This window comes from Mirounga leonina, unplaced genomic scaffold (genome assembly GCF_011800145.1).
Source record: "Mirounga leonina isolate KUSES-001 unplaced genomic scaffold, KU_Mleo_1.0 Mir_101609, whole genome shotgun sequence".
Classification (NCBI taxonomy): domain Eukaryota; kingdom Metazoa; phylum Chordata; class Mammalia; order Carnivora; family Phocidae; genus Mirounga; species Mirounga leonina.
Window position 1 is genome coordinate 3,903,361 of NW_023270164.1, and position 144,179 is coordinate 4,047,539.

At 39.4% G+C, this 144,179-nt stretch overlaps 2 protein-coding genes across 3 annotated transcripts; one reads left to right on the forward strand and one right to left on the reverse strand.

Moving 5' to 3' along the window:
* The first annotated feature begins 2,407 nt into the window (after nt 1-2,407).
* OTC (ornithine carbamoyltransferase) lies at nt 2,408-66,520 on the forward strand. 2 transcript variants are annotated; one of them, XM_035003038.1, is made up of 11 exons: nt 2,408-2,497; nt 4,367-4,521; nt 16,326-16,464; nt 17,921-18,002; nt 27,336-27,423; nt 46,793-46,946; nt 48,866-48,988; nt 55,456-55,509; nt 55,590-55,739; nt 58,447-58,584; nt 65,524-66,520. In XM_035003038.1, the coding sequence occupies exons 2-11, from the start codon at nt 4,445-4,447 to the stop codon at nt 65,581-65,583; spliced, it is 1,065 nt and encodes a 354-aa protein (XP_034858929.1). In that variant the 5' UTR covers nt 2,408-2,497; nt 4,367-4,444; the 3' UTR covers nt 65,584-66,520. The 2 variants fall into 2 exon arrangements, with proteins under 2 accessions (XP_034858929.1, XP_034858920.1); XM_035003029.1 differs by lacking the exon at nt 2,408-2,497 and having other exon boundaries at nt 4,256-4,521.
* A 62,588-nt stretch (nt 66,521-129,108) lies between these two features.
* Nucleotides 129,109-129,674, reverse strand: LOC118008871 (ferritin light chain-like). Its single transcript, XM_035002723.1, has one exon. The coding sequence runs from the start codon at nt 129,672-129,674 to the stop codon at nt 129,174-129,176; it is 501 nt and encodes a 166-aa protein (XP_034858614.1). The 3' UTR covers nt 129,109-129,173.
* Nucleotides 129,675-144,179: the final 14,505 nt, after the last annotated feature.

Sequence of the window (144,179 nt, forward strand, 5' to 3'; positions counted from 1 at the left end):
CAAGATTCCTTCCTTCTTGCATTCTGGCCAACCACAACTTCATTCTAAGGCTGCTTCTCCTCACGGTCACAGGATGGCCTCTGGTGTTGTTTCTCCTCATGGTCACGGGATGGCTTCTGGTCTCAGATAGGGATACATGATTTTTTTGTTCTTATCTAGTGTAAGATAGAGAGCCAGCAACAATCCCATAGAGCTGGTAACTAAAGTGTATACCGCATGCAAAAGCTTTATGTTTCTTAGGATCCTAAAGATTTCAGACAACCAGCTATAAAAAGTATTTATGTCATTAGTAACACCGAAATAAACAGAGTTTCTCACTGCAGTAACAGCCATATGTCTTATTTGTACAGAGCTGAAATTTGCAATAGATCTTTGGCAATAGCTATGCCAAGGCTCTTAGACACTGTACCTCATGTTTGGTTAGCATGTTAAACCTTCCCAAGTAGTGTAATAGCTCATTTTGTAAAACCTTTATTTAGACAGGTGAGGACTCTGAGGGTCTTAAGGGAACCAAGTGATTTGGCCAAATTCACTATCTGTTAGCAACCCAGCCAGAGGTCACATTTGATCTTCAAGCATCCTTCCCACAATTCTTTACATCACATTGATTCCCCCTTCAATGCCTGGACTTCACTAGGGAAACAGTAAGCAATTTCAAAGGAATATTGCAAATTCATACATGATGCTTCTAAGCTTTAAATGTCAAGAAACTAACATTCTTTATATCCCCAATGGAACATTTGGCCATTTGGAATTTTAGACTCAAATGTCAAGTGACAGGATAAACTTGAAATTCTGGAGTCTCATTAACTTTATCATCTCCCTTCTGTCAACATCCTATCAACTGTTCTGATAGGTGGAATCTAATCGCTAAATCTCTCTGGCATCCATCCTGTTTTCTATTTCCACATCCTCAGTATGTACTCATGTCCTTGTTATAACACAATAACCTTTGTCTCTTTGCCTCAATTTTCTGTCCACTGTACTTCTTACACAATGCTGCTGGATTGATATTTTCAAAATACAATGCAGATAATAACATATGTCCACCTGTCTGCCCCAGCTCTAAAACTTTAGTAATCTTCTTTTGACTACAGATTAAATTCTTAACCCCATAATTTGGCTTTCAAGGCCCTCAACAATCTGGCTCCAATATCCCTTTTCAAACTGAGAGAGGATTCTCCTTTCTGGGTGGGAGTCACAGGCGGTGGTGTGCTCACAATGGCCTGCAGGAGCCAATTTTACACCTCTCTTCCCAACTCCATGTTCGGTGATGTCACTTTGGTAGCCTGAATCTGGCCATGGTGGGAGCATATACACCACACAGATTGGTCAATGCCACAGATCAGAGCTTTTTTTTTTCCTTTTTTTTAAAGAGCTGGTTATTAAACATTTACTAGCACACTACCAGTTTCAAGGTAACCAGGGCTCAGTCTGAGAGTGAGGGTTCCATATGGTGTAGGGAACGAAGATGTTGACACTGAAAGCCCAGGTACCAAGTAAGAGATAAGAGGGTCTGCGGGAAGAGAACACAAGACAGCATTGAAAAATTACTGAAAAGGTAGATCTGGGCAAATATTGAGTTCCCACAGAAGCAGATATTGAGAGAGGAATTTGAGGTCAAGTGATTTATTTGGAAGATGATCCCAGGAAGCACTGGTGGGGGAACAAGTGAAGGGAGAAAATGAAGGGACGGCAGCTACCACAGGGTACACGGATGAGCAGGTTACTACTGTGGATAATCAATGCTCAGTCCCACCAGGGCCCTTTAAGGGATTGTGTAAAATATGCCCCATGGTTGCCACACAGGGGTGAGGAGTGTCTTGAGGCAGACAGCCGTGGGTGCTCTCCTTAAGAAGTGGCAGGTACGTAGGGGGAGACTGAATGCAAAGGGGATACAAACAGGATATGGACACTCATGGTTTTATGTTTTTCATAATTTCCTGGGTGGTAGTGGGGCCTCATTTAAATGGTCAGTGATGAGGTGGATTCATCACTGTGAAAGTTGTTGTTACCCCACACACCCTATTTATTCCTTCCTCTGGGTCTACTCACAGGTTCCTTCCTTTGCTGTAATATCTTTTGTAGCTCCCTCCAGTTTTGACAACTCCATAACTCTTCCCAACTCATCAAGGATCAATGCTACCACCTCCAGGAACCCCATCTAATCTCTACCCCACCCCCCGATGATGGAAGCTGGATGAAGAGCAAGCCAAGCTGGAGGTCCCATGGGGCCTGATGCAAGGAAGCAGAGAACAAGCCCCTCCCCCTTGGTTAGAATGCCTGGGTTCAGGGGAGGGAGACAAAATTTGTCCTCTGGAGTCATCCCAAATGGTTGACTCCATTTCCATGTGGGAAAGTACTCATCACTCTTGTTTATCACTCTATCCCTCAGAGCCCACCTGGTACAGAGACCCAGCCTGTGGCAGCTGCACAGCTGTTGTTGGTGGAAGAGAAAAATGAGTGAATGGAGGACTGGGTGAACAAAGGGAACGAGGTAGGGAGCCAAACCAGGCGTCGACGTGGAATTAGAGGAGTCATGGTGTGGGTCAATAAAAGCCTCTGGATGAATTCTGAGGACTAATGTCAAATCCTGTAAGGTGCTTTCCCACATGTTACCCGGATATTTTGCCTCTTGAGAGTCAATGAAATTGCCTCTAACCTCATCCCACTTGTGGTGCAGCTTCTCTCTTCCAATCTCTCTTGGGGTTATGGGTGGTTTCAGTTTTCTTAGTCCCCGCTGGGGGACTGAGCTCCTACCTCCACAGAATTACAAGGGTTTCTGAGTTGCTTTGGCATCTCAGAAGTGCTGCCCCCTTTCAGGCACTTCTGGATTTCTTCCCCAGCATTGCTAACATGAGTTGTTTGTGGAGGTAGCACACTTGACTAAGATACAGGATTTGCATTAGCATGCCGTTTGAACTCTTTTCCCTGAATCTCACTGCAAACATCCAGTTTCCTTCCTTGTATTACGTAGAACAATTTCACTCTAGGAAACCTGTCCAACTGGCTTCTTTTGCCTCTTCAAAGATGCTTTACAGTCTTTTCCAACAAAGCAGCCATCTCTTCTCCCACTTGGAACATTCACTCTCTACCTTCTTACCTCTGTACCCTTGCAAACACTTGCCTCTACCTGGAATATTCTTTCCAGGACAGAAGATTTAGTAAAGGTTTGGACATTTCAGTCTTTCCCTCTCTGTTTCACATCATTCTTTGTAAGTAGAAGGGAATAGTATCAAGATTTATTTCCCTGCTGATATTAATTATGACATTACAACCATCCCTGCCCTTGTAGTGGCCATTATTGATTTTTAAATAACACCTTTTTTTTTTTTTTTTGCATTGCATAAAGTTCTAGCATGTGCTTACCTGGGTTTGTGAAAGTTGTATAAATTGATCAGAAGAGGCAGTCCCCACCCCTTTCGCTCTTTCCCTGCCTCCCACCCTTCCCGGCTTAGAGTACTTTCTCTTCCCTGTGATATGGCAGCACTTTATCTGGACCTCTCCTATGGGTCTGTATTATCGATATTTATTTACAAATCATATCACCCTTACTGAACTGTAAACTCTGTGAGAGTGAGATCATCTTCCTTCACTGAAATTCCAGCCTAGTCCAGTATCTGATACAGAACAGATTTTGAATAATATCTGACTTACAACTGTGGATGAATGAATGAATGTAAAGTGTCAGATGACCACTTAGTGATCTGGAGAGGCTACCAGGGGAGGAGGAACATATGGTACTCCGTCCCCACGTCTACTGATTGTGGGTCCCTGCAAGAATTAATAGGCAACTACTTGCTTATTGAAGACCTGCTATGTGCGAGGCACAATGGGAGCTACAGGACTGAGATCTTTTTATTAGACCTCTATCCCCACTCCAGCTTCTTGCCACCAAAAAATAGCTCCAGGGCATTTCTTTCTATTTGTTTTTGTGGGAAAGCTGAGACTTAGAGTTACAAAAGTAATATCACTGGAAATACTCAGGGCTGTCATGTCTACCTCTGGGGTTTTGCACTGATGATTCACATTTTCTGAAAGGGTTAGTTCTATGTATCTTCACAGCAGCTAGTACTGCAATGCCCTGCATATATAATACGCTCAATGAGTACTTGTCAACTGATTTCATACAAGCATGTGACAGCATAAATATATTATGAAAAATGAGGAGTTTGGGCACCAAAAGAATCAGGATTCCTTCTAAACACACACACACACACACACACACACAGAGTGGTGGAGCTTGGCTTAAAGTTCAGGTGTTCCTGTACCCTGCCCGGCAGTATCGCTAACCAGGGGAATTTGATTAGATAGTTGAAGGCTGATATTACCTTTGCTCTCTCACCACAATTGAAATCGTTCTTAGCTTTTAGGTGGACCCACTGTCTACCTTGGTGAGGCGTTTTCAAGAGCATAGAATCATCTTTTTCATTATCAAAAGAAGATGCTGTTTAATTTGAGGATCCTGTTGAACAATGCAGCTCTTAGAAATGGTCACAGTTTCGTGGTTCGAAATTTTCGGTAAGTGATGGCCAGCGATTTGAGTCTGACTTAGGAACCATAGTGATAACTGAAGTTCTATTCTGAAAAGGAGTGCAGCCTGAAAAGGCCTCTTTCTGCAGGGTGTAGTGCTGGGTTCGACCCTTATTTGAGACAGCTGTCTCTAATTCCAGCTGAGCTTTCATTTCTCAGTCCTCTGTAATCAGATTTCATAGCAGGCTGTTTGTGGGGTGGGTGGGGGGGGACGTTAACCTCGGCAGGTAAAACAGACTAAATGTTCTGGACATCTTCCATTTGTCTACATTTTAAGCAGGCTACTGGCTGAAGAAAATTAGAACTAATTTACACAGGGCCTTCAGTTTGTATTTGGGTTTGCTGGAAAATTATCATTCTAGGGAGTGTGGATTAATCAGTTCTTTATAAAATAAAAAAACCAGACTCCAAATAACAATTGGATAAATATTTACAAAGCTGCTGCAAAGGAGCCTTAGGTGTGATGAGGATAATGATATTTTTTATTTTTTATTTTTTTTAAGATTTTTATTTATTTATTTGAGACAGAGAGAATGAGAGACAGGGAGCATGAGAGGGAGGAGGGTCAGAGGGAGAAGCAGACTCCCTGCCAAGCAGGGAGCCCGATGCGGGACTCGATCCCGGGACTCCAGGATCATGACCTGAGCCGAAGGCAGTCGCTTAACCAACTGAGCCACCCAGGCGCCCCCATATAATGATATTTTTAAAAATGAAATCCATATTTGAAATCTATCCCTGAAATTCTTGGTAGCATATGAATGGAGGCTGTTTCCAATGAATTCATTATAAAAGCGACATCCTGTTACAGCCACTACACTGAACGTGCAGTGGAAGGTGGCGTGGAGTGTGTCTGTGGGGAAGGGGACAGGGATAGTAAGTTAACCAAGGTAGGAAGGCCATGAAATGTGCACATCGTTGCTAGAAAGCTTCTGGAGTAATGGCACGTTAACAATCACATAGAATTTTCCCAGAGACTCTTTACAACCAACCTCAGAACAACTTCACTGACTTCCTAAAGGGAGAAGCTTCTAGTCTGGAAGTTCTCTCCCACTGTTAGGAAGCAGACCTGTGACAGTGGCCCTGAGTACCTCCTCTGGGGCCACCTGGCAGCTTTGTGTTCTTTGGACTCTACCACGAGCACCATTTCTTCAGTGAAGAGAAGACTCTCGGAAGCCAGATGACATTGTAAATGATACTGTAAATTAAGCCTGTAGTATTAGACCTAGATGGGACCGCAGAGCCACAGAATATTAGCCTTCTCTTATTTTACAGGTAAGGTCAGTGAGGCCCAGACAGATTATGGCATTTACTGATTAGTACTAGAGTTAGATCACATAACCTAAAGATGTGGAGGAAAGCTCAGGTTTTGGAGTCTAAACTAGATTCAAAGCCTGGCACCACCACTTGCTGGCTATATTGACCTTGAGCAAGTCACTAAAATTTTCTGTAATGTTGCTTCACCTATAAAATGGGAAAAAGAGTAATATCTGCTCTGCTTACATCACAAGGTCGTTCAACAATTCATTTAATAAATACTTACTGAGCACCTACTTTGTGCCACACTCTCTGCAAGGTTTGGGGATACAGTGGCAAAGAAGGTAAGGAAGGTCCTTCATACCAGACACATGAAGTCATAGTCTACTGATAATCAGTGAGATAATATGTGTGCAAACTGTAAAGTGACAGACGAATGTTCATTATTTTATTATTCCATCCCACTGAGGTACATCAGATAAAAGTATGATGAAATTTTATTCCCGAGTTTTTAACAAAGAATCATCACTGAGCTGAAAATAATCAACTGAATGAATAACCAAAGCTTGGAGCTTAAACTTATACTCTTCTTTGAAAATTACAGTGATGATTGATTTTTAAAATAAGGACGACAAGTTCAATTTTTGCAAGTAAAACCCCTTCCAAATATTTGGGCTTCTTTGGTATTTACTAATATTCTATCGTCTCTATCCAATAGCCAGACTGTAATTCACAGAGTCTTGGCTAGCCATCTCTCACAGTGAATGGGGGCTGAGGCAAAAGCATGGCGAAATCAGCCTGAATCTATACCTGCTATTTGAAAATATGAAAGCCTTGAATCACCCATGTCATTAGAAACTTAAGAGCATAAGCCTCTTGTGAAAATGGGATAATGTTGAAATGGTATCGTTCTCATGTGGCATGGGTATTTTTTTCCAACTATTTTAGTTAGCTATGCTACCTGCCAGCGAGATGAACTCAGAATTGCTGGTCTCCAGTAAGACCTCTGGCTTTTGATGACCTCTCAGCAACAGAGAAAAGCTCCTTGTCAACTCTGCCTGTATTGTACTTTTACTTTGATTTTCAGCCTTCCACCGAGATTCGAGCTCTTTATTTCCTCCATATCCCTTGGGAAAGGTGGAGAGACCTTGCTACAGAATGTACCACATGATCTTAACATTAGAGCATAATAAGAAATGCCACAAAATAGGGACTGCCCAGTTTTGAAGTGAGCAGCCATATTGCCATGGACAGGATAAAAATAACAGCTTACGTGAGGCTGAAGCCATTCAGGCAGGCTCCCAAATCAATCATTTTTAGTCAATTATTATTTCTTTTTTTCTCCAAAATCAATAGGCTCAGACACCAAGACTGCCGAAAACACCCAATCCATAGGCTTTTCATCTCACAAACAAGGCTCTAGAGCCTGGAGGTGTTTGGATAATAGACAGTGTCCCATGATTTGTTGCCTATTAGGGAAACCACTTATAGCTTTTAAAGAAACCACTAAAAAAATCTCTTTCTTTATCAGAGAAGACCAATTTGTAAGTGCAGTTCAATTTCATCTCACAAATAGAAATTTCTTCAGAGAATATTGAGCTAAGCCACCCAATTTTGTGGAGGTTATGGATTGGGGTGGAGGTGACTCGTTTTCAGGTATTTCATTCCAGACCTCTCTTAAGGGCTTACATAACTCATTATGCTCCCTTCATCCCACACACATACTATCTCTATGCACGTGGACACATGGATGAAGCAATTATAGGCCATCCATGCTCTTGCCTAGAGGAGAGAAAATAATCCTCTTTGATTATTCACATCTTCTGTCATAGCTGAAAATGAATGCCTTTTTAAAAACATATTTCCTGACTTCAGAAAACTAGACAAGGTCTGAGATCAGGCATGGAACCGGGTTATGATGTTTCCCTTGGCCATCAGTAAAATTTGAGTCTATTTCTAGTTTGTTATTTTTAGTAATTTAGTGATTTAACTGAGATAGAAGAAGTAGAGGCAGATACAGATATTCAACAGTTTCGGGGTTCCGGCCCTTTAATGTATCTGTACAAATCTAACCCTCTTCAATTTTCAGATGATGGGAAGTCATGCCAGTTTAGAAGGTTGACGATCTCAGGTTTCTTAGAAACCACCTGTCACCCAGTTATAACAGTGACTTAGACCACATAAGAGCATGAGGCAACAGTGAGAAAGGTTGCAGGTCAATTTTTAGTAATAGACTATTGTTATTGTTGTTAATGAAGTAAAGAAATTTGGAGATAATTAGTGCTTTATTTTTTCAAATCAGTATAGGATGAGATTCAAGGGTTTTGTGAAAATAAAGTCACTCTCCCTCGCATGCATTGCAGTATGACTTCTTGAGATGGCAAGAAAGGGATGAAATAAAAGGCGGGTCACTGAGCATTCAGATGGCTCCAGTATGACCCATGGGAAGTCTTGTGTTTATAAACTTCAATGGATGTTGTGGAAGATGAAGACAAGATGGATCACTGATTTTGAGTTGATTTTCTTAATTTTTCAGATGAGGAATTGAGGCCAAAGATAGAAAATGATCTTCCCAAGGTCACAGTTGAACTAGGACTAGAATTGGAATAATTAAAACCACTGCTCTTTTTTTTCCGCTGCTTTGATTACTTTGATCTTTTCAAACTGATCAAGTTGGTCATTCTACCCTTGCACAATCTCATTTTTAAAAATACAGCCAAAATATCTCAGTAAAGGAAAAAAAAAAAAACACCAAGAAAATATGCTTTAATGGTTGCATCAATCTGCAACATTAAAGAAAGACAAAAATCTCAGCCATAAGGCCCACTGTCTCCCTCTTATGCCTCCAGAAGATAAAGTCTTCATCTCAAATTTTCCATGGGGATCAAAATACCATTTAACACTGAATTTTTTCCTATTCTGGCAAAGTCTGTTTTTGACTGACCACGTTTTACTCGAATCAAGCACTTTCTCTTCCAACAAAATACAATTATACAAGGGAACACATCCAGATCTCCTTCCGTGCTCCAAACAATTTACCAGAGTTGGAAAACACAGACTCTTGCAATGAAAGGTTTTATTCTGCCAATACAGAATATGCTTCCATTTTCTAGCTAGGAAGATATTTGGGTGAAGCTAACACAAAGGTCTACTATTACCTTGGCTTGACTTCTTAGCGTTCAGTGATTTGGGGTTGAGAAATCTATGTAATTATTTTTTCAAGGGATAAAGTTAATGTAAGGAACTAGTTTTGCTTTTTTCAAAAGCTCTGGCTTTAGCCAGACTGCAATGACAGTTTTGACAGAAAATCTGCACATGGTTCTCATTGTTTTCTCCAATACTGTATCCTCCCTATTGTGTGTTGGCTGAAAAATGATAATGTGGTTTAGGTCTGGTTTACCAAGGAGACACGCTGAAGTATAAGAAAACCAAGTATTTTATGGGAGCACTAAAATAGTAATTCTGGCCCTGGTTCAGGTGCTCCAGAACCAGAGTAGGCTGCTTCCAACTGAGGCATGGGGTCCCTATAAGAACTTAGAAGCCATTTATGCCAGTGGCTTTAGCTGGCTGATTTGAGTTATCGATTTATCACCAGAAAGCAAGAAATGCTTGATACAGACCAGAAAAAAAGGGGGCCTGTGGCAGAGGCATTTCAACATGGTACAATTGTGGAACTCTTCTACTTTTCTCGAATTTTTAAATAGCTTAGGAAAGAGGTGTGGCAGCTCCATTTCAGAGCCAAGAGGAGGTCTATGAGGAGACAGTAAACAGGATAGGAACTTAAACTTGAACCATTGTGTTTGCTTTCCTTCCAGTGATAAATTTTCCTGGTTAGTTCTTGATATCTATGAAAAACAGCTATTTTTCCTATGCAAACATTTCCTGCCCCACCTCCTGAATAGAATCGAGAAAGGTGGTGACTCCTCTAATGATTTTTCAATGGTATGACTCCCCTTCACTGGTTGAGATGCAATTAAAAAATTTCCAGAATCTACCTCTCTACCCTTTTTGTCCCCAAGTACCCTGGGGACTTATTCTGTATAAGAGGGGCTCATGGAGAGAGGGAACCATAGTATTGGTATAGTTCACTGTTACTGTACTTTGGATTTGGCTCTCATGGTGCTATGGGCAGAAGTTTGTCCCACCAGGTCCTCTCACCAGCTTTCCAGGTTTTTGCACTTGACTCAGACTGCTGTGCCTGAGATCCAAGGTTATAATGCTCTTGTTTCACGTGCATATGTCCAACTATTGTTCCCAGGAGTGTAAATACTGTCCGAGAATAGTTGAGCCCTGGGGAATTTCAACTTTAACAACACACTAGGCCACAATCAGTTTTCCTCCATGACTCTCAAGCCTTGTGTTCAGCCTGGGCCACAGCCCATACTTGCTTTTCCCTTAACATTAATTCTGTTTTGGGAGCTCTTGGTATTTTTTTTTTCATCATCAGAGTTTGATCAGGATATTGAAAATCCATCATGGCAAATCTCTCTAAATTCATTCTCAGAAATCTGCTGAATTCATTCATATACAAATTGTTCTACTTCTTCCCAGAGATATATCATTCATTCATCCTTTTACCTAAGAAATATTTATTGAATACCTACTATATCCCAGACATTGCAATAAGGACTGCATATATATTAATAAATAAAACAGGCAGGATCCCTGCCATCATGGATCATATAGTTCAATAGGAAGGTAAAAAGTAAGTAATATAAAGAGACACACAAATATATATTTAAGAATTATGGTAAATATCATGAGCAAAATGAAGGCAAAACAGAGACTACTTAGTACAGTCAGGGAAGGAATCTCCCAGGAGGTGGTATTTAAGCCTAAGGATGAGAAGGAGCCAGCATTGAGAGCTGAGGGAATAGTGTTCTGGACAGAAAGAATGGCATGTGAAAGAGTCCTACAATGAGAAAGCATTTGGAGCATAGGCAGTCCTTCCTTTGCAAGGTCCCAACATGCAGGAATTTCAATTAGTGCAGTTGAGTCAAATAACACCAGTCTTTCAAGTACACAGTTCAAGTTTCAGCTGCCATAGTATATTAATTGTGAGTAGCTGCATAAAGTAAAAACCTCATTGCTGGCACTTTTGTATACAAATCACTATGTAAATCACTATGTAAATAACAGCTGCACATCATGATCAGTGACCAATCACATCAAGTTTCGGTGATTGCTCACTGTGCATCTGTTATTCAGTTTACGTAAACAGCAAAGAGTATAGTTGCGCTGCTTTTTTCCCCAATGACAAACTGATGTGCCATTTTATAAAAATGAATAACTGAAAGGAGGAATTGTCTGACAGAGACCAAAGTGCAGCAGAGAAATAAAAAATAACACTGGCAGTTACATTTGAATCAAATGGGAATGCATTTATAGAAAAAATAGCTGATGGTGGGATTGTTGACCCTGCTACTGTTTGAGAGGCTCTAGCTATGCAGTCAGAGGAATTGAGTGAAGACAAACTTACCGACATAAATGAGGAAAATGGTTGTGACATAAAGTATAAAGATGTTCCAGAGGAAGTGACACCAGCAAAACACTTAGACATTCAAGGAATTATCAGAGATATTTTACATATTAAAAGTGCAAAGGATAAAATGTTGGAAGTTGATCCAAACTTAGAAAGTACGGCAATTCACCAGAGCATAGACAAGATGTTTGCTCTGTAACATATGCTATATAATAAGAAGACAGCATGCACGGTTCAAACTACTCTTGACAGTTTTACAAAAAATAAAACACTCTAAGTCTCAATATTTCTAATGTTTTAAATTACAGTGTAATAAATATATTTGTTTTACTCTTTTTTTCATTTCCCTACACATTTATAACTGGAAATATGAGAGTGTTTCATGTCTTGACAAAAAATTAAAAGTCACGGAACAATTGTGATTTTTTTCCAACTTATTATTAAGGTTGCTCTGCACAGTTGCAGATATAATGGTCATTTACAGTCCCACACTACCATGCAAAGCCAGAATGATCTGTATTTAAAAAAAAAAAAGAAAAGAGAAAAGAAAAGAAAAAGCTTATCTGCTAATACTTATCAGAGGCGCAATCCCAGGGCAAGAGTGAAGGCGATATTATCAGTAACTGCCCTATGGAGATTGGAGTCACAAGGAGGTATTCTTCTGATTACTTGTGTTCTGAAAGAAATAATTTGAAATAAGGTTTCTCTTGCTATATAAATTTTAAAATGGAAGGTCTGGATAAAATGGGAAGATTCAAGCAGAATGTTTGTATCTTCCTTTTATCTTTAAACTTGAATCTGTCAATGGAGAAATAACAAGAACATCATCTCACAGTGCAATCCCAACAGCACAACATTAACCCAACCCTAAACCCAACCCTAATCCCAACTTCTTGGAGTATAAGGACAAATCTGAGAAACACCCAGAGACCTTTTACTTCTCCCAATCTGTCTCCTGCTTATAAGAGCTGGAAGTTGGAGCTTTTTTGAAGTAGCTGAAGATGATGTTGGGTCTCCTCTTTCACCATTATTTTCCTGCTTTCTCTCATGGGAAGGGGGAGAAAAATTAAGTTCCATGCATCCTTTCTTTTTCTCTGAGATTCAACACCACCACCACCACCACCACAATTCCAAGATCTATGCTATTCTCTTGAATGAAACTTGTAGTCCTGTGTTTAGAAGGAAGTAGATACAACACAACCCTGCAAGGGCTGAGAGTGTGGGAGGGTACTGAATCCCTTAAGTGTTGCCCTGATGACTCAGCTTTTCTGGGCTCCAAAATTGCCAGGAGAATGAGCTTGAGCTCTCAGCAAAAAATAATTCCTCAAAATTAGCATATGAGTGGTTTCTCCTGTTGTCGATGGGAGTTCAATAACCATAGTGATGTTTCACAAATATTATATGTTGGCTAATTGAACATAATAAAAAAATTTCTCAAATCCTGGGGAGCAGGGTTTTCCAGCAAAGCTTTTTCCCTTTTAAAAATAATACTGGAGGAAGTCTTAAGCCATAGAATATTAATGTTTTATTTGAGATACAGAGTCAAGAGAGTTTATCCCCTGTGATTTTATCTTACTTGGACCTTATTCCAGAAAAAAAAATTTTTTTTTTGCAAAGATGCCCTAAATGTGAATTGGGAAAGTTTAAGCTGCATGCCTCTACTTCAACTCAGATGTTAAACCTGTTTACAGATACCCAAATTCAGTTGACTATAAGAAATGCAAGAATATCAGTTTAAGGGTTTACTTCTCAACAATATCAGTATTTGTTTATTCCAAGTGTTGCTTAATGTTATCACTAATTAACATTATCAGAACCAAACACATAACCAAAATACATATGTAAAAATACATTTTCTGCCTAAATGTCATATCTTTAAATTATCAAATTTCTGAATAGTATTATCCAAATCTTGGACACAGTTTTGTAAGATTTTTACTAGGGTTCAAGTGGAAGGAAGAAAATGAAGGTCTATTCCAGAAACTTGTTTAGCCAGCAAGATATTTTTGTATATTTACAAATTTATTTTTTAAATATTTGGTTCTTCTCAGTCTAAACTTTTACATTTTCTAATGTTCTGTTTTGTACACAGTCTATTAGGGTAGTAACACATATATTATATAAATAAGTAAACATACATTGTAGATCCATGTCCAAGATGTTTTAATGTTAGGGGTCTGTAATAAAAATAAATTGTGGACCACTGCTTTAAAGAAATTTCCATTTAGAGAGTAGATGAATGACATATTTTTAAAAGTTGTAAGTGATGGGTGCACCTGGGTAGCTCAGTCGGTTAGGCATCTGCCTTCGACTCAGGTCATGATCTTGGGGTCCTGGGATCCAGCCCCATGTCGGGCTCCCTGCTCAGCGGGGAGTCTGCTTCTCCCTCTCCCTCTGCCTGCCACTCCCTCTGCTTGTGCTTTCTCTCTCTCTCTCTCTCTGTCAAATAAATAAATAAAATCTTTAAAAAAAAGTTGTAAGTGATGAATCACTGAACTCTATTTCTAAAACCAATATTGCGCTGTATGTCAATAAAAATTTAAATAAAAAATTTAAAAATAATAAAAAAATAAAAGTTGAAGGCTATGGTACATCTTTGAAATAGGTACGTTGACCAAAATTTTGATCCACATATTAGCTGAAAACACTAATTTCTATTGGAATTGAATATCATTAGTATCTTTTCTTAAAAGATATTTTATTTATTCATTTGAGAGAGAGAGAGAGAGAGAGGAAGCGAGAGTGTGAGCAGGGGAGAGGGCCGGAGGGAGAGGGAGAAGCAGACTCCCCACTGAGAAGGGTACCTGACAGGGGGCTTGGTCCCAGGACCCCAAGATCATGACCTGAGTTGAAGGCAGCCACTTAACCAACTGAGCCACCCAGGCGCCCCTGTCATTAGTATCTTATATTAAATCAATCAGTCAACCATTAGCCAACTAACTCATAAACCCTCGATCTTTATGGAAGTTCCTTTCCTTACTAACTAGAATCTCTGAAGGGCTTAACGTCACAAAAAGTCAACTGAAAAAAATCTATTCATCTATCAAAGACTAAATGAACCAATCAACTCTGCCAGAAAGTTGGATGTTTAGTGAAATATTCCTTTATCTAAGTTACTTGACATCATGCATTGGAAACAACAAATTGAGTGAATTTGTGATTTTCCTACCTATCCTCTTGTCATCATTGCAAGACATACATAAATCCCACCAAAGAATTTACTCTTCATCTCAAGTAGTCCAAGCTCTTTCGTTAAGCTGAAATTCAAGCATGATCATTTTGTGACAGTTGTTTTACTTCTAGTAAGATTAATGTTTAGTGCCTGTGGTGAACCACAATTTGCCCTTCATTATTCATAATTTCTAATTGTATACAATATAATTATTGTTAAATAGAGATAACACTGGGAAAATGAAAGAATAAACATTTTCAATTTTAGATACTGATTGCCCCAAATAATAATTATTGTCATCACAGTGTTACCAAATGTTAAAATGGGACTCTTTCCATCCCAGTTTCTGCTCAGGCCCAATAGGTGTTACTCTTCCCTCATTCCAAAGTGAGATGCTATGCCATTAAAACAGGAACAAAGGAGATACATAAGAATTAGTTTTGCAACCCACTGGTGACCACTTCCAGCTTCTAAAATGGACTGCAGAAACTAAGAGATGGGTTGTAGATTAGAAGAGGACTTTTAAAGTGTTACCACTGTGTATGACAGGGAGAGGTACTCTCCCCTCACCTCCAAGGGCATCGATATCTTTAATAGGACAGCTTGAGGACACCACACACCAAATCCAGGCCTATACCTGGGAAACCTAGAGTAAGAAGGACAGGTTGCCTAGCTGTTTTGATGGCAGAACAAGAGGAGAGTCTATACTGGAAGGAAACTGACTCTTGTCACAGCAAAGAGCACGAAGAGCTTCCCATGAACCAATACAGACTGAGAAAGAGACCTAGCATGGTATTGTTTCACATGATGGCCAAGAGACCTCTGGAGGTTGGGGAGATCTCTGCAAAAGGAGTCTGGATGCGTTCCCTCAGATGGCACGAGCAATGTAATTGTCCACCACCAAGGACTACTGTGAGAAATTCCCAGTGATGACAGAGTTCTCCGAAGGACCCTCCAAAGCACCCCACAAGCGAGAGAGCCTCAAGTACCAGAACAGAACCAGACTTTGTCTGACCCTTAACTCCTCGCCTTCCCTAGGCTTTACTTGGAGGGACTAAAGGCAGGGAAATAGAGGAAACAGCTCAAGGTCCCTCTTCCCTCTAGAGGGGGCCAGCTTGAATTAGGCATGAGCTGGAAGGAAAAAGGGTGTTAACTTGCAGTACATTTCTTAAAGTTAAAAAAAGTCATTATTATTATTACACATTATTTTACTGAGACTCTTAGGGGAGGAATAAAGTAAGCACAGAGGATTGTTTTTAATTTTATTTTCTGAAAGTTACTAGAAAAGCCACAAGGCCCATTGTATTTGGGACAAGTAAAGAACAAATCTCCCAGAATAGATTTGAAGGGCGGTAGGGTAAAAAGAATGAAAATGTTTTCTATTGTATGGACATTGTAAATTCTGTTGTATAATCAATCATATAACCAATCAATAAAAGAGCTAAAATTTATTGAATGCTTATTATATGCCAGGCATTGTCTGATTTCCATGCATTAAATCATTTCATCCTCACAACCCTATAAGATTATTATACTCATTTTCTAGGTGAGGGAGAAATTTAGGTGCAGAGAGAGATTAGGTAACTTGTCTGAAGTTGCACAGTTAGTAAGTGGCAAAGCCCAGCAAATGGCTATTCCCAGCAAATAAGAATTCAACTCCTTCCTCAAAGGTTTCTTTTCTCTCAACATCCAAAATATTGGATATCTAAAATGTAAACCAAAGCCATATCAATTTTAATGCATTAGCACTTTGCAGAGACACATGAGGCTCCATGTTATTTGCTATGTTTTGTTTCAAGAATAAAACAATGAATCACCATAGGTCATGGGTTTTTTTGTCTTAAATATATATTTCTCTTTCTTTTTCTTTTTTCTTTTTTGTAGATGTGGACAACCACTACAAAATAAAGTACACCTGAAGGGTCGTGACCTCCTCACTCTAAAGAACTTTACAGAAGAAGAAATTAAGTATATGTTATGGCTATCGGCAGATCTAAAATTTAGGATAAAACAGAAAGGAGAGGTATGTAGCATTTTCATCTTACTTTCTGATACTACCAACCAGCCTTTTTAAAGACAGCCTTTCCGAAGAAGGAGGAGAAAGAACATATATTAAAATTCCTAAACAGTAGCTAAGTAATGAAATCACACAGTCAAGGTAATTGATTATCACTGAGTGTACAGACATATAAAAAGCATAAGAATCAGTTATTCAGTGACAAGTCATTGCACTTCTTTCATGTGGAATGTTGAAATTCATTATTAATTGGATCAGAACCTAAGGAACCATTTCTCTGGAAAGATTTTATTTTTATACCTTCATTCTTGTCTCTGTGCGTTTTCTATCAAGTTAAAAATAAGGATGATACTTTTTTTCCTGGCAAAAAATTTCAGTTATGAATAACTATCAGCTATATGATCATTAGGATAATGTCCAAAAATTCATAGTGATGTGACAGTGTTAAAAATAATTTAGATTAGCAAAGAAACAATTAAGTGGTAACCAAGTAGGAGAAGAGATGGGATATGGTGCTTAGCGGTAAGCATTATTCTGCATTTTGAGCAATTTATGTTTGAAACACAATTAATGCAGCAGCTTCATTTAGGCTGCTTAATTGTGAAAGCATTTTCGTGTTCCAAGCTGGTTCAAAAGCACTTTAAAGAGCTGGTTTCAGGTTGAGGAAGTTTTACACAACCTTGGTTCTCTTATCTAGTTCATTAGCTCTCCAAGTTTAGAAAACAGGAGTGTCTCCAACTATTATGAGTTGACATTCCCATATAAGACCTGAAATAAGGAGAAAAGGTCCCCCACTACCCCAGGCCTATTCTTCATACTTTGTGTGTAAGGAAAGTTAGCTGGCAGGAATCTATTTGTTCCAGAACTCATCCTATCGGGAAGTCTATCTACGAGAAGAGGAAGGAGGAAAAGCCCCACCCCACACCCAAACTCTCCAGATCATTTCCAAATGATTTCCAGAAACAAAGCCTTTGCACTCCCACAAGGATGCATGATTAAAGTGTAGTTGGGGCTTCATCTTTAGGAGTCTTAATGCCCCATGTTGTGACAGAGTAGCATTGTTTCTAGCTGAGAAAACACTTCTGAACCAAGCATCTTCAAGGTCATTGAGCATTGATATGGGTTTCCATGGATTTAGGTAAAAAGATGGCTCCAGTTGGAAATATTAAGATACTTTGGAACAAGTGTTCAGGTTGAACCCCGAGCAACTAATATTTTCTAATTACAAGTCAATAAGCTGTAGGAGTTTTCCTGTTCCCTTCCTCCACTTGTATAGAACATGAAAAAAAAAAAAAACACTTTAAATTCACTTTTTAAGTAATATTTTGAATGCTTATTTGGAAGCAGTGATTAATTATTCTACATCTTCTGGTAATGTAAAGAATAACTTTTGAAACATAATCTTTGATATTGGATATAAAATATTTTTCATTTTAATTGTATTCTTGTCCTTAATTTTCAGTATTTGCCCTTATTACAAGGGAAGTCCTTAGGCATGATTTTTGAAAAAAGAAGTACTCGAACAAGACTGTCCACAGAAACAGGTGAGTCCCCAGACAAACTCGCACTTATGCTGAAGAGGGGGCCAGAGGGTGAGGATTTGGGAGGAGTTGCCCAGTGGGGGAATTTGTCTGTCTTGTTAGCAAGCACAAAGGGAAAACACTGTCACTGGGAGTAGCAGTGTGAGCCTCTGAGTGTTCTTTCCAATTCTCAAAGAAGCTGTAAGCAGAAAGATTAGCGTCATCTGTAGGAATTCCATGAAGAATTGATTACAAGTCCCAAAGAGCTTTTCATGTTCAGTACAAAATATGAGTGGACACAAATTCTCAGCCTTCAAACTCATGTGGGTAAGAAATGTGTCCTAATAGGTAAAGAATTTTTTCTTGCTTGCTCCAATTTTGCAGGATGGTGGAAACCGAATCTCTGCAATGTTTGGCATCCTCAGTCATTTCAGGGCTTACTTTGTCAATGTAGGCTCTCTTCTCCCTTTCCCCACAGTCATGGGTAAGCCCTGGAGAGTATGTGAAGGAGATGTCTAGAGCTATGGGAATCTGAGCGTTGGTAGTCAGGACATCATCATCAGATATCCACACTGGAGTCCACTGGGACTTCTATATCCCCATTGGACCTTGCCTGTCTCCCATTCACTGGAGTTTGCTTCACTTGGATCACAGGACCTGAAATATTTCTTGGTTTGACTCTCTCAACCCTTGGCAGCTCTCCATGTCATACTGGGTACAGAGATAGTGCAAGGCTTTCTCTATCCTTCCTTCTTCAGGCTGAGTGCCAGGGAGTTCTATAACATGTGTTGCCTCCTAGAGCTCTGTCTTAAAAATGAGACACAGGTGTTATCAACTCTGGGGTTCCCCAGACTCATCTGAAATTTCCATCATGCTTCCCACCCCTCAGTATTTGGCCTGGGGGGGCAGACAGCAGGGCACAGTGTCAAAGGTCCATCAATTTCTATTTCTGTTGTTGCTTCTCTCTTGCTTCTCTTTTTCTGCTCTAAGGTCCCAGTATTGGAGGCTAGGTGATGAAGCAGGAAGAAAAAACTGGCTCTGACTATCCAAGATTTCTTTCAAATCTACTGTTTGTGCCTGGAATCGTAAGCTATTGAAACTCAAAATTTCTTTTTTCTCAAACTATTATCTCTGTTATGTTTCAAAAAGTCCATTTTGAAACTCATAAACCACATATCACCTCTTTTCTTTTTCTCTGCCTTTCTGCTCTGTCAGATCTCCCTTGAATCAATAACATGACTGCCCAAATGGACGAATGGATAGGATCAAAGAGGAGGTACCACAAACAAAAACACATTGGTTGATTCTTCAAATATTTCATCCTATCTACAAGCATCAGAGCTTTCTAGGGTTAGTTAATTAATTAATTAATTAATTTTAGAGAGGGAAAGAGAGAGAGGAGGGGCAGAGAGAGAATCTTAAGCAGGTTCCATATCCAGGGCAGAACCCAACGTGGGGCTCGACCTCACAACCCTGAGATCATGACCTGAGTCGAAATCAAGTCAGACGCTTAACAAACTGAGCCACCCAGGTGCCCCATAAGAGCTTTCTAGGGTTTAGAAGCAAACAACTATTTTACACAGTTCTTGCCTTGTAATAATCAGTAATGAGGTTCATCAAATATATAACAAAATAAAGTTCAGAGGGATTAAGTGACTTGGTAATACAAATAGCACCAGGATACAGATCTCAAGTTCACTGTTCTTACTAATGCACTCCCCTTGCCCCTGGAGAGAAGAAAGGAGGGTGAGAGGAACCATATAAGGTGTCACCTAGTCTTTAAGTCTCAGGAAGAAAACAGATGAGAACATTTTGCTCTTTAAAGATGGCTCCTTTAAGAAATCATGTTGACATTTGAGGAAAATGAATATTGCATAAACCAGTCAGTAATTCTCATATTCTGCTCCTTTTCAACGCCAGCCTTCTATGAGTTGGGCAGAATTTTATTTTATCATTAGTACTTAGGAGAGGTGTTCTTTTTTGAAGTCATCAGAAGAATGGATTAATACATAGACATTTCTCAATTTTAAGGTTTTTAAAATTAATTTTTCTTAGTTGTTGGTGTTTTCTGCAACTTTTCTCTGTTCAGATGCTATGCTATTTTTGATGTCAAATATCCCTGAATAAGGATCAGTTTTACCATTCACATATAATGTGGTAGTTAAGCTATTAATAAAACTAAGAGTGAAGACTTAATAAGCCTTCGGGTGCAGACCCTGTGCCAAGTGCTCTACATTAATTACAGGGATTATCTCATTTAATCCTTATGAAAATTCCATGAGGACAAGACAATTGAGGAAAACAGGCTGAAACGGGTTCAGCAAATGGCCCACAGACACATAGCTAATAAATGGCAGACCTAGGATTGTAAGCTATGATTAAATGTATTTTTTAAGGACCTAATTTAATTTGAACAGGTAATAGTCATGTTTTATTCCAGTAAAATTGTTTCTACAGATGGCATTAAGCAGTTTGTTGGATGATGGTTTTGTATCTAGAAGCGCTCTAAAACTGGCACAAAATTGCAAACTGTAACAACAAATACATGAGAAAAGCAACATCTGACTATAAAAAGTTATGGTTCACAGAGTATTCATCATTATCTTCAATAAATATCCATGAGTCTAATTGTACATGGCATCCTGCCAAACTCAACAGGAGGAGAATCTGTCAGAATAAGTAGTTGCTTTAAATGCTTACAGAAACAGTAAACCTCAACCAAACCCATAGCAGAGCATTTCTATAATGCGCATGTGCATCTTATTTGTTGTCCTTTGGCACAATTTTCCATCAAAACCTGTTACCTTGGTATTTAGAATGAAAGTAGGATGTAATTAAAACTGTCTATTATTGCCTCAGACTTGTGCCAGCCTCCTCATAGGAAAGTCCTTGAGGATTCCTTCCCCAGCCTGAGTTGCAGAGATACAACCGTATTTCTACTTATCTCAGGGGACAGAATAAAATTCGCCACTTAACTTAAGCCATCTGAATTGTTCATGTAATATTTTTATTAAAGTGTAACATGCCTACAGAAAAGTGCACAAATCCTGAAGCTCACATAGTTCAATGAATTCTTACAGTAAACACATCTTCGTAATTAATACCCAGAAAGAGAAACAGGACATTAAGAGTGCCCAGAAGCCTCCCTTGTATCTCCTTCTAGTTGCTACTCCCCTACCCAAGGTAACCATGATCCTGGTTTCTAACATCACAGGTTAGTTTTGCCTGTGATGGAATCATTCAGCATATGCTCCTTTCTGTGTGGTTTCTTTTGCTCGGCATTATGTTTGTGAGATGTACCGACGTCGCTGTGGTAGTTGTAGATCATTCATTCCTCCCCCATTCTGTGTGTATGCCTGCCAGGCAAACTGCAATTCTTCTATGTGTCTACCAATGATTATATTCTTTTATTGCAAATTAAGTGAGCAGATAGAAGGATACATTTATTAATCTTGGTAAGTGCTGTAGCTGATAGAAAAAATGCACAAGGCATCCTAAGAGATGGTTCTTTTCATTATTTAACTTTGGTATTTCACTCTCAAGGTGACAGAGAAGCTGGTGCTTTCCAAGCTATTTCAAATGCATCATCTTTACAAAGGTGACAATGTAAAAAATCGTGATGCTATACTGCAGGTATGAAAGTGAAGCACAGAGAGGCTCATACTGCCTTAGTTCTACCAGCAAGAGCCCTCAGAGCCCTCACATTTCCAGTGCATGGCTTCTATTTAAATAGAAATAAAGCTTGCACAGATCTGTGAGGAAAAGAGAAAAATCAGATGTACACTTATTTTCCCAGCCAGAACCTAAGATATTAACAGAATAAACCCTTTGTTCAAAAAATATCCAACATGCATGCATAAACAAATGACAGATAAAAGCAGACTTCTCTGGATGAAGGGTGAAGAGAGAGGCGAGCCCTGTCCCTCTGCCCTCCTCTCCTCAGCAATGGCAGCTCCAAGAGGTGGCTCTGAACCCCTGGTACTCTCCAGAAGCACTGATCACCAGCCAGGTCTGAGAAGCTGGCAAATGCTTGACCTGTGCTTTTAAACTGGGGTCTGAGGCTTCTTTCTGACAAGTGACCACAATTACAGAAGAAATTCCTTCTCAGAGGCAAGGTCCCCCCATCTTATCTCCTTCGAGAACTGCTGAAGGCTGGGACTCTTACTTCTTTTTTTTTTTTTTTAAGATTTTATTTATTTATTTGACAGAGAGAGAAACACAGCGAGAGAGGGAACACAAGCAGGGGGAGTGGGAGAGGGAGAAGCAGGCTCCCCACTGAGCAAGGAGCCCAATGAGGGGCTCGATCCCAGGACCCCGGGATCATGACCCGAGTGGAAGGCAGACGCTTAACGACTGAGGCACCCAGGCGCCCCTTGGACTCCTACTTCTTAACATTTTCTATAACCCCTCTCCCTACCCCTACCTCATAAGTCCAGGCTTGATGTGAGTCTTCCTTGTAGAACAAAGAGGAAAGTGAAAAGGCAGCAACCTAATCCTGCATTGTTATAGCAAAATGACTTCTAGTCGAAGTAAGAGTATGACTTGGAGCAGACCTGCCAGGAGGTCTTAAACTCTTTGAAACCTTCCTCCATAGTTTCCAACCCTCAATGACATTCATTTCTGTGCTAGGCAAACAGTAGGTACACAGTAAGTCCTTTCTTGGTGAATGTGCAGTATTCACATTTGTGTAGGTGATATTCCCTGTTTAGAAACGGATTAAATACTCAAGAGTGATTAGTGATTATAATCATCACTAAATTCCATCAGCTCACTTCACACATAATAGAAAATTCTGTTCTTTCTGTTAACAATATTAAGAGATGTTTGCAAGTGAAAAGAATGGGTCCCCTCCCCAGAGTCAAAATCCCTCCTACATTTGTTCAGTAAGTATTTGTTGGGTCCTTACTATGTACCGGTATTTATTCTAGGTTCTTGAGAATGATAAATCAGTGAACAAAAGAGAGGAAAATTCCTGCCTTTGTTGAGCTTATGTTCTAGTGGGTACACAGACAATAAACAATAGACATAATAAATAAGTGGATGGATGATATAGTATGTTGGAAACAAGGAGAAGAATGTTCCTGGAACTGAGGGCAAAACACGTACTCCATTATTTGGATTTGGCTTTTACTCTGAGTGAAATGAAGAATCTTTGGAAGGTTTTGAACAGAGGGACATGATCTAACTTGCATTTTATTTTTTACTTTTTTTACTTTTTTAAAGATTTTATTTATTTATTTGAGATAGAGAGAGAGAGCACGAGCTGGGGTGGGGGGCAAAGGGAGAGGGAGAAGCAGGCTCTCCACTGAGCAGGGAGCCCAACACGGGGCTCGATCCTAGGACCCTGGGATCATGACCTGAGCAGAAGGCAGATGCTTAACCGACTGAGCCACCCAGGCACCTCTAACTTGCATTTTAAAAGGCTCTCTTGGACTGCTCTGTTGAAAATAAACTGCAGAGGTTGGGGGTTGAGACAAGACAGAATCAGTGAAATCCATCAGTAGGTAGCTATAATACATGGAGGCAAGGGCCAGAGTGGTAGCAGTGGAAGGGGTAAGAGGGACACATTCTGGATATGTTTTGAAGGGACAGCCATCAAGATTTCTGATGTATTGGGTAAGAGAAGAGATGTTAAGGATGACTTCAAGGTTTCTGCCTGAGCAACTGTGAACAGGATGGACCAGTTAGAGCAAGATAGAAGGGAAGATCAAGGGTTCAGTTTGGGAAGTATTGAGTTTAAGACGTCTGTTAGATACATGAGCAAAGATGTTGAGAAGGCAGTGAGATTTACCCTAGAGATATTTGGGAGTCATCAGCATATAGATGGTATTTCAGGCTATGAGACTGGATATGATTAGAAAGGGATTAAGTATAGATGGAGAGAAGAAGACCAAGGACTGGCCCTGGGGGATATCAACATTAAGGGGTCAAGGAAAAGAGAAGAAACCGGCAATGGAGATTGAGAAGGAGCAACTACTAAGGTAGATGTAAAAGCAAGAAGGTGTGGTATCCTGGGCAGTGTGTGAAGAAAGTTTATCAAGGAGAAGGTGGTGAACAACTTTGTTAAATGCTGGTAATTCAAGAAAACTGAGAACTGAAATGGCCATTAGCTGAATCATTGGTAACTGGCGAGAGGAGTTTTGGTGCAGTGTTGTGGGGGGTGGGGGGGAGGTGCGTGCAAAGTGTTATGGGGATATGAGAAAAGAGGCACCGAAGAGAGAAAGAAAAAACAATTTTGCTGCAAAGCGAGCAAAGAGTTAAAGGGGTACATAGCAGGGGAAAGAGGGACAAGAGGAAATTTGCATTTGTTTTTTATTAATGAGTGAAAAAATGAGAATAGCATATTCATGATGAAGGTAATGTAAGGGAGAAAGGAAAGAATTGCTAGAGCAATGTTCTTGAGTATGCAAGGAAGCATGGCTTCTAGTACATACATAGGGCATGAAAAGATCATCTATGCTTAATAGGAAGGAAAGCAGAATATATAGGTACAGATGCTGGCAGGTGGGGAAATGGGTGGTGGAATCTGGAAGTTCTCTGATTGCTACCATTTTATAGTGACACATGAAGCAAGGTCATCTGCTGAGTGCTGGCTCTACTTCCAAAATATATCAAGAATCCAATCACTTTCTCATCATTTCAGCTGCTACCATCCTGGTCCAAGCTATCAACTGTCACCCAGAGTTTTGCAAACGGGTCTAGGGACTGGTCTCCCTGCTTCTGCCCTTGCCCCACCACAGATGTTATATTAAAACATAAGTCCATCATGTGAGTCTTGTGCTCTAATCCTCCAATGGCTTTCTATCTTACTCAGACAAAAGTCAAAGTTGTTGTTTCCTTTCTACCTTCCTTCTGCAACCTCACCTCCTACTACTCTCCTCCTCACACACTCTGTACCTTCCCTACCAATCTTCTTGTGCCTTGAACCCACCAGTCATGCTCCTTTCTAAGGACCTCAGGACATGCTCTTTCCACTGTCTGGTATGTTTCAGTGTGGCTTCTTTGACCACATTCAAATTACAACTCATATTCCCTACATTCCCTATCTCCCCTCCCTGCTCTATTTTTCTTATGGCACTTACCAACGTCTACCATACAACATATTTAATTTACTCATTCAGTTTATTATTTGGCTCTCCCCATTGGAATGTAAGTTCTGGGTAAGCAGGGACTTGTACTCTGTTGTTTATAATGCTCTCCCCAATGCCTAGAATATCACCAGGCACATTCTTTTAGAATGAATGAATAAATTTCAGAACTATGCTGTGATGCCAGGGCCTATTGTGATCACTCCACAGAGATGAAATGTGCCTTCCACCAAAATTTGGTTTGACTGTTGACAGTGAGGATGCCACACACGCACCAGGAGAGCATGAAAAAGTTTGTTACTCACATAATGTGGCTTCCTGGGTAGGGTAGGACTCTCTCCCACACTGGTCTCAAAGTGGCATTAGAGAGTGGAGAAATGATACTGGCCTGGGCTTTTCGTGTGGGTAGGAGGTGAGGCTGGGGTGAAGCTTCCCATGCATAGGGCAGGCCTTGTTTAGTTTGAACCTCCTGCTAGTGCCAAGGGAGGGAGCATGTGCACTTTCTTACCAGCTTGCCCAGATATAGGGCAGAAGGATAAGGGAGTGTGATGGTTGGCTTGAAAACTGGTAGCAGTGAAACATCATAAATGGAGTCAGACTCTTTACTACAGGACCCCTTGCAAGTAGAATCGTTAGTGTGTTTCATGTTCTCTGACTCTACCTGGGACGTAGCACATCACATCTGTGAGGGCTCTCAGGGCTCTAGGCAAATTGTTTGATTTTCCAGATGAAAATGACTGAGTACAATTTCACTATATTTTCCTGTCTTTGCAAATTCCAATGGAAGTTGGCTCAGAGGCTGGCTCCCCTGTGGCAAGCCCTAGGGCTGTAAGTTCTTAAAAACAATCTTGAACAAGGTTTTAAACTCTTGACTCTCAGAACCTTTGTCTATAAAATTCTTTTTTTAAATTTTATTTTATTATGTTATGTTAACCACCATACATTACACCATTAGTTTCTGATGTAGTGTTCCATGATTCATTGTCTGTGTATAACACCCAGTGCTCCATTCAGTATGTGCCCTCTTTAACACCCATCACCAGGCTAACCCATCCCCCCACCCCCCTCCCCTCTAGAACCCTCAGTTTGTTTCTCAGAGTCCATAGTCTCTCATGGTTCGTCTTCCCCTCCGATTCCCCCCCTTCATTTTTCCCTTCCTACTATCTTCTTTTTTTTTTTTTTAACATATAATGTATTATTTGTTTCAGAGGTACAGATCTGTGATTCATCAGTCTTACACAATTCATAGTGCTCACCATAGCACATATCCTCCCCAATGTCCATCACCCAGCCACCCCATCCCTCCCACCCCCCACCACACCAGCAACCTTCAGTTTGTTTCCTGAGATTAAGAATTCCTTATATCAGTGAGGTCATATGATACATGTCTTTCTCTGTTTGACTTATAAAATTCTTATATAGTAATATCTACTGTGTTTTTGTTAGAGTCAAGGTTTCAATGGAAGAATGTTTATAAAGTGCCAGCACATGGTAGTGCTCTGTGAATAGTCATTGCTAGAGTCAGAACATAGTACCCTCTAGCTAAAAACCATTTGCTCTGGGCATATTTAAGAGAACACTCTTAAACTGTATAAGATAGGTAGAATATAATTATTTCATTCCATTTCAGAAGGAACTACTTACTTTATTTTCCTTTTTTTTGGCCTACAAACTCTGTCAAGGTATAAAACATTCCCATTACCCTAGGAAGTTCACCAGTGTTCCTTCCCAGGTACCCACCCTCTCCAGAAGCAACTGCTCTTTTAATTTCCGCCACTCTCTGGTAGTTTTGCCTGTTCCAGAACTTCATATAAATGGAATTATACATTATCTACTCTTTTGTATGTAGCTTCTTTCATCTAGCATAATGTTTGGGAGATTCATCCATGTTGTATATATTAGTAGCTCATTCCTCTTTATTACTGATTAGTATTCCACTGTAATTCACGATGAATATCATCATATATTTTAAAGAACCAAAACCAGGCATGGCCTCCAAAAGGAAACAATGCCCCATTATTGCCAGGTTCTGAACAATAGGGTGGAGAAATGGACACACACCTGAAGGAGAGTTGGGTGTACAGAAAATTTCATCTACCTCTCTCAGTTCCTCATTTTGCTTTGCCTGGGAATTCCCTAGCAGAGATGTTACAGAGCTTTAAAGAGTTTGACTTCTCAGTTGAGATGGTGTCAATTCCTCATAATTTTGTTTTCTACTTTAGTTCTTTTTTTTCAAAGTGCTATTTTTTCCCTTTTTCTTTTATTGTAGGCTTTGCACTTCTGGGAGGACACCCTTGTTTTCTTACCACACAAGATATTCATTTGGGTGTGAATGAAAGTCTCACGGACACAGCCCGGTTTGTAAATCTTCTCTTCAAAGCTTATTTCAGAAGTGATGAATTTCAAAAAGAAAATATGCTTCTCTTTAAATAAGGTTTTTTTTTTTTCTCCCTCTCAGCATCCTTTGTACTGTTCTGTTTCCTCCTTTCTCTCTTTACCTGATGTTCTGAATGCTTCTCCCCTCATCCTCTGGTCACTTTCTATCTGTTAAGATAATTTTTTTCTTAGCAATTTGAAGAGGTTTCTGATTATAAAATTTCAAACTTAGGGAAACCTAGAAAGCGTCAAGTGTAACTCATATTTGACAGTTGAAGAAATAGATGTCCAGGGAAACTGACATGGTCAATGATTCATAACTTAGTTAGCATCCCAGAGCAGGTAATACTATTAACAGCTAACATTTATTGAGCATTTATTATTTGTTAGGCATTGTTCTAACTCACTTAATCCTATAACAACCCAAATAGATTGGCATAACGAGGTGAAACAACTTAATTAGGAATGTACTAGCTACTATAACATAAAATCTCAAAATGTCAGCATTGGGTGTTATACGCAAACAATGAATCATGGAACACTACATCAAAAACTAGTGAGGTATTGTATGGTGATTAATATAACATAATAAAATAAAATAAAATAAAAATGTCAGTGGCTAACATAGTGTGGATATTCCTGATTGGTAAGAGGGAAGGATTAATTATTCATGTGGCCCTTCAGGGACTCTGAATGAGAATGGCTCTACCATTTTCAGCGTGAGCCTCCAAGGTTGTTCTGGGTGTTAACATCCCATCAGGACCTAGGGGAAGAGAGGATGGAGATGGGATACTTGCTTCAAACTCATCTTAGCAGAGAAGTGACACAATCACATCCACTCCCATTCTATTGGCAAGTACTAGTAGCTCACCCCTACTCAGATGAAAGTAGAAGTAGGAAAAGCCTCTTAACAATTATATTATAAAGACTGAAACATAGGCCCCCTGATTCCCCATGCAATGCTGTCACCATTATATCATGTTTGGTTGAGAAATACAAAGCAAATGTCTTTGTTTAAATATTTCGCCCTTGATATCAAAGACTAATGACTTTTTTTTCCTGAAAATGATGTGCCATCAGTAACTCCTCGCAACACTACTTTTTATGGTACCTGCTCTAGTATATACTAAAGAATCTACCCCATTTGAATTGCTAAAGAGATTTGAAATAACTCATCTTTAAGTCTTTTAGTGACATTATTTCAGATGGACAATGTTAGTATTAAGAAGTGTGGCATTCATCTTCTGGATGCATGGAACTAAAAGAATAAATAAACATAAATGAGTTTTTTTTTTCCAACTATGCTGCCACTGACTGGGATTACATTTGCCTACTAATTCTGCTTCCACAAAAGTAAACTATACTTTACTCAAATACAAATATTACAGGCTGGTTAAGGGATGAAGCCAGGGGCACATCCAGGAGAGAAGTTTCAGTAGGGATCCTCCATATAGAACCAAGAGAACGATGGTGAATAAATCCTGTGTGAAGTAGTGGTTGGAAAAGGATAAAGTTGGAGGAATAGCTGAGCATCCAATAAAGAGTTAAGGAGTGCATATTGGCAGCCAGAAAGAGGTCAGGACCCAGAAATCAGTGGAGTGGGACCCAAAAGCAAGAGACAAATAACCAAGCATGGGTTGAAAGCTGAGAATGAGTATAAACGTGTTCTTTGCTGTGCTTGCTGTCCACACAATTCCCACTTCAAGTCCTTAGTTAGAGGAGCTCTACACAGAACCTGAGAAAAACAATCTGCTCACAAGTTCTAACATAATTGGAACCTTTTAGTCTATATAATTAGTTCCATTGCTACATAGATATATGGATACATAAAAGTGGATCCATAGAATTCATTCTGATCGTTCCATCTTATCCAAAAGACTCTGAATAAAAATAATAGCTCCTCCCTAAAGGATGGGTTTCTTATACTATTATCTCTAAATCTTTGTAAAAACCTTAAAAATTATATATTATTGGCCCAGCTCTATAGACGACAAAACCACGACTCAGAAAAGAAATGGAGCTTAGCAGCTAAATCAGCATTTAGATCATGCTTTTTTCTTTTTCTTTTTTTTTTTTTAAGGCGATGCTGTTTTGACTACCCCTACTACCTCTTATATACAGCCCACAAGAGGGGCAGTGAAATACATTATGGAAAGCATTGGCTTGCATGTCATGAAGTCCCCAAGACCACCCCCATGTTTGATGATTCACTAGGAGGATTCATGGACTCAGCATATAGTCGTAATACTCACAGCTATGATTTATTACAGTGGAAGTATAAGCACAATCAATGAAGGGAAAATGCACATGTAGCAAAGTTCAAGGGAAACCAGGTGCAAGATTCTAAGAGTCCTTTCCCAGTGGAGTCACTCAGGACATGTTTAATTCCCTTAGTAATGAGTTGTGACAACACCTGTGAAATGTTACCAACCAGGGAAGCTCCTTAGAGACTCAGTACCCAGGGTTTTTATTGGGGGCTGATCACATAGCATCCTCTGTTTGACATATACCCAAATCCTGACTCTCAGAAGGAAAGCTGGTGTTCACTTTAAACCATACTGTTTATAAGAAAAAAAATTTAGGCACAGTGAGCCACTCTTATCAGTCCTGGAAACCCTCCCCAAATCAAAGTTCCCAGATGCCATCCAAAGGCCAACCTTACATGCAGGCCTTTCTTTAAAAAAAAAAAAAAATTATTTATTTATTTGAGAGAGAGAGAGAGAGTAGGAGGATGGGCAGATGGGGAGGATCTCAAGCAGACTCTGCTCCACGCTGAGCGCTGAGCCTGACACCAGGTTCGATCTCACAACCCTGAGATCATAACCTGAGCCGAAATCAAGAATCGGACGCTTAAGTGACTGAGCCACCCAGGCGCCCTGACACAGGCCTTTAAAAGGCTATTAGTCAGGCATGGATTGAAAATCACAAAGCTTGAGATCTAGTCCAAGCTTTGCACTTACCTACTGTGACTCATAGCTGAAAACTTCCCTGGTTTATTTTCTATAAGATGAGGGCATTCTGAAAACTTCCCTTAGTTTACTTTTCTATAAGATGAGGGCATTCTGATCCTTAAGGTCCAATTTATACTCTCCAGTGCATGTGAGTGTATTAGATATCAAGTGGTGGTCCTTACACAGAGGTGTATCCAAATGCAGAAAAATGCAGAATTCTGGGCCCCACACTCAGAAATTCTAATTCTACAGTGAGAGCTCAGATCGTTTTGAGGAATCTATATTTTAACAAGCTCCTCAAATGATTCTTTTGCATGGGTGGCTGGACCACACTTTGCGAAACCCTGAATTAGAAGGCTGTGTAGTGATCCTGGGCTGTTGTGCTGTCAATCTATGGTAGTGTGTGAGTGAAGGGAATGGTAAAGAAGGGTCAGCTAATAAAATATGTATATGGTTTCATGATAACTGATTGTGAAGGGTACATTGATAGTGGAGGCAAAATGATTTCAGAGTTGTTATTCTTAAAATATATGTGGACACATTAGCAGAAGCAGAAAAATGAAAGGAGTTTCTGCTTTGGAGAGCAGGTGCTAGATTAGGTATTAGATATGTTGCATTAAAGGCTGAACCTCCAATGCAAATGTCCACAAGCCACCGGAGATAGACCTTGGGTGAAGTTGAGAGCTGGATAAATAGAACTGTAAGCTCAGTGGTAGAAAATGAGCTCCAGAATCTCCCTGTGGGAGAACTGCAGAAAGCTGAACCTTGAGGACAGGTGCAGTTAGGGAAGGGCAGGGAGGAAATGCTTAGGGTACAAGGAGAATAAGGATAGTGCAATAACAGAAGAGGCTGAAATGAGCAATGGGGATGTCAGAAAGAGGGGCACAGTAGCTACTGTGGAATCTGACTTTCTTCTATGTACCCCGTTACTGCTTAATCTGCCAAAATATCTGACAAACAAGATATGGCTGAGATTCAGAAATTCAATAAATCTAAATTGAAGAAGACAAGAGAAATCCACTGCCTTTCACAGAAGCAATTGAACTGGAGAAGCAAGGAAGTGAATCTTAATGACATCTACCCTGCCAATATGCACCGTACAATCCATAGCAATTGCCTCTTTGCTTTCTGTGGAAGTCCAACTTTGTAAGATGCAGAGATTGGATGATGTTTAAATGACAGTGCTGGCCTTTTCAAATCAAGAGAATAGTGCACGCCTCACACTGATTGATGGTGTTGCTTCTCCATCTGCCTGTGTGGCTACTTTGGGGGCCTGGTGGAATGAAAACAGTGACTGCCCATTGGTGAAAGGAGAACCTAAGGGGGAATACAGTGAATGTGGCAAAAGGAAAAAAAAAAAAAGAAGGCAAAACTGGGCTAGTCTCCTAAAAGCTGTTAAGTGCAATTTCCAAAGTGTTAATTATTTAGTCAAATGATTTAATTATTTGTTTATTCAAAAATATTTATTGAATGCTTAGTTTTTCTTCCAGGAATTGTTTTAGCACTGACAATAAAACGCTGATCAAATCAAACAAAATCCTTGTTTGAGTGGAAATTATAGTTCAGTGGAAGAGGGCTTTCACTAAACAAAGAAATAAAGCATGAATAGAATAGCAGGTTGGGATACGTGCTATGATGAAGCAAAAGCAGGGTGATCTGTGGGTGGGGTGGGGCTGACTTTCGATAGCGTGGTCAGGAAAGGCCTCTCTCCGAGGAGCTGACAGTTGAGAACTGACTGAAAAGGCAGAGGCACGTATGCAAACCTGTGGGAAAATGCATCGCAGATAGAAAGAACTGCTGCTACAAAAGCTTAAGGCAAGAACAAGTTTAATGTATCCAGGAAGAGAAGGACAGCAAGCAATGTTTTAAAATTTGCAAGTAAACATATTTTAGATCTTCAGATAATTAAAAAAGTACCCTTACAAGTTGGTCCTGTCTTAGCCACCAAAGGAAAGATAAATCAGACCAAGAAGCACCTAAATACACATTCAAAATAAAACGTATTGCTCTTTACTTTCTTGACTACAAGAATAAAACCTGTCCACTCTTCAAAATATTGTGGGCAAATTCTCCTTAGCTGAGTCTGAGTTCAGTATTGTGTAATCTGAGGGTGCTAATGGGGAATAAGGGGAGCACTGAGATGGAGCTGTTGGTTGATACTGTGGAAGAGCTGGTGTGTCGGGTTCCCTAAGATCACCCCCAGGTTCAAGAATTCATTAGGAAGGCTCACTCATAGGACACAACATATGGTCATACTAATGGCTAAGATCCATTACCAAAAAAACCAAAACAAACAAACAAACAAACAAAAACATACAAAGGAAAATCAGCAAAGGAAAAAGGTGCATGGGGCCAAGTTCAGGGGAGACCAGGCACAAGCTTCCAAGGGTCCTCGCCCTGTGGAGCCACACAGGACGTGCTTAATTCCCCCCAGCAATGAGTTGTGTCAACACATGTGAAATGTTGTCTATCAGGAAAGCTTATTAGAGACTCAGTGCCCAAGATTTTTATTGAGGGCTGGCGACATAGGCACCCTCAGGCTAGCATAAACCCAAATTCTAGACTCCCAGAAGGAAGGGAAGTTTCCGGTATAATCCATAGTATTTATACAATTTAGGCAGTGAGCCATCCTTACTATTTCCAAGAATGGTGGAACCCTCCAGAAGACCAAGTTCCCAGATGCCAGCCAAGGGCCAACCCTGCAAGTAGGTCTTTCAAAAACAGCCATCTCAGGACTGCTGTGTTAACTCATGTTTTGCACCGCTGGCTTCTCATCCCTTCTGGATTTTGCTAAATGTCCTTTACCTAGATACACTCTAACTGGTAAGGGAGTATATATTGCATCCATGGAAGGAGAGCCCCAAGAATTAAACTGTTTCCTCAGTTCAGTGTGGATCCCTGTAGGGCCAAGCTCCCAACAGACAGAATCAATCATTGCTCACTTCCCTCTTTTGAAAAGTCTCTTAGCAATTCTTTTCCATCCCTAACATATCATAAGACACAAAAAATACGTATTTTTTCATTTAAATTTGCTTCAGATTTGAGGGTGTTTTCAGATTTTGGCAATTCTCTGGTGCTCTACTGGGGTTAGAGTCCCACTCTTAACCTCTAAGCCTTCACTCTGGGCTTGTCCTTTTAGATGTGACACCCAGAAGTGACACCTTAGCATGACTGAGATCATGGATTCCTTGGAAGTTTAAAATTGGATGGAACTTCGCAACGCCATGGGACATTATCTCTCCATGTTCAAGGCTTTCTGTGTCTTCCATAATGATGGCTGTTGGTGTCTAATGCTCTGAGTCCGCCGTTGAAAGGGGTATAATAACTTTACACTCATCTTCACTTTCATACAGCACCTAGTGATGCAGCCTCAGGAACGATGTGTATGAAAGGCTCCACAGAAAACCAAACAGTGTAACCTTGTTCTACTCTATTTTCCTTATAGACATAATTAACTTACAGTAGCAATGGCTAAAATGTGTTCCACCAATGTAAAACTAGTAGAAAGGAAAATCAGCAGAAACTACTGTATTTCTTAGGGCTGCCATACAAATGACCACAAGCTTGGTGGCTTAAAACAATAGAGATTATTTATTCGCTCACAGTTCTGGAGGCTAGAAGTCCAGAATCAATGTGTCAGCAAAGCCATGCTGCCTCTGAAGGCTCTGGGTAGAATCCTTCCTTGCCTTGCCTAGCTTCTGATGGCTCTCGGCAATCCTTGGTGTTCCTTGGCTTGTAGCTGCATCCCTCCAAACTCTGCCTCCATGTTCACCTGGGCATCTTCTCTGTATGTCTCTGCGTATCCCCTCCTCTTCTTATGAGGATATTGGTTATCGGATGTAGGGCCCACCCTACTCCAGTATGACCTCATCTTAACTCATTACCTCTGCAAAGACCCTATTTCCAAACAAGGTCACATTTTGAGTTTCCAGGTGGATATGAATTTAGGGGACACCATTCAACCCACTACACAATCACACATCCAAATGCCCCTGCAACAGCATGGAAAGGTTTCAAATCATAGTCATTCTGACAGCTCAAATAATGGAAGTTATAGAGGGATTTGTGGATGAGACACAGTCCTCAAGAGAAGGAGTGAACCACTATCATATTGAAAGGAATGTTTTAAAAAAGCTGGAATACTATTATCGAAGGTATTTATACAAGTGATATTAAGACCGAAAAAGGCAATCTTAGATTTCTTACTAAAACATTTTAAAATATTGCACCTAATTAGGTACTAATAAATTGATATATCTATAAATTGAAAATATGGTATCTCCATGAATCTTTACAGAGGTCACCAAAAAGCTAGCAGGCATGGCTGTTTTATGTTCTTGGGTAAATGGTAACAAAATTCAGTCCTTCACAACGTGAACTATGACTCTTCATAGTATAGAGGCAGTTTCCCATAGTGTAAACTGCAGGGGCTTTGAAGCAAGGTTGGGCTTCAGTTTAAGTCACAACTCATACCACACTGGACTAGTTGCTTCTGAGTCTTAGGTTCCTCAGCTGTAAAATGGAGGTACAAATACTTATCTCAATGAGTTACATGAGGATGAATGAGATAATGGTTATAAGGGACAGGCACACAGAATAAATTCAAGCAATACTGACTGAACCAAGTTATGGCCTGATTCAATCTCAGTAAAGCTCTAATTTAATTCGAGACATCACTGTGGTTTCATAGTCAGCTTACAGTGACCCAACACTGAAATTCCTATAGCACATTTTGAGGAGGTCATTCTCAATGCCATTATGCCCTACCCATTTATCCCTAAGGTCCTCAAAACTAGGCACTAATACCTAAGTCAAAATAATCTGGCCATTATAGAAGCTTTCATGAATAAATTGCATGTGGCAATTATTCAACATCCCTGGATTTCTTCTAACACCAGCCCATTTGAGAGGAGCCCATCTGCATTTGCTAAAGGTATTATTTTGTGTCTTCATTGTTCTTATATTGATATAACTAAAATTATAACCTGGGTAGAGACATCAGAGCACTGGAATATTCTCCATCCTGGAGGGAGACTCAGTTAACCAGTTTATTCCTTGACCAATTTACTTTGGGGATAAAGTTTATGCCTCCTCTAAGGCCTTGGCCTGCTTCAATAAAAAATAAAAATAGGAACTATCCATTTTTTAATAATTATAGATTTCTCCGTGGTATTATGCATAGCCAAAAATTCCTCCCACTGCTTGCCAGTCAGCTATTCAACTAACTGGAGGTGTCACTGATAACAAACTGGAATTTAGGGGGCACACAATCTGATTCAAGGCAGGATAAGGACAAAAGGAAGAATGCGTGGAAGGACCCCATGAGAATACAAGTTCCGTTTGCTTTTGGCTTTTGCAACACATTCACCATGTTCCAATACATTTAGGAACAATTCAACTTCTAACAGCATCAGGATTATTGTATGATCGTCCATCTCACTCACCAGTATCCATGTTTGCTCTTAAGATCTGGCCCAGGACACTATTGATGTTTTCTTTTCTGTTTTGTTGATTGTTTTGTTTTGGGGGTGTTTGTTTTGTTTTAGTGTCTGTTCACCCAACCACATAGACTCTGCATCAGGCCTTCCTGGGGACATGGGGGACTTTGCTTACGGTATTTTTTGCTTTGTTTTGCTTTGTTTTGTTTTGGCCTTCTGGGGGTTTTAATTAATTCCTAAAAAAGTTTTGATCTTACACCAAAGGTAAAAATATCAAAGAATAATAGAAATTCGAGGTCAGAAAGGTCTTTATGGGTTATTTAGATCAGCCATCCTTTTCATGCCTCCTCCACACCATTTCTTCAAAATTGTCCTCGAGTTTGCATGAAAATATCCACTATCAGGGCACTCTACATATCATGCGATCTTGTCTCATTTTTATGCAGTCTGACTGTTCTGATAAGAGTTTATACAAACTGCCTGAAAGTTCTCTTCTACATTAACTTGAATCGGTCTTACGACTCCTGTCAATGTTCTGCTCTTTCATCTCTTTATAAACTCATTTTGAGTTTCGAACTTTTAATATGTTCGAAGGCTTCAATTCATTGCAGTTATTATTCTTATTGTTGCTCAAATTACCCCATATTTGGCCAATGTGATCCATCCTCAAGTTGGCTACTGGGTCATTTTGACATAACTCTATCAGGCTTTGATAACGCCCTTGCTTTTTGATATGGCAAAATGTTCCAGGCTCATCTTATACATTTCTTTACCAAGGCTAAGAATTAGCCATTGCTCTAAGAAGCCTTAATTCATTCTCAATTACTTTCAAAATCATGTTTGGAAGAAATGTTCTTTTTTGAATGATATGAGGTTTTTTCCCTTGGTTATTATAGTAATCATCCTTTTGGTAGAAAATACTAAAAGAGATAGAAAAATATAGATAGAACCAATACTGCCATCATCCTGAAATAATCAATGTTAACATTTTATCTCCTGAACCATCTTTCCATTTAAAGTCCTATGCCTCAGAAAAGAGGTGATGGGGGTAGGGGTAGGGGGAATAGACCACATTTTAAACATTTAAGTAAAATCAAGTTGAATAGATGTTTTAACTTGTGGATTGTTTTTTATAAACCCTAATATTGGCCATTGAACATTCAGAGGAAAGTGATACATATGAGAAACTTTAACTTTGGGTAATTCGGATTGTGCAAAAGCTGTTTTGCTACCATCGTTGACAGAGGCCCAAGATTGTCTACAAAGCTGCAGGAATCCACCAAATGGCAAACAGAACTCTATATATTCAATGGAAATGAAAAGGGACAAAAATCAAGTCATTATAGAGCTAGAGAGAGTATTTTAACTTGTCAGCCTTTCATTTGTAGCACATATAACTCAGCTCTTACAATGCTTAAAGCTGGGGTTTCAAATTGATGGAGAGGCACAGAAAGCCCAGATTACCGTTAATGGCTCTGTAAGTCCAGCTCTAGTTATAGCTTTGTCATTGTTTCCAGTGAAAAGGTTTTTTGTTTGTTTGTTTGTTTTTTTAAAAAGATCTTTAGTAACCTGGAAGAAGAAAAATAAGAGTGGTAATTTCTTTATGATTTATAGCAACTTTAAACATTAAGTAGAAAGCAGCATCATTGACAAAATAATAGAACCAAGTAAGTAAAGGTCTTTACTATCTTTGTTTCCATAAGTGATTCCAGTGTGAAAACAATCTGGGAGCTGTTCCTTTGCCCCTTGTATCATTAATTCTATTTCACCTTCAGCTTCTGTGGTGGAAGGATAGAAGTGGCATTTTCTATCAAGCTTTGTCGTACTCCCTTTTGCCCAGAGATGCTTGAATGTCCACGGGGCTTTCTGTGCCTAAAGCCATGGACCCTACTTTTTGTACTTTGTTGACAGTCCAAAATATTAATCTTATGAATTTATCAAGCATTTGGCATTCCTTTAAACATAAAAGAGTTAGCATTCCTTGGTGGTTCTCCACGTGTGGTCCCCAAGCCAGCAGCATAAGCAGTGTCTGGGAGTTTGTTAGAAATGCAAGTTCTTTGGGGCCCCAACCCACACCTACTGCAGTCAAATGCTCTACCACTGAGCTATACCCCCAGCCCACACCTACTGAATCAGAAACCCAACTGACTGTGTTCCAACAAGCCCGCCTGGTGATTCTGACGTGTGTTCAAGTTTCAGAACAACTGCTTTAAACAGTCACATACTACTTAACCAATAAATCAAATACATATTAAATGAACAAAACAAGTCTCCTCAACCGTTTGAACACCGATTGCAAACTTAAATCAAATGCTTTTAAACATTTAACTTAATCACAAGCCTAGCATTTTTGATTTCCTTGGATGCTCTGAACATTGTAAAAAGGAAAAGACACAGATAAAATAGCCCATTGATTACAGAGCTGATTAATATTTTAACAACAAAACTGGGCACCACGCTATAAATATCATAGATGTTGTTTTACATTCTTATCCCTACTTTTATTCTTATCCTTATATGGCCCTGGAATTGAAACTTCTCTACATTGCTGGTTTGTTAGGAATTCTACAAAAGACTACTCTGACACCTTTTCAGGACTTATCTCTGTAATTTTACCAAACTGGGAAGGAAGAAAAAAAAAAAAAGAGTATCTCAGGAGGGTAGGGAATGCAGGTTAAGTGGATTGCTGAACACTCAGTTTTGGTTGGGTTGTGGTAGTTCAAGATGAACTAAACTCACATGGCTGGCCACGAGGCTGAATATATTTTTAGCACATCACTTTCACTTTTTAGCATGGATCTATATTGGTTTCCTATTGGTGCCTTAACAAATTACCACACACTAAGTGACTTCAAACAACACAAATTTTTATCTTATACTTCTGGAGGTCAGATGTCTAAAATGAGGCCACAGGTTTGTGTTCCTTCTGGAGGCTCCAGGGGAGAATTCAAGTCCTTACCCTTTCCAGCCTTCCTCCATCTTCAAAGCCAGCAGCACAGCTAGCTAGCATCTTCTCTCTTTTCTGACTGACCTCTTGCCTCTCTCTTATGAGGACCTTGTAATTATATTGGGCCCACCCCAGGATAATCTCTCTGTCTCAAGACCCTTAATTTAATCATATCTACAAAATTCCTTTTGCCATCTAAGGTAACCTAATCACAGGTTCTGGGTATGAGGACATGGGCATGTTTGGGTGGGGCAAGACTCTGTCTACCATAGGATTCTGATTTTAGTTTTTTCATACAGATTCTGACTTTTCACAGAAATTAAAAGATAAGGTATCCTTTAGGTTTTATTTTCTTTGTTTTTCATCTCTGGCAGACCCACCGCAATTTCTTCATGATATATTAACCTGGCCTGGTTTGGATATTTTAAAATATATGCCTTTCTTAATGACATTGTTTTATAATTAGTCGGGTCATCAAGAAGTTTTATTCCCAGGGAGGCAGGAAGGTGAGTCTGAAAATTTAGATTCTTCTTCAGGACAGTTAACTAAGTTATTTTGGAATAAATGGTCGTATCGTCTTTCTAACTGGAAACTGTATATGGCAACTGGTGCTAGTTAACTGCTAGACTCCTTTTCTACTTCACTTTATATAAAACCTCAATGCTGATGGCATCTGCTCATTTATGTTAGTTTCTACCATTTCTAGGAATTTGGCTTATAAGTTAATGTAATTCTTTGTGATTTACACACATTAAAAATGGTATGTATCTATGCTTTATAAACAGAAATATACTAATGGATCATTGAACACTACATCAAAACTAATGATGCACTATACAGTGGCTAACTGAACATAAAAAAAAAAAGAAATATACTTAACAGGAACCCATAAAAGATCTATCTGTATATATAGTTATATATAAACACCTTCTTACTTAGTAAATAAATTCAAATGTACATGGTAATAGTCATTCTTCACTGATACTACAATTATATTTTTGTACATTTTCTTGTATTAACTCTTTATTAGCATGATGGACTTTTACAAGTGCAACTTGTTTTATTTGATGATTTTTATTACTATAGGTGATCACAACTTGACAAATGGGAGCCTCTTTAAGTTGATTTTTTTTCCTTTTAGCACTGCCTCTACCATTTTAAAATCGCTTTTGCCTCCTGGAAACAACAGGGTCTTATAGATCTATACTGATTTTGTCCAGCCTAAGGACATAGAATCGACTCTCCTGTAATAGTTTCTGGTTCCCCCTTTTTTTTTTCTTAATAGAACAATATTAAGACCAAATTCTGGGCACTAGGGATACTTAGAAGTGTTGAAGAGGAAAAGATTATAGCTATTGCTGCTGCCATGGGACTGTTCCTGGTAGTGACTGAGCTGAAAGGAAAATATGTCTTTTTTTTTTAAAGATTTTATCTATTTATTTGTTTAGAGAGAGAGAGCAAGTGCACGGAGGGGGAAAGGGAGAGAGAGAGAATCTCAAGCAGATTCCATGCTATGCGTGGAGACTGAGGCAGGGCTCGATCTCACAACCCCAAGATCATGACCTGAGCGGAAATCAAAAGTCGGCCACTCAACCGAGTCACCCATGGCACCCCGAAAATACCTCTTTTATAAGTGTATAAGATCTTGTTCTTTCCAGTATAGCATATCATGTTGTTAGTTCTTACTTTTCTTATACTATGGGATTTCAGCAACTACTAAGACTTTCTGCCTCTCCATTGTTCCATCTCACAGCAGAATATCCCACTCTCCTCCCACCTCCTCTCTCTATTTTTGAGGACAATGGTTCTCAGTCTTGTTTTCATATAGGAATAACTTGGTAAGCTTTAAAAATATCGATGTGAATTCTCCACCATATCTTCGGCTTTAACTTTCCAAAGGGTAGAATATGGCATCAGGATTTTTATACCTCCAGAGGTGATCCTAATGGGTAGTCAAGGTCATGAACCTCTGTTTTAGGTGTTGGGCAACCTCAGTAAAGCAGACCAGGTACTCTCCCATAAGATTCTACCATACAGTTTCCTGGGATACCAAGTCCATATTATAAACAGGGCAAGTAAATGTATGCTTGCCTTTTGGCTGCTTTGCTTTGAGAGCTCTTGGGATTGTTCAAGGGAGGGAACCACAACTGCCCTTTTTCAATCATCTTGAAAACTTCATATCTATAGGGCATTGACTTCTCCAACTGCTGCCCTCATGTCTCCCTCTTTCAGCCTCATCTTTCTGCATTCTTTCCTAATCTTGCTCTAATTACTTCAAGGTTTGCAAGGCCTTGGTTTCCTTATCATTGAGGTTAAGATAACATTTACATGTAATACACACTAAATCTAGCAAAACTCACCAATACATTGTAAAGTTCTTGAAACTGTAAGAGGTTGGAGGCCCATGGTTCTAGCTCCCTAAAATTATTTGAGAAGCTACAATAGAAGTAAAATCGGACTTCCCTTCTGAGATTCTAGAAGGTCAACTGCAATGGTTAATCCAGATTATTTTTTATCCTATTGGTACACAATTTAGGAAGTGATGCATATTTAAAGAAGTCCTTTCCAGTCAAACACTCCTCTACATCTCTCTCTCAGAGGATTTTAGGTATCATAAAGATAACCAATTCTTCTGAAATAGGGAATTGATAAGTGATTACAGTTATAAACCTTAGTGGGATATCTACCTTCATCTAAGTGACTTCATCATGATAGAGTTAAAAGCCTGCATTCCATACCATGAAGCATCAGTATATCTGTACTGGGGAGGCAATTTTTATTAAGATCTTGAAGAAAAGGAAGAAGATTTAAAATTCTTTTAATATAAAGCTTTTGCCTTAGAACAGTGGTTCTCAACGTTTGTAAGGTTATCTGAGTTACCTGGAAAACCTGGTAATAGTACAAAGACCCAGACTTCTCCCCTATTTCAGGAGCTTGGGCCTCTGTAGTTTATTAGTTTTTTATTTAGTTCTGATACACACCAAAGTTTGGGAAACATTGCCATAGGTCATCAGATGGCTCAGGGCCTGGTTATTCTAATGAGGGAGGCCTTAATGGAGTGGATTATTCACTTCTTAGGATTTCAGATGCCTTTTTCCTTCAGTTGAACTAGAAAGCACTCCCTACCAGAGATTATGGACAAAATCCTGTTTTTGTGGGCTGCCATCCCTTGATAGTTTTTTTTGGCCTGGTTAGGGTTCTAAGAAAAGAATGGATGGTACTTTTAAAAATATGGTGGCCTCAATTCTGTCTTTATTAGGCATCTCAAACTTTAACATGAAAATTATCACCTGGAAACCTTGTTAAAATGCAGCTTCAGATTCAGTAAATCCGGGTGGGGCCTGTGATTCTGCAGTTCTTTCTTTCTTTTGTTTCTGGGTGGGGCCTGTGATTCTGTAGTTCTTTCTTTCTTTCTTTCTCTTTCTTTCTCTCTCTCTCTCTTTCTTTTCTGCAGTTCTAACAAGTTCCCAGGTGATAATGATGCTGTTTATCTGAGGAGTGAGGTGCTAGCTTTGGTTGTCAACCTTGGATGCACATTGGAATCTACTGGAAAGTTTTAAAAAATACTGATCCCTAGGTCCTATCCCTAGAGATTCTATTTTTCTGACAATAATTGATAGAGATTATGGTCTGGGCACCAAGAATTAAAAAAAAAAACTCTCTAAGTGACTTTTATATGCAGCAAACATTTGAAAACCCGTCTTAGACATCCATCAAACATCAATTGTTTTGCAAGAGAAACTTAAAGTGGCTCTTTCATTTACCTCTTTCATGCTACAATATACAATGTGTTTAGATAGTTAAGAGCACTGGATTCCAAATCTTGACCCCTCCACTGATGCCCTGCCATGGGAAGTTTTCTTTCTTTCTTTTTTTTTTTTTAAGATTTTATTTATTTATTTGACAGAGAGAGAGAGACAGCGAGAGAGGGAGCACAAGCAGGGGGAGTGGAAGAGGGAGAAGCAGGCTTCCCGCAGAGCATGGAGCCCGATGCGGGCTTCGATCCCAGGACCCTGGGATCATGACCTGAACCCAAGGCAGACACTTAACGACTGAACCACGCAGGCACCCTGGAAGTTTTCATCAGAAGTGGTCAAATAAGAAACATAAAGATAATATAGTGAATTTCATAACCTAATTTAATTCAATTTCAAGGATCATTGTTTCAGATTAGGTCATTCATACCTCTTTTGGCATTAAAATGCCCTTTCTTGGGGTGCCTGGGTGGCTCAGTCGGTTAAGCGTCTGCCTTCAGCTCAGGTCATGATCCCAGGGTCCTGGGATCGAGCCCCGCATCGGGCTCCCTGCTCGGTGGGGAGCCTGCTTCTCCCTCTCCCTCTGCTGCTCCCCCTGCTTGTGCACTCACTCACTCTCTCTCTCTCAATGTCAAACAAATAAAATAAAACCTTTTTAAAATAAAATAAAATAAAATAAAATGCCCTTTCTTTTATTAAATGAAGATATTAACATATTATCTGTGTATAATTGCTTGTTGTTTTATGCCCCTAATTTGCTAAGCAAAAAGTTGGCAATCTTATGATCTCCATGTGTTTTTGGAAATTGTGCTGATCCATGAAATCTGAAAATCTGGGAACTATGGGTATGAGAAATCTATGAAAATTTGAAAAAAATGTGAATATTGTTACAGGGAAATGGTTTTCAGTATTTGATTCTCTAATCTCTGATATTGTTACAGGGAAATGGTTTTCAGTATTTGATTCTCTAATCCCTGGGGGCAAGGAGCTTTTTTAGTGGTTCTTGAATTTTATAAGCACCAACAGTTTTCTACCGATTGAGGTAAATAATATATCTCAGATATATAAGAGGGACTCATTTTCCAAATATATGATAATTAAAATACAAATTTATGAGGACCTTACTGAATATATACTAGCTTTAGTTTTTATGCATTAAAAAATTTTTTTTAATCTTTTTATTCAAGTATAATTAACATACAGTGTTATATTACTTTCAGGTGTACAATATAATGGTTCAACAATTCTATACATTTCTCAGTGCTCACCAAGATAAGTGTACTTTTATCCCCTTTATCTATTTCACCCATCCCTCTACCAACCTCCCCTTCTGGTAGTTTGTTCTCTGTAGTTAAGAGTGTTTTATTGTTTGTCTCTTTTATTTTTTGTTCATTTGTTTTGTTTCTTAAATTCCACATATGAGTGAAATCATATGGTATTTGTCTTTCTCTGACTTATTTCACTTAGCATTATAACCTCTAGATCCATCCATGTTGTTGCAAATGGCAAGATTTCATTCCTTTTATGGCTGAGTAATATTCCATTGTGTGTGGATATATATCTCTATATCACATCTTCTTTACCCATTCATCTATTGGTAGACACTTGTGTTACTTCCATAATTTGGCTATTGTAAGTAATGCTGCAGTAAACAGAGGGGTGCATATATCTTTTTGAATTAATGTTTTTACTTTCTTTGGGTGAGTACCCAATAGTAGAATTACTGGATCATACAGTAATTCTATTTTTAACTTTTTGAGGCATGTTCATTCTCTTTTCCACAGTAGTTGCACAATTTGCATTCCTACCAACTGTGCATCAGCATTCTATTTTTTCCATATCCTTGCGAAAACTTATTATTTCTCATGTTTTTGTTTTTGATTTTAGCCATTTGGACAGGTGTAAAGTGATACCTCATTGTGGTTTGATTTCCATTTCCCTGATGATTAGTGATGTTGAGCATCTTTTCATGTCTGTTGGTCATCTGTATATCTTCTTTGGAAAAATGTCTATTCAGGTCCTCTGCCCATTTTTTAATTGGATTATTTGTGGGTTTTTTTTTTTTTTTGGTGTTGAGTTACAGCTTCTTTTGACATGGTAATAATATCTACTACTTTTTTGATCTCTTACTATGAATAAGGCATTGTACTATACACTTTAAATAGGTAATCTCATGAAATCCTCACAACTCAATAGAATAGATATTATTATTATGATTTTAAAGATGAAGAAACTCAGTCACAGAGAAATTAAATAACATTTCCAAGGTCACACAGCTAATAAGTTACAGAACCAGAATAAGAACCCCAAACCAGATGGTTTATAATCATGACTATATTTACTCTAACTACTATCATGAGAGGCTTTCCAAATTTTTTTGTCATTAAAAAGAATTCTTTAAAACTGGAATGGTTAGAAGCCTCTGTTGTAGAGGTTTCCCTTTAAATAATAAGAAACCAAGATTTTAAACCAAAGGCTATCTTTGCTAGTCTTGCAAGGTTGAAGATTTAGCTGAGGAACCACCATCACTCTGATGCATGGAAAAAAGTTAAAATCTGGATCCCAGGCTTTCCTTCCAGATATTTTCATGTGCAAAGTTGAGGCAATGTGTTGTAATGGTAAGAACATGGACTTTTTTAAGATTGATTTATTTATTTGAGAGAGAGAGAGAACGAGTGGGGAGAAGGGCAGAGGGAAAATCTTCAAGCAGACTCCCCACGGAGCACAGAGCCTGATGTGGGGCTCAATCTCACAACCCTGAGATCATGACCTGAGTGGAAACCAAGAGTCAGACACAACCGAATGAACCACCCAGATGCCCCAAGAACATGGACTTTTGACTTCAATTGACTTTGGGTTGAGTATGAACTCCTCCAACTTAATTAGCTGTGTGATCTGGGGCAAGTTTCTTAACCTCTTTGTGTCTCAGGTCCTTCAGCCATAAAATGAGAATAATAACATCCATCTTTCTGTGTGTTGTTTGAATTCATAGCCATGATTTGGTTCGTGTTGCTTTTTTGGTGGATTTTTGTGTTTACGATGTTGAATACTTTCTGTCTTTTTCAGAGATGCTGATAGCTATACAGGGTGCAGGGACAAAGGCTGAATGCCTTCTCAGGCTTGGCCCCTACAGGAGTTTATTGTGGTCTGTGTCATTCAAGTTCATGGAGAAGTAGACTCCAAAATGGAATTAGAGATGCAAGAGATTTATAGGGTGAAAGAACTGTGAAGGATGAAGGAGGGAGGAAGCAGGAGTAGGCAGGGAAAGCCTTCAGACCACAATGCAGGTCCTACCCCAGTGAAAGGAAAAGAGGGAAGAAGGAGGAGGGTAAAAAGAACCTGAGACTGCAGCACAGCTCTGAGAAAGCCTTGGCCAGGCCAATGGGGGACCTCAGAGCAAAGACTGCGCATTGGAGCAGGCCCATGTCAGGCACAATCGCTCTGCTCTGGTGCCCCCACTGGGCTCAGCCATTGGCTGGGAATAGCGTGGGGGGAGTGTGTCCTTAGTGGAAACCCTACAGCGTATCCCAAAAGTACAGCAGCTGGGGGTTGTCAGCTAATGGGACTCCTCCCAGAAGGTTTCCTCTGGTGCGGCGATCTGCGTGTGTACCTTCATGGCTGCCACACAGGTACTTTCAATTTTACAATGTATACACGTCTGGGGGATGATGTCAAAGAAAATGAGCCACATGCCAGGTCATTAATGTTTCTCTGTATACCTTGTTTTTCGTGTTGTCCCTTTTAAGTTTACCAACTGCCCCTTATCAATTATAATTCATCATCATAACTTGTTAGGCCCACAATTGTTTTCTTATCTCTGTAAAAAGTAGTAAAATCAGTGGTCACTGGATGAGATCAGTGGAACAACATCTGGCTTCTATAATGACTACATGTTCAATATTGCTTTTATTTTTTTTAGATTTTATTTATTTGAGAGAGAGAGATAGTATGAGAGAGAGAGTACAAATGGGGGGAGGCGCAGAGGGAAAGGGAGAAGCAGACTCCCTGCTGAGCAGGGAGCCCTGAGGTGGGGCTGGATCCCAGGACCCTGGGATCATGACCTGAGCCAAATGCAGATGCTTAACCAACTGAGCCACCCAGGCGCCATAATATTAGCTTTTAAATCTGTCATGTTGATAGGTAGCTGTAACTTAGCAAAAATTCTAATTTATTAGCGTTTATTCCTGTTTGAGATCATGTTTAAAGAAGGAATTATTAAGCATGATTAACTTAGATGATCTTTTCTTGGTTTCCTGCAGTGTGTTGTCTAGCATGACAGATGCAGTGCTGGCTCGAGTGTACAAACAATCAGATCTAGATACCCTGGCTAAAGAAGCATCCATCCCAATCATCAATGGGCTGTCAGATTTGTACCATCCTATCCAGATCCTGGCTGATTACCTCACGCTCCAGGTTGGCTTATTTGTTTGCCTTACACAAGCGCAAAATAAATAAGTTGTTCCCGACTAGCTCTAAATGGAATGATTTAAATCATGGTATTGTTGTTTTGTTTTCAAATATCATTTTGGCAAAGAATTATAGTGTATGTGTGAATACTAGATCTCCAAGGGAGACGAGGCATTTAAAAAACAGATCATCAGATCCTTCTGTTCACAACTCAATTCCCAACCTCTTTTAGCAACCCCCCCAAACCCCTCGTCTCTCAATCATTTTGGTTTTTGGTGACATATTTAACACAATGGATGAATAGAGAATGCTGGTGCATACAGAATCGAAAAGCTTTTTTAACCCTACATGTATCCGGCTCTGTGGCTTGGGAGTGAAGACTGGCAGAGTATGCTTTGAATATTCAAAATGGTCAACTACCAGATCACTTTCTGAGAAGGAGGTCGTTTTCTATCATTTTAATAAACTAATTGTTTGAGACTGGAGTTAAGAACATGTAGAATTTATAGAATTGAGGCAAATTTAGCCTTGTCCCCTTAAATTAGAAACTTGAATAACTTTGAAAATATTCATCTCATTTGGTTTGCCACAGCCAATCTACATGGTCTTGCCACCGGGAATCCTGACAACCATGGTTTCTGTGTCGATGGACTGTCCTGGGAAGACAGGGAAAACTGGATAGGTCCATATTTCTCCTTATTTGAATAAGCCACACACATATTAATGTGAAGTTAAACTCAAAATGAAATGGAACTCTTTGGTGATGAGGATAAGATTCATGCAGAGAAGATGATACAGCAATGTCAGATACCAAGTGGCTGCTTGCAGCTGTGGCTTTACATATATGCCAGATAATTTAATGCTTCCCCCTGGGGCTTCATCATTACTAGATTACAAATTTGTTGAAGGACAATAAAATTTTCTATTCACCATATTGTCCCCTGCAGGACCTGGTGCAATGCCTTCATACAGAAGATACTCAAAACAGTAGTTGAATGAATAAATAGCAGCTTATTAAGAACATGGCATCTAAATCAGATGGACTTGGATTTAAATCCAAGGTTCGCCATGTAGTAGTTCTGTATCTCAAAGTTGCTTAGCCTTTCTCTTTTTAAAATATTATCTTTATGAATATATAAAATCTGTGAAACTTACAGACAGTTCAAGAAAAATAAAACAAACATCCTTGTGCCCATTACATAGTTTTGTCAAATCTTACTTTAGAATTTTTTGTTTTCAACAGAGTTGAAGCCTACTGTGTAACTCTCCCTGATTCCATTTCCTTTCACCCCACAAAGAAATTATTATCTTGATGTTTGTATTTATAATTCCCAGGCATGTGTTTATACTTTAACTACACATGTCTATATCTGTAAACAATCAAGAATATTAATGGGCATGTTTTTTAACTTTATATAAATGCAAACATAGACACCATGTTCCACTGTTCCAGATGCATTGTTTCCCCATTCTAATACCAATGAATGTAAGCTCCATAAAGGTAGTGATTTTTTTTTTTTTTTTTGGTCTCCTTTCTTCATTGTTCTCTCTCCAGGGCCAAGGAAAGCTTCTGGACATTGATGGCACTCAATTTGTTGAATGAATGAATGAATGAATGAATACAACAAAGATTCAGATTTGAAATGTATGAAACTATGAGTCTCTGTATGAGTTCATATGATGTCATGGTTTAAGATATTAAGTCGTTTTGCTATTTGTTGTGATTGTACATTCATGTATTGAATTGCTCTGTATAATGCAAAAAAAAAAAAAAAAAAAAAAAACAACCAAAACCTAGTAGTTTATTCATTCCAACAAAGCTTTAAAAATGAGGTGAAGACTGTTTCCTTTATTTTAGCCTTAATAATTTTTTCACGTAAGTGGATTTCCTCCTGGATGTAATCTTCTCCTCCCTTGCCTCTTAGGAACACTATGGCTCTCTGAAAGGCCTCACCCTCAGCTGGATTGGGGATGGGAACAACATTCTGCATTCCATCATGATGAGTGCTGCAAAATTTGGGATGCACCTTCAGGCGGCTACTCCAAAGGTAGGGGGACTTTCTGCCTTGACACTAAGCCCTTCTTAAATGAAAACAACCTCTCTTCCATTCAAGGAAAGCACAGGTGAGCCCACAAACTTAAAGCTACGTTACCAGCCTTACTGTTACAGCTACGTGGCCTCTGGAGTGCCCATTTCCCTCTGGAGTGCCCATTTCCCTCTGGAGTGCCCATTTCCTCTGGAGTGCCCATTTCCCTTCTTGGCTGATGCCTCTCATCTGTGAGGCTTTCCTAAAAGGCTGAAGAAAGCAATGAAATCCAGACAGCATAGAGTTCCCAAGGCATGGAGAGAATGTTGTCATTTTTCTAATACTGCAATTTAGTAGAAAAATGTCAATCTAGTGTGAAGGTCACAGTGATGGCATCTACGCCAGCTTATATTTCAAACTCAACTCCAGCAGCCTTGCGGCTTTTTAAATCTGAGTCCCAGGCGGCTGTGAAAATGCCCCCTGTATACTGCCTGCTCTGCTGCTAATCTCACACAGCATGTACAGGAGGCATGACTTCTTTCATGGGTCCAAAGTAACCCTTTTGATATGTAAGAAGCTGGTAATGGTTGCTGCCTCTGAGAAGGGGAACTGGGAGGTTCAAGGACAGAGATAGGAGGGAGAATTTATTTTCATGGTATATCCTTTTATATGGTTTGAATTTCTTAACGTGTTTGTATTTTACCTGCAAAATGACATACATCCATAAATAAATACACCCAAATAAAAAAAATAGATGCCCCAAAGAGAAGCCCTATGTTAAGATGCCCCCAGTCTCATACAAAATAAATAGGCATTTTAGAGGACAAAAATTAACCCTCCAAGAGACTCATACACAAACCAGTCCTGAAGGATCCCCACAGAACCTTTTAAATATCCCATCACTAATAAGTCAAGCAGAGAAAGTCAATTATCATAGGGTTTCTCTTATTTGTGGAACATAAGAAATAGCATGGAGGACATTAGAAGGAAGGGAAAAATGAAGGGGGGAAATCGGAGGGGAAGACGAACCATGAGAGACTATGGACTCTGAGAAACAAATGGAGGGTTTTAGAGGGGAGGGGGGTGAGGGGATGGGTTAGCCTGGTGATGGGTATTAAAGACGGCATGTACTGCATGGAGCACTGGGTGTTATACGCAAACAATGAATCATGGAACACTACATCAAAAACTAATGGTGTAATGTATGGTGATTAACATAACATAATAAAATAAAATAAAAAAAAATACCCCATCACTACTATTTCCCCATTATGTTTCTGATTGGCTACTAATATCCAATCAGGAGTCTTTAAAGGGAAAACTCCCCTAAACAGAGACTGCTTCAGAAACAAAGTGAAAGATAGGATTGGCCCTCTCATTAAGAGATGACTATTCACAATTACTGTGCACTAGTGTGTTTCTGGCAAGGCATGTGTTTGCTGTTATCTCAGTAGTGAGTGCGAGGGTTCACTCTGATAAGCTAAGACATCCAGAGGCAAATATGTCAGGCCTAAAAATCACTCCCTGCTTCTGCTTCTTGAGTTTGAGACGTTTATTTGCCAATCACCAGGAACATGAATTACACAATGTGGGTTAATGGCTGAATTTCTCTCGTAGGAAATACCCAAATCCCCAAGGCTTTCATGTGCTCTTCACCCCTTCCTGCATCAGTGTCTTGGGCTGGGTTCCCCACAAGGGATTTGATGAGGATTTGTGTACAGGTGATTTATTAAAGAAGTACTCCTAAGGAAGACCTGTAGGAGAATAGGAGAAGAACAGAGAAAGGGAAGAATCTAAGAGGGCCATTTATAGTCACCAACCATCCCGGTTTGCCTAAGATGGAGGGATTTCCAGGAACATCGGACAATCGGTGCTAAAACCGGGAGACTCCCAGGCAAACCGGCATGATTTGGTCACGCTTGTGCCATGTCAGGCACCATCCTACAGAAGGAAGCTTCAGCCTGATCCCACAGGTGAGCTCAGGAGCGTAACTTATGCCCCAGAGTTGTCTCAACCTGAGGCAAGGAGGGTGGGCTTTCTTTTTTTTTTCCTTAAAGATTTTATTTATTAAAAAGATAGAGAGAGAGAGAACACGAGCGAGGGGAGGGGCTGAGAGAGAATCCCAAGCGGGCTCCACACTGAGAGCCGATGCAGGGCTCGATCTCAGGATCCTGAGATCATGACCTGAGCCAAAATCAAGAATCAGATGCTTAACCAACTGAGCCACCCATGTGCCCCCGAAGGTGGGCTTTCATCCTTTGAACCAGTCGTTGGTCAAGGGCAGCAAGGGGAGGTAGGGTGGTAAATCCCCTGGCACTTTTGGTAGGAAAAGCAGCTGGGTAGCCAGAGGGCTGTCTTCCGAGGAAGAGCTGCAAGTGCTGTTAAAAGCCCATTGAAATGGGGAGAGGGAGCAAAAGCTATAAAAAGGAGTCCTAGGATGGCACCTGGGTAGAGCACCAGCCTTGTCCGCTGCCTCCTGCCAAAGAAAAAGGAAACAAAATGCTTTTCCCTAGTGCTCTTGCTGAACCAGTTTGAGTCAATGCGCCCTGCTGCCTTAGTTTGCAAGGGCTGCCATAACAAAGTACCACAAACTGGGTGGCTTTGAACAACAGAAATTTATTGTTTACAGTTCTGGAGACTAGAAGTCCAAAATCAAGATGGTGGCAGGGCCCACGCTCTCTCTGAAGCCTCTAGGAGAGGATCCTCCTTGTCTGTCTCCACAGCCCCAGGCTTCCTGGGCTTGTGGCTGCATCCCTCCAGTCTCTGCCTCCATGTTCTTGTCTTTATGCCTGTGTTTCTTTATACAAATGCCCCTCTTCACAGGAGGACATCAGTCACGTTAAGGTAGGCCCACCCTAATCCAGCACGACCTCATCTTAACTCATTACATCTGTGAAGACCCTCCTAAGTAAGGTTACATTCTGAGGTTCTGGCTGAGAATGAATTTTGGGAGGATACTATTCTACCTAATACACTTGCCACAGAAGGAATGGCGGGCACGGACCATAGCATGTATTAGAAACCACCCTATTATAGTAAACTGTGGGGACTCAGAGAGAGAACTCTTACAGCAGATAATTCTCTTTCATTCAGCATAAACGAAAATGAAGGGTCAGATCGGACATGTGCTTAAGGCGGTTCTTCTTCACTTTATGGGAAAAGTTAGCACACTGTCACTACAAATCCAGTTTGAAGAAAGGCTCTGTATTAATGCAAACTATGATTGCATTTGGTTTTTACAGTGAAAACATATCTTAACAATAACTGTTCCCTGCTAGAAGATGTTTCTGGAGAGGCTTTATTCTGTTGGAAAAATATAGGATTTAAACATTTTATGGTGTGTCAGAGATGTTTTATTAACACCAAAGGGAAAAATTTGAGTCTTACAAAGTAGGTTCAGTATTGTTCTTATGCAGAAACTCATTTAAATGACAGAGAGCGCTGAAACTTTGTTAAATCTTAGTGGGAGTAAGAGTTTTAAAAAGTCTTTGGGAAAGTCCGATAGTGCAGAAGTTGTTTAGTTAATTTGTAAGTAGGCCTATTTTCTTTCAAGATAAAGCCAGGAGATTTATTGTAAATTTAAGAAGCCCTGAAGTTTCCAAGGCCATAATTAATCTATTTCCCCATTCTTCAACTGAGAATAACTTACATGTTCAAGAAAACATAATTTTGTCCTTGACTGTAAAATTGCTCCATAAACTATTGATGGTAATGATTTTAACATTGTTCTAAGTGAATATTTAGACTGAACTGGGTTTGTTAATCACCATCTTCCTCTGGTTTTAAGATTTATGTAAAAGCCAATGAGTGATTTAGTATTGAAAGCTGAGCTGTGAGTAAAGAATTTCTCTTTGTATTCTCAGTCATGGCCCAGTGCATGCAAGGTTGGGTGATTTTCTAATTTCCAAACCTCTCTGTTGGTTCTCGAAGTACTTATTGATTCCTTCTGTAAGAATGATTATATGTAGGGAGTATAAAACCTGCTCTCTAGAGGGAAGGCTAAATTTTCAGGGCAGGAGGCACATGGGGTAATGGCCAAGTCTCTTCATTTATGTTTACTAGTATGAATGGTCACAACATTAGTTACTAAATTAGCAAAGCTTTATTAATTACCTTCTCCAAATCCTGATAAAAAAAGCTCCAGAACTTATGGCTATTTGAGGGTGCTAAAATGTCTGCAGCCATCATCATCAGCATCATGCGTAGTTTCTTTCGAGAATTTTGTAATGAGAGAAGGAACTACAGTAGACACTCGTGTGCAAATAGACACAGTTTCAAATGAATGAACCTGAACATACCTGTGGCAGGATGAGGTTCCTGGGAGTAGACTCTGAGACAGAGTTTGGTGTGCAGGATGTTTATTAGGGCATGCCCTTGAGATCAACATCTGTGGAAGGGAAGGGAAGGAAGCAGGAGTGGGCAGAGGAAGAAGCCGAGCCGTAGTGCAGGCCCAACAACAGCCTCATCTGACCTTGCAGAGACTTCTAGATCCGAGATGGCCATTTAGAGCTGTTCCAAGTTGGGAGGAGGGAGTCAAGTTTCCATCCCCTCCTGTCAATCAGTCATTGAATGTAGGCCGCCCCAGAAGGGGATGCGACCTTGGATGAGTCAGCTCTCTGCAGCTGAGGCAGTGCCCAAAGAGGGTTGGCGGCTGAAAGCCATCTTCTGGCAGCACGCCTAGCAGCTGGGGGAATGAGTCCTTTATTCACGAAGGGGGGGATATGAATGGCATATCACAGGGTGCACCACAATGCTCCACTGAGCATTTATAAAACCCGACTTATAATAAATGCCAAGAATTCAAGAAAATGAGAAGGATAGAGGAAGGTGAGAATAACTGTGGTGTTTAGACTGACAAGACCTCCATATGGAGGGTCCGGAGGTGAGGCTGGGCTAGAGGTTTGACAAAAGAAGAGCTGACATGTTCCAACAAAGACACCCAGGAGGCGACAGGGGGAGGTGTTCAAGGGTGAAAGGCTGAGATGGCAGAAAAGGGCAAGACATGTACGGCGGTAACAATAAGATGGGCTTTCCTGCAGCAAGATGTTGAGAAGAATTAAAAGAGACAGAAACCCGGAATGCGGGCAGAGGGAGAGACTCTTAATCAGCTTTGACTTAAGGAGCAAGTGGTAAACACTGCAGGCTTCAGAGAAAACAATCCTTGCTGCTGTGTACAGAACAGGTTGGAGGGTGGGGAGGGAGGCAGCGGGGCTACCGGAAGGTCTGGAATAGCTCGGGGGGGGCTTTAGTGCCCCCTAACGTCCCCTCACCTAGAGTTGAGACTAGGCCAAGCAAGCAAGGCTCCTCTGGTGTGCCATTTGTGCTCACAAAGACTCTGACAGGCCTGCGTAGACCCTGTGTCCCAGGCACCTGGCGTGCTTCACCCAAGCGCCGTCCCTGCTCTCACCAAACCATCCCAAACAAATATATTTGAGCAAAACCAGCGTACTTGTGGTGTAAATGCCATTTCAAAGCGCACGCCCTGCACTCAGAATGCTGCTACGTGGCCTGTGAGTATTTAGCTGCGGTGCTTGGGGAAGGTTCTTCTGAGAGGGAGACATTTGAGCTGAGACCTGAAAGCATTATCCACAGGAAGTGAGTGGAGCAAAGCATTCCAGACAAAAAAGCATTAAAAAAAACTAACAGACTCTTAATTTCAGGAAACAATCTGAGGGTTGCTGGAGTGGAGGGGGGTGGGAGGGATGGGGTGGCGGGGTGATGGACATTGGGGAGGGTATGTGCTACGGTGAGCGCGGTGAATTGTGTAAGACTGATGAATCACAGACGGGTACCCCTGAAACAAACAATACATTATATGTTAATAAAGAAATAAAAAGAGAAACAAGTTACAAAAAAAATAAATCTTAAAAACAAGAACAAAACAAAAAACCCACACAGCTCGTGGAAAGATGGGAGACAAAACTGCATCAGCTTGTAGAATTATGTATATAATCCTTTTACGCTATTAGAGGAAGGAGAAGAGGCACTACGGAGAGCTGGGAAGCACCACGCCCTGTTTATCTTGCTAATTAAAGAGGTCAAGGATAATAAGAGAAAGATGGGGCAGCTGGTTACCTTGTTAAATTCCCAAAAGCACTATGAAGGTTTGGAATTCTATTTTTTTTTAAAGATTTTATTTATTTATTTGAGAGAGAGAGAATGAGAGACAGAGAGCACGAGAGGGAGGAGGGTCAGAGGGAGAAGCAGACTCCCTGCCGAGCAGGGAGCCCGATGCGGGACTCGATGCGAGACTCGATCCTGGGACTCCAGGATCATGACCTGAGCCGAAGGCAGTCGCTTAACCAACTGAGCCACCCAGGCGCCCCAAAGGTTTGGAATTCTAGATGTAAATATCGCATTCCACTGAAGGCGGCTGAGCTACAACTTGAAGGACAGCGAGAATACTGTTGAGAGTAAAATAATGCATATATAAGACAGCCTAATACAAAACAATTGCCTAAATAATAGTTGAATTCTTCCCTCTGCAGGGTTATGAGCCAGATCGCAGTGTGACCAAGTTGGCAGAGCAATATGCCAAGGAGGTATGCTCCTTTTATGTAAACTTAGAATGGCCTTTCTCTGTCCCATGAAGTGGTTTAACTGGCATGCTTGTGTATGCTAGAATGGCACCAAGCTGTCGCTGACGAATGATCCACTGGAAGCGGCTCGTGGAGGCAATGTATTAATTACAGACACGTGGATAAGCATGGGACAAGAAGAGGAGAAGAAAAAGCGGCTCCAGGCTTTCCAAGGTTACCAGGTTACAATGAAGGTACAAATTGATGCCTCTCTGAAGGTTCATTAATTCCATTCATACAGGGCCGAACCATCTAATCACTCGTTCACTTTGGGGACAGCCGACTGTCCTTTCCTTCCCTATAAAGGACTCGCTGACTGCATCCTCCAGGGATTTCTCTCCTCCTGAAGCTTAGCTATGTCCTTTGGAAAGACACTTTTGTCCTGGATGCAGGAATTTGCAACCCGGGCGGAAGGGAGAAGCAAGCTTTTCCCTCTCACGGCAATGGAGGCATGGAGGCATTGGAGTGCTTTGCTCAGTGTGTATCTAGAGACACTGCTACTTTTGTTGCATGCAGTTTCTTCTGATTTCTCCTCTAAGAAAAGCTGCATAATTATGTTCTTCAGGCTAGTCCTTGCCTCTAGTTGTTAAGGCCTCTCAAGTCCGGTTTAGCTTTGCTTACTGCTTCCAGGGCATTCATTCCCAGGGGAATCCCATCTACTCTGATGCCTTTCATTAAGATCCGAAGCAATGCTTCTCAGTGTTGAGCCTGCCTCCGGATTGCCTGGAGCTGTTAATACACAGCCGGCAGGACCCCACTCCCCTGGGGTTCAGAATTAATAGGTCAGAGGTGGGACCCAAGAACTGCAATGCCGCTGCTCCCGGGTCACACTTGGAGAACGGCTCTTCTGGAGGAATACTCTACCGGGCAAGTGTACATTGGGATTTTGTCAGCAGAGCAGCTAGTCTGTTTTGGTGGAGAAAGGGATTGAGCAAACACAGTACATATTTCATTGATAAAGCAATATATAAATACAAGCTCCTTATTTATCCATGTCAATAGAATGAAGTTTGGAAAATAAAAAAGTGAAAGTGTCTTTCCTTCATCCCTTCAACAGTGACTATTCCCAGAGGGAGCCACTGTTCAACAATTTGATGCATCTCTTTGCAGACCTTTTCCGTGTATTTATATATGCCTTCACATACACACACACAACTATTGATTGCTCATAAATGGCATATTAGACATATTATTCTGACTTACATTTCCCACTTAACAAATCTTAGATTTTCTTGTCCATTTATTTAGATACTTTTCATTCCTTTAAATGGTTGCATAGAATTCCAAAGTCTGGGTGGACTATGTTTTATGTTGATAAATTAGGCTATTTCCAATGATCCCAATTACAAACAATGCTGCAATGAAGATCCTTATACATATTTCTTTGTGCAAGTATTATTGGAGAATCGATCGCTGGAAAAATAATTTCTGGGTAAAGTGGTATATACTTTTTAAAATAGATAAATGCTGCTAAATAGCCATCCAAAAAAGAATTGATAATTTATACTCTCTCCACACTCTTTCTATTCTTAGTTATTTACATTTTTAATTTTTAAAATCTGTATCTCATGCTTTTTAAATTTTGCATTTCCTTGATTACTAGTGAAGCTAAACATCTTTTCATGTTTACTGGCCATTTCCATCTGTTTTTCTATAAAATGCTATCCTATCCTTTGCCCATTTTCTATTTTTTTGCCATTATTGGCTATAGGAATTATTTATACATTATGGCTAATCCCTTGTCATATATGTGGCAAATACGTTCATGGAGAAATTCTAAACTCCTTGTGGTTTATCTCGTACTTGCCTTGACCAACCTTACGCATTTTTGTGGTGCTGGGACTGCAGGCTTGAAGGACATTCATCTCACTGATGTATGACTGACTCAAATGTTACTCCTTTCCCATGTTACTTTGCCACTATTTTAGAAATTCAGAAGGTTCTGAACCTCGAACAAGTATGGGAAGTAAAACAAAATTTTAGTACAAAGGCAGTAATTTTGAGGTAAGAAATTATGAGGGAATGCAGTTTTGAATCTGTAAGTGAACAATGGAAATGGATGGGAAAATGTAGCTTTTAGGACTAATGGCTGGAGAAAATTGAAACTGTTAGGACTTTTGTATTAAGAAGGAAACCTCTGGTGCATAGTGCCCATAAGCCTGTTTAGTGCACTCCTATCTCAGCACGCTCTCTTTCAAAAGTGTTTTAGGATGTGAGGGCGATCTGGCTGCGACATCTGTCACCCCATTGATCGCCAGGGTTGATTCGGCTGATCTGGCTGGCTGGGCGGGTGTCCCCTTCCTCCCTCACCGCTCCATGTGCGTCCCTCCCGAAGCTGTGCGCTCGGTCGAAGAGGACGACCTTCCCCGATAGAGGAGGACCGTTCTTCGGTCAAGGGTATACGAGTAGCTGCGCTCCCCTGCTAGAACCTCCAAACAAGCTCTCTCAAAAGTGTCTTAATTAGTGATGAAATGTGCTTCAACCGCTAAAAACCGTAACTTGGAGATAAGCTCAAAATATAACATAATCCCATAAAAGTGACTTTTAAAATATATTGGGGCATAATGGGTGACTTTTGCTATCAGCCACAAATTGTACCGATAGAACTCTTTACTGAAATGTCCACAATCCCTCTAGACAGAGAACCAGAAAACTGAGTTAGTGGTTTAATTTGGAGTAATGATCTCCCAAATCAAAAAAATGGCTATAAAATTCCATAAGCTGAAAGTACCATTTACGTTTCCCTTTGGTGCCTTGAATTTAAACCACCACTCTGCCTCATCTCTCCCTTTGCATTTGGTCTCTGACTCCACACCATATGTGTGTTTAAATATTGAAGAAGACAAATGTGATAGCCGCATATGCTAGTCAAAACACAGTCTCATCCCATCTCTTCTTTAGACTGCTAAAGTTGCTGCCTCTGACTGGACATTTTTACACTGCTTGCCCAGAAAGCCAGAAGAAGTGGATGATGAAGTGTTTTATTCTCCACGATCACTAGTATTCCCAGAGGCTGAAAACAGGAAGTGGACAATCATGGTAAGCAAGAAATGGGGAATGGAGACTAAGAAGGGGTTCTCTGTGTGACCCTAACTTAGTCATTCATACCTTTTGGTAAATAATAAGCAACTGAGATTATCCACCTACATGACTTGCTCATATGGCATCTATTTTTTTCCCAGAAAGTTCATAATAGATTATTACTGCTTATTAGTATTTATATTATGTTTTTAATGGTGTAAAATTGATATCCTTCCAAATATATCTATTCTATTATTATTTTTTAGAGAGAGAGAGGGCAGGGGGGACGGGCAGAGGGAGAGGGAGAGAAAGAATCCCAAGCAGGCTTCACACTGGGCTCAATCTCATGACCCTGAGATCATGACCCGAGCTGAAATCAAGAGTCGGGTACTCAACCAAATGAGCCACCCAGATGCCTCCAAATATATCTATTTTAATAAAAATTCTGACTGCTCTTGATCAGCCTGAACGCCAGCCACCATTGCCTGCCAACCATTATGTTGTATAATTCTTATTTTACAATCCCCTTGTTAATGTTTATAGAGGTCCCTAATTCAGTGCCTGGCACAAAATGAGTGTTCAAAGAAATTGTATTTCCTTTCTCTTCTCTTCCTTTCATGACTTACCTAGCTCATTGTTTTGGTTCTCTACTTGACTTTGGCTTATAGATATATCTGTTTTAGGTATTGAACATTTTGAGAACTGCAACAAATCTTAAAAAATACTGGTTCCCTTAACATAAGTTTCACCTTCATCACTGCTATTCTAGGAAATACTAACCTCACATCTGTGTGTTACAATATTCCAAACATCACCTTCTTCTCTAGAAAACTGATATTCAAGTGCCATAATTTAGTACCACTGTTTTTTTTCATTTTTAGTTGATTTAACTGATCTCAATTTTTGTACCAGCTGGAGTCTTACTGGAAAACAGAGTCCACTCTAGGAAAGATAAAAAGATAATATAGGAATTTATTAAAAGACATTTAGCAGTGCCCAGAATCTCTGGGGAAAGAAGGTGCAGCAAATCATTCTTGGATACCACATATTCAGAAATACAGGCAGGACAATCACCCAACAACATTGTGGTTCTTTAATAGCCAAACACCACTGACACAGCTACCCAAAGCCTGGTACCTAAGACCCTTGAAACTAAATGCCAGATACCCCATTATCGCTGCCCCAGCAGAACCAGATACCCCCACCTGCAAATAGACCAGAAGATCTAATCTCCCAGAGGATGGCTTCCACTGCACATTGTTCACTTATGGCTCTAAGACTTGAGTAGATACATTTGAGTGGCATGTCTGCACCTTAGCTTCTGGGAAATGTAGTTTATAGCTTGCAACTTCTGGAGTACAGAAAACCGAGCTGGAAAAGACTCTGGTAATTTTTTTTTATCTAATGGGAATACATTTTATCTAAATGGGAATAGATAGGGTTATTGTGAGCATTAAAATAATACATGTAGAGCATTTAGTATAGTATCTAATATACTGTAAATATTATTACAATTATTATCACTGACCTCATCTTCATTGTTGACCTAATACAGTGACCAGCAGGGGTTTGAGCTCCACTATGGCTGCTTGAAAGCCAATCATGATTCCCTTTTCAAAGGAAAGTTATGTGTCAGGCCTAAGTTTGTCATATCTAATAAGAGGGATGGGTTTTTTTTTTTTTACTGTGCTTTCCAGCTTGCCACCTCAGGACACTAGCTTTGGTCAAAATGGCAACTGCCACGTTACCTAGACCAGTGCTTCTAAAGCTTCAAATGTCTATTTGAATCACGTAGGGATCTTGTTAAAGTGCAGACGCAGTAGGCCCGAGATGGGGCCCAAGAGCCAGCATTTCTTTTTTTTTTTTTAAAGATTTTATTTTATTTATTTGAGAGAGAGAGAATGAGAGACAGAGAGCATGAGAGGGAGGAGGGTCAGAGGGAGAAGCAGACTCCCTGCCGAGCAGGGAGCCCGATGCGGGACTCGATCCTAGGACTCCAGGATCATGACCTGAGCCGAAGGCAGTCGCTTAACCAACTGAGCCACCCAGGCACCTGAGCCAGCATTTCTAACAAGCACCTAGATAATGCAGATGCTGCTGTCCTGCAGACCACATTTTGAATAGCAAAGATCTAGATGACAAAAAAGAGAATGTGAGCTCTCCAACCATATACCTCAGGAAGAGGCATGGCAAAAAATTTTCCTCAAGCTCTATTCTTTCTCAGAAAACGATTGAAGTTACAAAGATGAATCAACCTAAATCTGTTAAAATATGACCTTTGTAGAAATCCAGTGGGGAAAAATTAAAAGAAATGTTGCCAAAATATCATTTATGGAGATGCTCTGCGCTTCCGAATTTTTGAAGAGCTTATTAAACAACATCTTTAAATTGAATTTACTTTATTTTTTAAAGATTTTATTTATTTACTTGTCAGAGAGAGAGACAGAGAGAGAGCACAAGCAGGGGGAGTGGCAGGCAGAGGGAGAAGCAGACTCCCCGCTGAGCAAGGAACCCGATGTGGGACTCCATCCCAGGAGGAGGAGTCCCTAAGGAGGAGCTTAGGGATCATGACCCGAGCCTAAGGCAGAGGCTTAACCCACTGAGCCACCCAGGCGTCCCTTGAGTTTACTTTAAAAAATTAAATACATCATGTATTCACATTGTTGATATGCTTACAAGGATATATATATATACATACATAGATAGATACACATACACACGTACATACACAAAGTGAAATTTTATGCCCACCTATTTTCCATCTGTCTAAGCCCTACCACCATCTCTCCATACCCCACCTTCCTGAAGTGCCCACTATTATTAGGGGAAAATATACTTTAAAGCAAACAAGAGGCATAGCCATGTTGAAATGAAGGTAGAGCATCTAAAATAGAAAGAATACTTGCCTGCGAGCGAGGAGACCTGTACCCTAGCTGCATGCTTTACATACTGCTTACTTTATATACTTTATATAGTCTTTAATGCTAGTCAGCTGTGCCATCTTGGATAGGTATTACCTCTCTGGTCCTGGTTTCCTCACAAATAAGATAAACAGGTCAAGCCATATCGATGGCAAATGATTTTTTTCATAGGTCCTCAATCTCACCAACAGGCTACTGAAGTCCTATGTTCTGGAAGAGAGGAGGTGACACACATGCTACACTCTTCATGTGTCTGAGCTAGACGATTGGAGGTCCCACTGAGTGAAGTTCATGTTGGCAATCATACACTATGCATCTACTGGGTGCCAGTCCCTCTGCCAGGCATTGGAAATTAAAAAAAAAAAAAATGAATAGTATGCAGTCCCCACTCAGCCTGTACAAGTCATAGGAATATGACATTTTCAAGAGAGATGAGACCCTAGAGATTGGCTAGTCTAAATTCCTATTTTACGTGCAAAGAAATGATTCTTACGTAGCTTATTTAGAATGGCGTTTAGGCTCAACACTACTGAGATAGATTTATCTGGGATGTTCTAAAGTCACAGTATCTGTTTTCCTCTAGAACTTCCCTATCCAATGCAATAGCTACTAGGCACGTGTGGCTATTTCTATTTAAATTTAAACTAATTAAAATATAATACAATGTACGAGTGAATTCCTCAGACATGCTAAGCACATTTTAAGTGCTCAATAGCCACACTTGGCTGGTGGCTACATTATTTGTATTTGACAGCAGAGACATAGAACATTTTGATAATTGCACTATGTTCTACTGGACAGGACTACTGTCTAGAGAATGATTTCCACACACAATTTCATTTAAAATCAGATGGAAAAAGAAAGGAAAAATATAATCTAGCCTCAAGTTCTAACATGTCCATAATGACTGATAATGATGGCAAGTATATAACTAAATTGGGTGGGGCTTGTTCTAAAAGCATATAACATTTTTAAAGCAAATGCATACTCTTTCAGTACTTAGAGGAGCTTTTCAAGGCCTCCATGTTGGGTGAGTTCTAGCTATGCTTGTCAGAACACTCTAGTAATCATATCATTCTCTCCATAGAGCACAGGCTTTTGGATCCCCCCCCTTTTTTTTTTAATATACCCTCTCCTCCCCACAAAGGTTGCTTTTGCATTTTTCAATAATTAGTAAGGTTGTAGGACTCATAAAATGTCAAGTACCTTTCTTCCTTTGCCTACAATTTTTACTGTGAACCTAAAGTAACCTAAAGGGACCCTGCAAAAGAGCTGATACTTCAAAGCACTGCTATCAGGATGATCCTTAGATAATACAAGACCACTGCAAATCTAATTCACAGTATTTTAGTCCTTTATTTCTCTCCAAGTTAGGGGTGCCAGATCAAATACAAGATACCCAGTTAAACTGGAATTTTAGATAAACAACAAATAAATTTTTAGTATAGGTATGTCCCATGCAGTATTTGGAGCATACTTATAGTTTTTTGGTTTTTGTTTTTAAATGTTGCTTTCTGAAATGCCAATTTAACTGTCCGTATTTATTGATTTAACCAAGTCTGGCAACTCTACTCCAAGTTGACTTTCTAAGATTTAACATTTGAAAATAAATTTGACACATGCAATGACCATTAAAAATAAAACAAAACCTGAGATGTGATCCTAGAAACCCATAAAGAAGCTAAAATATTTTACCTGGGAGATGTTCTTATCCCTGAGTTTGGCCTTCCTAGTTTCTTCTTGTCATTCAGATTTCAAATGCCATTCCTTTAACAAGGCCTTCCCTGGCCACCCACTCTTAAGAGATTCTCCAGCCTCCTTTATCCCATTTTTAATTTTATTTTATTTAAAGATTTTTTATTTATTCATTTGAGAGAGACAGAGAGAGAGAGCGAGCAAGCAAGAGCATGAGCGGGGGGGAAGGTGAGAGAGAGAAGGAGAAGCAGACTCCCTGCTGAGCAGGGTGCCTGACGTAGGGCTCAATCCCAGGACCCCAGGATCATGACCTGAGCCAAAAGCAGACGCCCAATCGACTTAGGCACCCAGGTGCCCCTCCATTTTTTATTTTATTTTCTAATGACACTTACCACTACTTGATATTTTCTTGTTTCCTGTCCCCCTACTATAATGAAAACTCCTTCATAAGAGCGTCGATCTTGTCTATATTGTTCTTCGTTTTACCCGGGATGGTGCATGACACCCTAAATATGTGCTCAAAACATTTTTGTAGCCCAATGGCGATATAGGATATTGGTTGTAGAACACAGACTTTGGAAATCAAGTTAAAATCTGGCTCTCTGTGTGATCTTGAGCAAGTATAAGTCCAGTTTATTCATATGATAATGGAGATAAAAATAGGAACAACTTCGTAAGTTTATGAGGATTAAATGAAGTAAGAGTCATCTGAGCATAGTGGTTCAGGTCTTACGCATAGGCAGATGCAGATCTATCCCCTACTATCACCACTCAGGAAAATACCTACACCTTCCTCGTCTGGATTTTCTCTCTCTTAACAATTCATACAAGTAGGGAAGGATATTAAGTGGTATGATGCACATAAAGCACTCAGTACAGGGCCCAACACATGGTAACTGTTCAATAAATACATTCAATGAATACCTATGAAATATAAGACCTGCATTTCTGATATAGGCTAGGGACACATACAGTATGGTCAAAAGGAGACAGTAAGTACCTGTAAGGCAGTAAAACCACCTCCTAAGAGTGAAGTCAGAGAAACCTGAGTCCAAACCCGGTTGTGCACTATCTGTTGTTTCCAGGATTTTCCCATCTATAAATGATAATAACAGAAGTTACCTTAGAAGCTTATTGCATTAAATGAGATAATGTATAGACATTTCTCTCTAACTTACCTAGCAGCACCTAGCATAGTGCCTGGCAAATATTTCTTAAGTGACCAACACATGATAAGGCACTTAGTCTGGTACATAGTTAAGCATTCAGTAAGCATTTGTTGTGGTGGTTTCTGATATTATTACTATTGTCATTATTGTGGAAGTTGGGAAGAGTAACAGTGCAAATTACCATTTGTGGGTGACAGCCTAATGGGAAGCTATATTCTTGGTTATAAATATTCCTTCATGAGGACCCACATTCAGATAGACATTGTTCACTAGCCCAAACGATTTCCTTTTCTTACTCTACATCTGATTGATTCTAAACTTCTCTAGGTTACAAGTGACCAAACCACAGCATAACATCAGGATGAGAGGGATTATATTTCTCCAAAACCAGCCAATACCTAGGTTTCACTTATGACTGGAAAATCCAGTCATGGCTACCACCATGGTATCTCATTTTACCTCTCTTACCCACTAGTCCTGGAATGAGGCCTAAGTAAACATGGGGTTTCTGCATTTATTCGGGTCAGCCTGATCCCTCCTGACCTTCCTCTATCCAAATAAAAATAAATATTAATTCAGAACTGTCCCCTTGTCATTTCCTTGGGAAAACACACTTTAATGACAGGCCTTCAAAGTGGCAATCCAGTTCCTCTTCCTTAAGTCCCTAAGCAGACTCTTGCTAATGTTTACCCATTTTTCTTTCTTTCTTTCTTTCGTTTCTTTCGTTTCTTTCTTTCTTTCTTTCTTTCTTTTCTTTCTTTCTTTCTTTCTTTCTTTCTTTTTTTCTTTTTCTTTCTTTCTTTCTTTCTTTCTTTTTTTCTTTTTCTTTCTTTCTTTCTTTCTTTCTTTTTCTTTCTTTCTTTCTTTCTTTCTTTCTTTTTCTTTCTTTTTTCTCTTCCTTTCTTCCTTTCTTTCTTTCTTTCTTTCTTTCTTTCTTTCTTTCTTTCTTTCTCTTTCTTTCTTTCTTTCTTTCTTCCTTCCTTCCTTCCTTCCTTCCTTCCTTCCTTCCTTTCTTTCTTTCTTTCTTTCTTTCTTTCTTTCTTTCTTCCTTCCTTCCTTCCTTCCTTCCTTCCTTCCTTCCTTCCTTCCTTTTTCTTTCTTTTCTTTCTTTCTTTCTCTTTCTCTCTCTTTCTCTCTTTCTTTCTTTCTCTTTCTTTGTTGTGTCATCCCAGGCTGTCATGGTGTCCCTGCTGACAGATTATTCACCTCAGCTTCAGAAACCAAAGTTTTGATGCAGTGATGTTTGTCAAGAGAGAAACAATGTTCTTCAGTAACTGAATGAGTCAATTTATGGAGGAAGAAGAGAATCTAAGAAACAAATCCTGATACACAGTATAGGTGAATGAAATGATACTGCTTTGCCATTGTGGAACCTTCCTGAAGACCTTAATTGAAGTGCAGATGTACTACGATACATGGCTTGACTTGGTTTAAGCTCTCTAATGCACAATTTCTGAGTTACATTTGGGTATCATATTAATCATCATATACATTTGCTTCAACTAAACATAAAATACTGTTCATAATGCATAATGTCTAAGCCATTAAATGTAATCTATGCTTATTACCTTAATAAATTATCACCCGTGCTAATTTATAAGTAAACATTTACCAGCAGTCGGCTGCTGGTAGATCTGTGGGCTGTGTTCATATCCCCCAGGACCAACAAGGAAGCCAAATGATCCATCTTGCTGATGTAGTACAGTTTTCAGGCAAATGAGGTGCACAGACTATTCACTTATGGAGGCAAATGATGAAATTCTCAGAAAACAGCTATAACTGTGCCCAAACTCAAGTTTTTTTTCCAGTCATATGTGGGAAGGAGGATTTTTCAAGAGCACACATCTCTTCTCCGTAATGAACACTTAATGTCAAAAGCCTAAAGAAGGCTTTGTGAACAAGTGGCAAAACCATGGAAACCTAGCTGGGAACATAAGATCCATTACAGAGTGGCATTTTCATAGGTTCAAATTCTCCAGCAGGAGCGATTTAATTTTTTCATGTTTGTGCTTATTGTGCATCTACTCACACCACACGCTGAATGTGTCTATAAATCTACTGCTTGCCATATTTTAGTCCATTCTTTCTCTACAATTTTTGTTCAGGATAATAAAAATTTGCATCACTGGATTATTATAATGTAATTAAAGCTACATGCTTTTGTGGGTGACCAAAATTTGTATTGTTGAATTATTATGATACAAATTAAACATTTTTAGTTAAAATATTAAATAACATAAGTGGAACTTTAAGAAAATAATGTATTTTGCAGAGGACAAAAAAAGTAACCATCTTTACATTTCACCTCTACTATTAGAAGAATGTTTCCAGGCTGGTTGACAGATATTCTTTAGCAGATACCTATGACTTAAATGAGTAAGAGATGAATTACAAAATAGATTTGCAATGAACATGCAATAAAACATATTTTTAGGGGGGAAAAAGGCTGATAATGTTACAAGAGAAAAATCAGTTTTTCTAGTAAATATCAAAGTTGACTTTCTTGTCTATGATAATTTCTTGGGACCACTTAAGAAAGAAATAATGCAGTTTAAAAGACTATCTTCTTTCAGTAGAGACTATAGAATGATTGAACCAGAAGGTGCCATGTAGACTGTGGAGGCTCTCCCTCAAATTACCTACATACAAAGGACATAATCCTGAATATCCTTCCACTTTCTAAATGGTTGTCCATGGCATGGCACTTAAAAACTACCAAAACCAGAACACAATTAAAAACATATCTCTTTACTGCTTACTCTCTGAACCAAATGGAAGGTATACTTTTCTTCACTCAATCAGAAAGAACTGCTAGTCATTTTCTTGTCATAATGTAGTCACTTTACCTCAAAAATCCTCAAAGTTTTCTTTTTTGTATACACACAATTTAATATCTTTCTCAACCCAAAACCCTAGGAATTTATTTGCTTTCTTAACTTTTCATCTTAAGAAGACATTATTTATAATATTAGGAATAAAGAAAACAGGGAAGGAAGATTTAGCCATAATTTTTCCAAAGCTATTTTTAATCTCCTGCTTCTTTTTATGCTTTCCTCCCTCATCACCCTTCCTATGTATCTACTTCATCAACAAAGATTAACAAAAACTCTAACAATGACCCTTGGGTCTCTGGTGTACATAATAGATCCTACCCACTTAATATAATGAGCCAAAGAGTTCCTTTCTTCCAGGCTTTCTTCATTGCAATATTGGAAGTAAAACATCAAGTAATTACACTGCAATGATTTCAGTGTTGGGGAAGAATTAACAGTTTTTTTCCCAATTATAAGTTTCTAGGAACTTTAGAAAAGTCATCCATTGTCAGCTATTTCTAACGGATATTGCATTAATGATCTGACTGTAGTAAAATCCCCAGGCATATCTGCACAGTTTAGCATGGCAATGCCACGTTAGACCTCCTACACAAGCAAGTGACCCTAGAACCTCAGTTAAAATGGCAGGGGCCCCTTGGTCCAATGCCAAAGTTTCAAGGCAAGTCTCCTCATGTGATAAAAATGAACAAAGAATACATACAGAGAAGGTATATCCAGAATATATTTTGGGGGGGCACCTTTCTGTTTTGGAATCTCTCATCAACATCTAGATTATGGAGGTGGCTGAGGCACATTTTGAGACATGGCACCACTCAGCAATTTTGTAGGATTGATGTCTTTTGATAAATATAAAGGATTATATCAAAGAACGGAAAACCAGTTCAGTCACAATGATTAGACTCCTACAACTGGGAACCCCATATACTGATATGAAAGTTGTGAAAGGATGCAGAAAATAAGGGATAATGCATATATTCAACACCCTCTGCAAACTATCTGGGATCCTACAAATGTAGCCACTTGACCTGATTTACCTTATAGGCTGAGTGGAGAACAGAAAGCTGGCTGGTCCAAGACTATGGTTCGGTGAGGCCAAGGGATAGAGAGGAGAGTTCATACCCGAGGCAGGCATGGATATAGATACCCAGGGATATGAGCGGAGATCCAAAAGATATTGATGTAGTAGATACTGTTGGTGCCCCATCCAGATCCCTTTTATCTAGGTTTGCCCATCCCCCAACTGCCATTAGGGTTGTCCGCTAATAGCTCACAGCTGCCCTGAAGTGCTACCCTCAGCTACCAGGAAGCACTTAGCCCAGGAGATTAGACTCTCACCATCATCCCACCACCAGCAGCGCACAGTCAGTGAGCGACTGAGAGAGGGGTGTACAAAGACTTGGCTCCCTTCCCTCCAAATAGGACCAACTGTGGTAAAATTCATGCTCCAGAGCTCCCCACGGGATCAGGCTGAAGCGAGTATCTGTTTAAGAACACATCTTTGATTAGCTTCCCCTGCTGCTTAACCTGTGCCCCTTCTCCTGAGAATGCTTTCTCAATAGGTTACTTGCGCAAGAATCCCCATCTCAGGCTCTGCTTGTAGGGAATCTGATCTAAGACAATCCCCAAATAAGAGTTTTTTTTTTTTTTAAAGATTTTATTTATTTGAGAGAGAGAGAATGGGAGTGAGAAAGCACATGAGAGGGGGGAGGGTCAGAGGGAGAAGCAGACTCCCCGCCGAGCAGGGAGCCCGATGCGGGACTCAATCCCGGGACTCCGGGACTCCAGGATCATGACCTGAGCCGAAGGCAGTGGCCTAACCAACTGAGCCACCCAGGCGCCCATCCCAAATAAGAGTTTTTAGAGGTCTGTACTGTACTGCTCATCCTTCAGGGCATCAAGGGAGGAGTAGGGAGTTAAGAAGCCATTAGAAAATGGTTCAGAGCTTTGCTTAGGAAGCAAAAACTTCTCTGGTTACCAGGATCAGCCTTTCTTAGAAGGAAGCAGAACATTATACATGGCAAATATTATTTTCCTGCCACATGTACAAATTCCTAATAAGGAATTTATTAGCTGTATGGAATAGGAGACCAATTCGTTTTCCCCACATAAGAGTAGAGCTGAGTTAACTGACCCAATATTTCTGGTTTATTTCTGTAATATTTTAGTATCTTGATAGACTTAGTTTAGTTGGCCTGCCCTTTGTGTTTGTTTCTTGACTTCCCCCAAAGCTTCTTATTCAGCAGGTCTGGATTGCGGCCTGAGAATCTGTGTTTTTAACAAGTTCCCAGAAATGCTGATGCTGCTGGTCCAGGGACCATACTTTGAGAATCATTGGTCTGAGGCAATTCTAAAGACTTAGTTGAAATATTTTTATCCCCACATCCATAAAGCATTTGACACAACCCAGATCCTCTATTAATCTGTCTTTGGAGCTACTGAGGCCTTGATTTCATATCTCCTCTGCTATATAACAGCTATCTTCCTGCTCTCCTTATCTGTAAAATGGGAATAACAATGCCCACCTCATAGTATGTTGGGAGGATTAAATGAAGTAACATATATAAGAGTATTTGGCTTAGAGCAAGTGCTAAATAAATACTAGCCTCTTTTTATTTGATCTATTATTTCTAGTACTTTATTTTTTTCTTTGGCCCTTCATAACAAAATTATATTCCACCATCAGAAATATATTGAGTAGAATAGTTGGTGTCCAAAAAGAAAAAATGCAAGGAATGAGCTTGCCTTCTTAAGTTGGCAGAACCCAGATGAGGCTTCAGTTGAGCTATGTCTCTAGGAACTGGTTTGTGAATATGTTACCCAGGTGAGCAACCTGGCTCTTTGCCAAGTCAAATCATTGACGCCAAGAAGTTCAAAAATCTAACCAAAGTGACTAAACTCTTTGCTTAGGAAAACATGATGGGAATGTACATTTATGTGAACTAAACTAGAGACATTTGGCAATTGTTGGACTTGGGGTCTAGCTGATAAAAGGAGAAAGGGATTAGAAAGAACTCATCAGGATTTATCTATCTCTGAGGCTAGAACTCCTCAAAGAAAGAAGTTTTAAAACTGTTAAGGCAGTAGTTCTTGAACATTTTGGTCTAGGACCTCTTTACACTCTCATAAATTACAAAGATCTCAAAGAGCTTTTGTTTATGTGGGATATATGTACTCATATACACAGTAGAAATTAAGACAGAAATTTTAGAAATAATTATTTATCAATTCATTTAAAAATAACAATAGTAAACCCATTACAGGTTAACATAAATATTTTTATAAAAAGTAACTCTGTTTTCCAAAACAAAGTTAATGAATAAAATGGCTGACACTGTGTTATACTTCTGACATGTCTTTGGTGCCCACCTTAATAGAAGACAGCTGAATTCTCGTATCTACTTCTGCATTCCATCTGTGGTGCTATGTTGGTTTGAAGTATAGGAAGAACATCCAGCCTCACACAGATAAGTAGTTGGAAAGGGAGGGCTATTTTAATAGCATTTTGAAACAATCATGGATATTCTTTGATGTTACACTGAAACTCCTCAAGTGATAACTCCTTGAAGATTAATTGCAATTTGGAGTCTGAAACCACATCAATGAACTTTTTTCTACACTGTTACATTAAGCCTCATGCCTGTCTTGCACTTTGAATAATTTTTTATCCATGTGTGATTCCACATTGGTCATTTAGAAAATATTAGTTCACTGAATTATGCAGATCTTCCCAAATGATGGCATATTACATTACATAAAATTTTAAAAATCACATTTGTTAATATCACCACTGGTATGGTCTGAATGTGTCCCCCCAAATTTCATATATTGAAATCTTAACCCCCAAAGATTATGGTATTGAGAGGTGGGGCCTTTGAGAGGTGTTTAAGTCATGAGGGTTCGCCATTCATGAATGGAATTAGTGTCTTATAAAAAGAGACCCCACAGAGCTCCCTAGCCCTTTCTACCATTAGGGCACAGCTAGAAGTCAGCTGTTTAGGAATTGGGAGGTGGGCCCTCACGAGACATTGAATCTGCCAGCACCTTCATCTTGTACTTCCCAACCTCCAGGATTGTGAGAAGTAAATACCTGCTGTTTATAAGCTACCCAGCGTGTAGTGGTTTGTTACAGCAGCCCAAATGGACTAAGATAACCACCTCTCTCATCAGAAAAATCTTAAAGTATTGCAAAGCAGGTACAAATTTTACACAAATCTAATTTTCTCTTGGAAGCTCAAATTTTATCTTTGGCAATAAATACTGTCAGTTCATCTCCTTGAAGTGACAGGTTTACCTCGTTCATTTTCAAGATATCTGCCAAATACCAAGACCTAATGACCATAGTTTGTCAGTTGTTGTTTTTTTCCTAATTAAAACTGGTGTACCATGCAAAAGGCAGCTAGTTCAACACACAACACAAGGAATTGCACAGGTGCTTTTCTTCAAGACAATTACAATATTTTGTAATGCTTATGTCTCATGTCATTACACAGAATATTAAAGAGATGTGTATTCAAGGGTTGAAATTTAATATTAATGATATTTACCGCTTCATCAAGGATATTCATAAGTGAATCTGGCTTTTAAGAACACTGCCTGAATGTGCTAGTGAAGAATAAAATGACTTTTGGTTCTACTGCTTTGATTTGTGCTAAGGTGTCAGCAATTTTACCCACCGTTCCTTTTGTACTATCCATTGATGCTGCTGGTACAGAGACCAACCACTGTGAAGCCAGGTCCTATACTGCCTCCGGGGATCCAAGGGAGGCCATGTGGGAAGAACTCTGGAACACTCAAACCTGATTAAATCACAGCAGCTGACTGTACTCTGATTTTATCTGTAATTAGTAGCATCCCTAAAAAGATTCTGGTGGAAAATAAAAAGTTTATAACTCACTTCTATAAAGCAAGTCTTGGCTGCACTAACTATGGATAAAATCCACATTGAAAAATTTTTTTATTCATCCTGTGCATACCAAGTCATCTATTGCTTTGAGCACTGGAGATAGAGTTATTGACAAGAAGGACACGGTCCCTGCCCACATGGTGCTTATCGTCTAGCAGGAGACACAGAAAACCAACCGCGTGTAAATAGATATTGTGATAGAGCTAAAGGAAACAAATGGGATGCTCTAATAGGGAACAAAGGTATGAAAGGATGGATACACATTTGAATCAGTTCTCAAACTTTGGTGAGTCTGAGAATGACCTGGAGAGCTAATACAGAATACAGAGGCCCTGATTTATTAAAGTAGGGAGGGCCTGGGCCTCTGTAGTTTGACCAAGTGATTTTCTAAATTTGACCAGTGCTGCTTTAAATACAGTGCCCAGAGCAAGCCTCTCAGAGAAAGTGATCTTAAAACTGAGCCCTGACTGATGAGAATCATTGGGGGGGGAAGGGGTGGCGTGGCAGTGCCCAAGCTTTTCACTGGATTTGGGTCAGGTTTGTCTGAGGTGATGCCAATTCTTCTACAGCTGTAGGTTGAACTTTAGGGCTGGTAAGTTCATTTATTGCTTAAGCGAGCCCATTCTGTTTCTTATTACAAAAACATTTTGTCACTTTAGTGAACTATAAGTTTCTATAACAGTTTAATGAGCAGAAGTGGTTACACTAGACATTTTGTATTTACAATCCTTGTCATAAAACATCTCTCTGAAGATCTTGTCCCATTAACAAGAGACACAGCACGTATCTTTATTTTTAAAAATTTATGCCCCTATTGGCTACCTTCCAACAGTGACTTTTTACAGGGTCACTGGAATGTAAATGTCCTCTGACTTCTTTTTGTTATCTTCCTGAGACTTGTACAGTCATCATGACACTTTGAATTAATTCTCAAGGTGCTTATGCTAATAAGATTATCTCCCCTCAAGGCTTTTCATTAAATATAATTGTAAAAATTACATTTCTTTAACTAAAATCAGTAAAAGAAACTAAAGTATTTAACTTCTGATCCTCATATAATTAAGTGAAAAATGGAGGATAAGAGTATTCCAGCTAGAGGGAATAGTATACAGGTTCAGCCCTGAGGAGAAAAGGGCTTGGCTTCTTCAAAGAACTGGAAGAAGATGGTTATAGCTAGAATGTAAAGAGCAAGGGAGAGAGGAGCACAAGACAAGCTTGGAAAGCTCAGCAGGGGTTAGCCCATGTAGGCCTTTGAGACCAACACAAGGATTTTGGTTTTTATTCTAAATGTAATGAGAAGTCAATGGTAGGACATATCCATTATGAGTGTCCTGTGATGACAGCTATGAGTTGAATGTATTGTAAAATAGGGTCATTGTACACAAATATATTGTTATCTGGATTATCTATAGATCTCTTAGATATTTGGTGGGTATAAGTTAGTCCTTAAAGTCTACTCAACTATTGACAAACCAGTAAGATGGCATATCTACAACTTTAAAGCTGAAAACTAAATATCTGACTGAATTTGAGCCATTGAAGAATCTACAACAGATCTGCTTCTAAAAGGAGGACCCTGGAAGACAAATGGTGACAGAACCAGCTCCAGAATCCTAAGCTCCATTTTATTGGCCCATGTGTCACTCCATCTTTTTATTTCTCCATTGTTAATTCTTTCCCTCCTCTGCTTCTCTGAATTCATCTTTCTATTAGTCTTTCAATGGGTCATTTCCCCCAATCTCCCTTTCTTCCTCCTTGAGAACACATCTTAAGTGCACTATAGCCTAAGGGATAAGAATGTGGGTTATTCAAATCCTACCTCTCTTGTTATTAGCTGGATGACCTTGTCTAAGTCCTATAACATCTCTAAGCCTCATATTCCTCATCTGTAAATAGAGGATAAAAATAGCGCCTACTTATAGATATAAATGTGCAAATTCAGGGAAAACAGTGTATGGTCTGTTGCATAGCACATGCTCAAAAATGTTACTAATATCTCTTTAATTTTCTAATTAAATTTTTCATATTTATCATCCTCTCTCACATTTTGAGCTCTTTCTGTTCAAGAAGTATATATTTTCAAATCAACCATGCCACCTTTCATTCTGTTGTCACTCTATAAATAATTCTCTGTCTGCTTAATACAACTGTGAAATGCCACAAGACTTCAGAGAAGGGAGAAAATACCTCCCTTAGGACTGATAAGAAACCCTTCAGGTCAGTAGATGGATATGACTCCATCACTGAAGGACTGACAACATTTGATTAGGCAAAAAAACCCAAAACAAAACATTCAAGTCAACAGGATTGTGATCAAATGTGTGAGATGGGAATGTATGAGAATTCTTATTTGATGGTCAGTGAGTAGTCCAAATTATTAGAAATGGAGGATTTGTGTGTCTGTCAAAGTATTTGGAAAAGTATGTTAATGCAAAACTGAGGCACACCTTCATCAATAAGTTACTAAGTTTAGAATTTTTCCTACCAGCTTTGGAGAGCCATTGAACAGTTTGACATGAGAGAGGGACATAATGAAAGAGTTCTTTCATCAATATGGATCTGATGATACTGTGTAGATTTATTTGAGAAACTAGTTTCATTACTATTTTACTGCCTGAACTGCAGTAGCAGTTGGGGGAAACAGAAGATTTGATCCAGGAGAAAACGGATGGGATTTGACAATTGAATCTAAAAGTTAAGGAGAAGAATAAACACTTTGAATTTGAAATCATTATGAAACATATAAAAGCAGGTCACTTTGCCTCTTTGCCTCTGTAATTCTATTTTTAAAGCAGTGTTAATAACATATAATCTCTCAGCTACACAGGGATGAGAACATAAGCAAGATACTCAGTGTGAAGCATGACTATGATAATAGATGCAAGGATCCCTAGCCCCTTACCCAGCATAAGGAAAGCAATGAATAAACACTTGTTCATTTTTAATTATTTTGATACCTTGGAAATAGAGCCCCACATTCAAATCAAGGCAGTTTTATACAGTAACACTAGATCAGGGAAAGGATTAAAGGAAGTGCTAGATCTATATTTCTTGTCTTCAAATCCTGATTTACACATTAATAGATTAAACAAACATTTCCTGCTCATGGGCCTAGGAGTAGAATAAAGCAGGGAAAATCCTTAGTTATAATTATTAATGGTTTCCCTGTCTTTCCTCTTTCATAAGTAAAAGCTCAGAACAGCGGAACCTCATGGATGTAAACATCTGTTTCTCTGACCTAACAAAGTCCAAGTTCTTTGATATTTAAATTATTAATCCTTTAATTGCCATTTAGAAGAAGCTATACATATTTAAGTAAGAGTGGACCGTTATTCTCAGTAATAAAATGCAGGGTTCATTCCTTCCTCTGAAAATGACTTCTCTGATCCCTGAGGTGACCATTTCCCCCCTCATCCCACTTCAATTTGGGCCATAGATTTGCCCTTCAGTTTTGAGGAATCATTTCCAGTGGCTTTTCTAAGGGCCTTTGGAATTGTAAATCTGTTCTTTCTAGAGGTCTGCTTCCAAAGAACCAAGAATACCATAATAAGTAGTCAATAAAATAAACCCACATCAAAACCCTGTACATCTAGCAGGGTAAAATCATGCCAAGCTCTCTAAGAGGTTCTGAGAGCACTGACATGGCTTTTTCTTGCCAGGTAATAGCCTAGTTAGTCTTACTTAGAAGTGGAGAATCTCTACCAGAATGGCTAAAATTTAAAGGAATTACAATACCTATTGTCTGTGAGGCTAGGATAGGATAAAGAATAACTAAAACTCTCACACCTTGCTGATGGGAAGGTGAACTGGTGCAACCACATTACAGAACTATTTGACAATAGCTAACAAAGCCGAACATACATATGTCCCATGACCCAGCAATTTCACTTCTGGATATGCACTCAAGAGAAATGAGTGTTCATGTCCATCAAAAGACATGTTCAAGAATCTGTAGCAGCTTTTTTCATAATAGCCCCAAACTGGCAACAACCCTAATACCCATCAATAGTAAAATGGGTCAGTAAATGATAGTATATTCATGCAATGTAATACTACATAGCGATGAAAATAAATGAAACATAGATGAAATTCATGGACATAATGCAGAGTTAACCCAGGCACAAAGGAGCTCATAAAATTAAAGGACAGGCAAAGTTAATATATGGTTATAGAAGTCAGAAGAGTGGTTACTTTTACATGAATGGGTCCTGACTGGGAAGGAGCATGAGGGAGCCTTGGGGGTTTTCAAAATGATTTTTATTTTGATCTGATTGGTGGTTACATAGGTGTATGTAACCTAGGTACTGAACTGAACCATTCTTTTAAAATTTGTGCACTTTGAAGCATATAAACTTTATCTCAATTACAATTAAAAATAAATAAACAAATGTATTTATATTTTTGAACATTAAAAAAGGTAGGGGGATCCAAAGCAGAGGAATTAAATGAGTTGCCCAAGGTCATCTTTTGTCTGGATTTGTATATATATTCCACTGCATTGCTTCAACTACACTGCTTACCAAAGTGGAATTACATTTTGAAAACATTTTATTTGATTACAGAAATTGGGCATCTTCTTTATTAGAATGAAAGTCTGAATCTTCTGCAATTGGTAGATTCACCAACTTTCTGCTCTTCCAAACTATGAAACAAGAGAGAGATTCAAGATTGAAAAGCCCGTTGCTGTTTCCCAATCCCAGTGCTAAAACTATCCCCAGAATGAGACTATTTTGGCTGGGATCCTTATTGGTTACCCATCCAACATATTCAGATTATCTATAATGTATTTAGTACTGTACCTTATATTAAGACGATATAGGCTCCCCCCTTTTTAATGAAGAGGTTATAATACATCCTTAAGAAAGTTATAGTGTCTTTTGAAGGTGTGTTGCTTATCTTTCTAATTCACTTTTAAGTAGCAAACCAACAATCACTGAAAAGATCCTGATAGGACAGTGAAAAGAAGGGGCACATGCACCCCAATGTTCATAACAGCAATGTCCACAATAGCCAAACTGTGAAAGGAGCTGAGATGTCCTTCAACAGATGAATGGATAAAGAAGGTGTGGATCATATATACAATGGAATATTACTCAGCCATCAGAAAGGATGAATACCTACCATTTGCATCGACATGGATGGAACTAGAGGGGATTATGCTAAGTGAAATAAATCAAGCAGAGAAAGGCAATTATCATATGGTTTCATTCCTATGTGGAATATAAAGAGTAGCACAGAGAACCATAGGGGAAGTGAGGGAAAACTGGGAAGAAATCAGAGAGGGAGAAAAACCATGAGAGACTCTGGACTCTGGGAAACAAACTGAGGGTTACAGAAGGGAGAGGGTGGGGGGATGATGGGTATTAAGGAGGGCACGTGTTGTGATGGGCACTGGGTTATATGCAACTAATGAATCCTTGAACACTATATCAAAACTTAATGACGTTGTCTAATTGAACATAATTTTTAAAAAATCCTGATAGGACAGGAAAAAAAAGGCCCACAGAAGTCTCTTGTTAAACGAGATCAGCAATAAATTTGATTACAGAAATTGGGCATCTTCTTTATTAGAATGAAAGTCTGAATCTTCTGCAATTGGTAAATGGGTGTTCTTAACCATCCATGTGGTCCAACGAATGGACTTGAAGTGGTCCATGAACCCCACAAAATTACACACATTTTTCTATGCGTATATTAGTATTTTTCTGTGAAGGGTAACAAAGCTTTTGTGGTAGCCATGAAAATGGACCTCTCAAATCCACTGCAAGGACCATAAGTGACTGATGGTCCCAGCTGCTGCACTCTGAAATCCATCACTGTGTTGATGCCAAGGCCATGCTTCCCACAGCCTGCTCCAATCCAATGATGCGGGACTTCTCTGATGGCACCTCTGGCTCAAGGACTCCCTGACAGCTTTGCAGAATGCCTTCAGAACTGCACTGCAGTTTAAGACCCAACCTTCCTCCCTTCTCTCTCTTTTACCCAGAGTCAGATCTGCTTTGAGGGCTCCAGCCCCCAGGTTCCCTCCCTATTTCCTCTCACAATCACAGTCCCCAATAAATCTCTCTCTTTTTTTAAAAGATTTTATTTATTTATTTGAGAGAGAGGATGAGAGGAGAGAGAGAGAGCACATGAGAGGGGGGAGGGTCAGAGGGAGAAGCAGACTCCCTGCTGAGCAGGGAGCCTGATGCGGGACTTGATCCCGGGACTCCAGGATCATGACCTGAGCTGAAGGCAGTTGCTCAACCAACTGAGCCACCCAGGCGCCCCCCAATAAATCTCTTATATGGCTAGTTCCATTGTGGCATCTACTTCTCATGAGGCCTGGACTACATAAGTAGTACCAGGAGTCTGAGAACATAGGCACTAAGATATATAATTAAAACTTGGTCATTCACTGCCCTCAGGTGAATATGACACTGTCCTGGTTGGTAGGTGGGGCACAGACTGTCCCTGGCACAAAGTAGTGACTTAATTGCTAAAGATTTCATAGGTGGTTATCCCAGTGGAGGAGTCTGGGGTCACGGGCATGCTGGAATACTCTTTTCAAAGTAAAAAACAGTGCTGTGTCTTATACCCCCTACCACAGAGAAGCACAGCATCTGGGAGGCCTCTTTGGGTTCTGGAGGTAGCACATTACACTCCTAGGAATATTCCTCTGACATGGAAGACTGCCAGCTTTCAGTAGGGTCCAGAGCAGGAAAACGTTCTGTGGCAGGTCCAGGTTTTTGTAACACCATATGGTCTGTTGGATTGTACAGCCCAAGTGGAAAGACTTTATGGTGTTACAAATATCAGTGGTGGAAAACGATATGGTATGGAACTTATGGCAAGCCCCAGCAGGAGAAAAGCAATGCAGGCCCTGGGAATCAGAAGCAAGGGCCATCCACAGCAGAAAATGATATGCCTTTTGGGAAACGAGTCCTGATATGTTACTGGGTCCCAGGCGAGACAAAATGTTTGACTACAGGTACCAGTGACCATGCAGCTGGAGCTACCCATTGAGGGCTCCAGCCCCCAGGTTCCCTCCCTATTTCCTCTCACAATCACAGTCCCCAATAAATAGTTATAAAGTCAGATAGGCCTAGCATCAGTCCATAATAACATGGAAATGGTACATCCTGGATGGGACCCGGGCAAGGTGAGGGGAAACAAGTAAACTGCATGAGCAGGCATCCCAGATGCCCATGTCACCCATAAGGGTTGTACCACTGCCCCACCAAGGCTTGAACCTATAGCTATATGGGGGAGGGTTCTCATATGACCAGCTGAAGGAAGAGAATAAAGCTCTTGCTTGGTTTATAGATAGTTTGGTCCAGTTGTGAGTGAAAGCTGAAAATGGATGGCGGCTATATTACACTATGTTTAGGAGTATCCCTGAATAATAATGAGAGGAAAAATCTTCCCAATGGGTGGAAAATAAATGGTGCATCTGGTCATCCACTTTGTGTGGAAGGAATGATGGTCTGAGATAAAAATATTTAGATTCACGGGCAGTGGCCAATGGCCTGGGAGGAAAGACTCAAAGATCAGATACAAGAAGTTCTGGGGTAGAGCAATGTGGCTAGAAATATAGGAGTGGGTACAAAATGTGAAGATATTTGCATCACATGTAAATGTCCACCAGAAAGCATACACCACAGAAGAGGCACCAAACAACCAAGGAGGCAAAATGACTCAGCTAGTTGACATCAGCCAGCCTCTGTCATCAGCCACTTCAGAACTGGCATGATAGGCATATTCATGAAGTGGCCATGGTGACCAAGATATAGGCCAATAACATGGATTCCCACTTATCAAAGCTGATCTAGTTACTGCTGCCTCTCAATGTCCAACCTGTTGGCAACAGAGATCCATACTGAACACCCAGGTATGGCACTTCCCTTGGTCATTTGGTGTTAAGTCAACCCATCCCAGAAGCGTGGGTATGGGTTCATCTTTCCTGCTTGCAGAGCCTCAGTCAGTAGCACTATCCAGGGGATTATGGAAGGCCTGATCCACAAGCATGCAACATAGCATCTGACCGGGGGCTCATTTTACAGCAAAGGTGGGGTGGAAGTGAGCCCATGACCATGGGATCCACTGGTCATATCATGCACCATATTATCCAGAAGCAGCCAGCCTCATAGAACACTGGAATGGTTTTGAAATGAGTAACTGAAGTGCCAGTTTTGAGGCAACACTCTAAAAGAAGGGGGACCTTCAGGACACAGTGTATATATTAAATCAGAGACCTCTATCTGGTGCTGTGTCCCCAGTAGGAAGAATACATGGATCCAGTAGCACCTGGGTGGCGCAGTTGGTTAAGCATCTGACTCTTGGTTTTGGCTCAGGTTGTGATCTCAGGATGGTGAGATCAAGCCCTGTGTCAGACTCCACACTTAGCACACAGAATCTACTTAGAGTTTCTCTCTTCTTTTCCCTCTGCCCCTCCCCTACTCTCCAAAAATAAAAAAAAAATTAATTAATAATAATAATAAAGAATACATGGGCGCCTGGGTGGCTCAGTCGTTAAGCGTCTGCCTTCGGCTCAGGTCATGATCCCAGGGTCCTGGGATGGAGTCCCACATCGGGCTCCCTGCTCAGCAGGAAGCCTGCTTCTCCCTCTCCCACTCCCCCTGCTTGTGTTCCTGCTCTCACTATCTCTCTCTCTGTCAAATAAATAAATAAAATCTTTGAAAAAAAATAAAAATTAAAAAATTAATTAATAATAATAAAAAAGAATACATGCATCCAGAGACTAAGGGGTGGAAGTACCACTGGAGGACTCTGCTTCTAGTCCCATCAACTCTGGGCATGACAGGGTTGGTGGTCATGGTCTTCAAAAAGGACACACTCTTGCCAGAGGACGCAGAAAGGGTCCCACTGAACTTTAAGCTATGGCTACTACCAGGAAACTTTGGATTTCTTGTGCCCAAGGATCAGAAGGCAAGAAGAGGAGTCACAGTCATGGCAAGAGTAACTGACACTGATTATCAGGAGGAAGTAGGGCTGCTTTTACATAATGACAGTAGGGAGGAATATGTGTGATACACTTGGGCACCTCTTGGTATGCTCTTACCCAATTATAACTATGAATGGGCAAGTGTAGCAATTCTAGCTTCAGAAGAGTATGATTCCCAAAGGCTTAGATATCTCAGGAATGAAAGTTTTGATTATACCATCAGGTAAAGCCAGTAAGACCTACAGAGATGATAATTGAGGGTGAGAGAAATTTAAAATGGATAGTAGAGGAGAGAGATGATGAATTCAGCTGATGATGAATGCAGTTCCAAGACCAATTGTAACAACGGGGGTTACAATTTGCCCCACCAAGCCTCCTTTTCTGAGATTTCCCCTCAGGAAAAGAGGCCGATGGTGGAGGATCTGTTCCCTGAATTTGTGTGAGGTAGTTCTGTGCAGCACAAGAAGTAGACAGTCAGCCATGAGAATGCCCTTTTTAGACCTCTGACTGTAAGGAGTGGAAGTGACCCATAGCCCATTGGCTCCCAGCCAGTGAGTGAGTATGGTAGGAATACTAAGGCAGGCATGTTTCTGGCAGATGTAGGATTCCTTTGACAGGCCAACTTTGGCTCAAGGACTCCTGAAGAACCTTGCTGAACTCTCTGAAAACTGCACTGAAGTCTAAGACACTTCCACCTAACTTTCCTTTCTCTTCCACAGGGAGTCAGATCAGATATCCTCAGTCTGACAGCTCTCCTAGCCTCCCCTGTTCTGCCCTCCCCCCTCATATTCCCTCATGAGCCTCTCTCTCAATAAATCTCTTGCACAACTAATCCCATCTTAGAGGACTTGACTCAACACAGCTTTCATCAGATACTCAAAAATTCTGGGACCTAAAAAAGGTTATGACCCATATGCCAGATGCTGAGTTTGCATTCTTGCCTTGGAAGAACTAGGAACAGAAATTTGAAGAGTCCCTGACTCAGATCAATGGTCTCATTCTTGCTATGTCAAGGTGAATAGGATTGTGCTGATGCATCTGGGAAGATGAGTCAACACTGGGAATAAGTTTAGGCCCAACAGTGATTTCTCTTCTCTCTGGCCAGACAGGTCACCCTTCCAACGGAGTCAGCCTTATTATATAAACTATGGGGATTCAGTGGAATGTCACAAAAGCAATTAAGTTAGAGAAATAGTCTGCTTTAAATTTACTTATTAAAATAATATATTAAAGAGATTAAAAATCCTTCCCAAATCATCCAAGTTGCAATGCTATCAGTCACTCTAAGAACTTGAAGTATACCACAAACACAATGGCTTTCCCCATCCTGAAAAATGCAGTGATGAGGGAAGATGATTGCAAACCATTTCTGGAGAAAAATAAATACATACATTTTAGGTTTTAGACAGTTGGCTTTTTTTTTTTTTTTTAATAAAATGTGCACTCTCCAACCACACTTGAGCTTTCTCCATGACATTAATTGTGTTTTGCTGTCAGGGAGGGGGACAATATCTACCTAATGGATCTATTACCCATGGCGGGGAGTTTCAGAGGCTGGCAGCATCCTCCTCTCTTATTAATGACAAGACTGATTCAGAGTACTCTTCCCCGACCCATTTATTCATGGGTATGTTATCAAGAATAATCTTAAGCTTTCTCTTTCACAGTATAATAAAAAACAAATGGACTCAAGCAAAATTTGTACTCTGTCTGCTTTCTGTCCAACTCTTGTCCTGGTAAAATTGTGGGGGTATTTGCTCCTCAAAACAGCAATTAAATAAAAACCTTTTTTTAAAATTTCAATGTCTGAAATCTCTTCAAGATGTCAGCCCAACTTAAAGTAGCCGAGGGTATGACTTGTCTAGGGTAATGTGAGGAGAGAGGAGAGGCTGAAGTTGGGATCCAGGGATATATGTGGAGTGAAGCCTTTTTCAAAGCAGAAAAAGTCCCAAATAACCTTTCCTCAAGAGTGATGTCTCTGGGGGAGCATCCTGGTGGTCACAGCAGGATATTAGGATGAAGAGACTGCTGGAATATCAGTAGATTGATTGGATCTCTTCTTCATTCTTACATCCATAGCTGATCTAGTTGCCAAAATCATCTGGGAATTCTCTTAGGGACAAAAAAAAAAAAAAAAAAAAAATACTGGAGGTACATTCCAGCTCTGAGGAGCTCCAGTGGCGCAATCGGTTAGCACGCGGTACTTATACATTCCAGCTCTGCGATTTAATCAGGAGACCCAATTCACCAAGGGACTCTAGAGGAAGCATTTAGTTTCTTGCACCTAAATTCATCCATTTGTAGAACTAAGATAATGTTACTTATCTCTTCTTCATTCCATATGTTCTTATGAAGAGGAAAGATACCTTGATTTTAATTTAATCAGGTTATAATGGCCAAAATAAAATGTCAAACGTGATTCACAGGAATCTTTCAACATTAACCATGTTGGTTTTGTATTCATCAAAAGAAAACTTAGCATCCCTATCAAAATGCCAATAGTATTTTTCACAGAATTAGAATAATACTAAAATTTGTATGAAACCACAAAAGACCCCAAAAAGCCAAAGCAATCTTAAGAAAGAAGAATAAAACTGGAGGTATCACAATCCTAGATTTAAAACGATATTATAAGGCTGTAGTAATCAAAACCGCATGATACTGGCACAAAAAATAGATGCACAGATCAATGGAACAGGATAGAGAACCCAGAAACAAACTCACACTTGTATTGTCAAGTAATCTGTGACAAAAGAGGTGAGAATATACAATGGGGGAAAAGACAGGCTCTTCAGTAAATGGTGTTGGGAAAACTGGACAGCTACATGCAAAAGATGAAAACTAGACCATTCTCTTACAACATACACAGAAATAAACTCAAAATGAATTAAAGATCTAAATGTGAGACCTGAAACCATAAAACTCCTAAAAGAAAATGTAGGCAGTAGTCTCTTTGATATCAGCCTTAATGACATTTTTCTAGTTAATGTCTCTTCAAGCAAGGGAACAAAAGCAAAAATAAACTATTGGGACTACACCAAAATAAAAAGCTTTTGCATAGCAAAGTAACCATCAACAAAACAAAAAGGCAACCTACTGAATGGGAGAAGACATTTGCGAATGATATATCTGGTAAGGCATTAATATCCAAAATATATAAAGAGCTCATACAACTCAACACCAAAAAAACCTAATGATCTAAGTTCAAAATGGGCAGAGGACCTGAATAGATATTTTTCCAAAGACATACAGATGGCTGACAGACATATGAAAAGATGCTCAGCCTCACTAATCATCAGGGAAATGCAAATCAAAACCACAATGAGCTATGACCTCACACCTGTCAAAATGGCTAGTACCAAAAGACAAAAAATAACAAGTGTTGGCAAGGATATGGAGAATGGGAAACCTTGTGCACTGTTGGTGGGAATGTAAATTGGTGCAGCCACTAAGGAAAACAGTATGGAGGTTCCCCCAAAACTCAGAAATAGAAATACCATACTATCCAGTAATTCCACTGCTGTGTTTTTACTCAAAGAAAACAAAAACACTAATTTAAAAAGATATCGGTACTCCTATGTTCATTGCAGCGCTACTTATAATAGCCAAGATATGGAAATAAGCTAAATGTCCACTGATAGATAAATTAATAAAGCAGCTGTGGTGTATACACAGACACAGACACACACACACACACACACACACACACACACACTGGAATATCACTCAGTCATAAAAGAGAATGAAATCTTGCCATTTGTGACAACATGAATGGACCCATTATGCTAAGTGAATTAAGTCAGACAGAGAAAGACAAATACCATATGATTTTACCACTTAGATTTATGTGGAATCTGAGAAAACAAACAAAAAATAAACACAAAGAGAAACAGATTCATAAATACAGAGAACACACTGGTGGTTGCCAGAGGGGAAGAGGGTAGGGGGAATGGGCAAAATAGGTGAAGGGGATTAAGAGGTACAAATTTCCAGTTATAAAATAAATAATCAAAATAAATAAATAATTACAAGGATGAAAAATACAAAAAAAAGAGAACATAAAACATGGTAGCTCTGACAGACTCAAAAGATGCAGCTTGAAACATTCTTTGAGATCCTTGAGGGGGGAAAGGGACAAAATAAAATGTTACTAGTTAATTATTACTAGTTTAAAGACAACAATGTTTGTATTATAGAACTGTTCCCCACATGGTATTTTTCTCAAAAGAACATATTTCATGCAACTAATGGTAAATTCTAAATAGGTTAAATATTTTTGCTTGTATTTCAACAACTCCGTGAAGGGAAACACACAGTCCTCAGCAATAAGTCTTAAAATTCCCTTTTGTATTCCTTTCCCATACACTTCCATCACACACCACAGGTGCTCCCTTATCTCTCTCCTTCCAACCAACATTTTGACATTAGCAACCAATGTTTACATGGATGACTAGTCCACATCTAGCAACTCATGATTCCACAAAACTCTTATCTATACACTCTGCTTCACCATTTTTTTTCTGACTACAGCACAGAAGCTCTCATACCAATTTGTCATCAGAAGTCCTTCCTTGGAAGACAGAAAAAGGAATGAATAAGAAAAGAGTTCATTTTAAAAGGCATGGGGAGGGTAATGGCCATAAACTCTCAAATGTCAAGAATTCTTACTCCATTGCACTATAATCTGGCTTGCACCTACCACATTACATATTTAAAAATATTAAAATATTTCCTGAATGGTTTTTACTATTAGCATATAAAGAGTAATGGTTCTCACTGGAAGGAGAAACAAGCCATTTGACATGGAAATAACAATAGCCTCTGTCTCTAGTTGGCCAGCTGCAGCTACACTAGTAATTGAGTTGAATGTTTTCCGAAGTTTCATTCACTAAGAATTGTTCATAATGATGTCTAGGAGAGTTTTTCCTTCTAAATTTCACAAGCACCTTTCAAAACAAAACAAAAAACAAAAAAGGGAAAAATTATATATATATGTGTATATATATATATATAGAGAGAGAGAGAGAGATATTATCAAATAAAAAAGTTTTAATAATAGTTGGTATACATTAACTTCTTTGGACATGGCGTGCATGCGTGCGCATATGTGTGTATGCATGTGTGCGTGTAGCATAATTGGCTATTTCAGATAGGTAGGTCAAGTTTGCAGAAAATATGTTCATGTGCTAGGAACTAGTTCTTATTTTAGAGCACGTATTGTATTCTACACCTTGTATTATTATTATTTGTTAGCAGATTTGGCTCCATTAGCTCATAAATCTCTTAAATTTAATGGCAGTATCTTTTTTTCTTTGTATTCTCTAAAGCAGTGCTGCACAAATGATAAAGGGAACAATCCAACAAAAAGATATAATAATTTTAAATATATACGCACCCAACATGGGCACACTCAAATACATAAAGCAACTATTAACAGACATAAAGGAAGAAATTAATAGTAATACAATAATGCTATGGGACTTTAACACCATATTTACGTTAATGGATAGATCTTCCAAACAGAAAATTAACAAGAAAACAGTGGAATTAATGATCAATTGGACCAGATGGATCTAACAGATATATTCAGAACATTACATCCAACAGCAGTGGAATACACATTATTTTAAAGTACACGTGGAACACTGTCCAGAACAGATCACATGTTAGGCCACAAAACAAGTCTCAACAAATTCAAAAAGACTGAAATCAGATCATGTGTCTTTACCAATCACAATGGTATAAAACTAGAAATCAATTGTAAGAAAAAATCTGAAAAGGACATAAATGCATGGGGGTTAAATAAACAATGAATAGGTCAACCAAGAAATCAAAGAGAAAATTAAAAAAATACTTGGAGACAAATAAAAATGAAAACCCAAAGGTCCTAAATCTTTGGGATACAGCAAAAGCGGTTCTAAAAGGGAAGATTATAGCAATACAGGCCTACCTCAGGAAGGAAGAAGAATCTCAAAATAACAGCCTAACCTTATACCTAAAGAAGCTAGAAAAAGAAGAACAAACAAAGCACAAAGCCAATAGAAGGAGGGAAATAAAAATCAGAGCAGAAATAAATGAAATAGAGACTTAAAAAACAATAAATCAATATAACCAGAAACTGGTTCTTTGAAAGATTAACAAAATTGATAATCCATTAGCCAGACTCATAAGAAAAAAAAAGAGAGACAGAGACTCAAAATCGGAAATTAAAGAGGAGAAGTAACAACCAACACTACAGAAATACAAAGGATTATTACGAAATAAAAATCTATAATTATCTGTAATCTCTGAGAGATATCTGCAATCTCTCTACAAAGAGAATATTATGAAAAACTATATGCCCTTGCTTCCCTTGTCTTTGGCGATGTTTCTAGGAAGAAGTTGCTGTGGCTGAGGTCGAAGAGGTTGCTGCCTGTGTTCTCCTTTAGGATTTTGATGGACTCCTGTCTCACATTTAGGTCTTTCAACCATTTTGAGTCTATTTTTATGTGTGGTGTAAGGAAATGGTCCAGTTTCATTCTTCTGCATGTGGCTGTCCAATTTTCCCAACACCATTTATTGAAGAGACTGTCTTTTTTCAAGGGCAAAAATGAACTATTGGGACTTCATCAAGATAAGAAGCTTCTGCACAGCAAAAGAAACAGTCAACAAAACCAAAAGACAACCAACAGAATGGGAGAAGATATTTGCAAATGACATATCAGATAAAGGGCTAGTATCCAAAATCTATAAAGAACTTATTAAACTCAACACCCAAAGAACAAATGATCCAATCAAGAAATGGACAGAAGACATGAACAGACATTTTTCCAAAGAAGACATCCAAATGGCCAACAGACACATGAAAAAGTGCTCAACATCGCTCGGCCTCAGGGAAATCCAAATCAAAATCTCAATGAGATACCACCTCACACCAGTCAGAATGGCTAAAATTAACAAGTCAGGAATGACAGATGTTGGCGGGGATGCGGAGAAAGGGGAACCCTCCTACACTGTTGGTAGGAATGCAAGCTGGTGCAGCCACTCTGGAAAACAGTATGGAGGTTCCTCAAAAAGTTGAAAATAGAGCTACCCTATAACCCAGCAATTACACTCCTGGGTATTTACCCCAAAGATACAAATGTAGGGATCTGAAGGGGTACGTGCACCCTAATGTTTATAGCAGCAATGTCCACAATAGCCAAACTGTGGAAAGAGCCAAGATGTCCACCAGCAGATCAATGGATAAAGAAGATGTGGTATATATACACAATGGAATATTATGCAGCCATCAAAAGGAATGAGATCTTGCCATTTGCAACGACGTGGATGGAACTGGAGGCTATTATGCTGAGCAAAATAAATCAATCAGAGAAAGACATGTATCATATGAGCTCACTGATATGAGGAATTCTTAATCTCAGGAAACAAACTGAGGGTTGCTGGAGTGGTGGGGGGTGGGAGGGATGGGGTGGCTGGGTGGTAGACATTGGGGAGGGTATGTGCTATGGTGAGTGCTGTGAATTGCATAACATGTTGAATCACAGACCTATACCTCTGAAACAAATAATACATTATATGTTAAAAAAAAGAAGAAGAAGAAGAAGATAGCAGGAGGGGAAGAATGAAGCGGGGGAAATCGGAGGGGGAGGCGAACCATGAGAGACTATGGACTCTGAGAAACAAATTGAGGGTTCTAGAGGGGAGAGGGGTGGGGGGATGGGTTAGCCTGCTGATGGGTATTAAAGAGGGCACGTTCTGCATGGAGCACTGGGTGTTATATGCAAACAATGAATCATGGAACACTACCTCAAAAACTAATGATGTAATGCATGGTGATTAACATTAAAAAAAAACTATATGCCAACAAATTGGACAACCCAGAAAATGGATAAATTCCCAGAAACATACAACCTTCCAAAACTGAATTAGGAAAAAATAGAAAATTTGAACAGACCAATTACAAGAAAATATTGAATCAATAATTTAAAAACTCTCAACAAACAAAATTGATAGTCCATTAGCCATACTCATAAGAAAAAAGAAGAGAGACTCAAACAAAATCAGATGGCTTAGCAGGTGAATCCTACCAAACATTCAAAGAAGAGTTAATACCTATTCTTCTCAAAATATTTCAAAAAATAGGAGAGAGGAAGGAAAGGTTCCAGATTCAGTGAGGGCAGCATTACCCTGATACCAAAACCAGATAAAGACACCACTTACAAAGAGAACTACAGGCCAATATCTCTGATGAACATAGATGCAAAAATCCTCAACAAAATATTAGCAAACTGAATCCAATAATACATTAAAAAAATCATTCACCATGATCAAGTGGGATTTATTCCTGGGATGCAAGCACAGCTCAGTATTTGCAAATCAATCAACGTGATCCATCACATCAACAAGAAAAAGGATAAAAACCATATGATCATTTCAATAGATGCAGAAAAAGCATTTGGCAAAGTAAACCATCCATTCATGATAAAAAAAAAAAAAATTTGAACAAATCAGGTTTAGAGGACACATATCTCGACATAATAAAGGCCATATATGAAAAACCCACAGCTAACATCATACTCAATGGTGAAAAACTGAGAGCTTTTCTCCTAAGATCAGAAACAAGACAAGGATGTCCACTCCTCCACCCCTTTATTCAACATAGTACAGGAAGTCCTAGCAACAGCAGTCAGACAACAAAAAAGAAATAAAAGGCATCCAAATTAGTAAGGAAGAAATAGAATTTTCACTATTTGCAGATGACATGATACTATATTTAGAAAATCTTAAAGACCTCACCAAAAACTACTAGAACTGGTAAATGAATTCAGTAAAATTTCAGGATACAAAATTAATATAGAGAAATCTGTTGCATTTCTATACATGAATAATGAAGTAGCACAAAGAGAAATTAGGAAAACATTCTCATTTACAATTGTACCAAAAATAGTAAACTATGTAGGAATAAACTTAATCAAGGAGGTGAAAGACTTGTACTCTGAAAACTAAAACATTGATGAAAGAAATTGAAGATGATACAAACAAAAGGAAAGATGTTCTATGCTCATGGATCAAAAAAACCAACATTGTTGAAATGTCCATATTACCCAAAGCAATCTACAGAGATAATTCAATCCTTATCAAGATACCAACAGCATTTTTCACAGAGCTAGAACAAACAATCCTGAAATCGGTATAGAACCACGAAAGACCCCAAATAGCTAAAGCAATCTTGAGAAAGAAGAACAAAGCTGGAGGCATCACAATCCCAGATTTCAAGATATATTACAAAACTGCAGTAATCAAAACAGCATGGTACTGGCACAAAAATAGACACATAGATCAATGGAACAGAATAGACAACACAAAAAGAAACCCATGCTTTTATGGTCAATTAATCTGCAACAAACAAGGCAAGAATACACAATGGGAAAAAGTCTCTTCAATAACTGGTGTTGGGAAAACTGGACAGCTACATGCAAAAGAATGAAACTGGACCACTTTCTTACACTATACACAAAAATAAATTCAAAATGGGTTAAAGACCTAAATATGAGACCAGAAACCATAAAATGCCTAGAAAAAAACACAGGCAGTAAGCTCTTTGACATCAGCCATAAAAATATTTTTCTAGATATGTCTCCTTTGACAAGGGAAACAAAAGCAAAGTCAAACTATTAGGACTATACCCAAATAAAAAGGGTTTGCACAACAAAGGAAACCATCAACAGAACAAAAAAGACAACCTATTGAATGGGCAAAGATATTTGCAATTGACATATCCAATAAAGGGTTAGTATCTAAAATATATGAAGAACTTATATAACTCAACACCAAAAAACAAATGTTCCAACTTAAAAAAATAGGCAGAGGAATTGATCAGACATTTTTCCAAAGAAGACATACAGACGATCAACAGACATATGAAAAGATGCTCAACATCAGTAATCATCAGTGAAATGCAAATCAAAACCACAATATCACTACACACCTGTCAGAATGGCTAAAATAAAAAACACAAGAAATAACAAGCATTGGTGAGGATGTGGTGGAAAAAAACAAACCCTCATGCACCATTATGGGAATGCAAATTGGTGCAACCACTGTAGAAAACAGTATGAAGGTTCCTCAAAAATTAAAAATAGAATTACTATATAATCCAGTAATTCCACTATTGGGTATTACCTGAATAAAATGAAAACACTAATTCAAAGAGATATATGCACCCCATGTTTATTATAGCATTATTTACAATAGCCAAGATAGTGTGCATAGATAAATGAATGGATAAAGAAGATGTGGTATATATAGCCATATATACACAATGGAATATTACTCAGCCATAAAAAAGAATGAAATCTTGCCATTTGCAACAACATAGGTGGATCTAGAGGGTATAACACTAAATGAAATATGTCAGTCAGAGAAAGGCAAATAAATACCATATGATTTCACTCATATGTAGAATTTAAGAAACAAAACCAATGAATAAAGTAAAAAAGAGACAAACAAAAAATAGACTCCTAAGTATAGAGAAGAAATTGGTAGTTGCCAGAGGGGAGGTAGGTAGGGGAGATGGATGAAATAAGGTGGAGGGGATTATTCATGGAACACTACATCAAAAACTAATGATGTAATGTATGGTGATTAACATAACATAATAAAAAAAAGGTGAAGGGGATTAAGAGTACCCTTATCATGATGAGCACTAATGTACAGAATTGTTGAATCATTATACTGTACATCTGAAATTAATATAACACTGTATGTTAATTATACATATCTATATTATATGTATGTGTATGTGTATGAAATAAAGCAGTGCAACTCAAAATGTGGTTTATGGACCAGAGCTGGTCCCTAGCCTATGAACTCTTTGTTGCCAGTCTACAATAAGTACACAAACTGAGGGTATGTATTTACAATCTTTTATAGAAATTTAACATTTCCATATTGTTTAAGTGCATGATCATCGTATTCATCTTGCTTAACAAGGCAGAGACCAGATTAGGTGGTTTGTTTTTTTTTTTTTTTTTTTTTTACCATAGAAAGTTTGAGAAGCGCTGCTCTAAAAAAGTAGTTGGCAAACTATGGTCTGTGAGTCAAAAGCTACTGCTCATCTACCTGGTTTTGTATAACTTTTAGTGGAACAAGTCTTGTCCATTCATTTCCTTATTATCTATGCTGCTTTCATCCTACAGAGACAGAGTTGAATAGTTGTAGCACAGACAATGGCCTTCAAAGCTTAACATATTTACTATATGATCCTTTAAAGAAAAGGTTCATGGATCCTTGCTCTAAAGCTATTTTTTTAACTTTATTTGACTGTAATCCACAGTAAGAAGTGCATTTTACTCTGGAAGCAAGTAGGCACATACATACCTATGTATCTGAGATAAAAGTCTTACAAACAATAGTTACTCTACATTTGATGCACTCTTATATTTGTATTCTATTCTGCTTTGCTCTATTTTATTTAAAAAACATTGGACACACATAATAAATTAATATTGCAACCTATTATAGATTTTTACCCATAATTCGAAAATCACTGCTTGAAATCCTGTAGCATGTGCGTGGCACAAAGATGGCATATAGAAAACATTTATCGAATAGTTCATTGATATTTACTCATATAAGAGTTATTTTCCCTCCATGTCATATAGAGTTTACTGATATAACATAGTATTATTTCAGTATTATTTCCCCCTTCCACGTTCTTCCCTATACCACAAGGACTGAAAGCCTGGAAACTATATTTTCCAGATTCCTTTGTCATCAAGGTTCCAGTTAGATTTTGCGATGACAGAGTGAAGGAGGAGCTATTATTCCCTAATGGCAGGTACATGGGGATCAACAGATGCAGGCAGTAAGCATAGGATTTTGCCACACTTCCAGTCATCCACTTGAGAATTATTCTCTCCAGTGCTACAAGCAGTTGAAATAATTGGTGGCAGTTTTGCTGTGCTTCCTGCTCTTCAACAAAAGGAATTTGAGGGGAAAATTACACAAAGGAAGAGTTATAGTCAGTGGTATGCTAGTAAATGTTTAACAACTGGCTGTTCTATTTGTAGGGTGTGCCCATTTCCATGGTGTAAATACTATACCACAATGGTCAATTTCACTGTGGTGTCAATGAATGGTGGAGTTGGGGAGAGATGCACAGGATCAGGTCTGTTAGCTAGTGGGAGCTGGCTACAACACACTAGGTATAGTGTTCCTAGTCCGTTTTCACCCACTGTCTAGACATTCCATCTTTCACTTCCCAAAATATTTTGAGTCTATTCTTGTTATTCATAGTAATGTTCTATAAAGTCACTGCAAACGTTGAATTAGCAAATACTGAAACAGTGCTCCTAAGGAAAATACAGGGTTAGGTTCCTGCAAGTCTTTAGTCACAACACTTTCATCAATTGCTCAGCATGTAACTTTGTTTTATCTGTGTTTCTATTTAATGATACCTGACTTCATACACATTGTTGGTTCATTAACATTGAAATAATGGCAAAAGCACTATGCCTGAATGAAACTTATCCAACACAGGTATTTTCCCCATAAAGCACATCACAGCCTTCTTGCACTAGGAACACTAGGAACACTAGCCAGAACTTCCAACACTTCACTTGGCAGCCATTTTAAACAGCAAAATCACCAGCAGAAGCACAGAAATGGGGAAAACCTGGCACTACATAGGCTGCAATAAGGACCCTTGTTTATAGTATAAGACCTTAAGCAAGAAGGTGGAGCACTGCCATGTTCAACCTCAGCTAGGAACACGCACAGTGAGCAAGCAACTCAAAATTTTTACCACTCTGCACATGTCTGTGAATGACAGCAAAAGCACCACACAAAATTTTGGGTGTTACAAATAAATTTTAGTGAGTAGGCAAATTCATAAATAAAGAATCATGAATCCATTTGTGAATCATGAAAATCAACTATCTATTATGATCACCCTAGTGATTAAGTGACAAAAATAATTAGGTCTTTTCATGGATAGACAGAATAGGAGCACTGGAAGAGTTAGTTGGAGAGGAGAAAAGATTTGGAATTTGGGCAAGATTTTGTTGAAGAAAATTGTTTAAAAATCAACTTAAAGGAATTGCAAAGGGCCAGACAAATTAGATTTGTTATGGGGTTTATCTTTCTCTAGAGCCCCAGGAGCTCAGAATTCTAACCAGATCTAGACTCTTACTATAGATGTTTTAGTCTGCCAGTTGGCAATTGGGATGAACAACAGGGTCACGACCTTCATCCTGAGGACTTTATTGGAATTTGGAATTTACTGGAATTTATTGGAACACCAACCTGCTTCTTACTGGTTTTCAAAATGAGGGAGAAATTGAGAAATCCTGAATTCTGGGAACATCCTTATGAAGTCTGATCTTTTGTTCAGGTCTATTAAAGAATCAGACTGGTGCTGAAAGTGTTTATCACTTATGCATCAGATATTCCCTATTTATGCCTCCAGTTTTACTCTCCATTTTTCTCCATCTTGCTATCTGCCCAAGGAGCCAGCTTTTATAGATTGCATCAACAAACTTTGCTCTCTGGCTCCTGGTTATCCAGTGATAGACACCCATAAATCATAGAATGCTAAGAGAGTAAAGTCAAGGTATTCAGTCCTCTGATTACTTCCCTGTTGGGTTGCCACAGGTGGATAGTGGTTACATTTCTTTACCATATGACACGGCTGCCCTTGGGTGGCCTTCTCTTTCAGCTACAGCTCTCTTTTTAGATTCCAGGCACTGCTCTCTACCCTTCCAAGCCTAGGGTTAATGGTCCTAATGGAAGAACTCATACGAATTCTAGAGTACTTCATTGTTCTGTGTTGGTTTTCCTTAACCATGCCCACATCTTGGTAAATAGTCTTTTCATTAAATTGCCTTATTATCTTTTTTGGCTTGTATGACAGTAGGGTTATATTGTTTCCTTCTGTGACTCAACTGAAGACAGTAGGTAGGTTCATGTGCTGTCAGCCTGATCCTTCCATTATAAAGGTCCCTGTTGACTTCCACCTAATGATTTTTACAACTTTTGATGACTGCTGCTAGAATTCTTCAACTATATAGTTAGCCTAAAATATAGATTGTACAAGAAACAGAATAAATATTTGATTCTTTCTCTTTATTAATCAATTTTTATTAAACATTTTTAAAAACTTTATTATGTTATGTTAGTCACCATACATCATTAGTTTTTGATTTAGTGATCCACGATTCATTGTTTTCGTATAACACCCAATGCTCCATGCAGTATGTGCCCTCCTTAATACCCATCACCAGGCTAACCCATCCCCCCACCCCCTCCCCTCTAAAACCCTCAGTTTGTTTCTCAGAGTCCATAGTCTCTCATGGTTCGTCTCCCCTTCCGATTCCCCCCCTTCATTTTTCCCTTCCTTCTCCTAATATCCTCCATGCTATTCCTTATGTTCCACAAATAAGTGAAACCATATGATAATTGACTTCTCTGCTTGACTTATTTCACTTAGCATAATCTCCTCCAGTCCCATCCATATTGATGTAAAAGTTGGGTATTCATCCTTTCTGATGGCTGAGTAATATTCCATTGTATATATGAACCACATCTTCTTTATACATTCATCTGTTGAAGGGCATCTCGGCTCTTTCCACAGTTTGGCTATTGTGGACATTGCTGCTATGAATATTGGGGTGCATATGGCCCTTCTTTTCACTACATCTGTGTCTTTGGGGTAAATACCCAGAAGTGCAATTGCTAGGTCATAGGGTAGCTCTATTTTTAAATTTTTGAGGCACCTCCACACTGTTTTCCAAAGTGGCCATACCAACTTGCATTCCCACCAACAGTGTAAGAGGGTTCCCCTTTCTCCACAACCTCTCCAACATTTGTTTCTTGCCCTGTCAATTTTTGCCAATCTAACTGGTATAAGGTGGTATCTCAATGTGGTTTTGATTTGAGTTTCCCTGATGGCTAATGAGGATGAACATTTTTTCATGTGTCTGTTAGCCATTTGTATGTCTTCTTCAGATAAGTGTTCATGTCTTCTGCCCATTTTTTGACTTGATTATTTGTTTTTTGGGTGTTGAGTTTGAAAAGTTCTTTACAGATCTTGGATACCAGCCAACTGTAGTGTAATTTGCAAATATCTTCCCCCATTCTGTGGGTTGCCTCCTTGTTTTGTTGACTGTTTCCTTTGCTGTGCAGAAGCTTTTTATCTTGATGAAGTCCCAAAATTTCATTTTTGCTTTTGTTTCACTAGCCTTTGGAGATGTATCTTGAAAGAAGTTTCTGTGGCTGATGTCAAAGAGGTTATTCCCTCTGTTCTCCTCTAGGATTTTGATGGATTCCTGTCTCACATTGAGGTCTTTCATCCATTTTGAGTTTATCTTTGTGTGTGGTGTTAGAGAATGGTCGAGTTTCATTCTTCTGCATGTGGCTGTCCAGTTTTCCCAGCACCATTTATTGAAGAGACTGTCATTTTTTCCATTGCATATTTTTTCCTGCTTTGTCAAAGATTATTTGACCATAGAGTTGAGGGTCCATATCTGGGCTCTCTATTCTGTTCCATTGGTCTATATGTCTGTTTTTGTGCCAGTACCATGCTGTCTTGGTGATCACTGCTTTGTAATACAGCTTGAAATCGGGCAACATGATGCCCCCTGCTTTGTTTGTCTTTTTCAACATTTCCTTGGCGATTCGGGGTCTTTCCTGATTCCATACAAATTTTAGGACTGTTTGTTCCATCACTTTGAAAAATGTCATTGGAATTTTGATCGGGATGGCATTGAAGGGATAGATTGCTCTGGGTAGCATAGACATTTTAACAATGTTTATTCTTCCGATCCATGAGTATGGAATGTTTTTCCATCTTTCTGTGTCTTCTTCAATCTCTTTCATGCGTGTTCTGTAGTTCCTAGAGTATAGATCCTTTACCTCTTTGGTTAGGTTTATTCCGAGGTATCTTATGGTTTTTGGTGCTATTGTAAATGGAATCGTTTCTCTAATTTCTCTTTCTACAGTTGCATTGTTAGTGTGTAAGAAAGCAACAGATTTCTGTGCATTGATTTTGTATCCTGCCACATTACTGAATTGCTGTATGAGATCTAGTAATTTGGGGGTGGAGTCTTTTGGGTTTTCCACATAAAGTATCATGTCATCTGTGAAAAGAGAGAGTTTGACTTCTTCTTTGCCAATTTGAATACCTTCTATTTCTTTTTGTTGTCTGATTGCTGTTGCTAGGACTTCTAGTACTATGTTGAACAATAGTGGCAACAATGGGCATCCTTGTCATGTTCCTGATCTTAAGGGAAAGGCTCTCACCTTTTCCCCATTGAGGATGATATTCGCTGTGGGTTTTTCATAGATGGATTTTATGAACTTGAGGAATGTTCCCTCTATCCCTATACTCTGAAGAGTTTTAATCAGGAAAGGATGCTGTATTTTGTCAAATGCTTTTTCTGCATCAATTGAGAGCACCATATGGTTCTTCTCTCTCCTCTTATTAATGTGTTCTACCACACTGATGGATTTGCGAATGTTGAACCACCCTTGCATCCCGGGGATAAATCCCACTTGGTCATGGTGGATGATCCTTTTAATGTATTGTTGGATCCTATTGGCTAGGATTTTGTTGAGGGTTTTGGAATCCATATTCATCAGAGATATCGGTCTGAAATTCTCCTTTTTGATGGAGTCTTTGCCTGGTTTGGGGATTAAGGTAATGCTGGCCTCATAGAATGAGTCTGGAAGCTTTCCTTCTGTTTCTATTTTTTGAAACAGCATCAGGAGAATAGGTATTATTTCTTCTCTGAATGTTTGGTAGAATTCCCCAGGGAATCCATCAGGCCCTGGACTCTTGTTTTTTGGGAGGTTTTTGATCGCTTCTTCAATCTCGTTACTGGTTATTGGCCTATTCAGGTTGTCAATTTCTTCCTGTTTCAGTCTTGGCAGCTTATAGGTTTCCAGGAAGGCATCCATTTCATCCAGATTGCTCAGTTTATTGGCATATAGTTGTTGATAATAATTTCTAATAATTGTTTCTATTTCCTTGGTGTTAGTCGTGATCTCGCCCCTTTCATTCATAATTTTATTTTATTTTATTTTATTTTAAAGATTTTATTTATTATTTGACAGAGAGATAGACAGAAGAGCACAAGCAGAGGGAGTAGCGGGTTTCCGTAGTGTAGTGGTTATCACGTTTGCCTGACACAAGCAGAGGGAGTGACAGAGGGAGAGGGAGAAGCAGGCTCTGCACTGAGCAGGGAACCCGATGCGGGACTCGACCCTGAGATCATGACCTGAGCCGAAGGCAGACGCTTAACCGTCTGAGCCACCCAGGCGCCCTCATTCATAATTTTATTAATTTGGGTCCTTTCTCTTTTCTTTTGGATAAGTCTGGACAGTGGTTTATTGATCTTGCTAATTCTTTCAAAGAACCAGCTTCTAGTTTCGTTGATTAAAAATTTTTTTTAATTTATTCATTTGAGAGAGAGAGCACATGATAGCAAACATGAGCACAAAATAGCAAACCTGTCCCCCTGCGGGGACAGGCAGAGGGAGAAGACGACTCCCCACTGAGCAGGGAGCCCGACACAGGGCTCGATTCCAGGACCTGGAGATTATAACCTGAGCTGAAGGCAGACACTTAACCATCTGAGCCACCCAGGCGCCCCTTTATTAATAAATTTTTAAAACAGTGACTTGATGTTCTAGTAACTTCCCAACAAGCTCATTTTTTTTCAAAAATCGTAAAATCATGGATATTTATATATTTGGTGTGCTTCATTATTTTTTCTGATGCTCAAGGTGTCCCGTCTTTCACCAGCAAGAATCTTTTTGTCATGACTCCAATACACTTTGATAGCTTCTTTGCTTTCTAGAACATGATATCTCAGATTCCTTTCATAGATTCCTTCTCCAGACTTGGAACTAAACATAACTCTAAGGAGCTCTGATTCCTTTTTGTGGAAAATGCTATTTAGAGACCATAATTGGAACTTCAAGGATCCTCATTCCTACTGGGTTTTCATTGCTTCTGTACTTTTTCAGTGAACAGAATTAGGAAATATATGCATTTTTAGAAAGTAAAAAACAAATCATGAGTTTATACTGATATTTCCAAGTCAAATTTAAAGTTACAGGGTTCTTAACTTCTTTGATTTTATATTTGTATCCCTCTTCTCCTACAGTGAAAATATTTGTTCCTAATTAAGTTAACATAATTAATAATTTGATTTATCCTATTTTACATATCATTGTCTTGAAAACAACAATATTTTAAAGATTTATTATTTATTTATTTGAGAGAGCATGCACACAAGCGGGGGGAGGGGCAGAAGGAGAGGATCTCAAGCAGACTCCATGCTGAGCACAAAGCCTGATGTGGGGCTCCACCTCACAACCCTGAGATCGGGACCTGAGCCGAAATCAAGAGTCAGATGCTTAACCGACTGAGCCATCCAGGTGCCCCCCAAATAACAATATTTTTAAAAATAAGTCTACTGAGGGCAGTATAAGGGGGTTATTTGGTCTTTAGGATATAGCCCTCAAGGAATGTAAAGGGATGTAGAAGAGATGCATTTTAAGTCACTTGAAATAATTCTTCTATGGTTAAGCTACCATATGAATGTATAAGTTCCATCATTAAAGTTTGTTTTATATTTTAGAGGTTGCTTGCTTTTTATTCTAATTTAATTTTGGTTTTTGTGTAAAAAAATCTATGATTCCAAAGTCAAAAAATGATAGAATAAGGTACATCCAGAGAGTTCTGGCTTCCATCATTGTTCTTGCCCTCATATTCCCTTCCTCCCTCCTGTAAGCGATACTCTTCATTAGTCCCTTCATTGAGGGACATTTGGGTTATTTCCATTCTTTTTGCTTTTACATATAGGATGAAAGGAGCAGTTTTTAAAAAAATATGTCATCTTGTGTTTTTGCTAGAGCTAGAAGTGGGATTGCTTATACACAGGGAAGTGCATATGTAATGCTTTAGTGATGTTAGAAATTCTTCTCCAAAGGAACTGCATTTTCAATAGCTCCATAATGAGAGTGTCTGTTTCCTCACAGCCACAACACCAGGGTATGTTGTCAAACCCTGAAATTTTTCGCCCCTCTGATAGGTGAAAATAGTATTTCAGTGTAGTTTTGGTTTTCATTTCTCTTATCATGATCAAGATAGGGCATCTTTGCATATACTTGAGGGCATTTGCATATCTATTTGTATGTACCTCTGTCTTTTTGAGAGAGGAGAGATTTGGATGCTCTTTAAATTATGTAACATGAATGTCTTAGGTTGCTAAGAGGCAGACCTTGAGACAAGGATTCATGTGTAAGTGACTTATTAGGAGGTATTTCCATTAGGCAAATGGAGAAATAGGACAAGGAAGGAAAGGAGGCCAAGCTGGGGTGTGAGAGCAAGCAACATTTCAAGGAATATTACTTTGGGTCAGTCTCAGAGGGGCGTTAGAGGGACAGTGTAAAACACATCTAAGAATTGTCCCCATAGAAGGGGGAAAGGGAGCTGTAATATTAATCCTCTTCACTGTCCGTCATTGGTTAGGCGCTGCTCTCAGGGGATAGAGATTCCCAGGTACCTCCAGCTTTCCCTGTCTCCAGGCATATCAAGTTTCAGCTGCCTAAGGGTAGTCAGCCAACTAAGAGATTTAGGTGCTCACTGCTGGGAATGAAAGCCTGCATAAGGACAGAAAGCATGAAAATGGTAAAGGGATTGGAGGAGTTACGGGTAGAGCACTGGCAGCATCTGCTTCAGGGAATAACTACCCATCCCATATTCATGGGGGGTGAGCACTGTACAAAAGAAACATTTATCAGGCCTGATTTCAAAATCAACACTTGTGTCTATGATATATGAGAGAGCATCACTGGCATTTTATGTACTTGATTTGACTTCTTAACGGCTTGCTCATTACATCTGTTAAAAGAAAAATACAGTGTATTTTGTACACCCAGTTTTCCCTAGTCACACAATGTTGAGTCAGATGGCCCCTGTGAGGCTGCCTTAGAACTTCCACAGACACCTAAACTAATCCGTTTGTGTGAAAGCAACACTTAGACTTGCATTGGAATTAAACCAGGGTCCCCCTGACACTAGCATCAGAAATAAACAGAGCCTTGTTTTTCCGGCTAATGAGAGCAAACAGTTCTATCTCAGGTGGCCTTCCTTAGAGGTTTTGCAACTCTAAGATAATCACACGCAGGCCAGAGGTGCAGTTCAACAATCCTGACTGAGAAACCAGGAAAAGAATAGAACAAAATGCCTTGCTTGACACTATCTAGTGTATTAACCTGTGGCAAGAAGTTTACTGACAGAGCAAACAGATTTTACCTGTTAGGCCTTTGACCCTGGACTCCATGTTTTGATTCACAGGAGGATCTAAACAGCTGTGAGAGCTCAACATCTCAGCAGAGAGCTATTCCTAATTTCAACTATTTTCTTAAAGCTTAAAATTAGTGAGTAGAAACATAGAAATTGACCCAGAGGGTAATTGCCCCACATCCATATTTTTTTCCTCCTCAATTCTAAAGTTGAGCATAGGCAAATTTTAGGGTGAACTAATCTGTCTCAATTTTCCTGGACTTTCTTGGTTTTAGCATTGAAAGTCCTAAGTCCAGAGTAATCCCTTAGTGCAGGGCAGACTGGGAGAGTTGGTTATCCTAGCAATTTCTTGAATAATTTTGGTTATATTAATGGTTTAGGACTGGGCTTCTCAAACTAAAGTGCATCCAGATTCCCTGGATATCTTGTTAACACACTGAGTCTGATTCAAGAGGTCTGGGGTGAGGGGCCTGTAAGGCTGCATTTCTAGTTCCCAAGTGATGCTGATGCTACTGGTCTACGCATGGACCACACTGAGTGGCTAGGGTCAAGGGCAGGCATAATATTGATGCTAAGGTTTTGCTACAAATCTCCAATATTTGAAACTTAATTTTAGTTCATCTCTGCTTTTAACTTAATGAAAGAAAAATGTTTGTGTGATAATATTATTCCTTTATGAATATTTGTAGTAAAGAGAAAGAAATTAATTTACTTGCCCATAATGCAGTGGGTTTATGAAAAACAGTTTAAAGGAAGGGTATTCAACTTACAACAAAGCAAATTTTAATTGATATGAAAATTATAGATGATGGTTGTTGCTCTACTTTTTGTATTATACTATTCACCTTTTATTTAGTTCTTTTTTTGGATTTTGAACAAATTTTGAACATGATATTTTTAGATAATTTTAATTTCATTAATATATCTGTACTGCCCATTCCTATCAACCACATACAGGCACCATCTGTATCTTCGAATGGAGTTGTGTGTTTTTAAACTGATTTCCTTATTCTTACTTTACAGGGACATAGTTCTTTGCAAATCTTATATGTTTCATATATAAGATAGGAAAGTGCTTAATAAGGATTATTCCTAGACTTATTTCTTCAACTCCCTATCTAAAACTTCATTGATTTACTTTTCTTTGGGCACACTTCCCCATAGCAAATCAGCTTTGGACAGCACACTTCATTGATGCCATGAGACAGCTTTGATTCCAGGAAATAAAACCTGATTTTGAGAATTCCTAAATACCACAGCAGCAGGGCTCCTTGTTATTAATCTCCATTGCTATCATTAACATGATAAACAATATCAAAAGCCACGCCATGCTTTTCCAATGAGTTGTCTAGCATTATTTTTTGCCAGCTTTCTCAGTTACAGGGTATCCTGTATTTGTATATTTGGTCAAGTTTCTATCTATTACAGGAGAGGATTCATAGAAAACAGCAACCATTTCATTTATTAGTCTTATCACAGTTAAGAGTTATCCTCTCAAATCTGCCAACTTTATTGGACTTCTAAATATATTAATGGTTAATAATTGTGTGTGCATGTGAACTAGTAAGTATAGTGAAGTGAAAATACGTATTACCCTTGTCTATAATAAAAACACCAAATAAATTTATTTTATTTTATTTTAATTTTAAAAATTTATACTCTACCTTGTACTAGAAATTATTTCACACATCGCAACATAAAAAAATAGCAAGCATTAAAAATGGGGTGAAAACAAATCAGAGGATAAAGTGAAACTAGGAATAAATGCAGAAGTAGATACCATGCTAATACTCACACCTAGAGTTTAAGTTTCTAAAGTCAGGTATAATAGTGTCCAAGAGATAAAAGCAAGCCAACTGATCTATATCTAGTTCAATGTAATATTTCATCTTGTTCCACTGGCACCAGTGCCAAGAACAAACTGTTTGTCCTAAGAAAATGAAACTTCCAATCAACTAAATTGACATGTTGTTTACATACACTAAAATGTACCTATTTTAAGTGTATATTTTGATGAGTTTTGACAAATTTACAAACCCGTATAAACACTACCACAAATAAGCTGCAAACATTTCTAAAACGCCTAAACAATATTCCCATGTACCCCATTCTAGGGAGCCTCCCCACCTCCAGCCCTGGGCAACTACTATTCTGCTTTCTGTTAGTATGGATTAGATTTGTCTTTTCTAAAATGTCATTTAAATGAAATCATAGAATATATATTCTTTTGTGTTGGGTTTCTTTCCTTCAGCATAAAATTGTTGAGATTCAGCCATGTTTTTGTGTGTATCAAAAGTCTATTTCTTTTTATTGCTGAATAATATTCTGTTGTGTGGATATGCAATTTGTTTAATCATTCACTGGTTGATGGACTAATGGTTGTTAAGAGAAGGAATAGGAAACAAACAAGCAAAACAAAACCGTAGACCTGTCGCTTTGGCTTTATGAATAATAGAAGATACAAAGAGAGTAGGATTCTTGTTAAAATATTCTTTAACTCAACAACTAAACTTCTGCCTCCTTTTCTTTTTCTGGGCCTGTTGCTTTTCTAATTAGTAATAATGTTATTGTACAAACCTAAAATACTTCAGATTCATGTAAATTGCCATTGGCAGAAATCAAAGCATGTCATATTGATCAACTTTGGCTCACACATCATCCCTGAGTGGCAGGCAGATAGCAGAATCTATGATCCTCCCTCAACTCAAAAGGAAACCTCTGGAAGTAAACTAATATTTGGGGCTGTGGCAGAAATTTGGGACCAAAACCAGGAACACATATCGAGTTCCCAGGCCCCAAATTATTCCTCTACTCTCTTCCCTCAACCTGAAATTTCAACGAGAAAAGAAGCAGAACTGAAATGAAACAAAAGTACTTATTTGGGGTCTCATGATTGTAATCAGGAGCACAGATTTGGGTGGCACCCTAAATTGTGTCCCACTAGGGAATAAAGTCAGTTTTTAAAGACAACAGGAAATGCTTGTTTATGCTGTTTACAAAGAATTTTGATTGGTGTTGGTGGCAGAAAACTAATCTTAGCTAAACATAATTGGTTGCTAAGGCTATCACTAAGCAAATGTGCATTACTGTAGCAAAGGAAGCTGCAGGTGTTCGGTCTGAGTCCTTGGAGTATCTGCAGTTTGGCCCAGTTCTGAAGTTCATGGTTCCACCTAGTGAGGACGAGCATAAGGCCCACCACCTTAATGGCCTCCAGGCTTTATTTTAAAACCCTGTTGACGTAAGTGACTCCACTTTATTTCACCTTGTACATTATCCTGACAGGGGTGGGGGAGTGGACTGAAATGGTAAGGCATGGCCCTCTTCCCCTCATCTTCCATCCAATCACCTCTTCTCACTTCAACCCAAGCAGCTGGTCTTTAACTTGTTTTATCTATTGAATTTCCATGTAAGATTTCATTTGCTAAAATGGTTCTCAGGTTAAAAAAACAATTGAAAACCCACTGAACCAAATCATCCTAAGAAAATGAGGATTCTATTTTAAAATACAAACTTTCGGTGATATAATAATGCCTTCCACTTATATGATACTTCTACTTCTTTAAAGACTTTTCACAGACATTTCATTTGGCCAGAAGAACAAAGTTAATCAATAAAGGCAATCAATTAAGTGTATGCATTCACAAATGTGTTAAGTCCAGTGAACATTTAACTATCCTTGTTAATAAGAAATGAACCCAGTATGTGCATGCAGAATCCACACACACAAACTAAAAAATTAGAGCAAGTAGTTTCTAACTTCTTTCTCATTAAATTTTGCCTGGAAGTCCTAAAAAGTATCCACAGTGTCCACCCCCTCCTCCAAAAAAAAGGCAATGTGTGTGGGTTTCATTTCCTGTATCTCCCGCAGGAGTGTGGTGGTGGAGAAATGAAATAAGAATCTTGGGAAAGCAGAATTTTTTTAAACCCTCAAAAATGACTTTCCAAAAACCAATTGCCAAAATTTGACATGATAAAGACATATCTTTTAAAAGGGACTTAAAAGTCTTTCAACGGGCAAATATTAACACATCAACAAGAGCATGGCTTGACTTTGGGCGATTACTGAGACCAAGAGAAGGGGCAGGCCATAGGAGAGCAGAGTAACAATTGATTTCAGTTTGCCTGGACAGTTACAGTTAACAACCATCAACCATTGTCCTGGCATAACTGTTTCTAGCTCTCTCTTTCACTTTCAAAAGTGTCCTGATTTGGATGATAAATTCTATGGTTATCCTAGCTATGAGGAAATGGTGCTAAGCACAAATGACCAAAAGTGGGGGCATTTCCTACGTGTTTTTACTTCTCCTTCCCCAAAAGATGCTCAAACTGACATCTTGCGTGATCTAAATTACAGATACAATGAGACTTCCGCTTCTTCTATTCATTTCTACCACTGATTTGCAGCCCTGTGCACTTGTTAGAATTATTAAAAATACTGATGTCTGAGAAACATCTTGGAACAATTAAATCAGTGTTGCTGGAGGTGGGGCCTAGTCACTGATACCGTCTCAAAGTTTCCCAGATAATTCTAATGTGCAACCAGGGTTGAGAACCACTGAGTCTGACAGATATCAAGCAATTATTTTTATTACAAGGCACCTGGTAATCTGAGTGATGTTTGAAACTTATTATCTCCTTGGGGAAGAAGGATACCCCTGCCCACCACCCTTAACCAAGGACCATAGTTTACTCCCCTTGGCTTCATCCTCTGAGTGGCCAAAGGTCCTGCTCATTCTTGTTATTCTCTGTGCACACAAGAATAAATCATTCTACTTTTTCCTCTGAAATCTTCAATGCCCATACTGACAATATAACAAAGCTTGAATTGTAAAAGTCCAAGTGAAGAGCTGTTTTGTCCTGAGATAAAGCCACTTGAAATAATAAGTGATAAAAGCATTTGAAGGGACCTTCAAGTTGGCCACTCATTATTTGATGGAAGCTCTGACATTCTGAAAGCTTAGCAACCGAAGCTAGGTGGCAGTCCTGCTTAGGCAATTAAAGGAGACGCCATTAAGACAATTATAAAGATCCACACAGAAGAAAACCCAAAAGAAGTCACTGATGTAACACCAGCATGGGATCAAGAGGGCACAGCTGACTTGCTAATATCGTGCCTTTAAATATAATCTTCCTTATCAAAGTTGGAGAGTTTCCCTAAAATTATGACAACTCTTGAATTTTCTGGATGCTTCTCGATATTCTCCATAACTTTTTCACATTCCAGTTTTCTGAAGATTGCCCCTACCACCACCTCTCAGGCATACATCTACAAATGGGCACTAGCTAATTATATATTTTCTATAAAATGAAATCATGTGAAGGGATTATGGAGAATATTGAGAAGCATCTGAAATAGTAATGTACATTACAGATAGCCAAAACAGTGGCAAAATGTGTTTCTTTTAAAAGAACATTACCTATGTGTCTATAACTATGTTTACCAAAATATGAATAGCATTTATCTCTAGGTGGAAGGAACTGTGGAGATGTTTATGTTCTTACTGTCTTGTTTAACTTGTTTTATAATAAGCATATTTCCTTTTATTCTAAAATTTCACTGTTTTTATGAGAGTCACAATGTCCTTTAACTTACTAATGTCCATTAGTGATTAGATAATTAGCAGATCATGACTGTTTTCTGTCATGTTTATTCTCAGCCCAAGGCCTGCTTTACTTTAATTGATGGGTCCCCTAATTAGAGTTGTTAATGGATGATGCCAGTGTGTGTTCATCCCAGACAATCAATAGATTGTGCTTGTACTCACTCTAATTTGGAAAGCTAACCAGAAGTTGATATTTTTGTTTGTTTGCTATTGTTCTGGGGACTACCCAATATGAGGCTAGGGTATATTGAGTTGTGTAGGTTTTATACACCCTAAAGTGTTTAACAAAGTATTTTTCAGAGCACATGTAATTTTAGAAATTAAAAGATAAATTGCTACATCAGAACTAAGATCTCAAAAATATTTTGTGATTCTTCTAAACACACGGTCATTTAGTTATCTGAGTTCAGCACAGTACATTAAGAAGAACAGCTGGGAATACAACTGACAGTAATAGTTGAGTAGCCCAAAGCCTGATCAACTGTTGTCAAAAATAATGCTTTGATGTGTAACCAGATATTGAGTGGGATTTTCCTGCTACCCTTGCATTACAACTAAGGCCCAAGTTTGATGACTAAAGACTAATTAGTACCCTAAATCTAAGTTCATTAAGCCATCTGTGGTTGGGGCTAGCCACACCCCTGCAAGAAATATAAATCAGAGATGAAAAAAACAGACACTACCATTACCCACTCTACCTCATCCCTCTCCTAGTCAACGTAAAAGGAAAACTGGGGGAAAAACCCATGGGCTTTTTAGTATCTGTAAAGTAAGCTGTTTTAACCCTCCACCATTACTACACACCTTTTCTCTGGGTTGGGGGAGGATGCTTCCTGCTTCCCTTTTTCAAAGCCAAGATGGGGGCTTCAAGAGACTCATACAGTTATGGATGCTTCCACTCTCTCCTTGGATGTCTCCTTAGCCAGAAGACTTGTTGAACTGTCCCTGTACTATGGGAGGAGGGAAACAAGAATTGGGAGACGGCAAGGTAGGGGACTACCAAACAGAGACTATCAAGCAGGAACAGACCCCATTTAAGTTCATGTTTCCTGAGAGGTATAAAAGATGTATTCCACATGGACAGAAAGAAGATGCAACTGGGAGTTCCAGTCCTGCCGTACCACTACAACATGGGAGGAAAGAGGCTTAGCCATCAGAAGAATGTGTTGTGGCAGTACCAACTCGAAGATTTAAAAAACTATCTAGAATGTAGCCCAGACACAAGAGATAAAAACTACAAAAGAATGATTAAGGGGTGCCTTGGTGGCTCAGTTGTTAAGTGTCTGACTTCGGCTCAGGTCATGATCCCAAGGTCCTGGGATCGAGCCCCACATTGGTCTCCCTGCTCAGCGGGAAGCCTGCTTCTCCCACTCCCACTGCTTGTGTTCCCTCTCTCGCTGTGCCTCTGTCAAATAAATAAATAAAATCTTAAAAAAAAAAAAAGATTAAAAGACAAGAAGGTAAATAACCGTTTTAGAGATCATGGATGAGAATTTTCCAAAATTCTTGACAGACAGTAAATCTGATTATGAAATCTTAATAAATCCCAAACAGGCTAAATAAAAAGAAATCCACACCTTCATATATCCTAATGAAACTATGGATTAACAAAGACAGAGAAAATACCAAAATCAGACAAAGAGAAAAGACTAATAATCACTTATAAAGGAATGGCTATTAGATCACTGGCCACAATTGAAGTCAGAAGATGGTGGAATAATATCTTTAATATTGAGATTAAATAACTGTCAACTTAGAATTTTGTACCCACAGAAACTATATTTCAAGACTGACAATAAAGTAGAAAACTTTTTTGGACTAAAATTAAAATGTCTTGGGCGCCTGGGTGGCTCAGTTGGTTAAGCAACTGCCTTCGACTCAGGTCATGATCCTGGAGTCCCAGGATCGAGTCCCGCATTGGGCTCCCTGCTCAGCAGGGAGTCTGCTTCTCCCTCTGGCCCTCCCCCTCTCATGTGCTCTCTCTCTGTCTCTCTCAAATAAATAAATAAAATCTTTAAAAAATAATAAATTAAATTAAATTAAAACATCTTTATCAATAGATCCTCAGTAAAATAAATTCTAAAGGATTGTCATTCAAGCAAGAGAAAATAATCTCAGATGAAGATCTAAAATGCAAGAAGGAAAGATAATGAATAAAATCCAAATTGAGTATATAAAATAATAAGACAAGTGAATATATGGATAGTCTAATATATGGATATCTAATATTTAAGCACATAAAGAAACTGAGAAAGAGGAGATACACCTCAGTTCGTTCAATGACATAGATGTAGTCAATATACCCTCATGATCATAATAGCAAACTAAAGATAAAAGGGACCTTCTTTAACCTGATAAAGGCATCTGTGAATATGGATAGCAATTATTGCACTTAATGGTGACAAAATGAAAGGATTACTGTTAAGATCAGAAAAAAAAAAAAAAGACAAGGGAGACTTCTATTACCACTTCTAGTCAACAATGTAGTGGACATCCTTGCCAGTGCAATAAAACAAGAAAAAAATTTTAATGTGTAAGAATTAAAAAGGAAGGAAAAGCTGTCATTATGACAGATGATGTGATTATCTGTGTAGAAAATCTGACAGAATTTATAACTTATTAGAGTTAAGAAGAGTTTAGCAGGTTTCCTGAATTTAATAAAAAAGTATAAAAGTCAATTACACTTTTACAAACAATCAACAATCTGTTAGAAGATGTATCTCTTCTACTTCTTGAGTTTTATTAGTAATTTTATTGCTTCATTTCCATATTTTACATTTGCAGTCTACCACTTACTTTAGTGTGAAGTTAGTGCCTCCTGCCAGTTCATTTGCCATGGAGTCTCCATTCACTTTTGAGAAAATTTCTTATTTTAGTTTCATCAGGAAGATTTCAAAGGAGTGTATTTCCTGAATTCTTGTGTATCTGAAAATATTAATCTGTTGGCTCTATACTTGAACAACATTTTAGATGGTTGTAATAGTCTTGGGATTCTTTTTTCCTTAGAAGTTTATAAGCATTACTGTACTTACTATTTTCTAGGGTTGAATATTACTGTGTAAGAATCAGAAGTCAACCTGATTTTTCCCTTTGTAGATGGCTTTATCTTTATGGGTTTTTTAAAGATTTATTTACTTAAGAGAGAGAGAGAGAACATGGTGAGCAGGGGAAGGGGCAGAGGGAGAGAGCGAATCTCAGGTAGACTCACCATAGAGCGCAGAGCCCAGAGCCCAGTGTGGGGCTTGATCCCATGACCCTGAGATCATGACCTGAGCTGAAATCAAGAGTCAGACACCCAACCAACTGAGCCACCCAGGCACCCTTATCTTTATGTTTTAAGGCCAATAGGATACCCTCTTTATTTCTGAGGTCTAAAAAACTTGCTAAGATAGGTTTTGTTCTTGCTCACTCTATCAGCCAGGGTCCAGTCATTAAAAGAGACTTCATACTGAGTATTTCAACAGAGGGAATTTAATACAGGAAAATTCTCACAGATGTGAGAGAACTGAAAGAACAAAAGGAGAACACTGGGGGAACCCAGAGATAATATTTGCAGGAAACAGCTATCCTTTCTAAGACTAGGAAAACAAAGGGAAGTGATGATCAGAACCTAGAAGCCTGGAGGAGGGGACTCCAATCCCCAAGGAAGGCTGCTGCCTGGCTGGTGCTGTCACTTAAGGAGTTTGAAGAGACCATGCAGAGCTGAACGTCAGACCTCTGAAGATTATGCACTTCTGACTGCTGCTGTTACCTTGAAGGAGCAAGATCAGTCAGTTACGTGAATGCCAAAAGAAGCTGGAAACAGGAACCAGCAAAGTACCTTTGCTGGGTCTATTCAGATGAGGAGTATCATGCAAACAAAAGAAAAGATGTTCCCTAGTCCTGCCCCCTATTGGCAGAGCCTAACAAGGAACAAGCTGGCAAATGAAAAATGTAATTTGCAGAGTCTCAGCCCTAGCATCACCAAATGGAATATAGAAGGGTATGTTTAGAGCTGAGAGACTAATAACTGGCACGCTCATTAAATGTCAGATTTTCCTGGGATACAGTATGCCATTCCCATCTGTATATTCAAGGCTCCTTTGGTTTCAGCAATGTTTTCTTAATTTATATTTGCGATTTTTTCCCCCATTCCATTATTTGGTCCTTAGGTTTTCTTCTTGTGGGCTACAGATTGGTGAAAAGAAACCACCTCATGACGATACCATATGGCTAAATTAATTCCAAGTTTGTTAAGCATAGCATATATAAATCTAGCAGGAGGAAAATGGCTACACAGTGCAGCATGGCTTTGCACGCCTTTCACAGGTCACCACCACCACCACAATTGCTACGCCCTTAACAGGGAAACACTGTGACAATGGCACCTTGCTGCATCTAAGAAGCTAAATTTCTTGTTTGTAATCCAGGATGATACTCTGGAAAAATTCTCCTACTGTCACAGAGATAGTTTTACTTTTTTCATTCCCAGCCCATTTTAGAACCACAGATCCCTTCTCCTGGGGTCTGAGAAAAGAAATCCAAACAATAAAACCAAAAATATATTGAAGATAAAAATCACATAGTGACTAGTTTTAAGATTCTTTTCTTTCTTGTTCTATTTACAGCTTTTGACTAACAAACTTTCCTCAAATCCTTACCTTTAAAAGTATCAAGAGTGACTAGCACATAAAGTTCAGTTGAAGATATTTTATCGTGTGCTTGTGTAACCTTTAGTTAACACAGAAACCAAAAATTAGATGTGGAAATTGCATTTTGTTTTAGGATGATTGCTCTCCTCCATAATGATGAGTATGGTGGGTGGATTTGTGAGCATTCCTCACCCTGATACAGTCATCTTTTGCAAATTGCTCTTCCAAATGGCAAGCTTCATCTGAAATTAGACACTTTACTAGAGACATTATTTGAGTAACAATTTGAAAGATTCTAAGCTTAAAGGGAATGGGGGGAGGATGATAACTACATCAACCATAGGAAGCTGTAATGAATGAGTTTATTTACCTGACCAGGGCCTGCAAAGACAGGAAGAATACTTATATTCTCTTGACCTCAATCTCTTCTGGTGACACTTTAGATCTAGCTCCATCAATTTATATTTTTAATTACTTCCGTTTTACTGTTCCTTCCTTTTGCTTACATTTTTAGGTTCTAGCCGGTATTAAAAATAATTATATCCTACCTCCCACAAGCTGCCAAACTCATTGCAATCAAACTTCTTGAAAAAAATTATTCTCATAATCTGCTCATTGTTTATCCCCTTCAAATGTAGATTCCAGTTTTGCCGCCCCACTAAAACCACTCACCAATGTCACAGATGACTTGTTAATTGTCACTCATTGCTGTCTCCTTTTCCCCATTCCTCTCCATCTCTTTCCATCTTTTCATCTTGTTCTCCTTGAGTCTCTCTCTTCTCCTGACTTTTATGATACAAAAGCCTCTTTGTTCCACTTCTGGATGCTTCTTCTCTGTCTTCTGCACTGATTTTCTTCCTCCTCTTGCTCTTAAAGGCTTCCTAAGACTTGTCATCCTCACTCCTGCACCTTGATGAGTTCATCAATGTCTGTGGTTTCATCTTACCAAACCTATGTCTCAATTCATTTATTTCTTCAAGCTCTATTCCTATGTTCACAACTTCCTGATGGACGTCACTCCTGGGATAATTCAACAACATCTCAAATTCAAAAGATCCAAAGATAAATTCATTATGTTCTCCCACGAATTATCTCCTTTCCCAAAGGCTGGAAGCCTGTTCTTTGTTCCTCACTATATCTAATCAATTAGGAAATCTATGGCTCTCTGCTTTTGCCACATCTGCATCTGCCCCTTATACTCCATTTTCCCCCTTCTTCTCCATTTGTGTTTTTTTTTTTTTTTTTGAGTATAGCTGACACAAAATGTTACATTAATTTCAGGTGTACAACTTGGTGATTTGACAAGTTTACACATTATGCTATGCTCACCACAAGTGTAGCTCCCATCTGTCCCATTACATCGTTATTACAATACCATTGACTATATTCCTCATGCTGTACCTTTTATTCCTATGACTTACTCATTCCATAACTGGAGGCCTGTATCTCCCACTCCCCTTCACCTAACTCTCCTACCCCCTCCCCTCTGGCAACAATCAGTGTGTTCTCTGTATTTATAGGTCTGATTCTGCTTTTTCTTTATTCTTTTTTTTTTTTTTTAGATTCCAAAGCTGTAGTGTTCAAAACAGTATAATCCTGGCATGCACACACAAAAAAACTACATAGATCAATGGAACAGAATAGAGAGCCCAAAAATAAACTTATGCTTATATGGTCAATTAATCTAGGACAAAGTACATACAGTGGAGGAAAAGAGAGTCTTTTCAATAAATGGTGCTAGGAAAACTGGACAGTTACATATAAAAGAATGAAATTGGACTACTTTCTAACACCCTATACTCCATTCTTAACACTACTGCCCTTACTCTCAATCCTCACAATCATTCATATTGTCTTTTGTAATAAGCTTTTAATTTCTCTTCCCCTACCCTTCTTTTTTCACTCCATCATATTCAGCAGGTCAAATTAATTTCCAAAACTAGAGCAATGGTCATTTGCTTGCTCAAAAGCCTTCAATAGCTCCCTAATTCCTTCTCAATTAAGTGCAAATTTATTGTCCCTACATTCAGGCTTCTTTGTGATATATTCCCAACTCATCTATGCCTGGCTCCCCCCCCACCCACTCCTACTGTACACTACAAGAAAACTGAATTACTTGTTGTACCCTATACCTGTCCCTAGATTCTCTATGCCTTCATTCATACCACTTGCCTCATCTCTACTTGTAAAATCCTAACCAATATTCAATATCACTTTGGATGCCTTCTCTTCCATCTTCTCTTATAAAGATTTGGTTGAAACTTTTTCCAAGACCCAATCTGAAACTTCATTTATGTCAATTATTACATCTTGCCTCTAATTACAGTTTTCTGTGAACTTGTCTCATCCCCGTACTCAGACTGGAACCTCCGTTTTCTAATTGGGTAATATATTGGACAATATATCTGTGCTCCCCAGATCCCTTTTGGCCTTTTTATTATTATGAGCCCTTCCTCCACCAACATTAGTGTTCTTGGAATTGCCAGGCCAGCACGTGTGGTGGCTCTTCTTCAGAGAGTTGCCCTCCGCCTATTGGAGCCACTTTGCCCACAAGGTCAGATGGCTAATGCTGGGAGTCTCTATCCTCCCACTCTACCCTGAGGTGGGCAGTTGTTAACCAGTGGATATAGATCATAGGACTATGAAAGCACAGCTGCCCGACCTCAAGATGATACAACTTAGAAGGCTAACTCACACTAAGAATTCCTTGCAGGGGAAAAAAAAAAAAAAAGAAGAATTCCTTGCAGGATCAGGCTAAATTTGCCCCTTGTAGGATCTTTGCTGAGATTCTATCCTTGCTTGTCTTCTTCTCCTTCCCTGCTCCCTAACCCATCGGCCCATCTCTTAGGGTGCTGCCAGGGAGGCCTGGCTAAGACAAGTAACCTTTTTAAGTACCTACCGCATGCCAGGAACCACGCTACATGTGCCTGTAAGTAATTTCATTTAAATTTAACCCTCACAACCACTCTGAGAGCTAAGTACTATTATTCTTCTGAATTAACAGATGAAGAAACTAAAGTTCAAGAAGTTACTTTTTCAAGGCTATATAGCTAGCAGGTGGCAATATCAGAAATACAAATAAGGATTCAGAGGCAGCTCAGTCAATCATTTTGCTATGCTCCTTCCAAAACTACTAAATGGAAGGTATATATCTAAAGTGGCTCCCCATGATTCCTCCCTCCTGGTATTCACACCCATATTAATCCCTTCCCCTTCAGTGTGACAGGACCTAGTGATTTGCCTCTAACAAATATAATATGGCATAAGTGACGAGATGATACGTCCATGATTAGTTATTTTAGACTGTCACTTCCCTCTTGCTAACAGGCCCCCTTGTTGGCTTTGATGAAACAAGCTCTCATGCTGGGGAGGCCCGTGCTGCAAGGAATTCAGGATGGCCTCCATCAAGAGCCAGCAAGGAACTGAGGCCCTCATCCAAACACCTGCAAGAAACTGCATCTTGCTGACAACCACAAGAGTGAGCTTGGAAGTGAATCCTTCCCCAGTGAGACTACAACGACAGTCCACATCTTGATTGCAGTTCATGAGAGATCCTGAGCCAGAGGGCTCAGCCAAGCTGTGCCTGGATTCCTGACTCCCAGAAACTGGGAGATAATACACGTGTGGTGTTAAAAAGTGTTTTTAAAACCTGCTGCCCAGAAAGCAGAGAAGGAGTCAGTCTTACTATTCTGTGTAACACTTGCAACTTCTGGCTCAGCAACTCACCAAAGGAAATGCTAACCGATAATCTATCACCTCAGGTGATTTTACAGTCCAGTAAACTTAGCTAGGGGGCAAAGCTTGGGGTGGTGGCAATAAACCGCTTGAAAAGCATTACCTTTCCAGTGTGACTGATACTTGGTATCCTTAGAACCAAGTAAACAACAAATAAATTATGACTGAGGATTGGGTAAAGAATTTTTTAATGCATCCACAATAAGTGTTTGGTTTGGTGCTTATTTCAATCAATCAATCAATAAGGGGTGATGCAAATCAGGCACCAGCTGTCTTCTTGCACCATGATAAGCAAAGTTATGTTCAGCATCTCCCAGTCAACATCATGTTTCCCAACATATGTCTGTCTCTGCCCCTGCATCTCCACCCACATATAGCACAGCTGTCATGGAAATGGATATCGGCCAAGGATGCTTTCTCCAACTCTTTATTCCTCTTGTTGCCATGGGATGACAAATTAAAATGTAGAAAAGATAGAAGTAAAATTGAAAAATATGCAGCCCTCCAACTTTCACAGCAAGATGAGGTAATAAAATGGAATGGATCACATTGAGGCACAGCTAGCCACGATGATGGTAGGAGGAGAAAAAGTCCAGAACATAAAGGCAATTGCATAATGACCCATGGGGGAAAATACACACCCTCTCCATCCTTTTCTTTATCCTTTAAGTGGCTGACAACAACTGTCCTGATTTGTCTGAGATTGTTCTCATTTTAGCACTGAACATCCTGTGTCCCAGGAAACAGCTCAGTTCCTGGCAAGCCAGAATGGTTGGTCACCCCTAGCAACAACCATTAATTCCCAAGGGGCTCTGCTCCCAATGACATTTGTTTTTTAATTGGGAGGGGTGTCAATATAAAGCAATTTTCTTCAACTTTCTCTGTGAAAGCTATAAATGGCAGGGCCTATTTTTTAAGGTAGTGCCACAATTTCTATTTCTTCCACTAAAGAGTGATAAAGACATTGGAAAAATTTTACTGATCTTACTCAGGCGAAGTTTTGGAGCTGAAAGGTGGGGGATGAGATACGGGAGTGGGTTTGGAAGACAGAAAACTGTCAAAAATATGGACTAAGAACACATTTAAATTATAAGTATATTATTGATTAATGGAATTATTTGGCTAGATACAAAGGCACAACTTAATTATGTTGGTAGTCACTTTTCATCCCTAGAGATCTGGGCCTTACAGTCTGTAAATTTTACAGCCATAAGATGTCTGAGAGGTAATCCAATTCAAACCTTGACTGTTTAGATAGCCTTCAAGGAAGCCTCAACTTGCATTTTGCTGCCTGTTACTGATACTGGTTTGGGTAGATCTAAACAGGTGTTATATGGTAAAAGGGTTCCTTGGTCTTATAAGTTTGGGAAATATCAAGGTAAGCAATATCAAACAAGTTTCTTGATTGCAGAAGTTTTCTAGGCATTTTATATGCTCACAGTGACTCTCAAAAACATACATTAGGGGCGCCTGGGTGGCTCAGTCATTAAACGTCTGCTTTCAGCTCAGGTCATGATCCCAGGGTCCTGGGATCGGGCCCCGCATCGGGCTCCCTGCTCCGTGGGGAGCCTGCTTCTCCCTCTCCCACTCCCCCTGCTTGTGTTCCCTCTCTCGCTGTCACTCTCTCTGTGTCAAATAAATAAAATCTTAAAAAAAAAAAAAAAAAAATATATATATATATATATATATATATACACACACACATTAGAATCACCTGGGGAACTTTTAAAAACTACAGATGATTAGGCTCCACGCAGATCTAGGGAATAAGAAAAAAAAAACCCATCAATCTCTGGATAGTTCTGATGTTCACCTGATTAAGAATCACTGGCTAATGCATACTGTGAATCTACAAGAGTAAGAAAATACCTGCAATATTGGCTGTCACAACATTTTTCTAGCTATGTCTCCTCAGGCAAGGGAAACAAAAGCAAAAATAGACTATTGGCACTATACCAAAATAAAAAGCTTTTGCTCAGTGGAGGAAACCACCAACAAAATGAAAAGGCAACCTACTGAATGGGAGAAGATAATATTTGCACATGATATTTATGATAAGAAGTTAATATCAAAAAAATATAAAGAACTTATAACTCAACACCAAAAAAGCAAATAATCTGATTAAAAATGGGCAGAGGGCCTGAATAGGTATTTTTCCAAAGAAGATATCCAGATGGCCAACAGACACATGAAAAGTGCTCAACATCTCTAATCATCAGGGAAATGCAAATCAAAACCACACTATCACCTTACACCTGTCAGAATGACTAGAATCAAAAAGACAAGAAATGACAAGTGTTGGCAAGGATGTGGAGAAAAGGGAACCCTTATGCACTGTTGGTGGGAATGCAAATTGGTGTAGTCACTATGGAAAATAGTATGGAGGTTCTTCTAAAAATTAAAAATAGAAATACCATGTGATCCAGTAATTCCACTACTGGGTATTTACCCAAAGAAAACAAAAACACTAATTTGGAAAGATTTATGAACCCCTGTTTATTGTAGTGTTATTTACAATAAAGAAGATATGGAAGCAATGCAAGTGTCCATTGATAGATGAATAAATGATAGATGAATTGATAGATGATAGAAAATGTGATTGATATATATATATATACACAATTAAATATTGGCCATAAAAAAGGATGAGATCTTGCCATTTATAACAACACAGATGAACCTAGAGTATTATGCTAAGTGAAATAAGTCAGACAGAAAAAGACAAATAACATATGATTTCACTTATATGTGGAATCTAAAAAACAAATGAACAAACAAACAAAAAGCAGAAACAGACTCTTAAACATAGTGAACAAACTGGTGGTTGCTGGGGGGTGGGGGGTGTGGGGGGATGGACAAAATAGGTAAAGAGGAGTGGGGGGAATAGGCTTCCAGTTATGGAATGAGTAAGTCACAGGGATAAAGGGTACAGCATAAGGAATACAGTCAATAATATTGTAATAGTGTGGTATGGTGATAGATGGTAACTACATTCATGGAGAGCATAGCATAACATATAAAATTGTTAAACTATTATGTTGTACACCTGAAACTAATGTAACACTGTGTGTCAACTATACTTCAATAAAAATAAAAATGACAAAAAATAAAAACAAAAAAAATCTGCAATTTTTCTAACTTTACTTAATCATATATTTATATATATGATATATATATATTCTTTCTTCCCTCTCTCTCCCTCCTTCTGTCCCTCCATCTCACCCTCCCTCCCTTCCTTTTTCCTTTCTCTCTTTCTTTCCTTTCATTTTGGTCTGGGGAAACACTGGTTTATATTTTCAGGTTTTGTTTGTTTGATCAATTATTCTAAAAGGAGAAAGTGGAAAATTATAATGATATCTGTAAATAGAATTTGATTTATTTAAAAACAGATTACCTTATACTTTAACTCTTTAATCTCAAAATTTAAAAACATATAGGAAAGTAAGAACAGTAGTATAATGAACCCCCTTATACCATCACAAAGTTTCAACAGTTATCAACACACGGCCATCTTGATTCATGTATACTCTAAACTACTTCTCCCCTCTCTCTACCACTAGATTTTTTTTGAAGCATATAATCATATTATTTTATTCATAATAAATATTTTATTCAATAATAAAATTATTTTATTTTATTCATAAATATTTCAAAGTGTCTCTCTAAAAGACAAGAATTCTTTTTAATGTAATTGCAGTATCACTATCATAAAAAAACTAACAATTCTTTAATACTATTAAATATTCAGTCAGTATGAAAACTTAGAAGTTAACTTAAGATGAATTGACAACTTAGTGTCAGTAAGTTTTCCTAACCCAGAACACAGTATGCTTTTTTATTTTTTCATGTGTATTTTTGTGTATTTCAGAAGTGTGTTACAATTTTTCTCATACAGATTTTAGACTTTTAAAAATAATTTTCACCTAGGAATTATATTTTATTTTGGCTTATTCTCTGCTGTTTTTATTTATTTTTCTTTTTTTATTTGAGTAGTTGACACACATTACATTAATTTCAAGTGATGCAGGCTTCCAGTTATTCTTTGCTGTTTTAAATGGGTTTTCACTTCCATTATATTTTTAACATGTTACCATTGATATATTTCAAGTTTATTAATTTTAATAAACTTTATTGAGGTATAATTTACATGCAACAACATGTGCAGGTTTTAAGTGTATAGTTCAATGAGTTTTAATAAAAGTATATACCCATTTAACCACCATTCCCATTATTGATTTTTATGTGTTGATTTTATAATCTGCTAATTTACTAAATTCTATTTTTTAATATATACCTTAAAAGTTCTTACTAGCTTTGGGCCAGTCATTTCAAAAGGCATCATATTCCAATTTGTTTTTTCGGTTTTACTTCTCACTCTATCCCTTCATGCCACAAAAGATTTTCCAGTCAATACTGTTATAGGAACAGATTTAATGTCAAATTTTGACTGCTCCTAGAGATTTAAATTGTTTTTACATGCATAAAGAAACATGCTCCTCTTTGCAACAGGTGTCATGCTAAATACAAGTTTACTGATGTAAGCAGCTAATAATAATTGGAATGTGAGCTGACTCAAGAATAGAAATCCAGCTCGTTAATATTTGCTTCAGAGAAATAGGCTCAAATGTTCTCAAGTCTCAGTGTGTCCATGATCTGGATGTTTAGATGAGTAAATTTATAGTTGATTCCAATACTAAGGTTGTCATTACTCAGAGAATTCCAAGTGACCACTGTCTGGAAAAATGTGTTTACTGAGCCCCAGCTGTTGTACTTATGAATATTTAGGAAGTTACAGTGGCCGGTAATGGTCTCAGTGCCCGCCCCCCCCCCAATGTGACAATTTATCTGGAAGTTGAAAGGCAGCCAACTCATTTCCCTAGCTGAGATCAGAAAAAGAGCAGCAGTTTTGCATGGGAGTCAGAGCTTTCCAGGCTGTGTCCCCCAGAGCCATCAATACCATGAGGATACACTCATGTTATCTGTTATCTAGGGGCAAGGTAATGAGCAATATATGGAGCAAGGTAGTGGGGGCAGAAGAGTGAGGCATACTGGTTGGAGGATAAAAATAGAAAATAATGGGGTTTTCCAGGACTTCCTAGAGCTAATAGAGACTATAATACATGAGTTATTCCTTCATTTTTGTCTTAGTTTGTGGTTGTGAAAAAGCAGACCCTGAGCAAAGGTCTGGGTACAGGTAGTTTGTTGGGAGAAAAGGTGTGATCTCCAGAAGCACAGTGAAGAAGGAAGGAAAGGGTTACTGTTGTGGGAAACCCAGGTCTCCATCTCACTGTGTACTTCCTGAGATACTTTGTAAAACATGCCTCAGGATTGTCCTACTGAGAGCTGAGGACACGGAGATATTTATATGCTAATTTCCATCCCTTATCAGTTCAAGGTCACAGTGAGGAAAGGGGTGAGAGTTAACTCCGGGCACTTCTGCACTCTCCCACATACAGAGCAAGTGTGCTCCCGGTGGCCTGAGTGCCCTTTGGCAAGGGGTTGTATGGGAACGATTTACAAGCAATTTCCAGGGTAGATGAAGAGGATGTGGGTTCTTTGATTCTATATTGCTTGTGATTGTTTTTATGTGTGAGTTTCATTCACTAGCAGGCATGGAAACTCTGAATGCACGGGCCAAAGCTTATCTTTGTATTGCTTCCTCCATAAATTCTGGCCAGCTCCTTGCTACTGCAAGATTAAATCCATTAAGCCCACCATGACCTAGGCCTTGCCCAAATGTTCTCTCCAGACTTCTCTTTGTGGCCACTCTCTCATTTCAGGCACTCCAGTCATTCCATTTACCTCAAGTGCCTAGAACATCTTTTATTCCCTTGTCAACACCGATCCTCTTTCAAGATGAGCTAAGTAACTCTTCTTTCATAAAAGTGTTCCATGTTCCACCCAAGTAGAGTAATCCTGTCCTCTTTTGCAAACCACTACCTGGCTCTCACCTCTACGACACAATTTATCACACTGTACTGAAGTTATATTTTTATGTGTTAGTTTTGACTGCCAGAGTGTGAGCTCATTGAGGAAGTAAACTCTATCATACATTTCTTTAACTGCAGCACTTAGTTCAGTGCCTGGTATGGAGTAAATGCTCAACAAATATTTTTTGAATGCGTAAACAAACATGACCAATAAATACTTCCTGATTATGTGAAACAAGAGGCTGGACATACCTGCTTTGGACACTTCTAATAATACCTCTCAAATATTTTATATTGAATAGAGAATATTCCTCCAGAATAGAGGTGTCATTGCCCTTCAGGCAAAGATGACCAAAAATACATCTGTAGTACTTGCACAAAAATAGACACATAGGTCAACGGAACAGGATAGAGAACCCAGAAATAAACCCACACTTATATGGTCAACTAATCTATGACAAAGGAGGCAAGAATATACAATACGGAAAAGATAGTCTCTTCAATAAATGGTGCTGGGAAAACTGGACAGCTACATGTAAAAGAATGAAATTGGACCACTTTCAAACACCATACACAAAAATCAACTCAAAATGAACTGAAGACCTAAATGTGAGACCTGAAACTATAAAACTTCTGAAAGAAAATATAAGCAGTAGTGTCTTTGATGTTGGCCTTAGCAACATATTTTGGATATGTGTCCTGAGGCAAGAGAAACAAAAGCAAAAATAAACTAGTGGGACTACACCAAAATAAAAAGTTTTTGCACAGCAAAGGAAACTATCAGCAAAACAACAAGTCAACTTACTGAATGAGGGAAGATTACTGCAAATGATAAATCTGCTAATGGATTAATATCAAAAATATAAAGAACTTAAACAACTCAATACCAGAAAAAGAGAATAATCCAGTTTAAAAATGTGCAGAAGACCTGAATGGACATTTTTCCAGAGAAGACATACAGATGGCTAACAGACACATGAAAAGTTGCTCAACATCACTAATCATCAGGGAAATGCAAATCAAAAACAATTAGATAGCATCTTACACCCATCAGAATGATGAGAATCAAAAAGACAGGATACAGGTATTGGCAAGGATGTGGAAAAAAAGGAACCCTTGTTGACTGTTGCGAACCCCCATGCACAATGCAAGTTGGTGCAACCATTGTGGAAAATCAGTACAGAGGTTCCTCAAAACATTAAGAAATCATGAAAACACTACTTTTGAAAAGCTATATGCACCCTTATGTTCATTGCAGCACCATTTACAATAGACAAGATATGGAAGCAATCTCAGTGTCCATTGATAGATGGATGGATAAAGAAGATGTGTACACCTCCCCCCCCCACACACACTGAAATATTACTCAGTCATAAAAATAACAAGATCTTGCCATTTACAACAACATGGATGGACCTAGAGGGCATTATCCTAAGTGAAATAAGTAAGACAGAGAACACAAATACCATACGATTTCACTGTAGAACTTAAAAAAACAAACAAACAAAAACAGAAGCAGACTCATAAATAGAGAAGAAACTGATGGTTGCCAGGGGGGAAATAGGTGAGGAATGGGCAAAATAGGTCAAGGGGATTAAGAGGTACAAACTTCCAGTTATAAAATAAATAAGTCACATGAATGAAAAGTACAGCATAGGGAATATGGTCAATAATATTATAATAGTGTTGTATCGTGACAGATGGTAACTATACCTATTGTGGTGAGCACTGCATAACGTATAGAATTATTGAATCACTAGTGCAACTGAAATGAATACGACATTGTATATCAACTATACTTAAACAATATTTTTTTAAAAAATCAAAATAAAAAACACACCTGTAGTTAAACAAATTGGAATTTTACTCATTGCAGAAAGAAAACACACATCATGAAGGACTTTGGGTTCTCACTAAGAGTATGTTTAAAAGAGACTATGATAAGATTTGGGCTTATGATAGATGATTTTGGGAGGAACAAAGGAAACAGAGATTTGCTCTAGATTAGATGCTGTCAGAAAGCATGGGCAATGCTATGATTATTTTGTGAAGGTATGGTCACTGATTTTGTCTGTGCTTAGACAAAATTATGAAATGACCTCCTCATTTTATTTCATTTTATGATGATTGCAGAGTAACTTTATCTCAGTTTGGTATTCTGTGAGATTGTTTATATCCAACAGAACAAAATGGCCTGCCTGTGAACATCATTTGACCAGCTTGTAATAATACTGAGGCCCAGTTATAAACCTCAGGTATGTTTTGAACATCAGGGAATGCTCTTTGTTTGTGATGATGAGTGGGAAAGAAGGCCCGAAAGAAAGGCTCTAAGTACAGGTACTGATAGTATTCACAAGTGTGGAATGAGAACTGAAAAGTAGGGAATAAAAATGAAAAACTGAATCTTCCATCCTGCTCAGTGACCTTTCAGGCTGACAGGAGTTTTAAATCCTGAGGCTCTGCATAGTACTAAAGGCATATAATAGCTGAACGAAAGATTTTTTCGCCAGAAAAGCAAGTAGCACAGATTCTCCTTTGAAGATATAAAACCATAAGGTCTGAAAAATTAAAATACTCAATCCAGCAGCGCTATCACTCGTGTAGTGATAAAATGATAGGATTTCCTTTTCCTTGCCTCCCTGTTCTGGCCACTCTCTTTAAAAAAATTGTTGACATCCTTTTTGGGGATGAGGGTTAGATAAGAAATATGTAAGTATATAATTTATATTCAGGAAGAAAAAACGAATTTGGAATTTTCTGGTAGTTAAATTGTTTATGAAGCCCTGAGACTAGAAATCTAAGTTCACAGGGTCATTTGAAAGCTGTTACATATTTATTCAACAAATTACTTTTGAGCTCTTAGTGTAAGTTAGTTACTATGCTAGATGCAGTAGTTACAGGACTAAATTACCTGTGATTGGCTTTTGTGGGACTTATTTAGATACAATTCCAAACTTACAGAAACGTGTTTTTTTTTTTAAGATTTTATTTATTTATTTGACAGAGAGAGACACAGCAAGAGAGGGAACACAAGCAGGGGCAGAGGGGAAAGGAGAAGCAGGCTTCCTGCGGAGCAGGGAGCCCGATGCGGGGCTTGATCCCAGGACTCTGGGATCATGACCTGAGCCGAAGGCAGACACTTAACGACTGAGCCACCCAGGTGCCCCAAACTTACAGAAACATTGTAACATCAGTTTACCCCTCATACAGACTCACCAATTGTTTTTGTTAACTATATGCAACTTGGAGAAATTGGACCCAGCCACCCCTAAATACTTTATAGTGTGTATTTTCTAAAAGGAAAAACATTCTGCTACCTAACTACCATTCAATTACTCAAATCAGGAAATTTAAATTTTTTTAAAGATTTTATTTATTTATTTGACAGAGAGAGACATAGCAAGAGAGGGAACACAGCAGGGGTTGTAGGAGAGGGAGAAGCAGGCTTCCCACTGAGCAGGAAGCCTGATGCGGGGTTCGATCCCAGGACCCTGGGATCATGACCTGAGCCGAAGGCAGATGCTTAATGACTGAGCCACCCAGGCACCCCAGGAAATTTAGTGTTGATATAATACCACATCGAATTAAAATTTTATAAATTATCTTAACGTCTTCATTGTTTTTTTTTTTTTTTCCCCTACACAGACCCGACCCAGGGGCATGCATTTAGTTGTTATGCATTTTAGTTCTTTAACCTGGGACAATTCCTCAGTCTTTCTCTGCCTTTCTTGGCCTTCATGTTTTTGAGAATTACAAGCAAGTTGTTTTGTAGAATGCCCCTCAATTCAGATCTGTCTGATGTTCTCTCATTATTAGATTCAGGGTATGAATTTTTTTTCCTTTTTTTTAAAATATGTTATGTTAATCACCATATATTACATCATTAGTTTTTGATGCAGTGTTCCATGTCAGGGTATGAATTTTTAGCAGGCACCTGTGCTTGATTTTAAATCCCAGCATAGTCACCTCTACCCACATCTCCCACACTTTGACTGGACACCTTGTGCAGGTGGAGGACCTCTGAGGTCTCCTGGTGAAATGCAGACTTCTCTCTGCTTCCTCTTACGATCCCTAATTTAGCCATCAGAATTGCTAAAATCCTGAGGAGGATGTCTGCTTCCTGAAGAATTTATACTTAGCTGAAACCTTTTATTAATTCAAAACTCTTTCCCAATTTGTGGCCCCCTCCCCAATTCCTCATGTGTTAGTGCCTGCTTCATTATTATTATGAGGAGTAAATTATTCATCAAGGTGGATAAATGGCTTAGGGAGATAAATAACATGACATGAATGCAGTAAAAAGGTTTCCCTCTTCTAAATAAGTAGCATTTTTAGCCCAGCCCTTTAAGATTATACATCTCTCTGGAGAGAAACAGTCAACTGCACAGTTCCCCCAAAACCAGAGCTTTAAACAGGCCCTACAATAAAGGAGAAGTTCAAGGCCTCAGTGATGCCTGGGGTTTTGACTGTGCCTATTCAGTCTCTGCTCCCTCATGCTGAATATCCAAGGCTACCATGAACTGGAAGGAGGAGGATGTGTGGGTTAAGAGTGGGCAGAGAAGACTCCCAAGAATTGGAAACTATGCAAAGTGTAGCAGCCAGTGGCTAATTAGTTTCAGCTCTGAAATGACCCCTTTGTGTGGCTTGTCCTTCCTGAGAGAAAGGTTAAAATGCTGTCATGCCTGCTTTTAGCAGTGCGGTAATTAAAACAATTAATCCCAGATCCTAAATAAGGTGACTTCGCTTATTTGGCTGAAGAGAGAATGGTCCTCCTTCATTTTTTTTCCCCTCTTACCCACTAAACATCACATCCAAGAAATGAGAAAATCCCTACATTTTACTTCTATACATAGGGCCTATTTAGAGGGAGGAGTGATCATTAAGGAAGATTCTAGAATCTACAGTTGTCTATTTTTCTAAAACTGAGAAGCAAACTTATTTTGAGATGTTACTATCGTAGCTCTTTATGAAGCTCTGCTCATATACAAAGTCACTTGATAAAGATAGCTAATAATTATTGTGCATTTAGCATGTGCTGAGCCACATCGTAGAGATTTTATATGGTTCATCCTATTTAATCCTCCCTAAAATCTATGAGTTGAATAGTATTATCCTTATTATAATCCTGTCTAGTTTGTCAGATCAGGAAGCTGGGACCAAGAAAGGTGAAAAGACTAGACCATGATGAGTCAGAGTGGAGGCAGGATTGGAACACAGGCATTCTGGCCTAGAGCCCATTGTTCAACCACCATGCTACCTGTATTTCAGATCCCAACTCCCCTATAATCTAGTGGGTATCACAAAACAACTAAAAGAAGATGAATCCTTGCCAGATGAATAGATCAGGTTCATCAGGAAAGATTTCACAGAAGAAGGCAGATTTAAATAAGGCTGAAAGGTAGACTGAGTTTGATTTGGTGAAGAGGGGTATGAAAGGCCTTGCAGGGAAGGGAAGCTACATGAAAACTGCAAGTACTGGGACAAGAAACTGAACACTTTAGCTCTGGCAGAGAGTGTCTGTAGCCACTTGCAGGAGACCTTTATCTCCTAGGCCTCATACTTCTTCTTCTTTTTAATGATTTTATTTATTTGAGAGAGAAAGAGAGAAAGAGAGGGCATGAGCGGGGGGGGGGGGGGGGGAGGGGGGGCTGAGGGAGAGGGAGAAGCAAACTCCCCACTGGGATCATGACCTGAGCCAAAGGCAGATGCTTAACTGACTGAGCCACCCACACCCCCCTGGTATAAGGAATTTCGTCATAGCCTATGGGAATCATTTATTATAACTCTCTATGCAAGTACACACACACACACACACACACACACACACACACACACACACTGGTTAGCAATAAAGGAAATCACTGTTGGACCTGTTTCCAAATTAATCTCTAGAGTTTTAATGTCATCAACTCCCTATTTTTCCACAAATAAACTTGCCAAGAACCTTAAGTCATTTTTAAAAGCCAAACTAATATGTTGTCCATATGCCTTTGAATCATTTATTGTCTGCCCTGCAAATTGCTATTTTCCAAGAATTATGTGATGACCAAAGAATATTTCAGCCTATTTGGGAGACTTTATAAAGCTTTCTCCTATGGCCTTATTCTTGACATTAAAAGCACTAATAAGTAATGACAAATATAACGTTATTATTTGGGAATAAATGTTTGCATCTTTCTTCCTAAATAATCTACCTTATAGTCTTTCAAATGATCTCACAATATTAGGTAATTTTTTTCTCATTCTGATTTATGTGTTTATTTTGATTGTTAATTTGAAAATAATTTTGATTTTAAGTATAGAGATCCAAGTTTTAATTCAAATCTGAAAATTGTTAAGTGCTTCCTTATATCTCTTACTGCCAACTACAAGCAAATGGGCAGAATTCCTTTCTCCAGGAATAACTTTTCCAGTATATTCTTTTTTATTATCAAAAGACTTTGCATGAAAACAGGAAGATAAGGTTTTCTCCTTAACTGAGCAAAACAATTGTCCCAATCTCTGTAAAATATTCTTCCTATGCCTCTGACCCTTGTAAGATAAAAGAAATGGTAGTATGCCTTTGGTCTTCCTGCTCCAGGAAGGAAAGGTGCTGTAGAAAAAGAATTGATTTTTTCAACTTCTGTGGTTTGAGAACAAGTTATAATTCCAGTTTTGCAAAGGGCAAGGAAAATAATACGTAATTATTACATTGCTATCTGTGGGACACAAATGTATGGATTTAGTAGAAAAGAACTCACCAGGAAAATGAAGCACATTTTTAAAAGAATGCTACATTACATTTTACTGCTTCTCCTTCTTTTGGCTTCTGGAATTTAACCTCCATCTGACCCGCCTCCATTCTAATCACTCTGGCTCTGTTAGTGCTTCCTTAAAGTTATCTTCTCTTTTCTCTGAAATGAACTGCAGAGCCATTTTTTAATCAGCATATTTAAAGTTTATTTATCTATTTATACACAACCTTGTTCTAGAAAGGGCTTAAGGTGGCTTAAAAGAATCCATAACATACACCAAGAAATTAGTAACAGCAGAATCAGAGATGACGCTTGTGTAAAAATGCTTATACAATCCTACTCTTTTAACTTTGGGTGGACCACAAATTTGGCTCTAAGCTTTCACACAGGCAGTCAGAAAAGGAAACTTAATTAGTTACATCATTTACAGTGTCCATAAAACAAAAACAAACCAATTACCCAAGTGAAGAACTCTTATTCCTAATACTAAGACCAGAAAGAAATTTCTCTTGAGAGGCTTCATAAAGAGGTCAGTGTATGATATAATAATCAGTGTTCTCAGTAGCAACCTAATTGGAGACACAAAGATGAATTTCGCAGGGCTTTTTTTTATTATATTCAATATAGCAGATGGCATCACAGGAACTTAAAAACCAGGAAAATCGATTTTATCATGAGTTTGAGGGTTGGGGGTGGGCACAATATGATATGGTCAAGGTACTCAGCTCTCTCTTCTGCTAGGCAAAACCAAAGGTAAATTTTAAAACAATATAGAGTTTAGTCCAGTACCAAGAATGGCTTCAGAGAAATTCTAAAACCTCTAAAATTGTATGCATTTTATGGATAGGTAAGTTCATTTTTCTTGACAGAGAAAACATAGTGTATCGGATCCTCGATGTACACAGGCAATTCACAAAAGTTAGGAACAATTTCTTAAGAAAATCTAGAGAATTAAACATACTACAAATCCTTCATCGTATTCTGTATATTTTCCCCTCCGCAGCCTAGCTTTTTTTCACCCCTCTGCAAAAAGGACCTTTTTTGTTTCCATTTGATCTCACAGCTTGGACAAAGGTTTCATCATGGTTAAAAAGTTGCCTCCTGGGTGGAGAAAGAGGCTCCGGCAGAAATTCTGACACCAGGGGAAGGCAGACGGGTTCCTCAAAGGCTGCTGGGCACCGGAGTCTCCTAGTCGGCCTTCAGGGTGAGCCTTTAGAAGAGATACTCACTCAGCACGGCCTGGGGGCTAGCCAGCCTGTGGAGGTTGGTCAGAAGGTCATCCATCTTCTTGATGAGTTTCATCTCTTCCAGGAAATGGCTCTCCAGAAAGTCACAGAGATGAGGATCTGTGTTGGCAGAACCCAGGGCATGCAGATCCAGAAGGGCCTGGTTCAGGTTCTTCTCCAAGGCCATCGCGGCTTCCATAGCATCCACGCTGCTAAGCCACTTATCTTCGGACAGATTCTGCTCATCCTGGAGGAGAGGGCAGCCACTCCACTGGTTTTGCATCTTCAAGAAGCGCTGGGCACCTTCATACTTCTCCTCAGACAACTCTTCGAAGAAGTGGCCCATGCCCTTCAGAGCTGCATCGTTATCTTCAAAATAAAAGCGCAGAGCGCGGTAGGTATAGGAGGCCTGCAGATGCAGGTTTACCAGGCGCTGGAGTGCAGCCTCCACCTTGGCGGAATAATCCTGGCGGATCTGGGCACTCATGGTTGGTTTGCAACGAGGAGCTAAGCACAAAATATGGTGTTTGCAGGTCCCGGAAATCGGAAGTCTGAGATAGCCAGGAAGATGATTCCACCAGAACTTGCAAATGGAAGGGGAGGGCCTAGAGGGTGGTGAGAGGTTGGCAGGGATAGGAGGAGGTGGGGAAGAGGTGGGAGTACCCAGTCTGTTCAATCCAAGAGACAGTTCTAGGGGGCTACTGGGTGCACTCTGAGTTTAGCTTTTTTTTTTTTTTTTTTTTTAAGATTTTATTTATTTATTTGACACAGAGAGACATAGCTAGAGAGGGAACACAAGCAGGGGTAGTGGGAGAGGGAGAAACAGGCTCCCCGCTGAGCAGGGAGCCTGTCGCGGGGCTCGATCCCAGAACGCTGGGATCATGACCTGAGCGGAAGGCAGACGCTTAATAACTGAGCCACCCAGGTACCCCTGAGTCTGGCTTTTGGTAAGAATTTAATTCTTATTTCTTTCCTAATTATTAGAAACAAGTCTTTAGCTCTCATTTTGCCCCAATTCTTACCATAATTCCAAGATGAGGTAAGAATGTTCATGGTCAGTACGTTAAATATTGATAGTGGAACACCTCCAATCTTCATTTCTTCATTTGTGATTTAAAACTCCCTTGTTTCTTATTTTAGAGTCTATAGGAATATATTGTTTTCTGTTCCTAATCCCTCATTGAGAGGGTGACTGGTTTTTTGTTTTGTTTTTAATTTTTTTAAAATTTTTATTAACATATATTATTTGTTTCAGGGGTACAGGTCTGTGAATTGTGTAAGACTGATGAATCACAGAACTGAGAGGGTGACTGTTAGTTCCAGTTTGCCCAGAGCAGTCTTGTTGTCCTGGTGTAATTATTAACAGTGTCCCCTAATAAATAAATAAAATTAATAGTGCCCCCTTTCACACTCAAAAGGGTCCTTGTTTGGAATATACATTACATGGTCACCTTACTTATTAAGGTCAAAATCCACACTATAGAATGAGAAATGGAGAGAGCTTGCAAGACATTGAGTTTGGACACAATTCATTTCTATTTTATTAATTAATCACACAGTAAGAATCCCCTTAAATTTTCTACTATTCAGCCTTCATTTTTTTCATGTGTTGATGCATTCATTCCTTCTAATAGAAGTTCTACTGAATACTATGTATGTGCCAGGTGCTTTGTTGGGTACTGGTGGCTTCTTGTGATTACCCAGATAGTCCACCATTAACTGAAACATGTCATGTGAAAGGGCATTAAAGATGAAAATGTAGACTTATGAATCCTACCAAATAGAAAATAACCCATACAGGATGAGTTAGCTATTCTCAGTTGGAAGATGAGGGCAGAACTAGATGTTCTCATAGGGTCTCTTCCAGGTTTGTGATTTCATGCTTAGCATTTCATTCTCCTAAATATCACTTGCTTGGGGCTGTTTCACAATTAGAACACTTTCATGTGTTTTCTATCAAACAGGAAGGCATATTCTATTCAGGGTAAACAATATTTGAACCCAGAGAGGGGAGTTTTTCTCTAAACCTTGGACCCACTTCTAAATGAAAATAAAAATCCATTCTTTTGCAGCTACTTCCAAATTTTATTTTCTATGTTGCTGGAAACTGACATCTTAAAATTTCAAAAAGAGTTCTGCAGTCTCCGTTCACTGCTTACGCTAAAATATGAGCACATATCCTGTATCTACATACAGGATATATTGTAAATTTTTTTCATGGAGGGTTGTTGTCCAAAAGTGTTCTCATGTTGCATTTGAGGTTTGCAAAAACTGTTAGAATTCGGGAATAGCACATTTTTCAATCCTGGAGGGAACTGGGTAAAAGAGCAGTAGTTCTGCAGCCTTTCTGGCCTTGGTTCTAGGGCAAAAAAGAGGCCGGGGGTGAAGAGGAGGGGGAAAAACAAAAATTCAAACCCAGGAACAATGCTCGCACGTACTCAAATAGGAAAGAAGTTATGCAAGATGGAATACCCTCCAAATGACTGCAAAGAAAATATTCATTTTCTACCTTGCACACAAACCATTAATCATCATACTGACCTTGTAATAAGAAAATGCTAAGCTTAGAGAAAACTTCACCATATATTATCTGTATTATAGCATGTCAGCCTCATTGAATATATTTCAATTTCCTATAGATTTATTTATTCTTCTCAGAAAAGAAAAATGTCTATATAAACCTTCTCAGATGAGATAGTTTTCTGCCTTGTGAAAATGTTAACAAATCTTTCCCTCGTCACTTTAGAGAGAAGACAGTCAATATTGGAACAGTACTCTGATAGGTAGTTAAGCACATAACTGTCAGAATCAGACTAATGTGGGCTCAAATCCCATGTTTGCCACTTCCTCTGAGTGTGACCTTAGGCAGATAGCACAAGCTCTTTGAGCCTCAGCTTTCTTTTTTTTCTTTTTAAAGATTTCATTTATTTATTTGAGAGAGAGAGAGAATGAGAGAGAGCGAGAGAGCACGAGAGGGGAGAGGGTCAGAGGGAGAAGCAGACTCCTCGCTGAGCAGGGAGCCCGATGTGGGACTCAATCCTGGGACTCCAGGATCATGACCTGAGCCGAAGGCAATCGCCTAACCAACTGAGCCACCCAGGCACCCAAGCCTCAGCTTTCTTGCCTGTAAAATGGGACTGGTATTATCTCACAAGTATACCACAAGGATTAAATGATATAATGCATGAGAAAACACTGCCAAACAGGTAGAAAGCACTCAAAAATAGTGGGAGGGATGGGGTGGCTGGGTGATAGACATTGGGGAGGGTATGTGCTATGGTGAGCACTGTGAATTGTGTAACACTGTTGAATCACAGACCTGTACCTCTGAAAAAAATAATACATTGTATGTTTTTTTTAAAAAAAGAAGAAGATAGCAGGAAGGGAAAAATGAAGGGGGGGAAATTGGAGGGGGAGACGAACCATGAGAGACTATGGACTCTGAGAAAAAAACTGAGGGTTCTAGAGGGGAGGGGGTGGGTGATGGGTTAGCCTGGTGATGGGTATTAAAGAGGGCACGTTCTGCACGGAGCACTGGGTGTTATACGGAAACAATGAATCATGGAACACTACATCAAAAACTAATGATATAATGTATGGTGATTAACATAACATAATAAAATAAAATAGTGCTGTATCATCAATGAATTTTGCAGTAAAATTGTGGCGATCCTCTTAAACCCTAGTATCAGGTTCATATCCCAATAGGTTTTTTTTTAATTTAAATTCAATCAGCCAACATATCCCAATAGAATTTTGATCCAAGTTTCCTTACCACTGACCTGTTTGGCTGAATCACTATTCTCAATGGCAATGTCCTCTCAAGTATGAAAGCACCGAGTCATAGCCTTGGGTGCCAAAGATCTAACTCATTTAAAACATGAGCAAAACCAGCTTCTCTTACTTGCCTTGCCTAAGTGAGATTCAACACCTCCTGGGGTCCTTTGTGGCTTTCTCGGCTGTGGAGGCAAGGGGAGCAGTGCCTAGGTGGCAGAGGTTTATTTGTTTTCTCATTTCTCCAGCCCAAGATTATCATCTACTACAGCAAGAAACATCTAGTGAACACCGACTTTATAGGAGAGGGTAAGATTATGGAACATCCCATGTGAATAATAAATTCATCTCCTCTCCCACTCAAATGTAGACTTTGGAATGCTTATGTCTTGGGTCAGATTCCCCAGAAGCAGACCTTGAAATGAAGATTCCTATGCAAGTGATTTATTGGTAAAGTGCTCCCGGGGGAGACCAAAACAGAGTGGGGAGAGCAGCACGGAGAAAGAAAGGAAGCCAAGGAGCAAGGCTGCAATTTCAGGAAAAGTCTGAGTTTCCTAATAATCTCAAGGTTTAGCTTTGGAGTATAGATTACAACCAGTGTTTATTTCAAGGGGATTGGATTTTCATAGTCCTGTCCATTGGCTATGGGCGTCCCCAGGGAAATATAAATTCCCATGGTCTTTGTACAGGTGAGGCAACTCCAATAGCACAAGGGGAACCAAAGGTGACAGGTGCTAGTCATTAGCAGAAAAGCACACCAGAACTGGGAGCTGAGCACACCAAACCAGTAAAAGTGATCTGACAGGGTTTGGGCAGGGCCTGTATAGTGTCCACCACCAGCTTGCTTCCCTACTTGACCCTGGATGGTACAGTGGAAATGAGAAACCCCAATTAGTACATTTTTGCCATGAATCCAACCGATGAAATGAAGACAGGATCATAGGTATTAACCTATATGTATATCTCTCTGCTACTTCTATTTACGGGGAATACAGGAGTTTTGGACTCTCCATCTGAAATCTCTTCTGCCAGCACTGAAAATCTGGAACTCTTTTCAGGGGTCTCATTTCCCCTCCAGGGGCCACATATTCCAGGCCAAAGAAGATCCAAAGCTCCAGCTAAGAAAGCATTTGCATGTTTTATCAGACCCTCTACTGTAACTGACAGGACTCCCTCTACTGGAACCACATATTGATTTGTTTAATAGCTGCATAGAAGTACTTAAAAGTGAAAACATCCCTAACAACCCAGAAACCGACAGGCTGTGAAATGGCTGCTTAAGAACCTGTCATCCAAACTGAACTCACCTGAAAACTGATGTTATACAAATAGCAACATGGTTTCTGTGTGCTTGTCATTTTTAAAAAAGGAACAGTAAGGGGTACAATTTAGTTCTGGGCTGTTCATCTACTGTAGACAAGGGACAGCTTGACATCAGGCACAGAGCTAAAACAGAAAGAATATCGTTTTCTCTCCCACAACACACACACACACACGCATGCACATGCACACACACATAGCCTCCTCCTCATTCCACCTGCAACCCCCACTAAACTCTGAAATGCACGAGAAGCTTGTCCACAGCCTAGCCCAGCACATCCACCTCGTAAAACCTACCCTCCCCGTGCTTCCCATGGGCACCTGAAACAAGCAGTGGTTCTCAACTAGGGCTGATTTTGTTCCCCAGAAGACATTTGGCAATGTCTGGAGACATTTTTGGTTGTCATAACTAGGGGGAGGAGCCTCTTCTACTTAATGGCTATGTAACTTTGGGCAAGTTACTTAACCTCTCTGAGTCTTACTCCATTTAGCTCTAAATTACCAGTAATATAATCTACCTCTTAAGATTACTGTGAAGACTCAGTAAGAGAATACAAGGAATTTAATACCACCTCTGACACATAGTAGCTACTAAATAAATATTAGCTGCCTTCACTCCTTTTCCCTCTCCATCCTCTCAAATCTCTTGTGTCAGCTCTCTGTCTCACAATAAGTCTGATCCTTTCATTCTGGTTCTAACTTCCAAAAGAATATAAAATAAGTTCATCCCACATTTCCACTAATCTAAGACTCTCCTTCTCCACCCAAATGGACCTGGCTTCTTCCACCCCTCCACATGCAGCCTGTGGGTCTCTACTCTCTGGTCACTTTCCATAAGGAAGTAGGGTCTCCCCAAAGAGACAACTTTCAACCACATCCTTATCTGGGATGAAATATTCTTGAAGAACACATCCTTTTAATTTTGATGCATGTGGATCAAAATGGGTTCTTTATGGAATAGTGTTCTCTTTTAACATAAAGAACAAAATCTGTCTAGTCAGAAAAGCAAGGCAGGAAATGATTTTCTTTTTCCTTATCACGCTCCATTTTAACTCTTGAAACTGTTTCTTCTAACCCGTACTTGCCCTTTAGCCCTCCTCAATTTGAAAACTACTTTTCGTTATTTTTTAAAAGTAAAATTGTAATGTTTCATAGAAAGAAACAAGATTCACATTCCAGATGGAGGTGGCGTCATATTTCAGAAGGTCTGGCAAATCTGCCCTTAGTGGTTGCCAAGAGGTGGGTTGGACAGACCCAGCTTGAGCTGGAAAGAACATCCAGCCTTGAAATCCGAAGTGGCAACTTTTGCAATGCTACTCTCCCTTCCCCTGCCTGAAGCCCCTCAATGTTCCTTCTGGTCACGTTGACATCTGGCTGGAGAACAGAGTCAGCCAGCAAGAGATTTTGCTTTTCATTACCTATAACATGATCTCATTTTTGTAAATATATGTATGTGTATGTGTAAAGACACATACCAAATGTTAACTGTGGTCTGTATGTTTGCGTGACCAATTTACTTTTTTGTTTTCTATATTATCTGATTTGGGGGGCACTGAGCATATACTTAAAATTATTGCAGAAAAATTAAAAAAAAAAAAAGACCTGTTTCTAGCTTCAAAGAAAAGGAAAAACTTGCTTTCCTGTCTCAAGTATATCATATGATCTTGGTCCACAAATCAATGAATGGGACTCAGTGTTGTCTCCTGAAGCTAGAGCTGGCTTGATGAGTAGTATCCTCCAGCCTGGTGGGTACCAAGGTACTTTACAAGCGAGAAATTAAAATTCAGGAAAATGAAGGGCTTCTCTCTCCATGTTCCCTCCACTACTCCCTTGGGACTTCATGGGTAATCCTTCCACCCCCTACTAGCCACCAATAACCTGAGCTGCAGCCTGAGGACTGGGAAGAAAGCAAAATCCCTCCTGGGACTGAGTTGGCTCACAGGGCAGGGATGCTGCCTTATATTTCTTCCTTATTCCCTGCTGGGCCTGGCAGTATGATTAACACAAAGAATCACAGATTCTCAGGGACGATGAAACCACAAAGGTCATTTGATCCCAGTTCTTATCCCCATTGTCAATGCTTAATAATTACCTGATGAACAAATTAAATGTGCTACTGGCCACTTCAGTTGCTCAAGAGGTTTGAGCCACAGAGTCAGATGCCCCAGTTCACTCAGACACCATCCCCAGCCAGTCCTCTCTGCCAGTGTCCCAGGAATACAAAGACACGACTTGGCATTTATGCCTCCACGAGTGGGACAGGAGAAGGGGCCCCTGACCCGTGGTGGGACCAGCACCAACAACAGGTCCCATTTACAGCTTCTGGAACCGGTGATGTCTGCGTGTTTGGCATCAGTACAAGTCTCCCCTCCCGTGGTCCCCCTGCCCCCTCCTTAGGGTGCATGCACATGGCTGCAGGCCAAAACACAGCACTGTTCACCAGTTCGAGATAACGAAATATCTATCTGGGCCTGACTCTCTATATAAGCACCAGATGGTAATGATTAAAATTAAATTAAATTAATGTTTGACAGTCCATGAAGGGCATAAATTGCATGGTGTGCTGGTTGTCCAATCTGTCATCTTGTTTCCCTTGGCTCAGGTCAACAAACAACAGCTGAAAGCTCCCTCTCTGGGTCAAACAGTAGCTTATTTCTCTGCTATGGAAATGGCTGCTCAGTTTACTAAGTTGAAGGCTCCTAGGTTGCCAAAATCATGATTAAGATGCCTTAAAAGGCAGAGAATTCTATCTTCTCCCCACAATCTCCAGCAACCATCTCCCAAGCATACTGTAATGGCCATTACTGGTTAAAATTCAGAAACGGGGACATCTGAACCTGGCCTAAGTGCAAACCACTGCCAAAATCACAATGCAATTTCCAGCTCTAATGACAGCCTTCTTCATTCACATGGTTTCTAGAGCATGTGGGCAGTACTGATATGTTATCAAGTTGCAAAAGAATCCATGGTATCACATTTTAAAATCACCCATCTGCCAAGTACTCCCTTCCAAAGAACTTTCAGATTTAGACTTTTGCTCCTTCCCCGGTGTTATGCAGGAATCAGGGTTCCAATATTTACATTGTCTTTTTACCTACCGACATCCAAAGTCTCACTTCAACCTTTGTACTTTTGCAGAAGAACTTTAATGAAATTTTCTAACTGTTTAGCATATATTCTTTGGTGGCAAGGATCTGTTTCTCTTTGTGTAAGCCAAATAGAACAAGCAAATGAGGCACACACAAAGTGGTGGAAGCCGGGATGTACCACCACCCAGATGGCCCTTCAGGAATGAAACACTTATTCCCCTAGCCTCCTGGAGAGCTCCTGGAGGGCAGCCCTCAGCTGTCAGCCCACTTTGGAGATGGCTTCTGCTGAAGAAAACTGTCTCATCCCAGATCTCATCTCCTTCTGAGGGTAGCCCACATATCCCAGCTGGGGACAACTCTGAGGAGCCCGCTTTCCCCCCTATTTTCTCTGCCTGGGCTTGTCTTCCAGATTATATATATTTTATTAAAGATTTTATCTATTTATTTAAGAGAGAGAGAGCACAAGCAGGGGGAGGGACAGAGGGAGAGGGAGAAGCAGACTCCCCGCTGAGCAGGGAGCCCAACACGGGGCTCGAGCCCAGGACCCCGGGATCATGACCTGAGCTGAAATCAAAAGTTGGATCCTTAACCGACTGAGCCACCCAGGCGTCCCTGTCTCCCAGATTGTTGCCTGACTCCTTCTCCTACTTTACTCAGGTCTCCGCTCAAATGTCACTTCATCAGAAAGGCTTCTCCTGATCATTTTTCCTAAAATAGCGCACACTCCCCACTTCCCTGCAGTGCCCCCTCCATAGCTTCCTGTGCCCTTGTCATGCTTTTGTTTTCTTCACAACTCTTACCACTCCCTGACATTATTTAGATATTTAATTATTTTGCTTATCACCTGTCTCCCCACTATAATATAAGCTCTATGATATCTGGGACTTTAGCTGTTTTGTTCATTTTTTTATCTCACTACCTAGAAAAAAGGCCTAGCACATATAAAAAGGGTAAATATTTGTATTTTTTGCTCAGTAAATATTTGTGAATCAATAAATGAATGATTAGTCTCCTAATATCTTAGCTACTTCCTAGTATTTACACTACGTAACTCTCACCCTTCATATCCTAAGAATCAGAGTCCTGCCAGGGAAGCATAATAGTCAAGAACATAGGCTTTGGAATTAGGCTGACTTATTCACCTAGTTCACACACAATTACATAGCTCTTAAGCTGTGTTAGGCATTGCTCTTGGCACTTTATTTTTTTAAGATTTTTATTTATTTATTTGAGAGAGAGAACACGAGTGGGGGCAGGAGCAGAGAGAGAAGGAGGAGCAGACTCTGCTGTGCAGGGAGCCTGACGCAGGGCTTGATCTCAGGACCCTGGGACCATGAGCAGAACTGAAGGTAGACACCCAACCAAATGAGCCACCCAGGTGCCCCACTCTTGGCACTTTAATATAAATGTACTTAATGCTCATAATAGCCATAAGAAGTAGGTATTATTATTATTCCCTTTTTAAAAAAGATTTGAGAGAGGGGCGCCTGGGTGGCTCAGTCGTTAAGCGTCTGCCTTCGGCTCAGGTCATGATCCCGGGGTCCTGGGATCGAGCCCCGCATCAGGCTCCCTGCTCCGCGGGGAGCCTGCTTCTCCCTCCCCCACTCCCTCTGCTTGTGTTCCCTCTGTCGCTGTGTCTCTCTCTGTCAAATAAATAAATAAAATCTTTAAAAAAAAAAAAGATTTGAGAGAGAGAAAAAAACGCATGGGGGAGCGGTGAGGGACAGAGGGAGAGAGAGAATCGCAAGCCGACTTTCCAGCTGAGCATGAAGCCTGACACAGGGTCGATCTCATGACCCCAAGATCATGACCTGAGCTGAAGTCAAGAGTTGGATGCTCAGCCGACTGAGCCACCCAGGTTGCCCCCTTTTAAAGATGAAGATCCTAAGCAATAGAGAGGTTAAGTATTTGCACCAGGTCACACATCTAGTAAGAGTCAGAATTTGAACCCAGAAAGTCTGTCTCCAGAATGTCTGCCACTTACCAACTGTATAATTTTGAGTAAGTTCCTCTCTGAATTGGTTTGTGTGCCCATGAAAATGAAGATCATAATGCCTGCCACATGGAATTGTAAGCAAGAAATGAGATGATGTGTGTAAAGTGCACAGAGGGGTCCCTGATTCACCTAAGTACTTAATAAAGGTAGTTGTCATTATTTTCCCCCTGCATCCCAACAGACTGCATGAACTTCCAAGTATTAGGCCCACCTGACTTATGTTTCATTTTGGATGCCCTATATCGACTGCATGACCCTTGCTGAAGGCCCTGGATGATATATATCCACTTGCCATTCTGATGCTCCGTGGACAGCCCCAGCCTGTGTCACACCCCCACCCCCCACCTGCCACTTGACTCCAACCTAGCTTGCCTTACCCTTATAGACAGATGTAGGGCCAGATCCAGAACACTTCACTTATGCCCTTCCTTGTCAGATCTCAGAATAAAATGATCCTTAGAAGCAGAAGCAGCAAAATTCAGGTGGCATAACTTGGCTTTGACAACTAGCCGTAGAGTTCTTTTGGGTTCCCACTACCTAGTATCATCACTCAGATAAGCCATGGCGGCCCCAATTTGACCAGGTGTGGTGGCCACTTTCATGCCCTGCCCAGATCCCCCTTTAGTGAAGTCCTTGTTGTCACAGCTGCTAGGAGTCCTGGTGGTAGACAGGCAACTGTCAGTTCTCAGTCCCCTTAAGGGTTGCCTCAGATACAGAGAGGCACCTTGGCCAAAAGGCAGTTTCCTTGATGACCTTCTGAGGTTGTCCATATCCAGTAACAAATCAATGCAGGAAGAGAAATTCCTACCATTCTGGCTCAACTGAATACAACTCTGAAGGGCCATTCTAGCTCCAGAGCTACCTGTAGGTCAGCCAAGGCTGTTGCTGGGCCTGCATCACAGCCCAGCTTCTCCCTGTGCCCACTCCTGCTTCCTTCTCCTCCTTTTCCCAGGTTTTGATCCCAAGGGCATGCCCTAATAAGCATCCTGCCTCCTATGCTCTATCTCAGAGTTGGCTTCCCAGAAAGCCCAGCCTATAACACAAGACCTAGTTCAATTCACTCATACTCATTGTCAGGGTCTCTGCATTCTTCCAGAAACTATTAAACCCCGGAGACAAAATGGCCTCCCAGGATTACAGCTCCCTGGCCAATCCCCCACCTCATCCCCATTTTTTTTTTTTTTTTTTTACTTTTTCTCAGAGGTATGTCTAGTCTAGCCTGCCTGCTTACACAAGCATATAAGTGAAGCCAGAAAAATGATCTTCCCTGATGCCTATTAATTAATTTTTTGCCTACCGTTCATCGCCTCAGCTCAGGGCTTCTCTTTCCTCAAGGAAATGAGACAGATGATCATGGGTTGCCACACAACACTGGTTCTTTACTTTGACCTCATGAGTCTTAGGAGGATTTATCAGCAAACAAGCTCATTTAACTATAAGTCAGAAGCAGGGAGTCAGTCATTAAGGGAATATAAACAACTAGGTGCTTTACCCATTCTGTAAAGCTGATATATTTATAAACATGCCCTTGGGCAAGGGTCAGCCTCAATGATAGCCCCTTTGGGAGTAACAAATCCCAAACCACTTATTTGTTATGACTATAAATGACATCTTGATCTGAGTAATCATTAAAATATCTGTACTTTTAATGGCCCATAAAATCTTAACATGCTTCGTACATCATATTTCCTACACTACAACTGTATGAACCTCATAGCTTCATTTGATCTTCTAGATAAAATAACTGCTCTATTTAAGTGTGCAGCACTGTGTGTTTGATAAGTTTCATAAAGTATAAAAATGCAGCAGAGTATAAATGTTTTTTTAAAGATTTTCTGTGGGAAGATACTTTATCTCATTAAGCAGGTTTTCCTAAGTAAATCCTTTGCTTTCGCAGCATGCAACCTAATTCTTAAAAGGGAATTAATACTTGAGAGTCCATTGGTTTCTCATGCTAGTTTTTGTTTTATTATGTCCCTTTGGAAATACAGTTTCATTTTTGATCCTAGACTGTGTCCAAAATGGAGCTGTTTTTGTTAGGAAGGCATGGATACTGATCAATATTCTGTCCTTTATAGTGAACGATGATATGATTTATGCTGACCTCAATCTGTATGGACAACTACAGCTGTAAAAACAGATGCTACTCTCCCAGGCCCATCCCAACCATATGCTTTGATTCATCGTTCTGGGCACTTGGCAGAGATAGGTATTTTGTGTAAGTTAGACTCTGATACCCCTGGACTATCTGAAGATCATTTTTAAAAAGTTATGATTCACTGCTGGTGGGGCTACCTGCCTCTGTTGCCTCCCAGGATTCTACAACTCCTATGGCTCATGCTCTGAGATTTTGCTTTTGTGCCCCAGATACTTATAACCACCTTATTTCAGGCCCCCCATAAAGTAGTTACTTGGATCACTGGTAGAGTGAATTGATAAGGACTTTTAAAAAATATTCGGTATTTGGGGGCACCTGGGTGGCTCTGTTGGTTAAGCCTTTGCCTTCGGCTCAGGTCATGATCTTGGGGTCCTGGGACCAAGCCCCACCCCCACCCGGGGTTGGGCTCCCTGCTCAGCAGGAAGCCTGCTTCTCCTTCTCCCTCTGCCCCTCCTCCCGCCCCCCCATGCTCTCTCTCTCACTCTGCTGTCTTTCTCAAATAAATAAAATCTTTAAAAAATTATTTGGTATTTTAAAAATCATGGTTGTGTACATCACTATAGGGGAAACTAGTGCAATTTAACACCTTCCCATAGGAGCTTCAGATTTATTGGGGGAGACAAAATGAAAACAGAGTGATGTCTGCCATCATTGAAATGGGTTGAATTGGGGGCGCCTGGGTGGCTCAGTTGGTTAAGCGACTGCCTTCGGCTCAGGTCATGATCCTGGAGTCCCGGGATCGAGTCCCATATCGGGCTCCTTGCTTGGCAGGGGGTCTGCTTCTCCCTCTGACCCTCCCCCCTCTCGTGTGCTCTCTCTATCTCATTCTCTCTTTCAAATAAATAAATAAAAATAAATAAAATCTTAAAAAAAAAAAGAAAGAAATGGGTTGAATTGAATGATTACTCATATAATCTGAAAGTGAATTGTGGGGGTCCTTATTAAAATGCAGTCCCCATCACAGATCTATTGAAAAAGAATCTCTGGATTGGTATTGATATCTGCATCTTTAACAAGCTCTCCAGTGATTCTCATGCACATCAAATGTTAAGCACCATTACCCCAGAGATAGATTTCAGCCTAAGCATGTTTCCTACCTCGCCACCAGTTAGTGACTCTCTGTGTTTTGGAAGGAAATGGCAGCAATCAGTGATTATCACCACCAAAATATGCCATTAATCATCAAAATGATGACACTGATGCCCCACCCAGAGCCCCTTTACCAGTCTAGTGAACCCATCCTCAGCTACTGACTCCATCTTACCCAGAACCAAGACTGGCTCTGTTTGCTATTTAGCAGCTATGAGTGTTAGCTGCTAACAGCTCACAGCTGCACTCTTCTCTGGAGAAATGTTCTAAACTGACGGAGCCACCTCATCTAGAGATGCCTAAGAGGTTATATAGCCACCAACACAGCAAATGACTAATATGAAGGAGAAAAGACCAACTCCTTTGCCTCAACGGAGACAATTCTGTGGTGTCCTCTTTGCTCTAGAGCTCTCCATATAATCAGGGTGATGCTAGACTTCTGTTGAGTCTACCTCTTTGCTTAGGTTCTTCTCCTGCCTTTCCTCCTTCCTTCATGTCCTTCTTTGGAGGTTTCTCCTGAGAACACTCCCTCAATAGAATCCCTGTCTCATTCTCTTTTAGGTTACTCTACCTAAGGTAATATTGTTACTCAGAAGTTGAGGAGGCTTTTCAAAGTGAAAAAAAAATGTTATAAAAATAACAAAAGAGACTCTGTGAATAAATACACAGATATAGTTGTAGAAAGATGTAAAAGAAATAGGTGGTTCTGGTTCTAAGTAAAATGGGGGTAACTATATCCTGTTTATCCCACTCAATGCAGCTATAAAACCTGGAAAGAATGTATAAGGCAGCTATTTGAGGACCCTGAAAAGTACAGTGTAGCATGAAATGTAGATTTCCCATGCAGGGAAAGAAAACAGACCAGAATCCAAAGTACTAACTGGTGATGAGTTTATTGTTTACTTTTCTTCTGCTATCCCTGGCTTAGATGCAAGGCAGCCCAAAACCTGCAAGTGGGAACTAGGGCATGGATAAAGAGAGCTCCAGGAGAAGCCCTCTTGTTTTGTCTGGAAGGGGAGGAAAAAGATCTCTTGATGCTTACAGAGAGTGGGGGAAATCTCCCAGGGTTTTCTTTTTTACCTTTTCTCTGTTCTCTTGCACTCCAGGAAATCCTGAAGTAGCAGCAGCCGCAGAGACAACACCAGCAATGGGGGTCTACAGGTGTCCAAAATTCTGAGGGAGGAGAACCATTATATCTGATCAGAATAGCTCTGTCCCAAGAAGATGTGGTGAATCCCCATTGCTGTTTTTCTCTCTCTTCCCTCCTACTGCTTGGTCTCAGACATGGGTACAACTGTGGGAAGTGCACAGCCCAGCATCACAGCCAAAAGCTCATCTTTCTGGGGTTAGAGACTGAAAGGTGAGCCCCAGGGAAGAAAAAGGAATGGGGAAATGTTGAAGAGGGTACAGCTTGGGAAAACAACCCCATAAAATTGTTTATGAATGCGTAAGCTCAGTCTTTAGCTGTGCATATGTGAATCTGACCCTAAACAATATAACAATGATTTTGAGAACTGAATTATGGGATGGAACACTGCCCAGATCCCAGATTGGCCACTGGGTGGC

Excerpts from the sequence above, each read along its gene's own strand:
- OTC (XM_035003038.1), top strand. The coding sequence starts at position 4,445 with ATGCTGTTTAATTTGAGGATCCTGTTGAACAATGCAGCTCTTAGAAAT. Across the intron at positions 18,003-27,335 it reads AAGACTGTCCACAGAAACAG|GCTTTGCACTTCTGGGAGGA; the intron begins GTGAGTCCCCAG and ends CTTTTATTGTAG. Across the intron at positions 58,585-65,523 it reads ACAGGAAGTGGACAATCATG|GCTGTCATGGTGTCCCTGCT; the intron begins GTAAGCAAGAAA and ends GTGTCATCCCAG.
- LOC118008871 (XM_035002723.1), bottom strand. The coding sequence starts at position 129,674 with ATGAGTGCCCAGATCCGCCAGGATTATTCCGCCAAGGTGGAGGCTGCA.